This window comes from Coturnix japonica, chromosome 4 (genome assembly GCF_054131305.1).
Source record: "Coturnix japonica strain WE chromosome 4, WE-NBRP24, whole genome shotgun sequence".
NCBI classification, from domain to species: domain Eukaryota; kingdom Metazoa; phylum Chordata; class Aves; order Galliformes; family Phasianidae; genus Coturnix; species Coturnix japonica.
Window position 1 is genome coordinate 74,872,034 of NC_140666.1, and position 103,071 is coordinate 74,975,104.

The window sequence follows — 103,071 nt, forward strand, 5'->3', positions numbered from 1 at the left end:
AGGAAGAAAAGGCACAGCCCAAAGGCCCAGAAAGGGGACTACATAAGCCAAATGGCATAAAAATAGAAGGAAAACTGCAATAAATCTTCAAAAGAGTTAGAAATACCACACTTGCAAAAGAAGCAGAAATAAGAAAAGCAGCAGCAGTAGCTGAATCTTAATGGATCTAAAGATTAGTATTACAAAGAGCAGACTATGGGCCGGTTGCTGAGAATATGTATTTACTACAATACTATCAAGAAAGAATGAGAACTCATTTGCAGCAGAAAAGAGCTGAAAGAACATTCAGTTAGCATTAAAAAAAAGGATGAAGAAGAGTGACAAGTGAGTCCCACCAGGTCAAGACACCACCAGTATCCTCAAAAACTGAATCAAACGTTTCCCCTTTGAAAAGAAAGATGCGTAGGCACATTACTTATGCATTTACTATGATAGAAATAAGATAGCAAAATTATGACAAAGTTTGACAGAAGGAAAGGGCAAGACATTCAGAAGTACCCTCTTAAACTGGCACATTTGTATCACATTACTGGGAAAAGCAGAAAGTATGAATGTACTTTTTCAAACCAGAAACAAAGTTATCATTCACTCAAGTATATCCAAGACTGGACTAGGACGGCCCACATAATAAGTCCAGGGAGATTTCTAAAGAGCAGGTCCCTGTGAAATAGGATACAGCTATTATTAACACAAATTTAGAAACAACCATGGGCAGGGCAGATCACATTTTCATGTGCTGGTAGACCAAAGCAACTTAGCAGAAAACACAGCAAAATAATTGTTTGCAAGCACTCCAGCGTGACAATTCCTAAAGCAAATTCAAAGGCAAAAGTTTCCAGGAGAACCTTAAGGCCAAGCTCGACTTGAATTGGTCCAGTAGTTGCAGCAATTTCACATCACGAACAACTGATCTACATGGAAAATGCACAGCACACCTGAATAGGCGTTCCTGCCACTCCTGTCCCACACCTTCCTCGTGCCTTCAACCATTTGTTAGATGAGAGCACAGAACAGCCAGCAGCTTTCTAGGACAGTTACAAACAACAAATCTCTCTCAAACAACCTAAAAAGCTCAAAATGTACACTCAAAAAAAAAAAAAGAAAAAGTAACTTAAAAATGGCATATTTCAAAACAAGAGGATGAATTCATTAAAAGAGATGGTACAGTTAAGGCTCAAGCCAACTACTAGGCAACAATAAAAGATGTTAGATTTCTACACTCAGTCTCCAGCTCTTAGTGCTAGCATCGCACCACTCCTACATCAATATAGAAATCAGCAAGGAACATAATCCTGCTGAAGCCTGAACAGGACACACAATGCCACATCAAGTTAAAAGATATATTATCTTTTAGCTATTCATTACAAAAAACAAAAACAAAAACAGCAGGAGGAAAAATACAGGAGCAATTTTACACAAACTGGGCAGGCTGAGGTATCTGACAAAACACACACGTTGTGCTCTGAACCAAAGAACTGCACAAATGGAACAAATACTGTGTTACTGAGGACACAGATTTTTATCAGAATAGCTTTTGAAAAGTATTTAAGTTGCTAACTTTTGGTGTCCAGCTGGTTTTATGCTGATCTGCAAGCCTGTTGTTCTCCAGATGCACATTTAAAGTGTAACTATACAAGAAGTTTCTGTACCCCTCAGTAGAACACAAAGTCTAAAAAGGTAAGATTTTGGTCTGCAAAAATTAGGGTTTTGTTGCTTTCACAGACGCGCTCATTTTACCTTCAGAACAGTATTCAGGACTGATGAGGTTAACCATTAAAACTTCAGTTAATATTTTTTCTCCTCCACCTATAAAAAACTGCAAATAGAAACAGTTCCTACCAAATCACTGGGCCAAAAAAAATAAGACGAGCCTGTATATTGTAGAACATAGCTGGTCTTTGTTAGGAGGTAATACAGGACACACAACACGTTAACACTGCAGAGTAGGTACGGGAAACATCATCTCAGAAACCAGAAGTTAGATTTCAGTCTTTTCCCTTTACCAGGGAAAATCTGTGTCAAAGATTTGATTCATTTTCTTCAGACTCATCAGGTAGTTCTTCAGCTGATGCACCACACACATTTTCTTGGTTATCCACAGAGCAATTCGGCTCTTCAGGTTCCCCAGCTGCAATCTGAGTTGTTTCTTCTTCCTCCTCTTCTTCAACTTCTCCGTCATCCTCTACATCCATCTCAAACACTCTCACATGACGGAGATTTGAACTTAGCTATGGAAACATTAAGAAGTCTTGATTAATAAGTAATTAAAAAAGAACACAGATACCAATTTATGTATTGCCCAATAGCTCTGAAAATAGCCTTTATCTTCAAAATGAAGGTACCAAGGAAATTAGCAACTGCTTTATTGCTCTGCAGACTGTAAAGTAAAGCAAGTATATCTATTAATTGCTATTTAAATTTTTCCAGGTTATGTAATGAGACAGGTATGACTGTATTCTGACAAACTGATAATAGATTCTGAGAGAATAATTAATTTCTAAGAAGTGATAATCAAGAATTTTGTTTCTGTTAGCTTTATGAGGTTTACAAACTACCATCCTCTCTAGCTATAGAACATTTCCTGCCCCCCATCCCCCCCCAAGGCTTCTTCACAGATATGTGAACAGTACTTACCACACAGGAAACTTTTCTAATACCATTTACAGCAACATACTGAGCTTTCATATTCTCCAGCACTCTCCACTGACTGTCCAAGAAGACAGTACGTGTTGCTATCTCATCACTTTGCTCATCCAACCTGCAAGAAGAGATGCACAAAATGTAAGAAAATGGCAGTACTAAAAGAAAAACATAAATCCCAATCAGTCTCAGTTGTTTTGTTTTGTTTTGTTTTTTTATTCTGAAGATAATGTCTATACTTAGACAGAAGCTTGGCATCTGTGACCTTTGATCAACGTATCTCTTCACTACCACTTACAAGAGCCCTATTACAGTGGCCAAGACTGGTTTGAACTTGTTTTTAATATTGCCTGTTCCACCTTTTAGTAGAGTCCCAGATGAATTCCACTTCTTGATCCTCATCTGTGTATACTGAAGATAAAGGCAGCTGGGCCAAGATTCTCTCCTTCCCCTCTTGTTCCACACTCTCCTTCAGAACTACAGTTACAGTTTCATCGTCATAAAAATGTGCATCTAAACAACTGTAGCACCTGTAGGAAATAAAACAGTGCCTATATCTTAGTAAGCAATAAGGAATAAAAGTAATCACAGAACAAAAATATTTCTATGCTGCACAGCATTCAAGTTCATAAGTATTCATTAGTTAGCAGTGAGCTTTACTGTAAGCAATGAAAAGGTCAGTTGTGCAACTAAGACACTGAATGCTAAAAGCTGTAACATAAAGGACACTGAAGGACAAAACTTAATAGAAATCTTTTTTCTTCCCATTTCAGTTGAAACATATAGAACAGTTAACACAAATACCAAGGAAAATTCAGGAACATAGCTGGTGATGTTGAGGGCCATCAGTACCACATCAGGCCTTCCTATATCAGAAGCATGAACTTATTTTGTCATGACTTCTGAGATGCCTTCGTTCAGGAATATAAAATATCATTCTATCTTATTTCAAGATTACAGATATAAGAAAAAGTTGTCTCCAACCAACTGTGTTTCCAGCACATGTACCAATGTTCAGCTTTTTGACTAGAAAACAAAGTTTAATTGACCTTAAGTGCAAAATAACTCAATAGTCTCAAGCTGTACCAGGGAGATTAAACTGGACATTGGGAAGAATTTCTTCATGGATCAGTTCAACATACTGACCTGGAGTCTGAGCTCTCATTTATACTGTTGTTCAAGAAGTTTCCAAACTCTACTGCAACAATTCCATTACCGACAGACCTAACGGACAGAGATCATTATCTTGGTGACATTTCTTTCCATCTAGAATCTCAAAGAGCAACTGCAGTATAAAATGCTGTAAGCCCATCTGCCTTATGCAGTACATGACTACATCCCCAGATGATGTAACAAGTGGATAGAAAGCTTTGGATTTCTCTTGCCTCTCAAGCAAAATGTGACTAAAGGAGCCAAATGGGAAAGTCCTTCTGAGTTGTGGGATGTGGTTATTTGTTGAACTCTCAGCCCAATTGACCAGTTTCAAGTCCATTAAGTTGCTTGTTATTTGCATCTGCAGAAAATGAGTTAATACTGTCTAAGATACCAGTGAGGAAAAAAATACAATGGAAACATAAGCTCTCAGCTGGAAACACAGATATATTTCCACCATGTGTTCCCTTCAGCAGTAAAACTGTTCTAAAAATTCTCATCCTGTCATAACTCATCATCTCCTTAAATTAAATGACACACATTATAAAAATCACTATTTTATGGAGAAGAATTTTTGTTGTTTTCCATATGGAGGTCATGTCAGCGATATGACTGACAGAACGCACCATAAAATACTGTATCAGCACCACTGGACTGTAACAACTGCAGCTTGAGTACAGAAACTCCTGAAGGTGCAAAAATGATATCCCAAAGAGATGTATTTGTTGAACCTAGCTGTCCACCCACCCCATTTTACCCCAGTGTTTTAAATAACAGGCTATAAGGAGTTAATTAAAGAATAATATTTTCAGCAAGACAAATCAACACAGTAAGCCTGATTCTCTCCAAGTTTTCTTAGTTCACAAAGAGTAATACAGTGAGAAACAAAACTAAGGGAATCTGATTTTTTTTCTCCTGAGCCTACAAACATCCTGGATGTTTCAATCAGATTTTCGGAGTTCAATATGAATTCCAACAGTAGTTTCCCATTGCACCTCCCAGTGCCTTCCACTCTAATGAGCTCTCTAGTACCCTGGAAGGACTGTGCTCATACTGCTCAATCTCTTGTTTTGCAGAAAAAGTTCAAGTTGCAACTGTCTCTATACATATGATACATCTCACAAACCATCCTCCTTCCCTCCCCTCTTTTTCATACCTGGAAGTATCTGTGTGTCTCCTCAAAATATGTATTTTAGAAATAGAACCTTCTAATATGGTAAAGAGAACATAATGTAGGTTGGATGTTTTGTCGTTCCACCTGTGATAGTAGGTGAGGAAACAGGACATGAAAAGTTAGAACATATTTTAAGAACAGGTAAATGACACACAACAAGAAATAACAGCATACTTACAGAAACGGTAGTTTAAATAATTGAGGTGAGGAATCTTCACTGAAAAGGAAAAACAAAACAAGAGTACAGAATACTATTATAAATTCGTGCAACTGAGCTTCAGAAATAATGTTAAAATATACCTTTGAGAAGTTTTGTAGAGAGACGCACAGAAAGCTTGACGCACTGACTTTCCAATCACATCCTAACAAATATAATGAAAAGAGCAGAGAAAAAGCAGGTTACTCATGATATATCCCTTCTTAAAAATACTAAATCAATAAATATATAAAAAGAATAAAATCCAAGTGTATTTGAAAGAAAAGTTCACAAATATTTATACTGAAATAACCATCCCTAATACAAACACTGTCAATTAATGCACCTATTTCTTCAGAAGATTTAGACTAACATATTATCAACTCATCAGTTATCTAACCTGTAATTTGTATTTCAAGTTATTTAATGTTAAAATAGTTCTCATCAACGCACAAGGTAACCAGAATGCATAGAAAACACAAAACAAAAAACACTCCATTGAGTTTAAGACACTCAGTAGTGGTTAAGCTGGAATGCATGTTACTACCTACAGCATAGGCACTCAAAGGTAAAAATTAAAACTTCATGCTACACATGACTACTATCTTCAGTTGACTGCTACCCCTAAAAGAAAGTTATAATTTACACAAATTGAACTTACAGCTGGCTTTTGTAAACACTGGTCAATGACTTCTTCCATTTGCCTTTTGACAAAATGCAGTGATTTCTCAGGATAGTAGGGAAACAAAAGTGGACTTTCTGCAAACAGATAAAGCTCATTATAAAAATTATAGGTCTATAAAAATATACTACACAGCTACTAAAGTGACAGACTGGAGTAGGTCCAGGAGGGCCAGTAAGATGTTCACAGGACTAGAGCACATGGTTCAGAGGAGAAGTTAAGGGCCATTTATTTTATTCCACCCAGATGAGCATCATGAAACTAACTCCTAAGCATGAAAAAAAAGAATACTCATAAGTTCTCCATATACCTTTGATTCACTGTTTTACTTGAGCACACATTACCTTTAAGATGAGTACTATTTTTAAGAAAGTGAAACCACTGGTTTCCTTCTGTATTTGGTGGTGATACAAGGTCTTCATCTTCATCTTTCAAGTACTAGAAAAGAAACAGGCATTCATAAGTCTGCAAATTTAGAACAAGCAATATTAGAGCTCACTTCCAACAGTTTTATCACAGCATTATCACAGAATTGTAAGGATTGAAATGGATTTTGGGAGAGGTCCTAGCTCCACATTGTCTCTCACAAATTTAACACTCCTTCTAAATATAACATATCTACACTTAAAATACAATATTCCACTCCCTCTAGGAATAAATAAGAAATCAAGTATTGTTTAATATCATATAGCACCACTTCCATATGGAACTAATTTTCAAACAATCCTTGAACACAAACACTTAGAAGTCCAGTGACTAACAACATAAAGACAGTGAGCAGATTCTAATTTTGCACTACTATTGCTGGCTGCAAAGAGATTTCACCCTTCTTCTAAAATACTGCACATGTAAAGAAAAACTATAAAGTGTTTTAATTTTTTTCTTCTTCTAACAACAAAGAAGATGACAATAAACTCCTTTTACTGTCACTGGAATGCACAACACATAGCAGAAGGGACAGAGAAGAAAAGTGAGCACAACTTTAAAAGCTTTTCCATCTAATGATTTTCTCTGCTATTCCCTCCTTCAGTGTATTCTCTAGTTCCTTACCTGGCCAACCCTCTCCACATTGAAGTATTTTCCTTTGCGATTGTAAAGTTCTGGTGCCTGTAAAAAATTAATGCAACAAAACCAAAATTTAAACCCAAAGTGACTAATAAATAAGGTACAAAAAGATGATGGATTATTTATTTAAAATTGTTCCTATTCAATTACTAGCAGCAAATATAAAGTAATGAAGTACCACTGCTGAACTCAGTAAACCAGAATGACATACCTCATTGAAGTGTTCAGTAAGAAAATCCGCAACAAACGTGATATCTTTTTGAGTCATCTAAAACAAAACAAGAAAAGAAAAAAAGAAAAAAAAAATGGAGCAAGGGGAAACAAAGTCTGAGAATTACACTAAGTAAGCACAGAATGCACGTTCTGTAGGCTGAACAAGGCCAGTGCATTGCTGCTCACAGGGCAAGTACTGAAGCCCCTTCCCAGTTGTAGACCCTCTGTTGACATCTGTCCAGTTTATTCATATTTGTATTGTACAGAAGGGCCTCAGACTGGAGAAAGTATTCTAAATATGATCTGACAAGTCCTAAATAAGGGAAGTTATCATCTCTCTTGGCCATTATACTGTCAGAACAACCCTGGTTACTCTAAGCTGCCCTTTGTTGCCTGAGTCCACTGCTGGTTCATGCTCAGCTTGCCTCCACCAACATCCACAGACTGACCTCCTCCCAGCTAACTAGGGCTGTGCTGCTGCTGCAGATTCTTCCCTGGGAGTAAGTTTGTATTTTTTCTTGTTGAAACTCAGGTGTTCCCTATCATCATATGACTTCAGTCATATATGCTGCACTAAAAAGAGTACTACTAAAAGAAAACAGGAACAGTTCTATATGAGAGACAGTACATTAATGTGTTAGTGTGAATGTGCAGCCATCAGCCTTCTCAAAGAAATGGCACAGGCACATGCTTTAAGTTCTGGAACAAAATATACATTTTTAATCTTGCCCTTTAAGTCAAGCAGAATACAAAATATACCACCACTAATGACAAAATGTTATTACTACCTTGTTCAGCTCTGGAAGCACATGATCTTCTGACATCCTCAACATGGCTGAGGAGGAAAAACAGATATTCTTAATGCACTAATGTTTTTTTTTTTCTTAATGTTCTTAGTTTTCCATTGCTATATAATACGATGCTGCTGATAATATAGGAAGGATTCATTTGTCAAAAGCTAAAGAGTCTGGAAAGAACAGTTACAAACTGTGACTGAAATTAAGCTTTACTTGCCCTATTAAATTGCAAAAGATATCTAAGATAGTAATAAGCAGATGGATATAGCTAAGATTGGCTTAGTTAATTGTTGGCATTATGGCATTTACAAAACAGATACCAAATACTGACTACATTTTCAAACTTACCAACATACAGCCATCGAAAAAATGCTTTGAAGTTTTTCATACTACTGTCAATAACTCTGCAGAAGAAACAAATACCAACAAATTACCAAACCTAAACGTCACAAGCAGTTGCAGGTTTAAATTCTGTATTTGTTATACAGATATGTAAGTATTATTGACCTCTTAGAAATGCCAAATGCGTCCATCCCTATAAGACTCATGTTGGCATGCAAGTCTATGAGATGCATGCAGCAAGACAAGAGTTCACCACCAACAGAGGAGTCATACCCAGCCACCCTTCTCTGCCCCCAAGCCACATGCTTTCTCAATAGCCACCTGAAAATTCTTCAGACTTTATACTTACTGAAGCAGCTCATTTGCTTTCAGGATGAAAGAACCGACAGCAGTAGTAGCCTCTGTGAAGAGAGCAAGTCATTGCTAATATGCTTACAGAAGTGAAATGAGTGTGGTTAAGTAGGGCACATGCTACTGTACCTTCAATTCCAGATGCATCTAATCCCAGAGACTCATATTTTTGTTTCCATAAAGCCATTCCTTTCAACTCACTCAAGTAGTATAACAGTGCTTCTGAGCCACTAGGAAAGTAAAGCAAAGAAACAATCTTGTGGTCACAGTTTGATAACTCTACTTCACTGTAAACCACGTTTTTATCTTTTAATGGGCAAAGTGGAGAACTTTATAAAATCACCTGGAATATAAGAGTTAAGAATGCATTATGACTTTGCAGAAAAGCAAACATTGTCTTTGTAATTTTAACCACCACACAACATTGGGGAAAATTTCCTATAAAAATACCAGGCAGAGATATATAGCTTATTCACCATGGAAATTGCTCAAAATACAAGCTCCCATGAGTAAATTAGTACATTGTGTATTGCCACGGTATCATACAAAAAAATCCATATATAAAGAACCACTCATTCTGTGCCCAGTCTTTTAGCAAAGTACACAATATGCCACTTAATCTAAAATTTATTGGACATTTTGTGACTCACCTCTGCAAATGACTTATAACCAATTTTTGTATACTGGAATAGGAGGACTCTATGGACTGACCAAGCTTTTTTAAACCCTGTTAAAAAAGAAGTATAAGCATATAATAATGTTTTCTTAATGTAAATGAGCGGTGATTAAAAGATACTGAAATGCATAGTTCTAAGATGTTAAATAATATTAACATACCTTTACTGTCAGTTGGTTCATTAATAATGCCTGCAGTTCCAGGCTGAAAAGGGACAGGAAGAGAAAACCAAATATGCTTTCATTTTGTATTTTAGCATCGAATGCAAATGCATACTCAGATAAAACAACAGTAACTACCTTGCTTTGCCCCATAACAACAGCTGCATAAACTCATCCTGAACAGAAGTGGTTGTATTCTTTTCCTGTCAGCCAAAATGATTGAAATAGATTGGTAAAGAGATTACATTCAGCCTACTAAATAGCATCACAGATACCTCAAACCAAGTACAATATAAAACCCACCCTTACTGAATGCTGAAATCAGACTACTGATCTTTGGAAATTCCATTCAATTCAATGATTCAAGTTCAATATTTTCAATTATTTTCAGTTGTAATACTCAGGAAAAATTCTAAGCAGTTTCCATCATCAAGAATCTATGTTAAAAATAAATACATTAATTACTTGATTCAATTAACAGCCAGCCATGCACACAAAATAGATGCAAATATATGATCTGATATATATGCTCCATTGAGTCAGTGATGGGCTGCTGCTCAACATTTACAGTAGTCAGTTTATCAGTGACTGAAGTACAAAGAACACAACCTTAAACAGAAAGCAACTGTTCAATAGCTGTGCAAGCTGAAAAATATCATTTTTAAATAACTTAGAATAAACAAAATGAAGGAGTATCACAATGCAATCACACTTGACTGTACTCAGATATCTGCACCATCACCTCTGAACTTAGAGACTGCTATCTGGAGGCCTTAAATAAACAGCATTAAGATAATACACTGTGTAGTTAACACAACAGCAGACATACTACAGAAACAGTTTTCCAAGAGAGCAGTTAATACTGTAATACCTGCACAAATTTTGTTAGCCGTGAGTCCATCTGCATCAGTATCTCTTCCCATGCTTCACACATGCACGTCAATGACAACTTTATATACTGCAATACAGACACTAAAATTAGCCTCACTCCCTTTTTTCCCTATTAGTATATATTAAGTAGCTGAATGTTATTACACAAAGGGAAGATATATACTACAGACATTGTATGACATTTATTATCAATTTTTCAAGCTAGAGCTCCACATTTACTTAAAACCAACAGAAGTTCCCTACTAGAAAAATTTTACTTCCTCTAAGAATATTGAAGCCTCTAAGATTTGAGATATAAAGATGTTATGACAAAACTGTACCTGTAACAGAGTTGAAATGTGAGTAAACTTCCGGGCCATTCGAGTTACCTCAGGTAAATAATTTGATAACAGACTGGTGTCCAGCTATAACAAACAGAACAGTTAACAGATCATTTGTTTTTTAAAGAGTTTCAGGTTACAGAAATAAAAGCCCAGATGAAGAGGACTCACAGAGAAACTCAGTATTTCTCGTTTTCATTAAGTTGATTTTAGGAAGAAAACAGGGCAATTAGTATTTTAATCTACCTAGAAAAGCTCTCAAGAATGGTTCTAATTTTGGGGTTCTAACAGCAAGAGTTTGAAGGATGACTGTTCTGGATAGAATGGACGATGAACAGAACGGCTGTTACACCTCTGTGTGAATAATGAAGAAATACAGAGCAACTGTAACTGAATAAATGAATGTTATATTTAAAGAAGTATTTTATCAGAAGGCCTCAGAGCGTTACAGCCAGTCTCATCTGTGAGACTGCAAGCCAATGCAATAAATCTAAAAACTAAGTCAAGGTGTATTTCAGAAAGGCTGAAAACGATAATTGTAGGATTTTCCTGCAAATAATGGAAAAGCGATAAAGCTTGGTGAAAGAAAGTAAAAGAAAGAACATTTTAAAATTACTTTACTTGCCTGAAAATAAGTTATCTCTGCTTCACTGTCAGGAGAGTCTTGTATTTCTGCAATAACCGATAGTGATTTCAGATCACTAGATAAACAGAGTCCACGACAAGAACCTGCCACCTGAAGGATTCCAGTTTAAATGTTAATGAAATGCTGGATTTTTCCCATATATATTTACTGCTGTAACACACTCACATACAAAGCAGGCTGTGTTCAATGATGTTTAAAAACCAAGTGGAATTTTGTTCAAGAACGAATTTACCCCTTTTAACATGGATTAGCATTGAGCTTAGTTACTTCTCAAACAAGATGTTAAAATCACCACTTAGAGTTGGAATGTCTTTCCAGCAATAACCACACAACCTTATCCAAGGAAGTAATTATTCCTTCCTGTAAAATTTCAACTATCCGGTTTCAGTTACAAGTAAACCTAGAGATGCATTATTTCATTCAATTCAGCTGCAGTTTGGTATATACTGAAGAAAAAACTACAGAAGCAAACATACCTCAGTTACTGTAGCAATCTTGAACATTCCATATGCATAAATTTCAATAAACCCAGAGCTGCCACCAAGGACAAGAGCATTAAGCCTACAAAAACAGAACATGTGCTGATGAGTATATGAAAATAAATAGACAACTTTTTTTCCTAAGCTCTCAGAAGTCAGTTTTTATTGCATACAGATGTCATTCTTAATATTTAATATCCGTTCCTTTTACTAAAGCAAATACTGTGCTGTTGTCTACAACCCAAGGAATTTTAAAACCAAATGAAAAAATATTACTAGCTTGGATTTGGTTGATGAGAACTGCATCTAGCACTTACAGGGGTGTCACAGTCACTCAGTGGGCCTCCTCAGTAAAACCTCAGCAGAAATAAAATGATAAAACAGATACAGCAGAAAAAAAAACAGCCACAAACAACAGCAAAAGAAACAGAGACCCAGTTCAAAAAATAGGATCATGGACAAACAGAAGTGTGTCTTCTGATCACTTACTAAAATCAATTTGCTACACAACGACTCAAAAAATGCTTTCCTATGACCTCTCGCTTTTTGTCTGTGTTTGAAAGATCACACTTTGCACAGGGAGACTGCCTGCCACATCACAAGCACTCTACAAAGCCAGTCTCAGTCTACTAAACTATGTATCCTCCAGGTGTTCCTCACATTTCCTAATATGAGATGTTTATTTTAAAGCACTCATGGTGTCTCCAAGACCAGCTTAAGTAATCCATACAAGATAGCCTTTAAGTGTGCCTCAAGAAATCTTCCAAGGAAGAAGATATAGCACTGACAGCAGCTGATTATAAGGTAGCCTGACAATCCCTTTAAACCAAGGAGAAAAGATGTAAATTGATGGAGACTTCAGGATTTTTTTTAGCTTATTCCTTGAACTTCATATATGAAAAAAAGAAACATTCCACACTCCCTCCAGAACCCTTAAAAACTGACTATGAATAACTTAAATTCAAGCCTCTTTGTTATTTTAAAGCTAAAAATAAAGAAACAAAAGAACAACGTGCAAACGGAATTTACCTTACATCACCCAGAAGCTTCATAATCTCATCTGACTTTTCTTCACTGAAAATATGAAACATATGGATGCTTTTTAGCTACTTTGTCTCAATTACAGAAAGCAAACAAAGTAACTCAGAGGGTGGTGGCACACTGGAACAAGTTGCCCAACCCAAGAAGGTTGTGGATGCCCCATCCCCGGAGGCATTCAAGGCCAGGCTGGATGTGGCTCTGGGCAGCCTGGTGTGGTGGTTGGTGACCCTGCATATAGCAGTGGGGTTGAAACTAGATGAGCATTGTGGTCCTTTTCTACCCAGGACATTCTATCATTAAATGAAACCCCTCCAAGAAGCCAAAACACCCAAACCCCTAAAAAAAACCAAACAAACGAAAAAAGATGTCAGTTTCTTACCTGAAAATTTTTGCAGTGGTACTATAACTGAAAAAGAAAACAAGATCAACCAAGTTGAATTACAACAAGCAGATGTCTAATTCAAAGCACCAGTAGAGTAGTGAAGATCAATAACCAGAACAACAGCAAGCACAACTTACATCTTCCCAGGCTTGCTAGTTTAATGCTTACTTTTTTGGTAGTGCTGGTAATTTGGGCAAAACGAGATTTGCTTCATCCTCAGCATTGTAAAAAGAAGTGAGAATGCTGAAAAAGAAATGACATCGCCTTAGCTACTCAAACGGTAAAAAGTTAGTGCTACATGGCCCATAATTTACTTGCTGTTTTTCAGACCCACCTGCTCTCTGCGGTTACTTCCATCCAGTGCATGTAAGTAACGGACAAGTTCACTGAGAAGGAGTGCAAGCTTTCAGGTTTTTCTACATCACACAGAATAATCCGCTTGGTATCAGCAAGGCCAAAAGCCAAAACTAGAAAAAGATGAGTAAAATGTATAAATAACCAACATGCAAAATGTTGTGCTTTATACTGAACTAAAAAACAACACACATTCATAGTCAATCACTGCACTGTATTTGCCCTTTGCCTGTTTACACTACTTCCAAATGCTCATTTAAAACATGCATATTAGAATGAGGGCTGGTGATCCCACCATATTTTTAAGTGGAATATTTAAGTCAAAAGCCCAATCCCACAATTGTTTACTTACATGCTGCATCAAACACAATTCTAACACAGTCCTGTTCAGAAAACTTCTCTCTATTCTTCAAGTAAATTCTCTATTTCATATGAAACTATTCTGCTTAGTCAGGAACAGGAATCATTGCTACACCTTGAGAAGCAGTATTTAGGATGTAAGTTCACCTTACAATTACTTCTTGCAATTGCTTTCAACAGTGCAACCTTCCCAATTATTTTTAATAAACATACATATAATTAACCCATCCTCTTCTTCAAATACAGTCTACTTAAAGTTTCCTTCTCAGACAGAAGGTATCATCACCACAACCTTCACTGACTTCCAATGGGATTTTTATTGCCGCATGTCATAGCATATACTTGACATTACTTTTGCCATCTGGCCTCCAAGCAAGAGCAGTCACTTCTTTTCCTGTGTTTTCATTTGGAGGCAAACTCCAAACTCGTTGAAAGTTTGCAAGCCGATGAAGTAAAACCTACAAAGCGCATTTAAGACAGAAAAACAAGAACACTGTTTTAAATAATACCATTAAAATCACTGTAAAACAATTTAAGTTGCTATTTCTTACCATTCTTTACTAACTACTATTATTTAATAAGTCCTTCTCCTAGAAGACGTTCCACTCCTACATGGTTTAAGAGATCACCACACTGTTTACTGTAGAGCAATACAGAATAAACTGTGCCCTGTGTAAACCTAGAAGCCTGTAACCAACAAGGGGTTACCCACACTTCTGCAGCAAAGACAGTCTGAAAGCACATGATCTTTCAGCATGCATGATCACACGCAGCAGTTCTGAGAAGGATAAAATATATACAATTTTAGAATGCCACTGATACAGGCAATGAGAGCATCATTAGTGAACTCAACAAGGCTGGAGCATCTCGTCAACTGTGAAGAAAGGCTTGAAGGAACTCTGCACGTTCAGCCTGGAGAAGGCTCTGGGGAAATTCACTGCAGCCGACCAGTACTGGCCAACAAGATGGGGAGGGACTCAAAGAGCGACTCGAACAGCACAACGCCGCAGCTCTCCGTGCCAGCCCCGCGCCGCGCTCACCTCTCCCGCCCTGTTGGCCAGAGCGATGAGGTCCCTCTTGGGGGACCACGCCATGACGACCACCTCCTGCGGCAGCTGCTTCTCCCCGACCTGCCGGAAGGCGGGCATGGCTGCAGCCTCCGCTCACCGGGTACGGCTGCCTCCCGCCCTCCGCTGCCGGCTTCCGGAGGTGCCGCTTCCTGCTCCGGGGCGGAGCGGAACAAGGCGCGTTAGACTAAATCGTCCTGCTATGCGAATGGATGGGAAGGAGTTTGCAGGTTGGTTCCGGTAACGATGCCTAACGTAAAGGACCGTCATTTCAGTTTGGATCAGGTTTTATTTTGAACGTTGACATCAACATTTGTAGAAAGGCTGGCCATAATATATATATATGAACAATGTTGTATCAATTAGTCCCATCTTTTTTCTTCTTTATCCTCCTCCTGGAGAACACGGCGTGCTTCATGGCCCATCTTCTACAGACACCCAGCTTTGCCTTCCTTAGATTTCTTACAGTTTTCTGTCTTTGCTTTCTGCCTTTTCCAGCTCTGTGAAGAAAGAAAAGAACATAAGGATTACAATTAAATGGTGACTGGACTTCTACGTTTGCAGGTATTTCATACGAGTTGTGCATTTACCTTACAAGTACTGTCCCAAGGCCTGCCAGCTTAGGATATAATGCCATCGGCTGTTCCTAAAATCACCCATTTCACTGCCATTTTTTGTTTTTCAGTTATTACTTACACAGCATTCACCTTTACATGGATATAAGAAACTTCAAAAACACCCCTAAGTGCAAAACAGCACACGTGGACTTTTGTGCCGAGTATGTATCCTCCTTTCTGTATGCACAATCCAGTAACACAGCAAGTGGACAACAGTTTAAGCTGACAGCACACAAAGCCCCATATTATCCCTTCCTAAAGCATTTCCACGAGCTAAGATCACTTCTCATCTGAAACCTCTTCCATTACAGCAGCACAGTATTGCACTTACTGGTGAGTTGTTCTGGTGCGGGAGAGGCTGGGACAGGAGCTGCGTTTGTGACCTGCCTTGCCACAAACAAAGCAGCCCACATCAGTCTGCTCACAGCTGTGGTTTTCCAGAGCACAGCAGTTGCATTTGGTACAGTGAAACCAAGCTGCAAAATAAACGACATGGTTTTATGATCTTTATAAGGTTCAGAATGATCTTCCTGAAGTTGAATTCTAAATACGGGCTGGTTTACCAGGTATTTTATTGTCTTCTACGTTTTCAGAGATGTGTGTAAGCAGTTTCTAATCCTTTATTTTATCTGATAAATATTCATTACAGATACTGTGTAAGTATTTGGATATAATGGAACTACTTTACCATTAGAACTTTTATCCTGTATGGGATCTTAACACGAAGAACAACCCATACGTTAAAATGGATTTACAAAGATGCAAATTCTATATTGACAACAAAATTGACTGCTCCAGCTATTTAAACACAGCTATAAATACGACTGCATTTGTGTATGAAACGTAACTTAATAATGCTCTCAGAAATATTTCCACAATTGAGTGAGTTTATAGTTCTTACAAAAAGCTTTACCAAATTAGGAAACGCTTATATGACAAATCTAGATATTACACTTTTCCCTTTAGAAATATAGGTAAGATTTAGTATGCCTTGACAAGGGATATTTCCACTGTGTGCAAATGGGATAACTGAGTTCCTTACAGCAACTTGTGTGACACTGACATTTTTCCTTTACTCCACATCTTCTGCATGATCCCATTTGCCCCGTCCTTGGAGGTGGTGTTCAAGACCAGGTTGGATGGGGCCCTGGGCAACCTGATCTAGTAAAGGTGTATGTTTGGTGGCCCTGCCAGGCAGGGGGGTTGGAACTTCATGATCCTTGAGGTCCCTTCCAACCCAGGTCATTCTATGATTTTATTTATTTTCGAGTATATTTACTTCTCTAGTCTGTCAGCTCAGTTTCTTCAGACTACCGTTTAAGTGTACTTTTATTTAGGTAAGTATTTTTCTGTACTTACAGGGTTTCACGCATTTCTTGCAAAGAACACAATGTTTCCATCGCCTGCCATCCTACAATTAAAGGGTGAAAAAATGCACTGTTTGTTTTTAAGAGACACTGAGTAGCTCCTAAAACCGATCTACTGATGCAGGATACCCACTGCTTACAGAACCGGATCTCGCGGGGAAATGACCACAGCTTAAAGACTGTAGTGCTGAGAATCTGAATCTATCACAGTAAAATGGCTACATTTGGAAGTCAGTGTGTTCAACAGCTTCCAACACATAAGGAGAAACAAACCTGTTAACAGGTCACTGATGCATAAAGGATGGCAAAAAGTGGCAAGTAGGTAACTCTTCCAGTCCTCTCTCCAACACAAAAGAATCAGGAAATAGAAATTAATTTCCATTAAGTTATATGTCCAGTGAAGACAACCAAATTAAATTGTCTGGGCTTTCCCAAAGAAATCAGTATCATAATAGTTTTTGGTTTTTTTTTAATCAGAGCAAATATAATAGAATCTATTAAAACTACTGTCACCCAAAAGAAGATTGCTGCTAATATCCATCAAGAAGGCAAAATACTTACTTTTGATGTACATGAATTGCATATTTCACAGTGGTGGTTGCCAGAACTAACATATCGCTGACAGATAGCACAAAACCTGGAAGAAATGGAATCCTGAGTGCTTTGCTCCAGAAGCAAAATGAATGAAATTATACATGTCCAACAATAAATACAGGGATTGAAAAATCACTTGGGTAAATTAAATATGGTTTTGATTCATAAGCCTCCACTTTGGCCCACAGCTTCATAATCATTTAGACACGATACACAAATAGTAAAAATCCAGGTGCATGAATTCAAAAGGGCAATATCAAAAATGAAACACCAAACCAAACTCTGCAAAATGAGTTTAATCAGTAAAATGCATTTGTCCCTGATACTTCTTAGTGCTCACATTATTAACTAGTGTCTCAACCAAGCTGACTGTTTGGGATTGCTGTAGATCTCCATCTCCCATGAGCATACACAGTTCCTATAGCTTAGCTGAGGAACCCCTTCATTCCTCAACAGAAATGTAAACTCCTTATAAACGCCCAACTGCCCTTCACACTGCTTATGACACATGTGACCTTAGACTACAACAGTGAAATGTGCTTGTGAACCTGGTATCCAAAAGTCAGGCACAACACTACTAAGCAGGACATCCCAAAGTCCTTTAAAGCCTTCATGCCCTAAGAACAAGGGCACTCTTTCCAGTCACTCCCTTGACTTCGAACTCAACTTACCTGTACCCCTCTTCTGCAGGAAGTACAATCACCTTCGGGGACAGATTTGTGAAGATACGGACAGGGGACTGTCTGCGACCTGTTTTACCATGTTTATACAGTGCATGATTATCATAATCTACCTAGAGAAAAAAAAACAAAACAGTTTTTATAAAGAAGCATTAAGCTTCTATTTGCATGTTTGTTCTCTTTATATGTGTCTTATGAAACTGTCATTTAAATCTAGAAGACACTAACCTCAAATCAGATTACGAGTTCTACACCAAGTATTCTGTTTCAATTCCTTTTAGATTTTTGAAACCATAATACACTTCAACCATCCTGTTCTACTTCTTCCTTTTAACTCTTTTGCATGGGCTATCTGGGATAATATTTCAGTTGTTTAACACTAAAATGCAACCCGTTATTAACAAAACAAAACTGTACTGCTTGTCTTGTCTGACAGGACAAGAGCTGATGTGCATCTTCAGCTATGCACATATTTAATTTAATTAGTGCAAAATCTACCCTGAAAACATTTCAAAAGAAAAGAGATGATGGACTGGTGATAGAAGATGTAAAGGTATGTAATGAAGTACAGGAGTGTGTGATAATGTTATCAAAGGTATAACTTCACCAAATGAGCATCACAGAGTTTGCAGTACCTCCAAGACAGTGAGAAGTCCAAGAAGGCCCAGCCACAGATAAGTGCTGCCATTATATCCACTTTCATTTATATTCCTGCTCACACTGCACACAACCAAAATTCAGCAAAATCACTGCGCTTGGTCATACCTGATAATCCATCATACTGAAACTTGGGAAAAGTTCAAGAATACGGGACTCAAAGAAGTATGGAAATATCCAGAACATGGGCATCTCTTGGTCCTTATTACCTAGTGATAAAAAGGCTTGGATGTATATTAAAGAAAAACAATGTATGTGAAGCACGAAAAATTTACACTAAGTGTTCTGAATCCATAAGCATGCATATGTACACTACACTAACCATAATAACTAGTTCCTTTAGGGGACAGGAAGCTTTTGGCATATTTACATTCACAGGGCTGTAAGTTCCACTTACCCCAGACAAGTCTTGTCACATGCCTGGGTTGCTAAGAAGTGGTACTGTGCTTTGACCAGTTATTCTTCTCTACCCTCAAAGTCCACTTTAATTGTGAAGTGGTTTTGTAAAAATAAGCATTTAAGAGAGACTTAAATATAGCGTACTTCTTAATTAGAAGCTTAATTCACCTATTTATTTGTAATACATGCCTCCTTTTTCTGTATCCTTCCACATCGCCATCAGTTTTTTAAAACTAGAAGCCAGTGCTTCCACTAAACCTCCAAATGGGGGATCAGTCACCATAATTACTCTTTCATCTTTCTCTTCATGTAAGAATTTCCTACAGGTTTCATGTGCAGCCTGTAAGAAATAGGGAGGAATACAGATTTAAGAAGTGTAACATAAAGTCTTAAGATCTGCAAAACTTTATTTAGCAATATAAAATAAATATAAGTGAGTGAGGATACTGGGATAAGTGCTTTGAGAAGAGTGCTTAGATTTAGATTAAACTATGATCCTCTATTAAAAAAAAAAAAGTTTTAGACCTTTTGACCTTACTTGGCTGGAATAGACCAGGAAAACCTTCCCTCTCAAGTATCGGTGAACAAATACTGTGGCATCACATTGGTGTGGTTTATGAAGGCTGGGAATAAAACAATTCTGTGGTAGCAACACAGGGCTGGCCTATACTCACATAAGGCAACAACTCACACCAAACTGCCATTTTAATAAAAGAAACATTAAGCTGCCTAAGTAACATTGGATATCATGTTCCTAACAAGACGCTTTGTCTTTGAATCAAGTGGGAAAGAACTACTGAAGATGCACTGGTGTTGTTCTTTTTAATTTCCAGTACTGCTGACCATTTTTATCTCATGACAGTTGACTTCTAATTAGTCATCTAGACTAGCCAGTACTTTCTTACCAAGTTGTGCATCAACAACATGTATTGCTTCCCAAAGCATTCAAGAAATACTTGTCCTTACCTCTCCACCAAAAAAATAATGATTAAACATGTTGTAGTGGCAGAATTCATCCTCTGTGTAAAACTGTGAATACCTGTAAAATAAGTTTTAACAATAATAGAAAAATATGAGTATCTTCTTGCTTGCTCTAAAGGGCATTAACATTGAAAACAAGGCCTTTACAAAGATAACATTTTTGAGTTCCAATTACTGAAAACATAATAATGGAAACTATTAAGAACAACTATTTTTCCTCATAACCCAGCTGTCACTACCATTAGGGTGCAGAAGTGAAAATGGAGAGACAAGAAATGGAGGATAACCACCAATTCATCTTTTAAAGTAATAAGAAACCAAATCTTTGCACATACCCTTTAGACACACAACATTTATCAGAACCTACCTGAAGTCAATGTCTAGCAGAAGGCTTCTAACCCTGAAGTTGTCTTCTTGTGATGCTTTTGACTGGATCATTTCATGAAGCCTGAAGCATAATCAGAACGAAGAAAGGTAAGATATAACCACCATCTCCAGAAAATACCTTGCAATACAAGAATGTCTGGTACTTTACTAAACCTAAAACTAAACAGATAAAGAAAATGGAGCAATTTGGCCAATATTTCAAGTTAGAAAAATATGATGGCCCTAAAAGATGGTAAGTCAGCAGAGATTAAAGGATCACCACAAAAATCTCAAAAACATAATCTAAGTAACTCAATGTCACTTTGGTAAGAAGAATTAGTATGACATTTAAAAACCAGGTAGATGGGTGAGAGGGAATTTAACTGATATGCAGCTACAGTCTTCTTGTGTGTCTTGTTCCCATTAGGTGCCTGGATACCGCCAACCAATTAAAGCATAATGAACCTCTTATTATACATACCTAGGTGTTCCAACAGATAGCACTCGTCTGAATCCTAGTGAAATAATAAGGTCCAGTAGAAACTGGCAACTTCTGTCTGCAAATAAATACTGTGCATTTGTTTTTTTATTTTCTAGTGGATACAGAAGTTGACTGGGACTTCTTAACTGGGCAGCGGAGATGTCATACAGGAACTGATGACTCGAGTGTTTTTCCCATTCATCTGGCAATAGCAATTGCTGGCATTCCTGACAAAACCTCCTCTTCAGTAAAGGCAAGAGAACAAAATTCTTGTATCTATAAGCATAAAAGACAATTTTGAAAAAGTTTCTATAAAAGAAACAAAAGGAGATACAAAATGGGTTTCATGTTTTCAAGACATTTACAGAGACAAGTAGTTTAAGCTGCTTTTGCAAAACTCCAGTAACTATGTGGCAACAAAGTAATATTTATGAAAAAAAATGTTCATAGGACTTTTTAAAATCTCCCCTAAAAGCAAGTAAGTAACGCACTGGTCAAAGACATTGAGAGTCCCTATCAAATAACTAGATTACAGAGTGAAGAACACATCAGCTATAAACATACAGGACTACTTGCTTGTACATAGCTCACAAATTATTGTTCCTATACCATCTTTGCAAGTCAGGAGTAACTTTTTGAACTTGCACTGCTACAGACCTGCTGTTAACACATTAAGAGAGCTAACATAAGGAAAACTGTAGTTATGAAAATAAAAAGGCGCAGTCCCTGAGTTGAAAGCATCACATTCTACTCAGACATTTAATGCTATTTACACTTTACAATCTTTTCTTATTTTTCCATATACCTCTGGCATGTTTTCATTTTCCAAAGAATCCTTTAACACTGTGCCTTTATACAGAGCCTCTCAACTTCCATAAGACTCACTTTTACCAAAGAAAATGCTCTTAGCAACAATACCTTTCCACATTCTGTCTGTGAGTACAAGGTGGCTGATGACTTCTATTATATTCTTCACGCGTTGCAAGCCTAGTCTGTGATACCTGTAAAATTTATGTACATAAGAAGTTAAAAAGCAGTAAATTGAATCTCAGGATTAAACAGAATGAGTGTATCAAAGGTCTCGTGCTTCAGCTCCTCTGCTCAGGAAAACTGCTCCATTTGTGGGGTTCCTGGCGGAGAGTAACAAACATGACTACAGCTTAGTGGCATCTGCACAGTATTCTCTATCTGAATTCAAACCACACAGCAACAAATAAATTCAAGAATAAAGTTTCTTGACCACATGTAACACAGAGGGAAGAGTCTCAAAATGTGCTTATGATGAACAAAGAAATGGATGTATTGTCTGTTAACATGTTCCTACAGTTGATAGAATTCCCTCTGAAAAAACTATCCCACATGACTGACAGAAACATTGCTGAAGACTTTTGTGCACCATTATTTAAACACACACCAGCCCTTTGCTGAGGCTGTGCCTTCACTCCCACAAAACACACTTGTATCATAGCTGACAGTATCAAAACATTGGCACAGAACTGATGGATCCGACCCTCACTTCCCTGTCTGTGCACTGCACAATGTCTGCTGCATCCACCCAGTTTTCTCTGCCTGTACTGCAGAAGATGAGGACCTCCCAGGGTCAGAACTATATTTGCTCAGCATTGCACCATGCCTGCAGAAGTCACAATCCCAGCTCAGTGCTGTCTTGGTAACACACTGACAAATGTCACTTCAGCTCAACATGTGGGCAGCTCTCTTTGAAAGGAAACACCTTATAACCTGAAATACCTTCTCCTCACAGAAAGCACTCCACCACCCGAACACTGTTAGAAAGCACTTACAGAACAGTTACCACAGATTTCCAGAACATTTATATTTTTTCAGTTTTATGTTAAAGAGTTAAACAAACCAAACCCTAACGCACACCTCATCACGGCAGCAGCCCTCGCTTACCTTCTCATCCGCCCACTGGAAGAATTTACAATCCTTTCTGTCCCTACAAGCCGAACAAGCATAGAATCTTCTCCCTTCCTCTTTTCCTTGGCTTGTCTTCACGAACAGGAGAGCAGGACCTAACGACAGGATGCCCACAGACCTGCTTTATGCCTCCCTGGCTCCCCCAGGAGCTGCGGCCACCCACCTCTCGGCTGTGAGAGCCCCCGGCCGGCCCCGCTCCTCCATCCCTCCCGAGTGCTGCTCACCGTGCGGACAACACGGAGCGCCGGGCACAACGCCGAGCACAACCAGCCCGCCCGACCCCGCGCCCGCCGCCACCTCAGCGCCGGCCGCCATGTTGATACCGCCTTCCCAGCAGCCCTCGCCGGGCAGCGCCAGCAGAGGGAGGCGGGAGTGGAGCAAGCGCTGTGGAGACAACCGGCACCACGTTATTATTATTATTAAACTTACTTATTACAGTGCCATTCCAGTCACATCTTCTCAGTACTAACAGTTACAAGAAAATTATACCATGTAACAGGTACAGAGAGTATACTTACTACCAGAGTTACACAGATGAAACAAGACAATAAGGATTCTCTTTGCAGGACAAACACAATACTGGAGCCAAAATCCTGTGCATTTTAGACTTTAACATTTATTTTTCTTCAGTAGGAGGTCTGGTACATAAATACCTTCTTTAAATTTTAATAAACTGCTTGGATAAAAAGAAATAATGGAAAATTTATAAAGGTGGTTATTTCAGTCTTATTTTGAACTCTATCCCACTGGATTTCTTTTAATGTTCAACATTTAAGGCTTAAACACTTCAGTTAATCATGTGAATTGCTGACATGCTACAATAATATTTACATCCAAAATTATACAAAATACAAGCATTTGAGTTCAACAATATTGCTTAGAATTACAAAATACAGCAATATCTGAAATACTGAAAGTTTCTTTCATAAAAGCAGCAGTTTCTCTCCCACTCCCAGTTTTCACTGTCCTTAAAGTTATGAAAATAAACATTTATCATATAACATAAGCTACAAATCTAGAAGCATGACTATCAAGTCTTAAGTCACATAACTTAAACATAAATGAAGATTGGCAAATGAGCATGACATCGTTAAAGGTCCAATTACAAATCTCTGTGCCCTATATATTACAGTAAGTTCTTTTCTTTCCAGTCAAAAAATAACAGTGTGTTTGGATAGAAATCCAGGAGGCAGACTAGCTTTGTGATTAATAGTGCTTCTGTCATTAATAGTGAAGAACCACTTTGGTGACTACAAATTAACACAGTTATAAGGAAAAAACCCAACCTGTACCATTGTGCAATTCTTTTGCTGTAATCTACCTACAAAGAAATATCACATTTATGTCCTTCAGTACAACGTGTACTTCAGTACAACAGTTCTAAAAGCTAAAGGTAAAGTTTCACCCTCCGGAATGTACACTCAGTTCATTTTGTCACAGTAGAAACCATGTGCACTTACTGGGGATGAATTTTGATGTAATTCAACTAAAAGCTATTTAACTAGTTTTGGTCCCAATGTGCAACAACAACAACAAAAAAATCCACTTGGAACTTATCCTTCCTTCCCCCCCTTCCATGTGTGTCAAGGAGTTTTTAATTATTATTATATTTTATTTCCTTAAGTGCACAACTTTTTTTTTTTTTTCAAGTACATAGCCTATGAAAATCTACTAACAGCTCAAAATATGAGGCAGAAATTCCAAGGAAAAGCATTTTCACAATCAAATAAAACATTCCACTTTTTTTTTCCTTTAAGAACATATAAAAAGAAATTGATAGATTATAGCTTCTCACATTTATATTAAACAAAAAGAATTTCTGTTGTATTCAAAAGTAGTTTCTCGGCATACGCAAACTGTGCATTTTCCCTTTAGTTTTATTCAGAATACATTAATTTAGCCTATAAAAATACAGTATGGACAAGTTCTTCTCATTCCCTGACGTATGAATTCACGATTTTGACACAAAAATTGTAAACTCTTATTACATTCAAAATACATTTCTTAAGTCTTTAGAATTTAAGTTCTGAGGTGACGGCAGTTGGAGCTCTTGGTATACAGCAGAAGTACATTATTGCAGAGCCTTTACACAGACGTAGCTTACAGAAGTTAGAGAAGCTTACTCTTCCCCACATGTTTTTGTTGCTACCAGGAGGAAAAGAAAGGCTTCCTGCTATGAAAGGTCTGTGTAAATGCATTACTCAGATGAACAATTCGGCCCTGACTTCCAGTGCTACTTCGCTCCACAATCACACGTGGCATCTGAACAAGCTGAATAGGGCTTTTTCCATCCTTTAATGCCTGAGTAAGGTTCAGTATCTAAAAGAGAAGAAAGCAGGTAAGGTGCAGGCATACAAGTTAAATTGTGTTTAACAGGATTGTAAATACAGCTATCACTCCATTTATTTGATAATGCAGCTTTCCACAAAATTCAGTTAAAGAATCTACTGCAAGTACGTGATAACATTATGAGATCCTAAATATTTTCAGTTCCTCAGATTTAAAGCCTCAGAAATACCCTCACATGCAAGATATACTGTTCTTGATGGTTTTCATCTTTATCAACTACATTCTCCATGTTTAACAACATACCTACAGAGTGGTGGGTTTTTCTGCTACCCTGCAAACCAATCTGAATCTGAATAGGAGCTTTGTTTTTTTCCAGATATAAAAAGAAACCCCTGAGAAGTTGTGACAAGTTAAATAATATTAAAACACAGTCTTACCTGCCCCCTCATGACAGACATTTGGTTTTCAAAAGTAGCCTTGTCAAATCCTTTATCGGTCTTTATTAAAAAAAACGATAAAAGAGTGAAGTTATTATAAGCAATGATCCCTTTGTTATCAACTGTGTATTTGGTATGCACATTAATCAAGTTCACAATATGCATGGTCACATATATCAACATTGTAATAAACTTAGGAAGCTTCAAGAAGTCACAGAATGACTCAAGGAAGTCTGCTTAACGCAAACCATTTAGATATGTCAAAATAAATGATTCATCACATGGTAAAAGCAGAACACACCAATAAGTAACACTTCAACCCATTGGTAGGCAGCCTTAACACCATCACAACATTATACCACTGGACCCTCATTTTTTCTCTGCCAAAGAAATTCCTCCTCCAGATTTATTAAATTTGGAATTTGAAAACCCAGAGTTGCTTCAAACATAACTGAGTCAAAGATGCAATTATTAGTGCCAGACTCATTGGGCTACTTCAGTAAAGTGTACATACCACAAAGCTATGTTCAATGGAGCATTTACAGAGAATTGTTTTATAAAAATTAACTGGACTTAACCAAATATGTGAAGCTTCACTATATATAAAGGTAATTAGGTTGTCAGAAGAGCTGATTACTCTTAGTCACAACAGTGACAAAGCTTCCTGTAATTATGTATATATGATGATTTGGAAGAAAAAGGGTATTAAAATCAGAAACAAATACTAGCTTGTGCTTGTAATGGAACAGTTAGATATAACAGTAATGCCATATTCAAAGAAGCATCCCTCTCACCTTAAATAGTTCATGAAGATCTTCACAAAGATCCTGTACGAAGTTCATATCAGAGATGCGTGGAAGAACCAAGTCTCTAGTCTCCTGAGAGAAAGGAACTTGTGCTTGAGAAAGCCAAGCCCAGTGAAAGGGATCTAACATAGGAAAAAAAACTTATAAGTACTCTGAGAAGATATTCCTGACTTGTCACAAAGCTACTAAACAAAGACTAACACTGCCATGTAAATACTTATTTAGAAATCACATGTCCATTAGTTAGAAAATTGAATAATACAATACATACATGCTCTCCACTCATCAGGATGCTTAAAGGGAAACGCTAAACCATTGTCAATTGCAGCAATTTTAATAGTAGATTCTTCAGCTACAGTCCACTGGATATCCTATGGAAGGAATATTTCAAAGTTTAGCAACACCCATCTGCTTACAAAAATATAACATACATGAAATTACTAAATATGGGTTTTAGCTTCACTGATTAAACTTAAATTTCATGAAGGACTATCAAAGAAACTGCAGCTCATACAATTCTTAGAGCTACCACCATTTCAAAGGCGCTCTTCCTGCAAGCACAAATTAAGCAGAGCACAGAAATGGCTGCAAGAATCAGAACATCTGCAGAACATTTTCTTACCTTATCCGACAGATTAGGTCCATCATCTTGCTTTTCATACCTGACTAACCAGTTATCATTACCTCTGTCTTTAAACAAAGAAAAAAAACTGCATGTCACAAGACGTCATAGAAAGAATCACCCAAAATTATACAGAAAGTAATACTGGAAGTGGAGAATTTACCAAAGATGCCACGCAAAACCATTCAGTTCTTTTCCCCAATCAAAATATCTTTTGTGAAACCTTTAAGATAACTGATTTATTAGGAAGACCAAATATTTACCAAACATATTCAAATACTACCGCTTTACTGACTGAATATACAAGAAAACATCAAGAAAAAAGTATCTTCAGGCACTGGCATTCCTATAGAATGTAGTAAAGATGCCCACCTCAGGTGAAGCAGCAAAGGAAGCATTTAGATAAAGCTGCATTTGTGTTCTACAGAACTAAATCACTTACAAAAAGTCAAAACAAAAATCTTTCACTCGGAGGTTGAGACAGAAGAACACAGGAGAACAACCATTTCAGTTTACTGTTCAGTGCCTGGTAACCAGCAATACCAAGTATTGTGCACCAGTGTGAAACTGTGCTGTTACCAGTCCCCAGCTCAGCATAAAAGGAATGGTAGCTGTAGCTGCTTTTATGCTTCCTGTAACCACACCATTCTTTCTTCTAATTTTGCATTAGAGAACATTAGTCGCCTATCAACTCAGCTAAGATACAAGTCTTTTATTTCAAATTCTCAAATCACTTAAAAATATCAACTAACTGCCAATAAAAATTGGTCAGATTCTGTACTTTTCTAATATTTGATGTATATCTCTAGATTCAAACATTTTTAAAAACCTTTAGAATGAAACATTCTGGCCTTTATTAGTGAGTAAAACACTTGAAATGCATTAAAGCTTTCACTAACAACTTTCAGTCAGTTATTTACAAATTTACTCTCAAGTTAATTGATTGATCAAATTAATTGATATTTGAGGACACTACGAGATACCTGTATTTCTGATGACATAATCTAAGATAACCAATCTTTCAAACTGTGACTGAAATTCTTTCCTTGTGTTCTCAGGTAAAGGATCAGTTTCAAACTTCCTGAGCCAGTAGTCAGCTTCCTTATATCCTTCGACAAATAGCTGGAAGGAGCCAACCTGAAACATTAAGAAACCATATGACAAATCCAGCCATCCTTTCAAAGTTCTGAAAAGCAATACAGTGAACCACCCAGCAAAAGACAGAAAATATAAAAACAAGACTAAGTAGCTCCTCTTAATCCTACAGAAATTCTAGAAAGTCTCACATCATTCAGATTTCTGGTTTTGGTCTGATTTCTGAGTGTTGAAGCTCTCACTGAATTTACCAGGAACTAAAGGTAGGCAGACAGACACAAACAAACCTTTTGCTATGAGCAATATCTGATATGAAGAAATAACATCTATTTCCATTGGAAATACTTGGTTCATCAGTTCACATAAAAACTCACCAAAAATTACAGCAGAAAAAAAAAGTCTACCTGTCTGAAAAGCTTTTTTGTTTCACCAGTGAGACCAGCAGCTCTGGTCATTTTTTCAAGACACTTTTTGCATGAAAATGACTGAAACACATTTCCCAAAAGACTCCAAGGAAGCAAAGCACAGACAAAATAGGCTCCGTATGTGTGGACAACAGAAAAGTTATTCAAGATTAGAATTCAAAAGAGGGATTATACTTGAGAATTAAAATGAATACAGATGCACATGGTGAGATACAGATGAACTTTAAGTGTGCAAAATAACCGTGTAATACGTGATACAAGCTTTCATAACATATGTTGTATCAAACTAAATTACAGGAACTGAGAAGCAGATTACTAAAGTTGTGTTTTAAAAACGTAAGACTAAAATACTGTGGTAAGATTCTGGGGTTACAACAAAAAAGCTGTGAGGTTGTAGTCAGAGGAATACTGCACACAAGAAGGTAGGAAGAACATGACAGTGAGATACTTAAAAGAAAAAAAAAAGAAATACAAGGGAGAAGAACTTAGGAAATCTGAAAGAACTAGAAGAACAGCAAGGGAGATGCAATCATCAAACAAAGAACAGCAAGCAATGACGTGAATACAACTAGTTAAGAAAAGGAGAAAAACATTAAGAAGTGCACAATTGTAATATGATTTTCTTCCAGTAGAAAGCTAAGCTGCAAACTGAAGAGTGGCCAGATTGTAAGTGTAGTTTAAGAGAAAGAAAGATGCAAGAGAATGGTCAGGTTTTGCTTAAAAACAATTATATTTAATCAACCTTCCACCACTCAGAGCTCGCTTGCATATAAACAACACTATTTTTCTGTTTTTTCCTTCTGCTAAAGTTATCTGTAACATTTTATTATTAAAGTTCTTGTGCCAGAGTAAGGAAATGCACTGATCTTCTCTTCAATCTTACCTTAGGAGGTAGTCCAATTCGATTAAATTTTTTAGCAACTTTTGGCACTTTCTCTAAAGCGTATTTTTTTCCTCTTGACTTTGCACGATCTATTGCACTGTAATTAAAGGTCTCACTGACAAGCCAGACAACCTTCAAGCAAGAAAACATCGTCATTAAAAATGTTCAAAGCACAGCTCCATTCTGCATCATTTTATTTATTGATTTACAGCAAGTTTTATGCTCTGTTGCCAAGAAAGAAAAAATGAAGCATCAGGCAACTCCAGTAGAAAACAAATAAGTAAGTACATAAAATAAGGAAAGCATGAATATTTGCCATCTTAATATCTCAAAGAGAGATTTGATGAAATACCTGCAAACTGGAATATTTATATGCTGCTATATAGAGCATATCAGGATTTGCAATTCTTATGCTTCTTGCTAAAGTAGAATGCAGAAAAATAGCAGAAAATACTAAACACTGAAGTGGTTAAATATTTTTATTATTATTATTTAAATGGAGAACATACCAAAGATTGAATTCAGCTCTCAAACTCATCCTTTAAAACAAAGAGCCAGAGAGTCACTGCTTCTATACTACACCACTGGACACTAAGACTTGATATAGTTTACAAATGATTTAGAGCTAAAGCGGGCACAACTACAGCCCAGATCCTGACATATCAGTAACTCTGTACTTCTCACATTTGATAACTCACGCATTTCTAACCTACCTTAGTTTTGGGTACAACTCCTAGCCCCAGCTTGTCATCTACAAGATAGGCACCAGCTTCAGAGAGATAACCCTGATTTGGAACAAGGCAGCCTCTGCCAAAGCAGCAAGGACAACATATCTTGTGAAAATATTTGGTCCATTTGGGATTCAGATGTCCATAAGGCTCTTCAGATTTTGGCTTGAACACTCCAATAGTTTTCTAGAATAAAGAACATACAATTAAAACATGGATACTTTGAGTTGCAAAAGATTAAGCAATACTTGGCCTAATGCTTTATACAATTTCCCTTTTTACAAAATATAATAAATCCAGATATAACAAAATGCATTTGAAACAAATGCACTATCAAATGCTTTTCTAGAAGTAGCACAAATTCAAAATAACCTCTCTTTGTAACAGCAAATCAAAACCAGCCAACAACACTTCTCTACTTCTACAAAACGAAAGAAGAATATTTTAGAATACAAGTAGTTTTAAAAGTAACTTTAATTAGTACTTTCCTACCAGTTAACATAATGATTAGACGTCTCAGACAGAGACACAATGGTTCCCAGAAAGGAAAAAATATACAGAATGCTGATAATCAAGTATTACATTTTATCATTTGTATCTATTTTATTAATTACAATTAGAACGCATGGAAACTTACACTTGGCAGTTCCAATGAACGGCACCACTACCACTGTAGATTCTTTGACACAAAGCTGACAGAGGCAGTTTATACTGACACACTTAAATAATAGGACCAAAGCTTAAAACTACTGAAAGTACTATCCTATTTTTTGACATTGTGCTTCCAGAAATCCATGCAGGAACTAGAGAAATTTGGAAAAAAAATGAGATTATGCAAAAAAGTAACTAGTCCTCCATCATTCACAGATCCCGGATGGTATGACCATGGATTGTTTAGCCTAAAGAAGGAAAAAATGGGGCACAAAATCAACTAAATAAGTTGCTATAAAGAAACAAGGAACAACAGATTTAGTGTTAACCAACCAAGAAATGACAGGCTTAAATCCCAGCAGGTAAGAAGTAAGAAGAAAAACTCTTAAGCCTTAAGAGTAGGCTTAAGACCAGAACAAATTTCTGGGCCATGTAGTTTCCAAAACGGGATGTTGCTAAGAACGGGTTAGTCACAGGAGCGTGACAAATCCTTTAAGACAATCCTGCTCTACAACATCGGCATTAAAGAGACAATTTCTTAAGGTGCCTCCTACAACAGGATTCTGTATTTGTTAGCCTCAAACTGCAAGATTTTTGTTACACTAAATTATATACCCGTCTCATTTCTGTGATAAAATTCAACCTAACATACAAGGTCCAGGTAACGACTCTTGTATAGCTCAAGTAAAATACTGCAGTAATGCAGTATTTTTATTCCTTCTCTCGTGACCTATAGAATTTTCAGCTGCTTTCAGTCTTGTTTTGGATAAGACTAACTACTGTGAACTGACTCAGTTAAATCTGGAAATACACAACACACTAGATTTTAGTAGCAACACCTGTCTTATCTCACCTGTCCACTTTGATTCACTCCCATCAACTACCAGAAGAAATAAGTTAAACCATCACTATCTGCATTCATTCTACAAGTTTAATGTAAACAGGAATAGGATGCAAAGTGGCAAAAACTCTCTTCTGTCTTCAGCACAATATTGTCTCCAATTCTGATGGTAAACTCAAATCATGAGCAAGTTCTGTGCAACTGCACATTGCATTTACGATTCTATTTAGACCTACACAAAAGGTCTTTATGGTTACAACAAATATTCTCTGTAACATGAAAGTCTGGGATGCAAATCTATGTTCTCCGCACAGAACACATTAGGAATTGGCCTTCTTAAGCAACAGATAAAAGAAGCCCTTTGGAAACTGAATTTACTTGGTATGCTATTCAGTCAACATCACAATGCTGGAACTCTTAAAACGTTACTGTTACTCCTGTTGAATCACATGCATCTACCTCCTCAAAGCAGAATTACAAGCTTTTCATTTCCCAGAACTGTAATGGTGTACTACATTTATATGCCAAGCCATTAATTACCCCTTCTGAGTCACATTTTAGGCAGTACTTTCCACAAACTGAACATCTTTAAAAGGAGCTCAGCTCATTCCATTACTTGCCTGAACCTTTCTGTGCTACAATATCGAGTCAAGATCCAATTTTCAAGTTCTCCCTAAAGTTCAAACCTTGATAGAGTTTGCAGAGGCACCCATGTTGAGTAGAACCAGAAGGTTCAATATGCAGACAGCCTGGAAGGCCAGGCAAAATTAATTCCTAGACCGGCTGCAATGTCATGACCATTAGCCAATAGCAAAAACACCTTGCAGAGGAGTCTGTGCTTGAAGCAAATAGACTCTTTTTCTTCCTTGGTTACACAATGTGTAGGTAAACGAAGAAATATTTATCACTTCATCAAGAACACTGAAGTACTGAAGTGCTTTGTAAACAACTACACCAATAAAACACACAAAGGTGATATGTTTGTATTTCTGGGAGAATCGAATCAATGATTAAAACAACCTAATGGTAACAAGTCATTTTAGCTATAAAGCGATATTAGCATGAGGAAATAATCCAGAAGCCAACCAGTTAGAATGCTAAGGATGTCATTTAGTAAAGTCTTTCCCAACACAGGGAGGAGAAAGCAAGTCACAAAGCTGCTCTGCAGCAGGATGATGCAATACTCTGTCAAATAAAATGTGAAATCCATTCAACAAATGGGAGTAGCCCTATGGGCAAAATAAAGCTCTTCTAATAAGATCACAAACTTAGGTAAGCTCTAACCTTGTAAGAATAAGACACTTTGCACAGCACTAGGAAAAGAACTCTAAACACTTAAACGTTTTAAAGCATATTTAGCACAACACTTTGTTCATGGTTTTTGTTTGTTTTTAAGAAGTACTGAGTTAAACCAGCATTTGGTTACTCAGATTTGTTTCCTACTTCATATAGTAGGAAACTTACTTCTTTTCTCCCATCCATAGGAGCACATAGACCAAACCATTGTAGATAAAACACAGTAAACAAAGGGAAGAAAAAAAAATAATAAAACAGCTTGCTAAAGAACATTGAACAGAACTAAAGCAGAAGCTGAGTTCTCTTAGGGAAATTGGTTGAAACATACAAAGAACAAAATGGTAGATTCTGCACAAAAGACTCCCTGAGCTGTTCTCAAAGAGATCCCTTTATTTCCTCCATATTTAATTGGTGCAGAATATTCAAAACATGCTACAAGTGCAAAAAAGAAACAAGTTAGTGGGACTTCACTTATGCTGCGAGACATTAGATATCTAAATACTTACTTGCGATTTTGGCATACTTAAAAGGGTTTTAAACAGAATTAAAAATTCTCATTTTAAACCAGCTATTGTTAAGAGTCTGCATTTGAAACACTGTGCTCACCCCCTTGCAGTCCTTCACAAAGTAACTCCCACTGGATCCTTGAGAGATTCTTTCCGGCAGAACTCCACACTCTATGGCTTGTTCTGCTCTCCCAATAATTTCTGCGAACTCTGGATCATCTACAAATGAATTCATATCAATAGAGTGTCCTGTATGTCCTGAAAAATAAGAAGATAAGCAAACAAGCACCATTTGTACTAAGAACGAATAAAAGCATAAGTAAATACATAGAAAAGCGAGTAATTCTCTGACAACGCCTGCTTACCAGCAAGCAAGAGATTCTGCTCTGTCAAATCAGTGCAACTTTGCACACTGATATACTCACACCTAACAAAATGTATTTGAAGTACAACATCCAAACCAACAACTACTCTGGGACACACGTACCTTGAAGACTCCCACATCCCCTTAATACACATCCCCATAGCAGAGAAAGCTAACTGAAAGCAAACTGCCCATCACCCACTGGGTATTAGAATGGTACCACATTATTCTGCTAACAGCTTGGCCAGCACATTCATTACCTGTTCCTATGATACAATCATGTTGTTCACAACTCAGTCTTACACCTTGATGCTACTTCTCAGCTCTACACCTCAACCAAGCATGGCACGCCATCAGCATTCAACACTAAAGCACTGTAAACCTCTTCTAGAAACTCTTCACACCTTGACCGAGAGATCAGTTCTATAAACAACAGTAAAAAAGCAGCTAAACAGTTGTTCACTCCAGAGCCTAAACCCTTAAAATCCTTACTGCCTTTAGGGATATATTCATTGATCACATCTCCCTAACATGAATGTAATTGAATACATCTGACCTGCAGTTTTATTTAAGAGATACATGATGCTGTATGCTCAAGAGATTTATTTTCTTTTAAACACACAGGGTTTATTCATGGTTGCTACTAGAAAACCTTCTGTTACTGCAGCGATGTGGGTGTACAAGAACACACAGGATGCAAACACGGACAGAAGCAGTTGTAGGAAGTCTCCTTTCAGTTTCTCAACAGCTTCTACATGAGAAACAACAACTTGTAACTAGGATCTGTTGAACACTGCTGGGCTTTGCAAGTCAGTTTCTTCTGTGAAAACACAACACACGTGGCTTATTTTCAGTACAGTCTCTGAATGTAGAGTTAGAGCTGCTCGAGGTTTTTCTTGCAGCTGCCCTAAGAACTATTCTTCTCAGAAGTTCCCATTCAGAAGATCAGGGTTCAGCCACACAGTGAACATTTTCCAAATGAATTTGCACAAGGTCCAAGTACAGCAGCTTCACAACCTTAAACTATGAGACCAGCCCACCGAGGACAGGAGCGCTGTCATCTCTGCACACGCCTCTACTTGTTCTTCCATCAAGTTAACACCATAAAACAGTGCATTTTGTGTGTAAGTGCAGCACTCTGACTCCTTTAACCTAAGCCTTCTCCAGTTTTAATGCTAACATTAATAGGGGTGGCCTTGAGAAGTCCTTATGTTTTCTTATATAATCTAGGGGAGATATCAAAGAGATCTCTGCATTCACCTCTCCTACTGGCCAGCAGGACAAGACCCAGCATTCCAGTCTCCTCTCAGAAACATTAAGCTTTGCTAAAAGCACCATCTCAGTACATTCAATCTCTATGGGAATAAGGCAGAAGAGCCCTAACATCCTATGAGCATCCTCACATCACACCTGGTCTGTTCTGAGGGCTACTGGTTAAAAAACAAGACTACATTTTTTTCTTATGGTCAAGCACAGTATGCCAGCAACAGCTCCCTATGGCCGCTTCAGAAGAGTCACCCACAGCCTGTTTGGATCAAATTGGTGGGTTTGTTGTTTGTCTGTAAAAGCAACTATTCCTGCAAAAGGAACTTCTTTTAAGCCTAAAGAAAGAAAAGAAAGAAGTCTTTTTGAAAGGCTGTTTCAAAGCCATCTGAGGCAGTAAGTATAATTACAACAGCACGCACTGACTGGTGACACAAATCCGAGGATTTCCATCGGCAAACCCCACTCAGAAAAGCAAATCTCTTAACGTACATCTGCTCTCAAAGTCGTACGAAAGAAAGCCCGAAAGCCCGAAGAAGCAGCGGCAGCCCCAGCACAGGGCAGCGAGCAGCCGGGCAGTCACAACTTGTACGGCGAAAAGCGCCGAACCCAACGAAAGGCTCAGCAGAACCTCGGCCCCGCAGGTCCGGCCCCACACCCACCACCCACGGCACACGGCCGGTTCGGGTCCATCCCTCCGGGCATACCCCTCGCGCCAGCCCATCGGCCGCGGCCGTACCTGCGCCGACGCGGGGCTCCTTATCCCGGGCGGCTCCCGCTCGGCGGCCGCGGCCCGACGCCCGCAGGAGAGGCTCCTCCTCTCCATCCCCCTCGGGTCCCGAGTCCTCCTCACCCTCCTCTTCCTCCTCCAGCCCCGGCTCCCCGCACAGCCTCACGGCCCCGCCGGGGGCGGCCCTCCCCGCGGCCGGCCCCGCCTGAAGCGCCGGCTCCGACAGGAGCAGCAGCTGCTCGTCGGGCTCCTCAGAACCCGACTCCATAGGCGGCCGCAGCCGGGAGCCCAGCGCGGGGCGAGGAGGCGCCGCCGGGACGAGGCGGATCAGTCGCCCCCAGCGCAGCCCATGGCGCTCCCGGGGCCAGCGATACGGCGGCGGGCCCGGCGCGGCTCTGCGCATGCGCCTTGTGCCGGCGGCCCGCCCTGCGCTACCTGCCTTAAAGGAGCTGCGCTCCCGGCGCCAAGAATCACAGAGTCACAGAATGAGCCGGGTTGGAAGGGACCTCAAGGATCATGGAGTTCCAACCCCCCTGCCTGGCAGGGCCACCAAACATACGCCTTTACTAGATCAGGTTGCCCAGGGCCCCGTCCAACCTGGTCTTGAACACCTCCAAGGACGGGGCATCCACAACCTCCCTGGGCAGCCTGTTCCAGGGCCTAACCACTCTCCTAGTGAAGAACTTCCCCCTAAGATCCAACCTAAATCTTCCCTCTTTCAACCTAAAACCATTTCCCCTAGTCCTGCTATTATCAGCCCTTTCGAAGAGTTTAGTCCTCTCCTGGGAGTAAGTTCCCTTCAGGTACTGAAAGGCTGCAATGAGGTCACCCCGCAACCTTCTCTTCTCCAGGCTTAACAAACCCAACTCCCTCAGCCTGTCCTCATAGGGGAGGTGCTCCAGCCCCCTGATCATTTTCGTGGCCCTCCTCTGGACCCTTTCCAAAATCTCAATGTCAAGAAACATCAGTACAAATCTATTCCACTGCCGTGGTCACACAGAAATAAGGAAACACAACCAAAGCACAACGCAGCATCACACCGTGACTAGGATGCATCCTCACACGTCTCCATCTGGAGACAGGTTTTGTTGGTGCAGAGATGGTGAAATACAGGAGAAACAACACACATGGAGCACCTGTACTGAACTGAGGCTCTAGATTGTGCTGGGAGAGGGTCAGTGCTCAGCTCACACACTAACAGCAGGTCTTTATTATTCATTATTCTCGTATTCCCACCACAATGACTCATTATATACACCGCCTGCATCATGGAAACTAAATGACTTGGCTTGGTTTCTAACAAAATAAAACAACAGTATGTTTGCTTTGTCTCAGATTACCTCTCCGCGCTGGACTTTGGAACCCAATGCCATTCGCTTATGTAACTACTGATATCTGCCACATCTGATCAAATCCACTCAGTGCATTTCTGATTCCATTTCTGCTAATAAACAGTGAACAAACAATTGTGACTCCCAATGAATAGGCTTCTATGCCAACAGGTATAGGAAGGCTATAGCAGAGGATGTCATTTTCAGTACAATGACACCAGTGTGCTGCTATGTGAAGCAAGAACACAGGGCAGAAATCAAGGGGAGAAGGCTCACATTGTGCCCAGCTGATCACTGGGTGCCTTTCCCTTTAGCTGCACTAGTTGGGAATGAGCTGAAAACACTGCTAAGCAGTTCATCCCTGGGCTTCTAAGGGATCTGAACACTCATTCTTCTGGAAAAGTCAAACAAGACACTCACAAGCTGTTTGTTCTACCTCAGGGAGCCATTCACATGAGCTGTGTTGTGTGTGATCGCCATCAGCTCTTTCTTTTGATGTTCTGCTGTAAGAACTGTAGTCTGCTCTTGGTTTGATCCTGGAAGCCTTCACATTGCCTCAGTCTATAAGTGGTTCAGCCTGTCATTAAACAAAACACACATCACAGAACAGTTACTAGCAAATGATTAATTTTAATTCCAAGTAGCTAATGTTCTCCATTAGCTACATGGTCTGAAGCTACAAAAGTACACAAATAAGTATGACTGCAGGATCACAGAATGGCCTGGGTAGAAAAGGACCACAGTGCTCATCTAGTTTCACCCCCCTGCTATGTGCAGGGTCACCAACCAGCAGCCCAGGCTGCTCAGAGCCACATCCTGGCCTTGAATGCCTCCATGGATGGGGCATCCACAGTCTCTTTGGGCAACCTGTTCCAGTGCATCACCACCCTCTGTGTGAAAACCTTCCTAATCTCTAACCTAAACCTCTCCCGTCTCAGTTTAAAACCATTCCCCTTTGTCCTATCACTCTCCGCCCCTCTAAACAACAGTTCACCCCCATTTATGTGTTCTCTTCAAGCACTGGAAGGCCACAACGAGGTTTCCCCAGAGCCTTCTCCAATCTAAACAAGCCCAGTCCCCTCAGCCTTACAACCTTGTGATGCATTTCACCCTTTAGTCCCATTCTCCCCACACTCTGCCCCCAAACACGGCACAGAGCAGCGATCTGCCACATCAGGCCGCGCTTCCAGCTCTCCCTGAGCGCCCTCTGGTGATGCTCCGAAGGAAGGAGCGGAGCAGCTCCGCGTTCCCGAGCTTCAGCATTAGGCTCCATACTACCGTCCCCCTCCCAGCAGCGGGCAGAGCCCGCGCAGTCTCCGTGCTGTCGGGCAGGCGGGACAGCGGGCGGCGCAAGCGCAGCCCCGAGCGGTCACGGCCGCGGCGGGAAGCGGACGGCGGTATCGCCCGCACGGCCCCGAGCTGCACGGAGCGGCCCGGAGCGTGTTCAGCGCCCGTCCGCCATGAACGAGGAGAACTTCGGGTCCAGCGAGCGGCTGGTGACCGCCGCCTACGTGCGGCAGGGGGCGCAGGGCCGCCGCGGGCACGAGCTGCTCGTGCGGGCGCTGCTGGAGCAGGTAACGGAGCCCGCCGCACCTCAGTCCCCGCGGCCCAAAGCGCGCTGGATGCTGCCCCGCTCGGTGCGGACACAGCGGCCCTTCCGTACCACGCTGCCATCGGGTTCCTTTTGTTGTCACCTGTTAAGCGACCTCTGACCAACTGAGTTGCGACAGCGGTGCCGTGTGGGCTTTGGGCAGCCAACGTTGGCTCCCTGTGCAGCTCCCTGGCTTATAACTGCATTGGATGTATGGCAAAATCATTATTCAGCTTCTTTTGCAATGCAAGTCTATAACATAACTGTTAATATATAGACTACCTTGAGTCTGTAACATAACTGTTAATATATAGACTACCTTGAGTCTATAACATAAGTGTTACGCAGTGACAGTAATCACTGCAATCCAAATAGAAACTGCTGTTCAGTGTCTGAGAATGACACCATTAAAACAAGTTATGTGTTCGTTCTTAATTTCCATGGTTGTTCTTAATTTCCAAGGTTGTTCTTAATTTCCAAGGTTATAAATTGTGTTTCTATTATTATTAAGGGAAAATGCCCTGAAGATGGATGGGACGAAAGCACCATTGAACTCTTCCTTCATGAACTTGCCATAATGGACAGCAATAACTTTCTGGGCAACTGTGGTGTGGGAGAGAGGGAAGGCAGAGTGGCATCAGGACTTGTTGCCCGAAGGCACTATAGGTACAAGTTCTATTGGCTATTTGAATCAGTCTGTTTTATTGTTGCTTTTTCAATGCTGTACAGCTTCTTATCAGCGTATCAATTAAAACTACCGAGTACTGTAGTTGTAAAGTACTGAGCATCCCCAGTGAACAGCCATTTGTATTTCTTATATTCATTACTATGTTTATACCATGAAAAGTTGATATGCACGTAAAAACCCAGTCTATATAAAATCTATTTTGTGTGAAGTGAGCTGAATTACAAAGACAGAAGGAGCTGTTGATAGCTCACAGCCCTTATGCTTGGCAGGTACTTTGGAAGCTGTGACTCTGGAGACTCGGCATTAATGTCAGTATGAAGATAAACTTTGTGCACAGTGTTCTGTGCTGAGTAGCTTTGCTGTTTAATCCGAGGTGATTGAAACTGAGTGAAAGTTCTTGGGATGTTTCTCCTTGAAACAGTAGCACAAAAGCATATTGGAGACAAAAGTTTTAGTGAGCTTTACCATATGGAAAGTGAATTACTTAGGCTTAATGGCTTTCAGGAGCCCTAAGTACAATGAAAAATTAATGAAGAAAACCACTAGCACGTCAGTGTGGGCTTTCTGGTTCCTGTTCTGCTGTCTAGTCTCAGATCTGTGAGGTGTGGGAGGCAGAGAGTTGCACTGGGTAGAGTGCACAAGGAATTGCTGGTGTTGCTGGAGAGGGCATGCCCAGCTTCTGGCCAGGGTGAGCCTGGGCTGTCATTTATTGGTCTCAGGTATCTCTGTCACCTGGCATCTCACCTTCACCTGAGAGCAAGAAAGAGGAAAAGTTTAGAGAATTTCCTCCATGCACTGATTGCTAAAATGTTTCATCAAGTAGCTTTGGGAGTGGGAGAGGGAGCAGGAGGTGGTTCTGGAGCAGTATTTTATACTATGCTCTGCTGTAGGCAACTGGCTTTTGTTTTCTTTGGATTTACATGTCTGGACATACCTGCATTTATAATACTAGTTTAACAGGCATCAAGGCGTTGCTGGGGTGCACTTAAAAGTAAGCCTGCCAGGTGCTCAAGCTGTTTCTGTATTGGGTGTTCTTTATTTGCTTTATGGAATGTTGTTAGTCTAGTGTTCAAAACAAAAATAAAATACAATTTCATCCTAATATACGTAGTTGGTTGCAATGGAGCTCACGAGAGAGAGTGCATCGGGTACAATTTTTTCCACAATTGTTTACCAAATTCTTTCCAGTAGCGAGAATTGCTTTGGGACGTGGCAAATCTTGATGTGTGTTTTCAACCTTTTTTGTTCAGGTTGATCCACGGAATTGGAAGATCAGGAGATATTTCTGCAGTCCAGCCTAAAGCTGCAGGGTCGAGCCTTTTGAACAAGCTCACTAATTCAGTCGTTCTGGATATTATAAAGCAGGCTGGTAGGTGGACAGCTGAAAGTCTGTCTCTCTTATGGCAAAATGTCGTGTGTTCTTTGTGTTAATTTCTGACTTTTTCACCTGCAGGTGTCCGGACAGTGACCAATTGCTTTGTGGTTCCTATGGCAACTGGCATGAGTCTAACTCTATGTTTTTTAACATTGCGGCACAAGAGACCAAAGGCAAAATACATTATTTGGCCACGGATAGACCAGAAATCATGCTTTAAATCGATGATAACTGCAGGTAATAGGGGGATGGCTGGTTACAGGCTGTGCTTTTCTAACATATACAAAACTCTATATTTCAGAGTGATGCTGAATTCATATACTTGGAATCATATCCAGAAAAGATCTAATGTGTAGTTGTAAGTGCTTTATTTCTACACACCTGATTTCTAACACAAAATCAGACGTGTTTTCCTGTTGCCTAATAGAATGTGGGACTATGCTGAAGTAGGGAGATGTATATAGTATTGTGTTTTCTTACTAAAGAGAGCAAGACTAAGTAAATTAGCATTCATTTTCAGTTGGATGCCTAATTTGCTTTCCTGAGAATGATGTCATGGGTTCATGGTTCCAATCCCTCTCTAAAATATATTCAAAAAAAATGAAAAGTGTCTTTGAAATTGGGATCAGAAGGCGACAATCTGTCTGACTACCATGGTATTTTATTTTGGAATGTGGTAAGTGTTAGCTGCCCCGTTTGTTTTTAATCTTGGTATGTCAGTGCTCAGTCAGGAAATAAGTTTGGTGCCTTTCTTAGTTCAAACCTTATTTCCTTCTCAAATGAAATTCCTTGTCTACCAGACTGTAAGTAAACTAAGGGTAGAAGTCCAGCCCTACTCCAAAGCTGTCCCCTGTCTGCAGACAGACTCACAGGATCAACAAAATGGCAAGTAAGGGGTATGTGCATGAGCTGGAAAATGATCGTATATGGGCAAGTGGTGGCACAGGTTCTTGTCCGGGTTCCTAGGAAACATTTCATTTCAAGGCCAGGCTAAATGGGGCCTTGGGCAACATGACCTTGTGCCCTTTGATTTATTGGTTGGCAACCCTGCCTGCAGTAGGAGTGTTGGAACTAGGTGATCTTTGAGTTCCCTTCCAAACCAAGCTATACTATGATTCTGTTTTTTGGCATAAAATGTTGATTGGATAAAACATCTAAAGCAAAGGGGATTCTGTGCTAATGTGTTTATATTATTAATCTGAGTCTGAAATAATCTGTTGAAAGACAAAATGTATATTTTTGAAATCTACACTTAGAAATGAAAAGCCCACAATGAGTTGGAGATTTGTTTTGTTGGTTAGGTTTTGAGCCTGTGGTGATAGAGAATGTATTAGAAGGTGATGAGCTACGGACGGATATTGAAGCAGTGGAGGCTAAAATCAAGACTCTCGGTGCTGAAAATATTCTTTGTGTGCATTCTACAACATCTTGCTTTGCTCCAAGGGTACCTGATAGGTAAGTAGTCTTTATAACAAGTACATTATTGGTTGTCAGTGAAAAAAACCTACGTGTTTTGAATGCTCAGTTACTGCCAATAAGCAAAGTGCATCCAGTAAAGATGCTTCAGTCCCCGTGTTTAAGGGTAATGACAGGTTGTGAAATAATGCTTCGGTTTCAAAAAAATGCATTAGGAAAATGAATGTGGTTAATAATGGTCACTTTGGGTGAAATTAATGCCACTTTGACAGAGGTTTCTCATGGGATTTCAGGGAAGTGGTGAGAGAAGAATTTCATAGAAAACAAAGTCCAGAAAGTATAGTTCCACAGCTAGTGCCACACTTTAATATTCATCTTACCTTTTCTACTCTTGTCTCTAACCAATGATGAATTTTCCTAGGCTAATACCACTGCTTTAAAAAAACACAAACTATTGCCAACATTTAAAATCATTGCTTGAGTTGCTCTTTCCTGTGTTATGCTGATGTCCTTAGTGTTAATAAAGATATACTGATAGAGGGAAACCCCTGAAAGCATGTGGGGCAGTGCTTTGTGAGCATAACGTGAGATTTGCTCTACCCTCATGTGTCTGGGTTTGAACATTTATAGCCTGATTGCTTGATGCTACAACTTACAGTTTCCAGCTGTAAAATCACCATTAAAAGAAACTTAAACTCTCTTGCTTCTAACTAACTAACTTCTGTAGCCGCTACAAATGCGTGAGTTCAAGCACTTGCTGAAGCAGAGATGAACACTGCAATTAGGAGAAGAGAAACAGAATGTTCCAGACGTTATTTCTACACATAAATTACTTCTAAAATATTTGAAAAACAGTATTTATCGTGGGTTTAGCTCAGTTGCTAGAGGGAAGTTAAAAGCAAATAATTCTGTCAGAATACTATGAATGCTGAGTTGCAAATTTATTGGCCAACTTAAATCAAAGCTATCAAAATTGAATGGTCTATTTTATAGCTTTGGTAAATGAATCTTTTCCTTATCTGCCTTCTCTTTTTGACATGCAATTGTTTTGTCCTCTGCAACTAAGAGATGAAATATTAGGTAGTGGCACTGTGTTGTGATATACCACAGATAGAAGAGAATTTGAACGTGTTTTCTATTTAAAGGATACTGTCAACTACTGAAGGCCATAACATCCATCTTCCTACAGGAGAGAGAATAAAGCAGTTCTGGAGGATACCATTTTTATATGTCTGCTTTTAAATAATTTACATTGTTAAGGCTTTATTTAGTTGTGATGGTGATGTTTTAAGATTTTAGGTGGGTTAGGATTGTTGAATGATTAGGATAAGAAGTTTATGTCTGTGTACCTGTAGTTCCTTTGAAGTGTTATGAGACTTTATTGATATAATGTACTACTATATAAATCCCCTTTATTAGAGAGACGTAAGTTCTCTGACTTCTACCTGTTGCTGCAAGAAGCACTGTATTGAAAGGAGAACTGAAGGCAAAATGTGACTTTTTGGTTAATTAATGAACTTCATAGAATTCTCTACTTTGTCACTTCATTAGTATTAGGAGAAAGGCCAAAGTTGTTGTTTTTATGAACTTTTACAGGCAGGAGAGAAAGAAAGGACATAGAGATATATTTTGCCACTCACGCTACTTGTGACTTCTGGGAACTTGAGTAGTAACCAAACTTACATTAATGCTTTATTTTTCTGACATCACTAGCTGCTCTTAATGGTTTAACTTAAGCTTTAGAGGCATACAAGTGGTGAGCCTTATTGTTTGCTTCCCATGCAGAGTCACATATTCTTTTCAAACTGTAGAACTCTCATCCTGTATTGTAGCGTAGATCTAATTATTCACAGAATCACAGAATTGTAGGGGTTGGAAGGGACCTCTAGAGATCATCGATTCCAACCCCCCTGCCAAAGCAGGCTCCCTACACCAACCATGTCACACAGGTAGGCGTCCAGGCGGGTCTTAAATATCTCCAGAGAAGGAGACTCCACCACCTCCCTGGGCAGCCTGTTCCAGTGCTCCGTCACCCTCACTGTAAAGAAGTTCTTCCGCACATTTGTGCGGAACTTCCTATGCTGTACTTTCATCCCATTACCCCTAGTCCTGTCCCCACGCACTACTGAAAAGAGACCAGACTCACCACTATGGCTCCCACACCTCAGGTATTTATAAACCTGGATCAAGTCCCCTCTCAGCCTTCTTTTCATGACATATTTGTAGGAAAAGAGCCTTTTCTGTTTTCAGGACAGCTGGCGTGTTGCTTTACTGGGACTCAGTGGGTGAGAAAGATGATGGATCACACAGAGCAGTGAACCCTCTGTTTCTAGATTGGCAAATTTCTCTACCTGCACTTGGATAAAAAACAACCTGTAAGAGTGGAAATTATTTTGAGTCTTGTTTGAAAGGTGAGGGATGAATCTCAGTGAGCAACACCAGCAAATCAGAAGGCAAAAACTTTGCCTGGTGTAATGTTTCCTGTTAACTCAGGATTCAGAATGTTGGTAAATGGGAAAAAATTACTGGACACGCAGTTCCTGCTGAATATCTTGACTGTCAAAGATGAATGCATACATTATACTGTGAGTGTTACCTGGCCAAACTGGTGCTTTACATACTTGTAATTTCTCTAGGAATAACGCTGTGATGTTGTTGTTTTCCTAGGGACTGAGGTTCAGAAAATTCAATCTGAGGTTTGTAGCTGAGTTTTGCATTACAAAAGAGCACAAGGCAATATAATAGAAATAGAATACAAAAGAATGTCACCTCCTGGGAAATGTTTTCCTACTCTTGTCACATTTTATATGGATGTCGGTAAATTACAGTGAGAGGCTGCACAAAGATAGACAGGGGAAAAATGCATTGAAGGCTTGGATTTTTCTGATGCTTGTTTTAAAAATAATCTTTATAATCACTTCAAATTATCAAGTACTACATTATTTTTGAAATAGATTTTCTTTATAAAAGATTCTTAAAAGATTCTAAAAGCTTGTTAGAAATCAAGGTATTGAAAAAATAAGGGTGTGATGGCAGTGCTTTGAAAAGGTTACTAACTAGATGTGTGCTTAAAAAGCTTTAGTCCCTCAATGGAAATGACCTTTGCATTCAATTAAATCCTGGTTTCACTGAGAAATGATCCAAGCTGGCCTCACTGTAATTCCAGGAATTTAAAGGCTTCCTCTGTTATACAGCTCCCAGTTCCTCAAACACATCTTGAAACTTTGATCAAGCTGCTTTCAGGTTGAATGTTAAATAAAAGGAAAATGCATAAATAGCTGCAATTCTGTTAATTATCACTAAAGTAACAAAATATCAGAGCTGATGATTTGAGATCTGGGTTCTGGGTTCCAGACAAAACTTCCAGTGAAGCATGAAAAATCTCAGCCTAGTTCAACCATTTGTAATACTTATAAAAGTTAATAGGATTTTCTTCTTAACCTTTGATGCTGAAGGTGGTTATTGCTGCCACGAGGCAGTAAACAAGAACATTTATTTTCTCTTTCTGACCTTCCTGTAGACCTTTCAGTCTTTTAATGGTCTGATTGATAACATGGATTACAGTGATTAGTATTTCTCTAAATTACAATTTTATGCTCATAGGCTGGAGGAATTGGCTATAATTTGTGCTAACTATGACATTCCCCATATTGTCAACAATGCATATGGAGTTCAATCTTCAAAATGTATGCATCTTATCCAGCAGGTAGGAACTGTGCATTTCAAATCTATCTATCTATATATTCTTAAGAAGCATGAGAAGACCTCTAATCATAGACAATGCTAGCAAGTTTTATCATGTGTCGCAGCTTGGAGATAAATCCCACACATATCCTATAGCTGGACTATTTGCTGAGAGTACGGAGCAGAAGGAAATAATACTTAAAATGTTTGTTTCTGTTATTGGCTTTTTGAGTAACCAGATTTGTTGAGGCTTCGTTTATGTTCGGGTGTCTTTTACAATGGAAAGATATCCCTACTAATCTTTCTTAAAATACTTCATAAAATCATTAACCTACAATTGTTAAATCATTGGTTGTACTTGAATAGAGATTAAAGCTTCAACAGAATGAGTTACCGATGTTCAAATTTCTTTCAGTTTTTATATTCTCAAACTCACATGTTTTACTGGCAGTCTTGAAGGCACGACGTGGTTCAGCAGCACTTTGTTGTCACTTGTCCATATTGTTGGCACAGAGAACACCTGGGAAAACTGTTGAATTCAATGTGGTCTTCAAAACAAGTTCAATTTCTTATTGCCTTTTCTGCAAAGCAAATTGTTTAGTACCTAAGATCAACCACAAAGCATACACCTGCATTTTTGCTCATTGCAAATGAATGCAATGTTTCTTTGATATTCCTCTGTTCTCCCTGTTGCCCATGTATTTTAAGAGGATCCAGGGAATCCTGAACTATTATATATGTGCCAATAATTTTTTTTCTGGTTAAGAAGACATTGTTATTATGTGAGCAAAGACCAGCTGGATCTTGTTAGCATTTCTAAATTTATCTTGAGAGACTGAAGGGATGTGACAGATGTTGAAATGGTGCGTGAAATAGAACACTGTATGTGTTTGATTTGCGATGGTACATGTTTACTGCATTGAACCTGATTAATTGTAGTGAAATTCTAACATGAAGGAGACTGTGGGATTGCTGAGTTTTGCTGCATATGGTGTCATATCTAATGATGATTTTCTCAGACTGCAAAGCCACAAATAGAACTGTTTGTGGTTTTGTTTCTGTGTTTTTTCCCTGGCTTCTTGGTGTGTGGTTTGGGTTTTCCTTTCTCTTTTTCAGTTATGGGAATGTATACATTTGAGCTGCTGTTTATTTACAAGGATTTATTTCCTCTGACAGAAAATGTACTGTCCTTGTGGAAGCAGTCACTAATGAAATCAAATGTATACCTGTCCCCATGCACTCATGTATTAAAACACAGAAATAACAACTGTCTTAGTTTCATCTGCCCTTTTCACTCTTTTTGTCCCATGTTAGCTCTGCTTGTTTCTTGGTTTTAATACAAAGTACTTATGTATGTATAATGTGTAAGTACTTGAAAATTCTTCAATATGTTTTATCATTAATATACTTCCAGCTTCTGTTATGATGCATGCTTCTTAATTGCACAGTTCATTGATGCTGTATTACTAAGCTGAAGTTGCACAGCAGACTCTACTGTTATTGTTCTTTTTTTTTCCTTTAAGAAGATCTCACTGGCCAAATGTTGGGGGCATTTTGTTCTCCAGGAGGAGGGAAAGTCTTTGAGGAAGTTGTCTGGATCTTAATTTTGCAGGCAGCATTATGTGAGGGAGCGCTGTCACGGTCCATTTGTTTTGATGCAGATTACGTGTACATGTCAAAAAAGATATTTTTGTTTTCTGATGAGGCGTTAAGCTGTAGCCTTTTACTGCCAGAACCTGTGGCACGTTTTGAATTGTGCAGTGTTAAATGTTGTTAACTGTACAATTCCCATTAAATTCCAGAGGACTTTATTTGATAGTTGCTGCAAATGAGCTACTCTTTTTGGAGATGTGCAGGAACTAAAGACAGCATTTTAAATCATAGCAAATTAAGATAGCTTAAGGTAGCGTGTTAGCAGGCAGCAAAAAGTGGTAAGCAATGCAAAACAAAGGCAGTGCTGTGCTTTAAAATCCTTCATCACAAATAAAATATCTGAGAGAGTTTTAGGAATGACATTTGTTTTATTGCTGGGTTATTATTACAATGCTATCCCACATTTTTCATTAATACGTGCTGTGGATTCTTTTATTCCTTTTGATAAAGGGTGCTCGAGTGGGCAGAATAGATGCTTTTGTTCAGAGCTTGGACAAAAATTTTATGGTTCCAGTAGGTGGTGCTATCATTGCTGGCTTCAATGAGTCCTTTATTCAGGAGATCAGCAAAATGTATCCAGGTAAGTAGTTCATGGATTGATTTCCTCCATACAAAATAACTGTAGAAAACTCAATTATCAATTTCCTTTCACATAAGTTTTTTTGTTTTTGTCATTCTTGTTTTTTAAACTTAACCCGTACATTTTTATTTTGTTTAGTTTTGCTTTGCTTTTTCAGGAAGAGCTTCTGCATCTCCTTCTTTAGATGTCCTCATTACGCTTCTGTCTCTAGGTGCCAGCGGCTACAAACAGTTACTGAAAGAGAGAAAGGTAAGCTGTTTGGGAAGCAGCATTTTCTTGGATTCAGCTTTTAAAGCCTTGTTGCAAAACTGCTTCGTGCAGTAAATCCTATTTCTGTCTTGAAAGCCGTTACATTTCTTTGGAGTTTACAGCTCTTAATCTGGAAAGGCAATATGATAAAATTACTGCTTGACCAAATGATGTAAATGTGTAAGTTTGACTTCCTTGATGCATTTTTTTACATCAGTCTTAACTACCTCATACAGTATTTGTATTTATTGTTCAAGGATATGACTAATGCAGTAGAATTTTGTCCAGTACAATCTGAGAAGTGCTCTGCCGCGTAGTGATGATCACAAAGCTCATCCCAGAGGTCTTTGCTCATCTTCATTTGGCCATATTATGCTTTTGTACCATGGTAGTGTTAAATGCTGTGTACCATATTCTCAAGAAAATCACAACTTCTGATAAGATAGAAGTACTCAGCCACAAAAACATTAAAAGATTGTCATTTAAGGCAACCATCTAGATACAGAGCTAGGTTTCTTCTCTGCCTCTGCCATGTATATTTTGTGTTGGATATTATTGAGTTTTCAAAATATTCAAGTGTTCTAAAATTGGAACCTCTACTCTTGAGTCATCTTCAGTTCTGGACATACTAAAGGGCTTGCTTTTGCTATCTGTAAGCATTAACGGTGAGAATCCTTTTTGTAGAATTTCTTAGGTAAGGAAATGTGGATTAAGTACTGTAAGTTAATAGTTTTAAATCATGCGCGATTTGCTACATGCATTATTTTATTTAGAAAATATGTTTCAGTTGTCTCCTGCTGGTGGCTTGCTGCTGTTTCTGATATCTGAGCAGGATAGTAGTGCTGTATGCCATGGCTTGTTTCCAGTTCCCTGTATTGACATACAGAGATTCTGTACTGGGATTGAGATCCCATAGGAGTGGCTAGAATATGAGAAGAACAGCAGGGTTGACTTTCAAAGGCTATGGTGTGGTCTGTGCAAGCTATGTGAAATCAGGGCTTGTGAAACGCCGAAAGCAGTCACACTGTTACCAATAGTGGAATGTAGTTTCTAATGTTTCGTTCCGACCCATTTTGCTATCACTAAATGTGGGTTTGTGTCTTCATTTAAAGCAAATTTATTTTTCCCCTCTTCCTCTCATCTCCAGAAGAACTTTAAGTGAATTTATCATGTTTTCTACAAAACTGATTTTGCAGATATGTAACAAGCAGTGTAAATATTGCCACATTATGATTAATAAGTTATTTGTAAGTAAATTGTCTTGATGAATAGCTGTATAATACTTTAAATCGTATCATTTTCTTGGTAGTAGAATTCTACAGTGAATAAAGCATTACATTTTTACAATTTGAGGTCTGTTTTATTTTTAAGTGCGAGTATACTCTATAAACATAGCCTTATATATGGCATAAATATGTTTCTTTTATTGGATTTGCTGTAGAAATAGAAACTTTTTTTTTGCTTAAATGTGTTTGTTCCTGAATTGTAAAAATGTAATAATGATAGTTTATTGCCTGTGCTCTGTGAAGGCAGAGGCAGAGCTATTAGGCTCTCAGCAGGAGCTATTTATAGGTTGACACAGAATACTCCTTTCTATATCGGTTCAGTTACACCTACTCACACAAAGTCAGCTATAAAAAACTTCCAGTATTTCTTTCTCTTTTTATACTTACTCACTAATGTTATTTCAGGTTACTTGAGCTCAGGCCAGAAAGTCTAGAATATTACTGAGAAGAGATTAATCTCACGCAACCAAGGGCAAGAACTAGTCATAAAATGACTCAAATGAGTTGGAAGAGACCCACAAGGATTATCAGGTCCAGCTCCAGGCTCTGCACAGGACTGCCTCAGATTCAAGCCCTGTGTTTGAGTGCGTTTTCCAAACGTTCCTTGAATTCCAGCAGCTGTCACCATTGCCATGAAGAGCCTGTTGGGTGCCTACCACCATCTGATGAGTAGCCTGTTCCTAACATCCAACTTGGCCCTCCCCTGACCCAGCTGTATGCTGTTCTCTTAGAGCCTCAGAGTCACTGGCACCACAGAGAAGAGATGAGCACCTGCCCATCCATTCCCATCATGAGGAAGCTGTAGGATGCCATGAGACCTCCTGTCGGTCTCCTTTAGGCTGATCAAACTGCATTATCTCAGCTGTTCTTCATACATCTTGCCCTTTGGACCCTTCACCATCTTTGTTTCCCTCCTTTGGACCTTCTTTAATAGTTTTACATCTTTTGTTATGTTATGGAGTGCAAACCTGCACTTGGTGCTTGAAGTGAAGCTGCACCAGCACAGAGCAGAGTGGAACAATCCCTTCCCTTGCCCAACTGTCAGTGCTGGGACTGATGTACTCCATGACTGTTGACTCATATTCAGTTTGCAGTCAACCAGAACTTCCAGACCTGCATGGCTGCTTTCCAGCCTCTTGTTTCCCTGACAGTACATATATCCAGAATTACCCCATTCCAGCTGCAGAGTTGAGCACTTGTTGTTGATAAATTTAGTATGGTTGGTGATTGCCCAGCCCTCTAGCCAGTCAAGATCTCTCAGAAGCCCTTTCTGCCCTTGGGGACATTACCATCTCCACCTAATTTAGTATTGTCTGTGAACTGAAGTGTGCATTAGAGTCTTGCACCCAGGTCATTTATAAAAAAAGCACTGAACTGGCCCCTAGATAAAGCTCTGACGTACCCCACTAGTAATTGGCCTCCAGCCTTTGATAACCCCGTCTACTATAAACCATTGAGTTCAACCCATTAGTCTGTTGTTCACTCATCATACCGTGTACTTGTCTAGCTGCACGCTGTACATTTTGTCCAGAAGAATGCTATGAAAGATAGTATAGAAATTTCTGCTGAAATCCAAAAAGATCACATCACATGGCTTTTCTTGGTCAACTGGATGGATAACCTTGTCGTCAAAGGAAATTGAGTTTGTTAAACAGGACCTTCCTCTTTTGAACTTGTGTTGGCTGTGACCAATGACTGCCATCATTCCTGTGTGTTTCAGTAACTCCCATTATGATCTTCTCCGTAATTTTACCAGGCACTGATGTGAGACTGACAGGTCTGTAATTACCAGGGTCGTCTTTCTTGCCCTTCTTGAAAATTGGAACAATATTTGTCAGTGTCCAGTTTCTCCAAATTCTCAAAACCGTTGAAAAATAATTGAGAGGTCTCGGGATAATATCTGCAAGTTCTTTCAATACCCTGGGATGGATCCTGCTGGGCCCCATAGTCTTTTGTGCACTTGACTGGAGCAGAAAATCCTGAATGAGTTCAGAGTCAGCCAGGATGGTGTTCCTGTCTATGGCAGAGGGTTGGACTGGATGATCTCTAAGGTCCTTTCCAACCTACTTCATCATTCTATGATTCTATATGACACAATCCCTCAACTCAAGGTAGGAGGAATCTCCTCAGCCTGCCCGCCTCCCTCAGAGCTCTGTCCCAATGTCCCAGTTCTCTTTGGGCACCCCCCACAGCTGTCCCAGACCCTGACAGAAATCATGGGCAAGCCCTGCTGCCTCAGGCCTGGGTGGCTGTGTGATGTTTGGGCAGCTCTGTCAGGGAAGCTGAGTGAGTTCCAGTGGGTGCAGAGGCTGTAGGGGATGCAGAGGACACAGCTTTCTGCTGGGTGAATGCCAATGCTGATTCAGCTCCTTGTGAGCAGATTATAACCTTCTTCTGAGTTGACTATTTGAACTGGCACAGTGACAGTTTCTCTTCTGTGTCCCCTGCTGCATCTGTCCCATTTTACTTCTGCACGGGGGTACTTTTTAATATAGGAAAGAGATTATATGAGAGAGAGGAACGCATATGTGGAATTATGTTTTCTGATGGGATGGCATTCATGGAGTATGAGGTTGCATGCTCTGATATGAGAGGGTAAAAAGGGTGCAATGAGACAAAATTCTTAGTGTTGCAGTGCAAGAGAATCTGGATGTGAGTCTATGTGGTCTATGTAAGCATTCCAGACGTACACCTGCAGTTTCTCTGATGCTGTTTGGCTGCATTTCAGGAAGTAAACCTTCTGAGTATGGGGCTCCATACTCAGCAGTGCAGCCTTTTTTTGTGTGCATGGTACAGTGTGCCCAGTGTCTGATCAGGTTACACATCAGATGCAGCTGCTCTGTGTGCTACATAAAGCAGAAGAGAAGCTGTGACAGCTCCATCGTGAACAACTACTGCAGCAGCAGCAAAGTATCTTAATCAGACTCAGGTACAGCATATTAGAGTTGTCAGTGTGTGTGGAGCACAAAGCGGCTGTGAAGTTTTGTTGTTCTGTAGGTTTTTAAGGGGAAAGGGAGAATTAAATAATGAAACATAATTGACATGTAGTGCTCGGGTTGTTCAATGCAACTTCAGCATAATAGTTAGCTCCAAACGAGAAAGCGTCGTGGGCTGTCACAGAAATGCAATTCTCTAAGATCTTATTTGTATATAATTGCTTAGGGTGCTTATAAATTGTCCACATAACAGAAATGTTTTGTAACAGGGGTTGGTTATAGATTTGACCTCACAAGAATATTTCATATTCCTTTTTTTTTTTCTTTTGAAAGGCCATTAATCTATTTTATAACAATCTATCAAATAACACCAGGGCTTCCAGTGGAAAGATGCAAAATGCAGAAGCTCATAAAAACAAGTTTTTGAATTTGTTTGCAAACACATAAAAATGTACATTTGGATTCTTTTTTTCCCCATCTTTCTGTTCTTTCCTGTTCTGCCAAATTGCTGTGTTTGTGAAGGCTGATCTAGTAACCCAGGCATTAATTTTATCTCATATTTTTGTGCAGTGGGTAACTGGTTGTAACAACTTGGAGTCCTTAGGTAATAAATACATAATATAAAGTTCCTTAGATATAATGTACAGAAATGAATTACTTGGGGATTTCTTCCTGTTCCAAGATAAGTTTTTCTCAGAACTGGTTTCATGGATAACACCTCCACAGCAGGCAGAGTTAGTGTATAGTTCTGTAATACTTTGCTTCAGCTGTAAAAGTAAATAGCCAGCAGAGGGAGCACAGATTAATTTATGAATTGGATTACAAAAAGTACCGGTCTAATGGCTAAACATACTAATGATGCTCATTGTTGAAAGCAAATAACACATGAGTAATGTGTTTGTACTCAGTGATGGACTAGGAGGAAGAGACATGTGTTTGAATATTCGAGTAAATGTTTTTCAGCTTCTACAAGTGAACTGTAAATAAACTGATGGATTGAAACCACTAAATCATTTCATTTCAGAACGCCTCTGCAAAATACAAATGATTCTCCACACATTTTGAGTTCTGATAAAGAACCATAGATGCCTCCTGTATTTTTATTGTTGTTCCAAGTGTTACAGCAGCTGAATGCTCTTGTTGATAAGGAATCTACAGCCTAATTTGTTTGTACAGCAGCATCCTACTTTTTCTTTCCGGCAGAATTCATTCCATGATATTAGGAAGCACAGGTCAGGAGCGATGGTCATTTGTTTGCTCATAAAATGGGGCTGGGCTCACTGCAGTGCCTTTAAAAAGCTGTAACATTCTTCTAACTTAGCTGCTACAAAACTCATTTGGTTTCATAAGACCTGTGGGAGGCTCTGTTTAAGAGCATAATTCTGATCACAAGCTATAATTTGTACCTGTCAGAGTGTGCGGGTCAGAACAGGATACTGGTCTGCAAACAGGAGAGACAACTCTATTTAAGGAATGAAAAATCACATGTCAGGTCCAGAAATTGATGAGGATGCTGAACAGGCAGTCACATTGAAGTAGATGAGCAGCACAATCTTTTTGACCAGAAAGAGGAAAAAGCTGCTGTTTAGTATTCTTTAAAAAAAGAATTCCCAGTGCCTGCATCTTTTTGCTAGTATTTATGAGAAACTAAGCATTAAAAAGGACAGAAAAGCGTCTGGGGAATCCAATAGGGAGAGTGGTGCTAAGTGGTATCAGAATTCAGATACCTCCATTTCTTTAGGAGGCTTGCACAGGAGAGGTGGGTGATAGGAAGAGGACTGGCAGGAGAATATATGTTGTATGAAACAAAATACAGTCACGTGTACTCATAGCCTTCTCCTTAAAAAAAACATTGCCTCTCTTGTACAGAAAGAGAGGTCTATGAACCACTGGTAGCTGCGATTGTATAATAAGTGGTAACAAAAAGTGATTGTTTTAGTCTGAAGCTTATTCATAGAAAATGATACAGGAAGCAATTTGCCATATCGTGGCCATCTGTGTTGGTTCATTCTCTGGCTCGTGGGACTGGAGTGAGGGGAAGCTCTTGCAGGAGTGGGGAAAGGTCAAATCCTTCAACAGGATACAAACATGGGGAAAGACCTGCTGCAGAGCAGTAATCTCTTCAAGATTTTACTCATCTAGGTTTCAGTTCCACAGAGAGAATGGCTGACCTCCCAGGCACGTATATTAGATCAGATAGAGAGCTCTTCACCGTCCTGAGGGGAAGAACAAGGTGAAGGAAATGGAGCTGTTCCTTTATAGATGGATTTCAGAGAAGTATCAGTCCAACTTATTTGATGCACTTATAAAGGATGTAATAGAGACTTAAAAGTTTTGTGAAGTAGATGGTATTTTCTCTGTTTGACAGCCAATAACAAAAATATTGTGTCCTTTCTTTTTTTTTTTTTTTTTTCCCAGGAAATGTTTTCGTACCTTTCAAGTGAGTTGAAGAAACTGGCAGATATCCACAATGAGAGACTGTTGGATACACCACATAATCCCATATCCTTAGGTAATGGTGGGGTTTTAAATCTTTAAAAAGAAATTCTAACAAGCTATGCATTCATAATGCACTTAAATATACATTTTCTATACATTAGGCATTGCACACTGCACTCCATTATATTATTATAAAGCCAAGATGAAACCACTGAACCCAATAAGATAACCTGCTATAAAGGCAGAGTAGTAGGGTTGTGACTCAGGCCCTTCTGACAAAATTGCTCCTGTACAACATAATCAATTATTGTAGCCAAGGCAGGCAGAAGATGTTAGCAGGTTACCTTATAAATAAATAGGTTTTAAAATAAATTAGGGTATAATTACTTTACGCATCGTCTTATATTGCTGTAAAAGACATTATGGAATTCCTACTCAGGATATTTGTCCTGACCAAAAATTCTGCTGAACACTAAAGTAATGTTACGCCCTTGTGCAGGATCTGTGCCTTTCCTGCAGCCCAACCAAAGAAGTAAAGCACCCAAGCTTATGGAAAGCTAGAAATGATGAAATGTAGCATTTATGTCTGTTTTTCTTTTGTATCTGAGCACAAATCCTTGGACAGATTTTTATTGTTGGAAGACACCTTATGTCCCCCGTGATTTTTTTTTTTTCCCTCTTTTTTTTTGGAAGGGGAGGGGAGGGGGAAGAAGCTTCACAGTAGTTTTAATCTGACCTTTTGTTACTTCAGCCATGTCACTGAAGAATCTGGATGAAAATAATGATGCTGCTGTTACCCAGCTTGGATCTATGCTTTTTACAAGACAAGTTTCAGGAGCAAGGTGAGGATGCTATGAAATTGAAAATTCTGGGGAGTTTTATTAGGATTTCATAAAATACATAATGCACTATTTACTCTATAGCAATTGTTTCGTGATTGCAGACTTTAGTCTGGCAATTACAAGTCCAAAATTATTATACCTTTCTTCCTCAATATTGTCTACCAATAATGTGCCTACCTGCCTGAGTTATCAATGAGGCCTTCTCTTTTAGCTTTGCTATACTAAATAGATAATCTATCCCCATTTAACTTAGTGTCATTATTTTCTAGAACCCCTTGGTTTCATTTAGTTTCCAGCTGTTGTCTGATCTTACAGTTATGTTGTAAGCTGCTTAGGGAAGATCTTTCTTTGTTTATTGCAGCACAAATATGGTTGTGCTGGGTGTCAGGGGAATAAGCTTTTAATACTCTGCTTAGCTTTCTGTCATATGGAAGAAAATCCCACTTTCTGGAACTAGAAAAATTCTACAACTTGAATTCTACAATTCTACACCTTGAGCCAGTCTGAGCTGAATTTATTCTTAGTGATACTGGTACGTGGAAACATAAACCAAATCATTTTTAATGATTTTGGCTTAAACCTTTCAGAAGAAGAGAATGATTTAAAATTTGTTTTGGCAGAATTCCTTAATATGAATATTACTGCTTCCGTGCTGGCTTGTGCCATAGACTTAATGTGATTTTCTGTATCAGTGCTGATTGTTTCCACATCAGAAGATATGCTTCATTAGCTTGGATTATTCCACTTCCTGCACAGAGAAATGGCAGTAAATCTGTATGTTCTGTAGTTAAATGGTCTTTTTAATTCACCTTTCCCAACCTTGGCATGTCCTGCAGTTTCAGTCATCATTGCCTGAGATTCCATAATTGAGAAGTTAAGGCTCTCCAGCTTTTTCTCTGATTCAGAGGTTTCAGATTTTTCCTTCTTTATGCAAGCAATTCTTTTTGCAGTACATATACAGTTTGATGTGGCATCTCAACAGGTTTTAAGCATTAGCCTTGAGTTGCACAGCAGTGGTAGCAGTAGCAGCTCCTTGCATTGCTCACACACAGGCTTTGCCATAACCTGAGGTTTGAGCACTTGGGTACAGAACGGATATGACAGCTATAGTGGTATTTGTCTGAATGCAGTTTCTCATATGAACTGCAGGCGTTGTCTCTGCAGGAATAACAAATTCTTATCAGTTGATTGGTGTTAATTGCTTGTGTAAGCTCTAAGTATAGCCATAAGGTGAGTCGTTCCTTTACCGAGGAAGGAGGTGGATTAAGGTTGTGGTTTATCAAGGAATGAATGTGCACCAAAAGTGCTGAGAAATAGGGTTTTGTGGGTAGTGGTTCTTAGTATGAGGAAGAGGTAAAAGCAGTGCTGAAAGTATCCATTTGAGAAGGGAATAAATATAAGGTTGTCATCACAGGATAAGGGAAGGGGGAGCTGTAGTACCAAGGTATGCATGTGGGGAAACTGGGATCCTGATTTGAGGAAGTAGACTGAAAGAGGAGAGCAGAAAGTGGTAAAGATTAGGGACCTGGTTTGGGAAATTATGTGATGTCATTAAAGGATGATACACAGTGGTGCAGCTGTAGTTCCAGCTACTTGGATGGCTGAGCCCTGTGAAGCACTTGAACCCAGAAGCTTTGGGCTGCAGAACATGATGCCAAGCAGATGTCTGCCCTAAGCCCGCTCCCAGCATGGTGACTGCAGAGAGCTTGGGGTCACGAGGCTGTCTGAGGAGAGACAGCGGGTCTGATAGTTAGGTCTTGTTATGGAATAGAAAAGTTGGCTGCAGATGTCTTTCATCTCATGCTGAGGAGCTCATAAATGCCAGCAATGAAGATGAAAACTTAACTGAAGAGGGGAATGAATATTCACCTGTGCCCAAAGACTTTACTTAACCGAGGATCTGCTAACTACTGTCAGTCATTGCAGTGTTTAAGCACTAGCTTGGAGAATACCCATTCCAAGCCCACCTACAGGAATTTGTGTAGCAGACATTACACTGCGTAGGAATTTGTGTAAATATACTAATTGTAGCATAGCACATAAACATATTTAAGGCATTTCATAATTGAATCACAATTCTGTTTATTTCAGGGTTGTTCCCCGTGGATCTGTGCAAACAGTGAATAACTACACTTTTAAAGGCTTTATGTCACATACAAATGACTACCCCTGTGCTTACCTCAATGCTGCATCAGCTATTGGAATTAAAAAGCAAGATGTAGACATCTTCCTAAAGAGACTGGACAAGTGTTTGAAGGCTTCCAGAAAAGGGAAAGAAAAAAATGGGAATGAAATATGTACTTCTAACACAGGCGCAGAACAACTTGAAGACCAGAAGATACAGACCTAGTAACACAGGAAGATGCACTTTTGTTTGAAGTATGTCAGGTTTGTATTGGGCTACACTGTGAATCTGAAGGGCAGAAAATTTGATCCTGAGCTGAAAAAAAACACCACCAAAAAAATTTGGGCTGAAATTTAGGTTTGAAGGAAATAGGTGATTTTTCTCCTATTCTCTGAAAGTCAGACAAGAATTTTGCACCACGTAAACTTCCTTGACATGCCAAAGTAAAGCTCTACGTTCATAGAATGACCTGTCAGTCTGTGGGTGACTGTTGGGGCTGGTGTTCTTCAAGTCACAGGATATTTAAGCACATGTTGATTAACAAGGTCTTCTGTAGCAATGATTGAATTTCTTTTTAGGTCTTGGTGTGTGACCAACAAGAACTGTTGTACTGCTCTCTAAATGTCTTGCTTTTACTCAGCTTACTTTCCATTTTTCTTTTATTTCCAAAGATTTGTATAGAAATATTGGGGGTAACCCCTAATAAATACAGTGTTGAAACTGGATGAAGAAATCATGGAGTTGGAATAGTGGTCTTTTTAGGTGCTCTTACCTCTCATGAGCTGCCTAGAACAAAGCAGCCCTCAGTGGCAAAGAACTTAGAATACCTCATATCATGTCAGTACTCAGCTCTTGGAAACATTTACACAGTTCAGCAACCCAAAGGAATTTTGAGGGAGTACAGTGATGGGAATGGGAGGCTGTGGAGTGGAGTGGAGTTGTCCTCTTTATACATTTCATCTCTTCCTTAGTAGTTGCTCATGAATTGAGCAGTCAGATCAGAGATCCACTCAAAAGGTGGATCAAAAGGTGGAATGCTTTGTGGGATGACTGCAACAGATTCAAGATCCAGTGAGACCAGAGGGTGTTTTGGCATTTTTAATCCATTATGGTTTTAAACTTCTGAACAGTCTCCTGCCATTGGCACTGTTGTCTGTGTCTGTGTGCAGTTACTGACTTGAATTCATCAGTGAAACAATAGATTCGGTCTGTTCCTGAAACAAAGGTTCCGTATCACTGGAATGACAAGCCCTGTAGGTTACCAAAAATTTTTTGTTAATTATTCTTAAATGCAATTAACACACTGTATGTAGATTTTTATGTCATTTACTGTTCAAAGTGAGCTTAGCATTCACAGGCATTTTGCTTTGTTTGTAATGTAGTAATTCCTGGGACACCTCAGGTAATGAATTCAAAATATCAGGAAATGTTGTAGTTACTTTGTTTTGTGGGATCTGAGACTTGAATCCTCAGGGCCCTCTGTAAAGATGAATTGATACAGGAGGTGATGTTAGTATGTGGAAACTAATGGTAGGCTGATTGCCATCGAGGTGGTCTCACTTACTTCATTGTATCTTTCATTATCTTTAGCCTGAATTGAACTGCTGCTCCTGTATTGCTGTTGCTACAGTTAAACTTCAGATCCATTAAAGCTTGTGGAAGGGAGGGCTGTCTGGAGTCACGGTTGTTACTTGCAGTACTAGGATGTCTTAAAAGAAAGGTAATGCAACTTGACCACTGAGTCCTTGTGGCCACAACTAGATGTAAATTTTGCTTTCTTTTGTTCCGAGATAATGCTATACCACAGTTTTTCCAGTCACTGAAGCTCTCATTCAGCCTTAGGAGACAGAGCCGTGCAGCTCACCCTGCCCTCTGCATATTGGAGCAGCCAGTGGAAACCACAGGGTCTTAGTGATACCTTTCTTTCTGTTTTGGGATATTGTTGCCTTGTGCTTGAATGAGCATAAGTTAGTGATTTAATTGATGAGTTACAGACTACAAATATGAGAGCTATTGTTATGAGAGGTTAGGGAGGTGCGTGGTAGTAGCTGCAATAAGGATTTGATAAGCAGTATCCTCAGATGGAAAACAAGAAAGCAGCAATTGCCTTTTCAGAGAGGAAAAGACCCCTCTGCCTTTTATGTTCTTGTAATAAATTGTCTGCTGCAAATAATTCACTCTCTTCTACTCTAGATTGAACTGCTTTCTCAGATAGTGTTTCTCCTGTCTTCAAAATGTTTTCCATTTGAAATCAAACATAAAAATTTCAACACATCTCTCTGAGCAAGTATCCAGGGAAGGAATTAAAGTGTTTCATTCTGATGTTGTGCATTTAAACATTGTGTTTTCTAAGTGGAAAACATTTTAAGATGAGACTTTGGGTTACAGTTTTTGTTTAGATTTGTGTCACTAAGGCTCTAATTGATGCCATCTGAAACCACACAGTTTAAAGTACTTTGAGAATTGTGCCCATTGTGAGGTATGATCTCTTGAGCTGAATATTAGTGTTATGTTACTTTGGTATGTTATTGCACCAGTTCACAGTTTTATTTCCTTGCTTTGTTCTTTTAAGCTTGTTAAGTTGTAATACATACTGAGGTTTTAGAGACAGAAGCATAATATAATGTCATTACAATTTAAATAAATGGAGAAGAAGTGGTTATTTATGGCATACTTGAAACAGGAGATTCAGTAGATAAACTCAGTATTTTTTCAAGGAAGAATACAAGCCACTTATTCTCTATTCACCAATGTCTGTAATAAGGTAATAAAATAATATTGGAAAGCACAATTATTGAGTCTTCATTTTCTTTATATAATAGATACAGGAAGATTTTGTGTCTGTGGCAGATCTCGGGCACTAGCAGTAGCGCTGCTGAAAGATGGCAATAGCTTGAGCATAGCGTTGTCAAAATATGGAGAATAAAACAAATGTATTAGAGACATTTGCTTTCTGTGAAGGTCTTTCTGAGGTTGCACAATGAAGTAAGAAGTTATTGGCTCAAAAAATTCATTGTGCATCCTTTTCCCTGGCCTCTGTATGTGCATGTGACACTGAAGGCTTCTATGTACCTCAGAGACCTGCCAGAGCCAATGTAATCTCCAGCATCCACAGTACTGTTGAGGCATTTAGGAAAGCAGCATGGGCTTTAGACAACACTTGGGGTTACATAGCAGGGATCTTTAGTAAAACATCATGAACAGATGCCCAGTTACTGAGGCTGCATCTCAGCTGCTATTTGTGAAACTACCTGTCTCTCTCATCGTAGGTCACAGCGTGTTGCTATCAGCGGTGAAACAAGAAGCAAGTGCATGAGATTTTCCAGGAGAGTTTAAGGTCCAGAGATGTAGGAGGTTCCTATCCTTGCTACTGGTTTGTTGCTCTGCCAGATGTTACTGCCCTGTAGCAGGGGCAGCAAAGCCATTCATCTGCTTGGCAACTGCCACAGTGTTGGAACAGCTGCTGAAACTGAGGTGTGTTAAAGTGAGCACTGAGGGTATGAAAAACTGCTTGTGAAGCATGTTTCCTGCTGTGCTTCTGCAGAAAGCACAGCAGCAGATACCTGCTCCTGAAGATCAGAACCTTTGGTAGCAGGGCAAGGTGTGTGCGCAGGCATGAACCCCTCACACTGCTGCAGTTTGAGTCACTGAGGTGACTTGTGCCTCCTGAGGTGCCTGTAATTGTTCTGTGTGATGCTTTTCTTTCTCTCTGATGTTACATCTTTTGTTGTCTGGATCTACATAGGTGAAATAAATGAAGGAGCAGATGGCCTTGCCTTATAAAAATAGCACTGGGATAATGTAGTGCAAGCAAACTGACACCGAATGACCCTTCTCACACACCCGCTCTTAGTTTACTTTTGTAGTATGTGAGATAACGAACAAAACTAAGGACTATTTGAGCAATAATGTTGTCTATTCACGCTTCATTTGTAACGATTGCCTCAGATACAAGGCAAAAAAAGCTACCAGATGCAGCAAGTTCTCTTGAGCCTAAGAAAGCAAAGCGATAATGTTGCAAATGTAAATGCTGGCATTGCAGCTTAATACACATATAAACCCAGCGATCTATATTGTGCGATCATCATTTTTTAAGAAGGGCTGGAGCCCAGAGACTACCAAATGTTCTCATCTGCAGTGTATCAGCAGTTCTCAGTCTTCAGCTGCTGTATAGATAATAATACTAATTGAAGAATCATTACACGAATCCGTATGTGAGTGAGAGATGGGCCGCAGCCTTTTGTTCACGATGCTTTAGAAATCGAGTTGCTGTTTTCACTTTTTATACAGGGTAATTAGATTGCCTCATTTTTAAAAATGCAACGTTTTAACCCACCTGCCTTGGCAGGGTTTGGAATCCGAAGGAAAAATAATCGATGTAACTGACAATTTCTTTAAACAATGGCTATTTGAAGGCTTGAATTGGTTACAAAGTGACTTTCCTTAGAGAGAACTTTTGTTCAAACGGCTTTAATTTTGAAACCAGCGCTTGAAAAATGGTGCTGTGTATGCTCTGCAATTAGAGTTTTTCATGTATTACGTTTTTTACCCCTCAAATGTAATGACATTTTAGTGGTTTAATAATGTTATTTGAAAATTCTAGTCAAAAAGGCATTTGCTCTGTCAGAGTTACTCATCAAGCATCTGTCATATCAAATCACCAGTAATAGATTTATCTTGATGGACCAGCTCCAGTGTTTTGGACCAGTTTTGCTATAAATGGACCAAGTTTACATTACTCTTTTTGGGGTCCTGAAGTCAAGTTCACAAAGAAATAAATAGAGGTTTGATAATTCTATCTGCTGCTGAACAGGAGACTCAAAGCTGATCCAGTTCAGGAGCTGAATTGCTTTCTTAATGTGGACGGTGAAACTTAATTTGCCTTTTGATCCAGCCTGAGTGTGCTATAGCAGAATTATAACTGCTTTTATTTCTTTAACCTAACATGAATAAATAGAGGGAATAGAGTGGTTTCACCTGGGTGCTGCCTCTCCTACTTATCTGTCTTAAAGAGCTTCAAAAATAGGGCTGCCATCTTATACATTATTACTGTTGGTATTTTGGTTTTTGGAGTCTTAGGAACTATGAGTGGAAAGTACACGTAGTTTGGTTTTGTAATCTGTTAAACAAGGGATGCAGCTGATGAGGAAAGAAGAATCTGTCCAATAGAACTGGAGAGAAGCATCAACACACAGTTCTCGTTATACACCCTCCTTCTCATAGCCTATTAGTTGTGCATCTTCCTTTGAAAGCTCGTTCTCCCCTCTCCTGTGAGGCTCTTCTAGCAGACATTTCTGTACTAATGCATAAGAACAATGTACTGCTGAGCAGTGCATGGCCATCCCTATTGATGCAGACCTTCACAGGCGTGAGAGGGCAGCAGGTGTGAGCATACAAACTGCTGGCTTCTTTCCGTTTGAGGGATTTTAAGCAGAAAACAGATCTGAATACAAAAGCGTTTGTTAAAAATGATATAGCTGGTGCTATTAAAACTCGAGCTCGTGTTCCAGGCAGATGGCACAAGCTGTCACGCTCTGCCTTTTTGTTTGTTGTTGTTTTTTTAACGATCAGCCCAATGTTAACTGTGTGTTCTGTAGCAGGGCAGCACCTCTGGCTGCAGGAAGAGTCCCTCTATGAGTCCGTCTGCACTTCAGCCTCCTTTGCTCTGAGGCCTCCTGAAGTGACACTTTTCTTGGTGATGAGGAGGCAGTGATGGCTGCTGGTAGTCTTTATATCTACACGCACCTTTTGCAGTGCCCTGTTGTGCCCTCCTGCAGTGATCTTTGGACCAGTGCCTGCTGAGCAAGTGAGGAGGTTTTGTTTTCACCCTGAGGTTGGCAGGACAGCGCTACCTCAGGGAAGGCATGGCAGCATCCAAAGGTGGGGCTCAGGCAGAGGGGAGCCGTGGTGCCAGCCTGAAGCTGCCAGGTCTGCTGATCCCAGAGAGATCTGGGATCTCTTTCATAGGTGCAGCAGCTCTGCAGCGCTCACAGGAAGGAGATGGTATAAATGTGCTTTTGTCGTGGAAGCAAGTTGCTGTGACTCAGTGCTCCCGGGGCACTGCTGAGCTCAGCTAAAAAAAGCTGTGTGCATTTAGTCCCTAAAACTGCACTTCTGAGGCTCCTTTCACATCCTTCTCACATGAGCATTTACGGGCCTCGTTTTCTCCTACCTTGCACTTTCTGCAGATCTTTACATCTGTGCAAATGGTGCTAACGCTCAGCCTTTTTGACGTGATAGCATTTAGCATATATGCTGCATTTCCTTGGCACAAGCGTTGGAGGCCGTGGCAGGGGTGAGGCAGCGGGGAATCAGCCAGTTGTTTGCAGCCTCCCCTGCAGGCCGCAGGTCAGAGCTCCTCTCCTTGCCCCCAGCACTGTGCCATCAGCAGCTGTGAGCCGCGTTAACACATCGGGCTTTTTCCCCTGGAGGCTGAGCACATTATCTCTGCAACACTGCAGCACCTTGCTGGGAACATGCCATCGTTCCGCTGTCAGAGTGTTTTGTTAATGCCAGTGACCTTGACGGTGTGACCGCAACACCTGCTTCACCTGATAAGATCATTAATTTTTCTCTGCAGCCTTTGTGTTGAGCGTAAGCAAATCTTCATTTGTACCTGGAAAACGGTGCCCAAACACCAGCTTCCCGAGCACTGACCTGCATCTCCCTGTGTTTTTTAAGGCATGCAGTAGGTAATTGGAAGAAATCCCTTCAATGGAAGTGGGGTGAAGGCGAGCCCCCAGCAAGCTGCGGTGGAGCAGGATGCCATCCCTGTACTCCCATCACACTGGGGCTGAGGCTGCTGCTGTTCTTCCCTACTCTGCAGCAGCAAATGCTGTAGTTATGTGTCTCATTGCCTCAATAAAAGCACAGTGGTGTAAGCACTGTGTCCTGGAAATGCAGGGGATGACGGTGTGTGAGAAGATGGATCATGTCACTGCTGCAGGCCAAGAGCACGTGCACCAAACAGGAAGATCGCAGCCTGCAGGACTGGGCATGGGACAGGCAGCTCCAGCCTGTGCTGTGTGATGGTGGGTGCAAGGTGCAGATGGCTCCAACTCTTCCTTTTTGAGCTTCTTGAGCAGTTTGCTTATTTAGCCAAGGATAAATACTTTTCTTGCCTGGATAAGGTTTGCCATAGGATTCACAAGACCAAATGCCACGTTATGTATAAATACAGGGACAAAATCAACAGCTCCCACTTTCTAGGCTGGTGTTTTTGACCAGCTGGACTCTTTGATAATTTCAAAGGGCTTTGGATAAAAGGAGCTTAGAAAATATGAAGGCCTCTGATTTCCTTCCAGAGACACTGCGCGGGAGCAGTGAGGAAACACTTAACCATCAGCATTTCTGTCGTTCTCAGGTTACGGCCATAAAATTGCAGTTTTCAGGCCTGTCAGCAGATATTTTTCTTAAGTATTTGAAGTACTTGAGCAGCGTTATTTACATTGCCTCTTGTGCACTGGCAATCCTGCCTTTGATGTCCACAGTTTTAGGGAAGTTGCTTACAAACAACTTATCCACGTGCACTGGAACACGTCTGTTCGTATTATAAAACACATTTCAAGCTGTTCCTTGTACCTTTCCAGCAATCCATCTGAAATAAGATTTTAACAGTGAGTATCTCAGCCCTGTCAGTTAATCAGAGACTGTTCTTCTTCCTGGTTCTAACTCAGAGCCGATATTTCCCTTCAAAGTATAGCAGAGGGAGTGCAGAGCAGCAACATGTCCAGCACATCTCAACATTAAGATTGATAACATGCAAAAATACCCCCCCAAAAAAGGCAAAAAATAACAAGGAGAGTAACCTTAGAGTTATGTTTCTGAAAGAAAATAGATCCTAACTATTTGTTTGACTGGAACTGTTGTCTTCATCAAATGAAGTGCCGTAAATCCTGATCCACACCTGGCACACTCAGTCCAAACCTACACAACATTTTCCATATGATTTTCTATTTTCCTGGTGTATGTTCAGTACACAAATACCTCTGTGAGATTCTTGCAAACCCCTTCTGTTGTTAGTTGCTAATAGAAATAGTAACTACATTTAGAAACGCCAAACATTTAGAAACAAACTCGCTCTTTCTTTTAAGTGATAAACACATACTGCGGGGAGAGCCATAAATGATGCGCTCTGTGTTTCGGACAAAGCAGTGCTTGTAAATGGGCTGGAACGCAGCAGGATATTGATCGCTGCCTCTTGGGCTCTCCAAGCACAACCATCTCCCAGCAGAATTGTTCCCTCTTGCTGCTGCCCTTTATTTACCCGCTTGTTAAATGGAAGAAAGATAACAAAGGCATGAGATAAAACAATGCTGTTTGGGAATGCCTTTCAACAAATCCAATTATATGTTAAGGGAGCTGCAGGAGCGGGGTCTGATCCTGCAAATTAACTGCGGGGAAAGCTGAGGCTCTCATGGGTGCTTGGCACCATCCTGGGCAAAGATCTCAGTTCCTCATAGGTCTCCATCAATTCTCCCCACACCAAATGTTCCCAATAATATTTAACTCCCCTAAGGTGATTCCTGATTCCTCTGAGCAAAGTTTTCTAGCTAACAGGCTAGCGACAGAAGTGGTAATAATAATAAAAAGAAAAGGCAAAGATGGGCAGAAGGAGCAGACAAATTATTGCACACAGCCTGTAGATTTACTATGACAGCAATTGTATTGCTCCAAGTCAGATGTACCATTGTAGTAACCCATTTATAGCTGGTCAGTCAACAACTGGTGGCATAAAGCCCCCAGAATGCTCAACAAGTCCTACCTTATTTCTACACAACTCTTAAGACGGCTGAAGCGATGATGGATGGCACCTCGCTTGAAATCTCCCTTCCCGAAAAGCACCAGACTGCCAATATTTGTACGCTCTACTTACGCAGGTCAGCAAATACAACAGGCAAATACGCAGGGCAAAATGCATTTTGATTGATTAGATCAGCTTTAGAGAGAAGGTACACGTTCTTTATTAGGGATATTTGTCTTTTCATCTTTTCTGCTGCACAGCTTCTTAGAGCCGATGGAGCTTTTTGCATGTGTTTTTAAATGCTGGTAAGTGCGAAAGACATAGGAAAGGCTTTTCAGTGGATTTTCTCTTACTTTACTGAAAGGAGGTCAAATCTAATGCTGACCTAATCATATCTTGTTAAGCTCCAATGGAACGTATTTCCCAAATACTCACTGCATCATTGAGAATCAACCTAAAGTACAGCACAAGAAGGGCAACTAAGAATCCTGTTTTTATTCAAGTGTTGGTTATTAAAACAAACATCCCATTAGCAATATATATTTTTTACTGTTCATCCTGCACAAACATCCTCAGGAATCCTCCAGCTTCTTCCATCTAACACTGTCGCCAATAGGTGGTGCTCACAATATCCAAATTCAGTATGAGTTGGTCCCCTTAGTTCCCCAAGCAAACCCTCCTGCCTGCCTCATCTTCTTGGCAGGTCTTCCTCTAGGCCTGTTCTTGATGATATGCGATCCCCAGCAGATTAATCTGATTTGTCATACCCCTCCTTTGCTGCTCTGACCTTTAGTCACTCTCGCATGCTGGTCCCTGGGTTTTCCCTGCGCTCCATTTGGTCACAGCCAACTGTCAACCAGAAATTCCTGGGAATGCAGTTCCACGCCCGGAGCTTTGGCTGCACTCCCAAAGAACTTACCTTTCTCTTTGTATTCTTCCACTCTTTCTCAGAGTGGGTCTCAAAACTGCTCCAAAAGAGCAATACCCTGTTACTCCAGCCAGCAGGTACTGCAAAGCTAATTTTCCTGGTGCGAGCCATGATATCAGACTTGCATGGGTGGGAGAAAAAGGCAGTCCCTGCCCTACCATCAGCACAGCGAATGGCACTGCCCAGGGCCTTGTGCTGGTGGCTGTGAGACCAGGGCAGGAATACAGGAGCCACACTGGACATCGATGCACCCAGCTTCACAGCCGTGATACTCAGGGGATGTACTGCATATGTATGTTAAGAAAACACAGTGGAACAAATCCTCATAGGGACCAAAGCAAAGAAATGTGCAGTTTCTGAATCTCCCCTGCATTTCTGTATGTTTGGTCCAGAGCCTTGGGGCAGTTTTGGGCATGGGTACCTTTTCAACTCAGGACCTACCAGAATGAGGCAACAACCAAGCAGTCTGAGAGGTGGCCACTTTGCTACTAGACCAGTTCTGTAAATGATGCATCAGTTTTTATTTCCCCCCAGCCTACCTGCACTGGCTGTTACTGATTCTCCCTCCTGCTGGTGAGAAGGAAGCATCTTGTGCCCTCTCAGGTGTCCATCAAGGCAATCTGATATTTTGCTGAAGTTCCAGTGTCCTGCACCTAGACCCTGTACAGGAGCTATCAGCTTTCCAAGCCTGCCTTGCTTTTTTTATTTGGACTGAAAGGAACAAGCAGTGCCTGAGCAGCAGCTTCTAACATTCTCATTGCTCCAGATAACATCTTGCTGACCCTGTAGGAGATTTCACAACAAAACAAATTATTTTCTTGCATCCATATGATTTATGAGTATTGAAATGCAGACAAGGGAAATAAATATCTAATATGAGGAAAAAATATGCTGCTTATGTACACAAATTGGAAACACTGTCTTTCTTGTTATGGCTCTGAAGAAACCGGATCAGATGAACCATATGACCCCGAATATAACGGAGTGTTTGCATTAATTTTATAGACCTCAGAAAATCAGGAAATTGGTGTCAGGAAGGGTGAAACAGACGACCCGAGTTTAGGTTTTCATCTTTAGTCTCTAGCATGTTTTATCTGCACTAACCTGTGTTAGCGAGGCTGGTGAAGCCACCATCTTTCTCTTAACACTGCAAGTCACAGTGTAAGATGTGTGAATTCTCTGGCAAAGCTCAATCATCTGGGAAGAGAAACTTTCATGATGCTTGACTAAAGACACAAGGGAAGAGAAAAGCACAGCAAGTCAGCCCTAAATGAGCGTTACCCTGAGAAACAGCCTGCAGAGGCAGTTTGCAAATTATGCTGTCTGGAAGGGACTTGGAAGAAGCAAAGAAATTGCCTTTGTTTACTTAATCCCTCCAATGCCCAAAGGAACGGGGCTCAGAAACGCTGTAACAGCACCACATCAGTTTCTCCTGAGCAGAGTAACTTGTAATGCCTCCACATTTTTGGCCAGAAAAAGTCTTGGACTGACTGGTTTGCAGCTGCTTTAGGATCAAGTTTTTATAGGTTTTCTAACCTTGTCCTTTTTTCCTTGGTTTGCTCCGTTTTATCAGCCTTGTTTTGGGTTGGTACATGTTGTCACTCCTCTGCCAGGGAGGAAGAGATTAGAGGCTTTGCAGGTTGCTTTCTTGTTGATCAAGAAACCTGTGCTGTAGGAATTCATCTCTGAAATGTGTTTCATTTACCCGCACACTCAGTGTGTGTAGATACAGGCAGAAAACAGATCTGAGAAAATCCCATGTCAAACCTAACAGCTCCACACGGACCTGCCACAGCTGCCAGTGGTGTCTGAGCCTTCTTTTTGCTGCTGGTAAATGTAGTGACCGCTGCACATTTATTTGCTTATTTAACCTTGATAAAGATCAAAACTATTTAAGCTTGAAATAGAGATATGAAAAAGATTACCTTGTAGCCATGGAAGTTAGATCATTTCTACTACTGCTTCAGACAGTTTTTGTCTAAAGGATTCCTGACTTGGTTGTAGAATGTCAGCAAAAAAACAAAGAAGACATTTTTATGTCTTTCAGCTGTTTCCCAAATTAGATGCTTTCTTGTTTTATTTCTTTGCTCTGAATTAGAAGGTTCCAACTTATTCTTCCTGTTTCCTGGCCTTTCTAATGAAAACTTCAGCAATAAAAGAGCAGTAAAAGATAAATTCCCAATGCAGCAGAGATTTGGTCATTCACTTCTCATGTTTTCCTCAATCTAACCCTGTCTCAAAAACAACACACAGCAAACTGTGATTTCAGTCAAGGGATCACAGCAGAATGCACAGACTATGGGATCCCCCAGCCTCCTCTCACATCATTAACCAAGTGAGAGTAATACTTGGAATTGGATGAATGGGTATTACCTGACTGTAACTGAATACTGAATGTTGTATTACTTTACCACAGAATAGCTAAATAATTTCACAAATACTTTTCCTCTGTGTTATTGCATAGACTTAATTCTACCCATAGGATGTCTGCATGAGCCACACACATAAGGAGGATCAAGCACATGTAACAAAATAAGTTTTCAAATGTCACTCTTAGACTTAAGAATCAATCACCCACACTGTGGAAATCGTTCCGCATTGCTGCCTGTCATGTAAAGAAGTAGGGCAGGCTGCTCTGTCAGTGACAGAAACAGCAATGTGTGCTGCCCTCAGTGACCCTACAGAACCAGCACTGGTGGGGCCCGGGGCCCACATCTCCATCTGCTGATAGTGGGACTTGAGTGAGATGGAAAGATGACATCCTTTAAAGGGCTGCCATGGCCATTTCCTTGCTTCCCTTCAGCAAGGTGGAAGCTTTTGGCCAAGCTGAGCACCATTTACTGGAGCAGGTGTATAGGATTGTCCTTGAGGTGCAGGAGGACGTTGTACAAAAGCAAGGCAATGCTTTGCCATCCTGAACAGAGCACGGGGTGGTTATGCACACATGAAGGAAGCAGGAAGGTGGGCTGGTTTTCTGACCACCAGGCCTCAACATTGCACTGACATGCACTAATGAGGCCAGAGGTTCCAAGGAGTTAAATGCGGCAGGTCCCTTTTTTTACCTCTGATAGCAAGCTGGGGGTCTGTGGGCAGAGTTCATCCACAATGCTAAAATCCCATTCAAGCAGAAATGTCACGTTATTTACTTACTAAAACAATGCTCATTACAAAGACATGTCAGGAGTGAAACTATGACAGCATCTATTTTGGGTTGTCATTGATCTTTAATTTGCTGTGACCTGAAGGTTTTCTATGTAGTCAGTGCTTTTTGGCCAAAATATATGACTGCAGGGAAATGAATAAATGAGTGCCAGAGATGTTCTTTTTTTTTTTCCTATGAAAAGACTGAAATTGCTTTGTGTAAATGTGTGGAAAATGCTGATATTTTGTTTCTATAAATACTTTGCCTCCTGCGTGCTGTATTTCATTTGTGCTGTTTCCTAGGAGTATTTGGCTTCTTATCACTTTTACGCAGGGTGCTGAATACAAATGAGCCACAGTTTACCCAGCAACCAATCTGTGCAGCATTTGTGACTGTTGTGCATTTCCTGAGCAAGAGTAACTACTGAATGCAGCAGATTACCCTGTAGCCTTGCGAAGCACCAAGGATTATAAAACACACATTTAGTGGATAAAAACACAGAGGAAAACGCTCAGACGCTCCCTGTTTCTATATATACGGATGTGCATGTGTATGAATATATCTGAGTGATGTGGGAAAAGAAAGCTGAAATGATCCATCATTTTTAATGAGAGTTTAAACATAGGGCAGGAAAAAAGTTCACAGCTGCATTTCTTATTCTCAGCCATACCACCTACAGCCGGTCTCCTTGTTCACAGTGCCTATAAACAGGGCTCCACTGCATGGATTTAAATGGTCACAGAACAATCCAGGTTGGAAGAAACCTCAGGAGGTTCCCAGTGCAACCTCTGCTCGGAGCAGCACCAGCTCTGAGCTCAGACCAGTTCTGATCAACCATCAGGCCTGATGTTCTCTAGGTGGAGAGGCAAGCAGGGGGCCAGTCAGCCACGAGCAACCCATCTGCAGGTCCACCTACAAGTGCTTCACTTTTTCTATAGCAAGCGCTATGTTCTGGGTATATTCTGTCCTTGAGAATAAGAAGGATGAATTTGGCTTTCATTTACAAGTCTAATTTAGCATTTTTGTTACTGAGTTCAAGGTGGATTGAGAAAAAGGCAAGTTCCTAGTTCATTTTTTGGGGGTAGTGGTCAAACAGCGACTGAAATCTGGTCATCATGTAAAGGTACTAATCTCTACCATCCTATTCTTCTTTTGTCCAGCACCATTAATAAATGACACTTCTGTTACTTCATTGTCTGCTCACATCTGAGTCTGTCTGCCAGAACCTCTGGGAAACTACTGGTAACTTTTGAATGTTCTTCAACAAGGACAGAGGACACAGAGCTCCTGAGCTCCCACCAACAACTGTGGGAAGAAGAGATGCCATCAGTCCCAGCTGAGGGACAGGCAATGAGCAAGAACCCTGCTGCCCACCCAGGTATGAAGGCAGGATGTGGCGAGCTACAGTTCTTTTTGCTACCTGGGACACTTTTAAAACAGTTTATGAAAACATACTTTGTAGTGCTGCATTTCAGCAAAGAAAAATGCTTTTGTGCTTCTTTAAAAGCCAACTGCAGGAGCGTACCAGGTGCGTGATCTGGAACAGAAACCTGCAGAAGGCAAAAGCAAAGGACATTTAATCCTGACCAAGCAGAGCAAACATTTGGTACGAAACCTGGAGAATATTCAAGAGAATAATAATGTGCTCCGCATGTTGCTGTGCATCTCCTCTAGCAGTTGGACCCCAAAAAGGTCACATCAGCCACGAGTGAAGAACGAAAGGAAAACACTCAGCAAGATGAATATTGCTCAGAGCATTAATTTCCCCATACTTCCTCCACAGCAGGGTCGTAAGCAATTAAGAGTCCTCATAGCAGGAGCACTTTTCCTGACATACTTTGCTCTTAGTCAAGTTTTTTCAGATCTCTTACTTTGGCCAGGTGGTCAATGTGTGATCCAACAAAACTCACTGCCCTTTGCCAGTTAACCTAGAAATTCTATCTTCTCTGACAGAGGGTTGGAATCTTTCTATCCTTTTATACTTCTTGCTTTGTACGAGGTGAGCCTCGCTGGGGGTCAGTCCCAGGTAATTAGTGATAGGAGATGTAATAGCTCTAAGCTGCGCCAGGGGTGGTTCACGTTGGGTATTAGGAAAGATTTCTTCTTAGAAGGAGTAGGTGGGCACTGGAGCCGCTGCCCAGGGAGGTGGTGGAGTCACCATCAAGAACCTTGGAGCTGTGGCACTGAGGGATGAGATTTAGGATGTGGTGATGATGGGCTGACAGCTGGACTAGATGATTCTGGACTGAATGATTCTGTGATTCTTCTATGACTGTATGAGCAGCTTCCTGCCCCCTGCCCAGCACCAGCAAAAGGATTCACATTGGTGTTACACTCGATAAAGGGACTGAAAAGCAGGAACGACGGACTCGTTGTTTTCCACCCCACACACGCTGGGGAGGCGGGCCCGCATCGCGGGGCGGCGCCGCGCTGATGTCAGGTGTCGGGAGGCGGCGGCGGGCGGCCGGCGGGCAACGGCGGGGCGGGCATGGCGGGCCCGCTGCGGCTCCTGGCGCTCTGGGCCGCCGCGATGCTGCTGCCGCCGCCGCCCGCCGCCCCGCGGAGGCCGCCGCCGCGCTGTGCGCCGCCCTGCAGCTGCTGGAGGGAGTCGGCGCTGTGCGTGGGGGCGGCCGGGGCGCCGCGCAGCCTGCCCGCAGGGCTCGGATCGCTGTGAGTCTGGGTCTGAGGGGAGGGGGGGGGACGCGGAGCCGGCGCTGCCGCTCGCCGTGACGCCGGGCTGGGGCTGCTCGATCAGCCGCGCTTCTTCTTTCCCTCCGGCAGGAGCCTCGTGAACGGGACCTTCTCCGAAGTCAAGGACAGGATGTTCTCCCACTTGCCCTCCCTGCAGCTGCTGTAAGTATCGCGCCGAAGCATTTCGTTAGCTCTGCTCGCCGCTCCCCCGTGTACTTAAGGGCGCACCTTTAGGAGGAGCAGCAGTGGGTACCATGTACCTCGATGGTGCAGCCGCTGCTTCGTGACCCAGAGGTGAATCTTCTTTATTGCCACAGCATCGAACCAGCTCATAAAACGTGTCGTTATGTGCAAGAGGAGAAGAACTGTTGTCTGATGTCCTAAATTCCACTTGGAGGTTCAGTTTTAAGGGGCAGCGTTTCCCCCAGGAGCCCCATGAGCGCCGTCCCTCAGCTCGGGTTGTGCCGGTGAGCCCAGTTTGGTGCCGGTGGCTCTGGGTCCCTTCGGGTGCAGCCCCAATTTATGGCTGTCAGGTCAGGTAGGCACCTGGCCCCTCCAGTGCCTCCCAGCGCCCCTTGGTGACCATGGGTCAACCCCTTGGTTGTACCCACACTGCGCCTGCAGCTCAAGCAGTGTGCCTGATGGGCCTTAATTCAGCCATCCTGGAGGTAGGAGCAGGGCAGCACAGAGATATGGGTTTGTACAAGCTGCACCTGTCTTGGTACACGTCACCCTGAAGTGACTGGGTTACTCTGAGGAAGAGTACAGCAAGATGATGCATGGCCTGCTGGAAATGGAGGCTGAGTGCTTGCCACAGAGAAATCAGTTAAAACTGGTCATGGCAAGAGGCAATCCCAAAGGGCATCTGGTAGTGGGGTGCCCTGCTGCTCCTGCACCCCCTCACCTCATCCCACAGAGTCTGGCTCACCATCCAGGGAGGGGGACGTCACCTTGCTGAAGACAGTGGGGAGAGGTGGGTGAGGTGAAGCATGGAGGCCTGCAGGGCTGGGATCGCTTCCTTGTGTGCGGCATTGGTGAGGCCACAACTCAAGTGCTGTGGTCAGTCTTGGACCACTCGCTACAAAGAGGATGTTTGGTTGCTGAGATGTGGGATGTGGGTTAACGATGGAACTCCGTAGGTCGGGTTAATGGTTGGACTTGGTGATCTTGAGCGTCTTTTCCAACCTAGATGACTGTATGATTGTAAGGCCTGAGGATCTGAGTCTTCACAGGTTCTGGCTCAGCTTTGGCCGGGTACCTTGAAGATATTTACTTCCATTAGCACCAGGCAGTGGAGATGAGATGGTTGGTCAGCTTTGGGTTTTAGGGTGAGAGGAGACAGTAGGCAAGAGCAAATAGAGCAATTAACCACGTCCTTTCTAAACAGAGTTATTCCAGTGTATGCTAATAGGAAAATGGCTATTACTGTTGTGCTAAGTACATGGAGCATCCTATAACCTTTCTCACATGGAGAACTTACCTGGGAAAGGAAAGGCTGGTGACTCCCAGCCCCCTTTTGGTTGAAAGCAAGGATTAGGACTAAAAGCATAGCATTCCTACTGTGCCTTCTCTGATCTCCTCAGAGCAATAGGGTGTTTCAGCATGACCAAAGTCCCAAACCAAAGCTTTAGGGGAGATCAGGACCAGCACAGAGGACAGGAAGACTTTGCTGGAAACAGCAGGACCTGTGCTGTGTGGGATGGAAAGAGATGAACCTGACAGTGGTTTGGGAAAAATGGTGGGTACGAAATGGGAGATGGGGAATCTGTTTTGGTTTGGTAGCAGAGCGGGGGAAGAAGAGCAGACGAAGGTTACTCCTTCTCATTAGGTGTGGTGGATTTCCAGCATTGGGCTAACAGGGGGAGGGGCAGCTGGAGAAAGGCAGAAGTTGCCCTTTTCATTTCTGTTGCAGTGCAGCGGGATTGTAACCACTTCTGTCATCATCCCAGCCCCTGACAAATTGTGTTGGTCAGTGTAATTTGGGAGTTTGTCCTTCAAACAGGAGAAAAGGAACGATTAAATGATGAAAGATTAAACACTGTGTGGAGCACTGTTGTATGTCAGGATCGCATCTTCAGTCACAGCAGCCGTGATGAAGCAGTAATGCAATGATTTCCTTTGGATTGCAGCCTGAATCTTGCTTAGATTTGTACAGAATAATTTAAGGAGCATTTGTCTGGTATTAACATAACAGCCCGGGATCACAGGGAAAGTTTGCATTCTGTGTTCATTAGTCTTAGAAATTAATTACAGTAAAATGCCTCAAACCATACAGAGGGAGGATGAATAAGTTACTATAGTAAAGCAATTAGTGCAGACATGTTCACTCATAGCTGAAAACTCAGAAGTTTTACTAAAAATGATTTATTGTGAGTAACATTTGGCTTTTAGACTGGGAGAAAAGTTTTGCTGTTTCTTCAAATGAGATCTCTATCTGTGCCTGGACTATAGACGTTGGAGGTGGCCTTCCTCCGTGCTCTCATACAGCAGAGGAGGAGCTTTGCTGGCTAAGCTTTTTTGTAGCTTCCTTCTCCATAACCTCTCTGTCCTGGCTCAGGTGACAACTGCTCGATGCAGCTCTACCACATTTTGACCCTGAAGTTAAGGAGGCAATGCAGCACCAGGAGCCCTTCTCCTTGGTGCATGCAGACACAGAGTTATGCTTTTAGAGACAGGCTTTCTATGTCTGGCCATTCAGGCATGTCTCTGTTTGCAGCTGACAGTGGGGTGGTGCATAATGGGTGCTTTCCTCCCATACTGCAGGTCAGGCTTGGGGCAAGTGCCCTTTTAAGCTCAAAACAGGTGAGCCCCAACCCACCAGGTCTGCATGAATAAAAGCTGATGCTTGTACAAAAGGACTCACCACTTCTCAAAGCTTGGGAGTAACGCTGAGATGGTCTCTGGAAAATATTTTCACCATGGCTTGAGAGTTGTGGGCACCTGGGATCCACACACAGCAGACTTACCCTGAAGGGACAGCTTGTCCTACTTAGGGGACAAAGCAATCTAGGGCTAGGCTGTATTTAGCCAAGGTGAATGGTACAGCGAACATATTTCCTGGGGAGTGGTGGACTTTAACTAGCACCGCATTACGCCTTTGATTTTTGCTTTTTATAGACCATTCCACAATATTTTATGTGTGCTGCATTGGTGGGGCAATATGGGCTTGAGTCAGTAAGATGGGTTTGGTCACGGTCAATAAACACAACTGGCATAATCCAGTGTGTCAACTTTTAATGTGCTTTCCCATTGCCTGCTCTCTGTTTTCAGCTTGCTGAACTCGAACTCCTTTACTGTTATACGAGATGATGCCTTCGCTGGTCTCTTCCATCTAGAATACCTGTAAGTTTGGTATTGCTTGTATTCCCCTGACTGTTATAAATCAAGGTGTTTTGATAAGTTACCAAGGCTCCTGCTGTGGAACCTTAGTCCTAACTGCGATTACCAGAAGCCGGGGAGATGAAGGATTGATGTTCCATTTCTGTGCAAATGTCCTTTATGGTTGCTCACCGTTTTTCAGAGGTTGCAGTGGATTTTTAGTATATGCTGTGAGTGCAAGATGGCTCTGTGTAATTACAGTACAGTGAAAAAGCGTTGCTGAGCGAGAGCTTGTCCCGGCTTCACAAAACAGTGCCATCACTTTCAAGGAGTTTGGATCTGAGAAGAGGCAGTGAAGCCTCCCATGGCCTGCTGACAGCCTGAGGAGGAGCTGCAGGCTGTCGGTGTACTGCCCGGAACAGCCCTCATTACCGTACTGGTCCTCTTTCCCCAACTTTCCTCTTCAACTTTGTCTTTGTTCTGACATTCCATTTAATGCCCGTGGCATTCATTTTTTTTTTTTTTTAATATTATAAATAATTACGAATATATGAATATATTAATATATATTTCATATAATATAAATTATTGTAATTATTTACATTATTATTTACATTTATTTAACTTTCCTTTTCTGAACTTAGTTCACTTCTCCGTTGATTTTTGCGTTATCTTCATTTCCCGATCTTTTTTTTTTGTTTTCTTTTTTTAGGTCACCCTTTTTTCTTTTAAAAATGTAATAGCCCCGGTACCAGGTTGTTCATACTCCAAAGGACTGCCATTTCTCTGTGTTACCGGACATGAGCTGGTATGTTCTAAACTCTCAATATGATCTGAAAGAAAGTTCGTCTTTCCACCCACCTTTCTGTGCTGAAAGGTCGCTGTGGAAAACATTTGCCTTTGTCTAAAGGAAGACCAATGCTCATAAAACTGACTCTTGCTAAAGTCCTTCAGGTAAGTAGGATGAAGTCGGGGTGCACTGAGGACTGATGGTCTGATACAGGAGAAGCAGCCAACAGTAGAATTAGAAGACCAAGAAATAGAGGTTAATTGTATGTGGCACATGTTGGAACCCACGATTCAGCTACGTCTAGATTTTTGAGTGATCTAATCGTTCTCTTTTCCATGTGTCTACAGGAAAAAAAGTAATTTGCAGAATGCTGGTAAAAAGGAGAAAAAAAAAGCCATACAAATATTTTTATGTTGTTTCAGTGATGACTTGCTTAGGCTTTGAAGTGCTGATGAGTCTGAAATGGAGCCTTGCCACAACAACATGCACTACAATAGCTGTGGCACTGGTATTTGTGGCCAGACCTCTGTTTGAAAGAAGAGATCTCTGTTCCTCCTCATCTCATTTAAGGGGCAATTTCCATCCCTGGCTGCTAATTGCAAACCAGGGAACAGAATTAAGACTGGTAAAGCCTTGGAGATTCAATTTCTTTTAGTAACAGATGACTAACTGGTCTCAGTTAATGCTTGTGGTCATCCTCCCTGCTGAGACCCCAGGGCACTCCCAGCAAATCTCACCTCTGCCTTTTGGGAACTGAACATGAGTGAGTGGCCTTTCCTTTCCCTTTCCTTTCTTTTTTGTTCTCCTTTCTTTTTTTCTTTTTCCCAGCTGTGCAGATGGTAACACCATTACAATTGTACTAACTCATGTCTCTCAGTTACCAATGATCAGACCTTACAGAGAAGAAGACACTGCTGATGAACATGATCAAGGTTCTTTGTGTACCGAGCAGTTTCCAAAGGAAGAGCAGCAGGGAAGCACCCGCAGCAGATACCTGTGTATCCCTTAGCAGGAGCGGCTCTTGTGCTGTGTCACACTGTACTCACAAAACTGATGATGGTATTTCATGCGCCTTTAAATCTACCCGGCTACGTTTGCAGAGTCTGGATTAAAAAAAAAGTCTGATAAATATGGGAGCTTCGCTGGCATTCCCAGGGTAGCAGCCCTTTGAGACTGGGTTTGGTCACAAAGGAATCCAGCAAATCTACTGAGTCCCTGCCCAAATTTCCACCAACTTGTTGCACTGTGTTCAGAGCTTATTTGCACTGTCTGGCAAGCTGGTGGTGTATTGGGTGCTGTGTCAGGGAGCACTTCGGCTTTGTGCTCTGTGGAGTGAATTCATGTCTCCAGGCTGCCTTGTAACTCGGTATGGTTGACCCATAACTGACACCCTACATTCATATGCAGTACTTCATCGTCTGCATCCTTTGCATGCAGTGAGAATACTGGTCAACTCATAAAGGATTTTGGCTCTGTTTAAACAGAGCTTTTGTCTGCATTCCACTGGGGGCTGCAGCCCCTTCTTGACTCTCTCAAGAAATGACCTTGGCTCATAGCGTTTTTCCCCTGTCTTCCTGGATAGCAAACAAGGACCTGTAAAGGGAAGGAGATACTCTTGTCTCATAAACTGTTTCTGAAGTCAGTACGCAGCTTTCTTTGTCCAGATACAGCTGTACCATGCAATATCTTGATGGCCATCTGGCTACAGCCGCTTTGCAGAACTGATGGTGTATTTATGGATGTGTCCCCAAGAGCTCTAGGTGCAGGATGCTCAAATGTCAGCTCTTTCTTTAAATGCTGACATGCAGTCAGGATGAGCAGCATGCTCCTGCAACTGATACGTGGCTATCAGTTCCCCCAGCACACGGAGCCATGACTTGTGTGCGTTAAGGAGCCCTGCAGAGGTGATGCCCTGGCTGGAGAGCATTAGAACGTGGCAGCAAGAAGACACAAGACTTTCAGCAGCGGTCTTCCACATTGGCAGAATTTGGGCAATATGCCAGTATATTGCTGTGGTTCACGTGACAGCAGTGACTGCAGCGGAGAGCCTTCTGGTTCTGTGGGTGTGGAGGTGGCACTGCAAATGCAGCCCTCTGGATGTGGGCACCATTCCTTCAGGCACGAGCTCCCAAGCAGTGCCCATCTGCAGCCTGCAGAACCCTGGCACCTCCATGCTGCCCTGTTATTTCAGAGTTTAGGTTGTTGTTGAGGAAGGCAGGACTTGAGCTTTTACGTCCATCTCAGAAGTCTCTCTACCCAAGTCTTTCCTCATACAACACGTTCCATGAGAATTAAACAACAAATGAATAATGTTTCTTTTGCTTGCTCGCTTTGTTTCTCTGCTACTGCATATTTGTGTCACTTGCTCTCCCTTTTGTGCCACCCGCTTCACTTCTTGCAGTACTCCAGAGGACAGGTGACAAGGCAGTGTGACCAACTCCACTGTGACTTCCCCCTGTCTATGTCTGAAGGGGCTACACAGGAGCCTGCAGAGTTTGGCGGACATAGGCTTAAAGCACTGAAGTACTTTTTTTTTTCCCCGCTCAGATTCATTGAAGGAAACAAAATAGAAACCATATCGAGAAATGCATTTCGTGGCCTTCGAGACCTGACCCACCTGTAAGTTATTTAACACTTAATAATTTGTACTGGAGCACAACTCTTGCAGATAGATGGTTTTCAAGCCAACACCTCTGACTGTTGGTAATGTGCCTTCCATGAATTAAACAGTGGCCTTTAAAAAATGCCTGCTCAGGCAGCACTCGGCACATCCAGCTGCCTGTGCATGCTCACAGGTGGCGTTGGGGTGCAGCCCTTGCCTGTGGGTGCTGCCAGTGGTGCCGCTGCGGTATTATGTACTTGTAGTTAACATTCCTCTTTCTCTCCAGCATGTTCAGTCATTGCTCTCTGTTAGATTTCACCCAATAAAACAGCGTTATATGTTTTACTTTTGCGTCAGCTTCATTTTCTTCGAGGAATCACCATTCTTAAATAGGTATAATGAATGTGTGCATGTTCCTGGTAGTTATTAGCAATGCTGGTGACTGGACAGTATCCCATAATTAACATTTTGTAGGTGAGTTGAGACTTAGCAGGAGCCAACAAGGTGATAGAACAGATGATGTAACAATGATATTAAACTTTCTTTTCTAGTTCTTTGGCCAATAACCATCTGAAAACTCTGCCAAGGGATGTCTTCAGTGATTTAGATTCTCTAATTGAACTGTAAGTAATGAAAATATTTCTGTTGACCTCCTGCTACTGTCACTCTGTTGCTCTGTGGTTTAAGTTCTGCATTTGCGTGGTGCTGTGTGTGATATCTGCACATAAAATAAATGTGCACTTTGTTGTTCTATGTTTCTCATTTTAATATTATTTACTTGATGGACTTCACCAAAATGACTGCTGTTCTCAAGTCACTGTTGCTTCTCATGATGCTGTATACAGCTTGCATTGCTGTACTTCTTTCTGATGTTCTGCATATTCTTTTAGCCAAGCAGACAATTAATTTTACAACAGCAGTTTCTCTGAATAGTTTTTCCTGTTGCTGTTGCAAGTATTCTGTGAGATTATTTTAGTCAGAGGCATTAATTTACAAATGTACTTCTCCTGTTTTGTGCAGTTGTAGCATCTTGCTGTCTTATTGCCAGTGTTTTCACATACAGCTGAGCTCCTAGTCTGCTTCCCTTGTTTTTTGCCTGGCTCTCTTAACTAAAGATTGTGAGCCACAAGAATTGCCATAGGATCGAAGACCAGGCATGTTAGAAGGGGAGAGGTTAAGCTGACTAGACTCCACATCAGGAATGACTCTAAAAATACCAGCCTTACATCTGTGTTTCAGTATAACACAGAAATTTTACCAGCACGACCACCCTGCTCACCAAGGGTGCCTGGGTAGTTGAGTGAAGGAATGGGATTTGTCTGTGTCAGCAGTAGATGATGGGATGCAGACTTGTAGCAGACAAGCACTCTATGAAGATTTATTATGCTATAGTCCTAATCCGATGAAAACTTACAAACGGGAGTGACTTTACATGAATCACGGTGCTTCTGTTACTAGCCTTATGCCTGGCCTTATTTCCTAGGCTGAAACTGTTTTCCCAGGGTGAACACTTCAGTGAAGGAGCGTAGATATTAAGAACGCAATAAAAGTCTTTTCTCATTTCAAAACAATATCAAAATTACTCACACGTTTGAAGTTCGTTATGTCAAAGTGCTAACAGTTCTGTACATTCATATTGCTATCAACCTTTTCAAATATGTTTATTTCTGTGTGTTTTTTAGAGATTTAAGGGGAAATAAATTTGAGTGTGACTGCAAAGCCAAGTGGTTGTTTTTGTGGTTAAAGATGACAAATTCCACTGTTTCTGATGTCCTGTGTATTGGTCCAGCAGAATATCAGGATAAGAAGTTAAATGATGTGACAAGTTTTGATTATGAATGCACCACTACAGGTATTCAGAATATATATTTCTAAGCACACTACAAATGGTTAAATATCAGAGGTGTAGACTATGTTGTTTCACCTCCCTGAGCATGATATGGTGGGAGGAAGGGAGAAAAGGGTAACATACAAGGCACTGTGGAATACTAGAACTAGCATATAATTACTTTTTGAAGCCAAAGTACAGTTTTTACTTAGATTAAGTGATAATGGATGAAGAGTTGGGAATAACCATATTCTTAAAGGCTTGATTATGACTTGCTCATGACCTAATTTTCATCACAGTGCATTCTGTTGTCTGGAATAAGGCCATATAGTTATGTCAGATGAACTTCCTAAAATCTTTTTGCTGTACAGAAAGCAACGAAGAGAAGTTCAAATGATTTGGCTACATCTGCTATCTTTATTCAGTAGACCACAATTTAATGTCACCAAATATCACTGCCAGCTCTTCTTTATGGATCTGCATTAAATTGGAGATAAATGTCCAATAATATTCCAAGTACTGTCTTGTTTAGGATCTTGATTTTTATTTTAGGTAATGTAAAGCAAGCAGACTGAAGTGAAGAGACACTTGCATGTGGGTATGCTTATATTTCATGACCAAATAGCAGCAGTTGCCTGTATTTAAATGTAGTCACATCATACAGCTGAGAATACCAGGTATTGTTCTCATGTTTCATGTATATGATGTCAGCACTTTGCCTTTTCTTTTTCTATACAGTAATATCAGAGATTCTCAAGTTCTTTCCTCTGTCATCAAATCAGTCTTCAGCATTAAGAGACAGTAGTTTGTTACTGGTAATATAAAATGAAGTTTCAGGGTATGATCTGAAATCTAATTCAAGGGCAATATTTAAAGGGAAAGAGAATGGATTAAAAATTCAAAAATATGCCAGAAGATCAGCAGGGATAAAGAGTGATAATGTGCCACATAACAGTATGTCAAATGCAAGTGATCAGTGTAGCTTAGAACTGTGCCTAGGTTACTGTGTCTGTAAATCCACGGAGATACAGAAATAAGGTGTGAAAGTAAGCTGCGTTTCATTTCAGTCTAGTTTAAGAAATTGCACAACACTGACAGCATGGGAAAACAAGCCCTACCTTCCTGGTCCTCAGACCTAAATTTACCTCCCTATACTCTATCATTTTTTTGGTGTCTAGATAACTGACATCCAGATATGAACTGAAATAGCTACAGGCTAAATTCATCCATAAAGTTAGTCCCCTTGTCTGCTATAAATGAAATTTTACTGAGCATAAATGTAGCATTATGTGCTGTGGATTTTGCTGGGAAGCCAAGGTGTTATGTGGTGCATAGATTGTACAGCAAATGTTTTTATTCAAAGGCCACCTGTGCTCTAGCTGCAAGCATATGGATATAGCATACTCTTTACACAGTAAAGGATGTTTTCCAACCAGATGAGGACACTATGCCTAACCTGCTCGGCCTGGAAGTAGCCAGAAAGCTGGAGCTCAGATCTGTAGGGAAGGTGTGGAAGAAGTGGGGCTCAAGCATCCTTACAGAGCATTTGAGAGGGGATAGAATGGATACAGAAACGACCTGTAAGAGACTATCATATAGAGTATAAATGTAAGTCTTTGGGACTGTGTCATCTCAGACATCATCATTAAGAAAATCCAGAGGACAAAACTCTTGGTCGCTTACTGTGAAACCAATTGGCAATGTCAGTGACCTGCACTTCTTACTCTTGCAGTGTCTTTGCTATTTCTCACAGCTTGTATCTTGAAACAGGTTAATCCATTTCACTTTGTTGTTGTTTGTTTGTTTGTTTTTATTTCTCCCACAATGCAGGGGCACTGTGGTTTGGTTACAGGACCTTTGAGGGAATGGGTACTTGCTTTCAGGAGTCTTGAACACAGGCTTACCACTTCTGTTGCCTTCAAGGCCTAAATTTTTGGCAAACCTGATGTGTCAACATCTTTTAATGTGCGACTGTTCCATGTTAGTCTGGTATTTACAGCTTGGTTTATTGTTCTTTACTGATTATGTCTGATTTAGTTACCCATTTTTAGTCATCCACTGACATTAAGAGCCCTGTGACAGGTACAAGTAAAAATAGCAGTGTTAACACTGAATCATTTCTGAACGAGCAATGGATTTTAACTCACAGACTGGTCTGTTTTAATTTGCAGATCTCCTCAAAGTGCTTCAAATCTGTTGGGACGTATTTTTCAGTGTTAGAGCTATGCTTTTATCCCCATGAGATTTTAGAAATAGTTCAGCTTTCTGTGAGTTCATCTGCTCCTGTCTCATCCTTAATTACCTCTCACCATTTGTCACCTAATTCTACTTTCTGCAAAATTTGTTGTTGGTTTTTCCCAGTCTTTTTGCTTTTCCAGTGGGAATGAAGGTAACTTTCTTGTTTTCCTACATGCACTGCTGGATCAATCCCATGCTCTGTCTGTAGCAGTCCCTTAAAGAGTGGTGACTGTTGTTTCTGTTGCAGCTGTGGAATCTGTTCTGTTTGCGTGATGGTTGTCATCTGTCTTTGTTCCCCAGAAGTGTAACTCCCCAAGAGCAAAAGCTTTCTTGCGTGCAGAGACAAAGAGTTCTTCACAGAAAAATGAGTATTTCTTAACATGGCAGAATGAGGGACCAGAGTGAGGACTTGATTAGCATTTCACCAAAATCTGGCTTTTCAGTATAAACTCTGCTATATTAATTTCTTCTTCTGATAATGATGACTTTGCCCAGCTATCAGGCCAAGTATCAAATTTAGGGTTTTCTTGTTTTGCCCCAGGCTGGCTCTGTGTTAACACTGACATTAACATTAACATTGACTTAGCTCAATGTGAATTTCAGGACAAGATCTACAGGCACTTGGCTTTTGAGCAAAAATCTTGAACTTTGGGCTGGTCTTTACAGGTCGCTTCAACTCCTCAGTCTTAGTATTTAGTATAAGTTTTCCACTGGATAGTAATTTGAAGGTTGGTTGTATTTTATGCTTAAACTACTTTACAGTGCCCCATAAAACGCTACGTTAACTGAGATTTTGATTACACCATTTTATCTATGCTCTAGCCAAAATGGGGTTATCCCCAGGCAAACTTCAGATATTATTTCACTTTCTGCCTGGTTTAGCGTAACACAAATTGCTAGTGATTAAATTTGCATGTCTTAAGAAGTTATTGGACTTCAGCTGGAAGTTGCTGGCTCTCAGCTTGAAAGTGATTCTACCAAGGCCATTTGGCTTGATGGGAAAGCAACTTCCAGCTGTGGGGAAAGAGTCTTCTCTTTGACAGCATGTGACTGTTTGAATGTATCCTGATTTCAAGGATACCAGCCAGCCTAGCTGGAAAATCCAAATTCTGATATTATTTCCCTGTTTGATCTCCTTTACCGCTCTCTTTCCAGAGGACAGATTAAGGATGCTTAAAGCAAGAAGATGCTTTCCCCTGTTGCTGCATGCCTAACTGAGCACTGACACTTTCATTTTAGGCTTATATAGAATTTGCTGTTTGCTGTCTGTAATCAGCAACTACTTATTTTGTATTTTCAGCAGGAATGTATCCTAACTGTTGTAATGCATTTCTTTAGATTTCGTTGTTCACCAGATTTTGCCCTACCAGTCAGTGTCAGTGGATACATTCAACTCTAAAAACGATGTGTTCGTAGCCATTGCACAGCCCAGCATGGAGAACTGCATGGTGCTTGAGTGGGACCATATTGAAATGAATTTCAGGAGTTATGACAACATCACAGGTAATTAACGCTGGGATTCTAAATGTTGATGAACTATTGGCAGTTCACAAAGAGGGTGAGATTCATAGATGGAACCAGTTGGTTTTCATCCTACATCAGTGTTGAAATTAGCCAATAAAAGTGTGCAATATGTGGACATGAATGAGCAGAGCACCTTGTTCTTACATGCATGCTTAACCTTGCTGTAGCACACTCAATAGGCTTTTTTGGTCTGAACTTGTGAACTGTTCTGACGGCACAAATACTTCCTGTGAATGTAACGTGGTGGCCCAGCTCAGACACTTGCTGCCTGAATCACACTGTAGCTTAAAGGATAAGTTAAGGGGGCCCTTGCTGTTACCAAAGTGCATGCAAAATGAAACAAAAAAGATAAAAATATTCTACTGCACTTTGAAAGAAATAGGTCTGAAGGGTGGATCTAGACAGGCTGGGTTTATTTCACAGCTGAAGAGAACATAGGAGTATCAAAACCATGGCTGTTAATTTAGCAACTGTACTGTAAAGCTTCTGTGTCTACTTTCTATTTACTAAAATGCTGAATTTGCATGAATTTGGCCAGATTACTTACCAAATAAAAAGCCCATGTTGATGCTTTGTTACTTTCCAATGCTAACAACCATTCTGTTCCTAATGACACCAGCAGTACTGTACTGAGCTCAGTCACAGAACTGCGGAATGGCTGATATAGGAAGGGACACCTGTTTTGTCTGGTGCAGCTCCTTGCTCAAGTAGGGCTGCCTAAAGCATGCTGCCCAGGAGGAACTGTCTGCAGCAGGAACAGTCTTTAGAGCCTGGTTCTACACCATCCTCTTTCCCACTTATTTCAGCCTGTTGGTTCTGAAAACTTGAGGGCTAAATTTATCCATGGAGTATCCTTCCTTCTTTCCATTCCTTCCTTCCTTCCTGTTCTTTGCTTGGTATAACAGTTTATTTTTTTCACTTTCAAGTTTTGGAAGCAGAGTATACTGTATTCTCATCTGGTGTTCTGAGGTGTTTGCAAAGGAAGCAAGCACCAGCTTGTTCAGTTCAGCTGTGTGTGGCGCTTAGGAAACTTAACAACATTCTACTTCTGTGTCAGGAAGTTTTGGAAGTGAAAAAAATTGCATCTTTAGGTTTTCATTGTGTTTTTGTAGATGAGGGGAAAATAAGTAGCAGTGAATTTAATTAAGAAGTAGATGGGCTGAAGGTAGCTAGCAGAGCTCCAGAAGAGCTCTGGAAATGAAGTCATTTCCAAGGTTCATCTTGCTGTGAATGACATAGTTAGGAGACACGTTTCCTCAGGACCTTTTCCCTACCTGCCATACCCAGAACTTGTGTCAAGACTCATTTCTCACGTGACTGTCCTGTATTCTTGGGAGGCCCCAGATAAAGCTCTGGACTCTGAAGTGAAAGTGAGCTGGAAAGCTCAGTCGTTCAAAGAGCCTTTTGTGGAGCCTAAAGAGCATTTGCAGGGCTCAGGAACAAGCTATCCACTCTGTGGGCAGTTTTGCTACTAGCTGAACGCTAGTCTGAATTTAGCCCTTTACAGTGTGGGCTCATGGGCCTAAACCAGTTGTTGAGATTGCATTTATACTCAACACGTAGAGAAATAGATGTTGCTATCCTCTCCTAAAGGAGATATCTACAGGCTAGGTAAAATCCTTTGCTAGAGTGTTCTTTGGCTAAATTAGACCAGAGAGAGCCTGGATGATCAGCTCAAATGTTCCTCTCTACACTGCAGATATCTTACGGTATTCAAGATGAATCCTACCCCTCCAGCATTATTGGCTCTGGAAGGATGATAATTCATCACAGACCAGCTGTGGAGCAGCAATGGGTAGGGGTCAGCTACTGTGTCAACATGAGTCTGTTAGAATGACTGCAGCAGACTGAGTACAGAGGAGTCTGTGTAGATGTGGTTCTACTTAAATTGTGTTTCAGTGAAGACTTCTTTAGATGCAACAGATCCTTTCATACAGAGTTTGGTGTAGATTTTGTCTAGTGACTCGAGATTATAATACTGTTCATAACCACAGTAGTCCTAAATATTCTGAGTTTAACATAATCTAAAATTTCAGGAATACTTAAATACTTAATGAACAACAAGGTTAGATTTATCTTGTTTTATCTTCTTCATTTCGCTGCCAGGCTATATCCACAGTGTTTCTGCTTACAGAAGCAAAAAGTCGGCTGTGACACTTCAACCAGGAAAAAGAGAGTGTATTTCATTTCTCTATATATATAAACTGGAAATACAGATATCCTGTGAATAAAAGAGTTTCAGGTTCTTGCTGGATCAAGGGACAACTCATGTTCTTTTGAGTGATGAAAACTGGATCAAATAATTGTTTTGGATAATGTGGTAATAATTGTTTTGGACAGAGAAAGAAAGAGTATTTTGGATAAAGAGGAACTTGCAGACCTTGAGGGGTGTGATTTGAAGTCATCTGTCCAGTGATTGGAGAGGAGGAAGCAAGAAAAGAAGCTCTGATCGAGCATAGCAAAAGGTGGATTATGAGATGAAGATTTAGAAGGGTGGAGGGTGATAGAGTGATGTCTCTGTGGTTTAAAGGGTGCTTTGAACTGTGCTAACATATGTGCTTTTCTTTTCTTTGGTTGTTAGGTCAGTCCATAGTGGGATGCAAAGCCATTCTTGTTGGTGACCAAGTCTTTGTGGTGGTGGCACAGCTCTTTGGTGGCTCACACATTTACAAGTATGATGAGAGCTGGACAAAGTTTGTCAAATTCCAGGATATTGAAGTATCTCGCATTTCCAAGCCAAATGATATAGAGCTTTTTGAGATAGACAGTGAAATGTTCTTTGTCATAGCAGATAGCTCCAAAGCGGGTTTGTCAACAGTGTACAAGTGGAATAACAAAGGATTTTACTCATATCAGTCCCTTCACGAGTGGTTCAGGGACACCGATGCTGAGTTTCTTGATATAGATGGGAAATCACATTTGATCCTCTCTAGCCGCTCACAGGTTCCCATTATACTCCAGTGGAACAAAGCTTCAAAGAAGTTTGTCCCGCACGGTGAAATCCCCAACATGGAAGATGTTCTGGCTGTGAAGAGTTTCAGGATGCAAAACAACCTGTACATAACGCTCACAAGATTCATTGGGGACTCCAGAGTTATGAAATGGAATAGCAAACAGTTTGTGGAGATCCAGGCTCTTCCATCCCGAGGAGCCATGACGCTGCAGCCCTTCTCCTTTAAGAATAATTACTACCTAGCCCTGGGAAGTGACTATACCTTCTCCCAGATATACCAATGGGATGATGAAAAAAAGCTCTTTAGGCTGTTTAAAGAAATCTACGTGCAAGCGCCACGTTCTTTCACAGCTGTGTCAACGGATCGAAGAGATTTTTTCTTTGCCTCTAGTTTTAAAGGAAACACACAAATATTTGAACATATCATCATTGACTTGAGTTTATGAAGAGCTGCTGGAATGAAATTCCTGTAGAGTGACATTTATATACGAGCAAAACAGGGACCTTTCCAAGAACAGGGTGCACCTATGGATTATGTTGACATTTTCTGAACTTTTAAAACTTGCATATTAATCAGGGAGTGCGTTTGCTTGATTACTGCATGACACGTCTGTTTTATCTCTTTCAAAGACACTTTGCAACCTGCAGCCATTCAGAGGAGAGTGCAGTGTGTTAGGATCCATTCTGATATCTCAGAGAATGGTCTGAATTCTACCCAGGAAGATTGAGCATTGCATGGAGAAAGGGACAAGGAAGCCGTAGCATTCCTGTGCCAAAGCACAAGAAATGCTTTTGAGTCTTCAGCTAACATCCCAGTAAAGGTTTCAAGATTAGAGGCAGTTCTTTATGGTTGCTGATGAATTGTAAAAGCTTGAGCTCTGTTCTCAAAGTCTGTGTCTATTTGTGTTTCTAACAAGACCAGGAGGTTTTAACTCTCTGCAGATTAAACGGAAAGTCAAAATCTGTTACTATCTTTCTTTGTTTAATCACTGATTCAGCAACAAATTGTGCGTAGCAAATAGCTCAGCCCAGAGTACGTGGGTGGCCAGGAAATAAAGGCATGTCGCTTCCAGACTGTGTGATCTTAACAAGTTAATATGGACAGAAAGTAACAGAGGTCTGGTTGGTGTCATGAATGAAAAGACTGCAGATTGAGTCCACTTTGTGTCCTAATAGGCATTCCAGAATGACCTAATTCACTCTCTTCTTGATGGTCCCAGTAGATTCTGGGGTGCATTAGCAAGAAAATTAGTTGACTTATTCTTCCATGAGGCACAGCTTAAACTGAGTCTGTAACATACGTTCACGTTCGCCGTGCTGCAGCTCGTCTCTACACAGTGAGATGATTTATTCTCCAGAGCTCTTCCTCCAGCGCAGCTCACAAGCAATAAGTTCAAGTTTCATTCATCACAAGCTGTATCTGGGGAGTCCTCCTGGCTGAGCACCAGGTATGACTTCAATATCACCAAATCTTTTGAAACCAAATTAGCCAGAGCCGTTCCAAGCTAGAGTGTTTTCTGCCTCCAAGATGAAGTTTCCTCTTGGTGACTCCAGGCTTTTGCCGGGTTGCCACGCTGCTGAAGGTCTTGCAGGTTAAACAGTTGGATATGAACAGACCTTTTCTTTTTTCCATGTGATGCTTCTTTATGTTCTCATGTTATGTAGCTTACCAAGTTATTTTCTCATGAATTTTGCTGCTGCATTTCTGCCTTGGAGACTTGGTGCAAAGGAAGCAGAGCAAACAAAGCTGTTGTTTGTTCTTCCATCTTTGGGAGCATCTCACCATCTCTGCTGTGTGAGTTTGACGTTTTTGCCTTGGACATGAAACGTGGCTTATTACCAAAAACAGAGATGTTCTCACAGGTTTTCCCACATCCATGTTGAAAAGTGCTGCGGATGAGGATTGTGCCGAAGGGCTCCCACGAGAAGTCACAACCCAGCAGTGACCTGGGATATCACAGCCTTCTCCAAGTTTTGCCTTGCTGCTGTGAAATAAAGTGTTATTACTGGCCTGTCAGAGATAGAATTCCTGTTGTTCTGTTTTTAAGTTACACGTTAATTTCTTCCTGTACGGTTCCTCGTTCTGGTTAAATTTTTAATTCCATGGGCAGCTTTGCCCATACAACCTCCAAAGCACTGATGGGTGCTCTGCACTCCGAGTTGTATCAGTACCTAGCAACAAGACGGTTCACATGTACAAAACTTCTTACCATATCCCTCATTAGCTTTTAGAAGCCTCTCTTCATGCAGCCAGTACGGCTGACGAGACCTTTAAGTTGTATTGTAGGAATGCGTTTTTTATCCCTTTCCTGCCTAACGTGTTTAAATACAGTCACGTATTCTGCCGAGGAGGGGCACTTCTCAGCACTTTCTTTGAGGGCTCAGTGCTATGCGCTCACTGATGGCTCACATCCAAGAGCTAAAAGCTGGCTTAGAGAAATTGGATCTTGATACTTTCGATTTGAAGGGGAAGCATGAGAACGGTGAGAAAGTGCTTTTGTATCCAATACCAGGAGATTGTGCTGTTGTGAGGGAGTCCAGGGGATTTGAGACTCGGCTATCAAGTTGAATTAAATTAAAATGGTCTCCACAGAGACGGGCTTAATAAAGAGGATGAAGTGATCAGCGGGAGCCTGGCTCGTTCACACGGGACCAGGATAGGAAAGTGGGGGAAACGAATGCTGTGGGCAGGCTGCCATGGGTGTGAGGGGCTGCGCTGGGGATTGGGGAGCTGGGCTCAGCATCGAGCTTCAGGGCAGAGCAGGAGCTGTGCTGCCTGTGCTGCTGGGTTAGTGCGCAGTGAGAAGATCCAGAGGGAGGATGGAACGGAACCGGTTGGTGGGGAAAAAGGGGTCAGGGTACAATTCCTCAGGGCTTAACGGCATCTCACAGCCTCGCTCTGCCCTTCCTGCTCCCGGGGTGAAGCAACAACACACCTCCATTCTGCCTTTCCAAATGCGACACCGGTTCTGTCTCCTGTATTCTGTACTAGCAGTTGTTGCAGGCAGTGAATAATCTGCATGTCCAGAATGTGCTGCAGCTGTGAGAAAGTCTCACGTGAGACGGGATGGCAGAACATCCCACCGGTAACTTCTGACGTGCGAGTTTTCCCGGCCCTTGGTTTCCCCGCTCGCTCTTTCCTTACACCCCCTCTAGTGTTGCCGGCCGTGCACTGCAGCTGCTGCAGCGTCCCGCCGATCGCTTTACAGGCTTTTTTCCCCTCTCATCTTCTTTCCTCCTCACCGCAGACCCAAGAGATCCCCGTGTTCGTAACGTAAGATCCCTACGCAGGTTTCTTAAATGCGGAGTGGATAGGGACCAAACCCTAAAGCTGACCCTCAGACTTCCACATCTTTACTGTGGGGTCTCTTAAGATTAAACTTGACGACATCAGCATTTACTTTGACACTGAAAAAAATGAATACAGATGTACCAACAGTGAATGCACGTTATTTCAAGCAGCCCTAGAGCACGACCCACTGACCGAGTCCCTAATGCAAGGCATTGCTCTTTTCCTGTCCCCTTTTCCTGTCCCCTTCCTCCTCCGGCAGCGGCACCGTCCTGTCGCTAATTCCAGCCCGCACAGCCGCCGCGGGGCTGGAGCACCGTGATGGGACGCAATTGCTCCGGGGTCAGTGCTTTCCTTCGGGTATTGCATCTCTTTGTGAGTCAGCGGTCCTTGTGCGTCACTGACACCCCACCACGGGCTGAGCATCAGCTGCAGGTCGGCTCCTGTTCACCCGTACCACCTTCCCCTTTATGCAGTTGCCACTGAAGCTTCAGGAGCTGCTCAGACTCGCATTGCAAACATTCACCGAGGGCTGTGATGCAGTGTGACAGGACAAGGAGGGGGCTTAGATTCTGTAGGATGTGTTGAGGCAGAAGGGCCGGGTCTTTAGGAAGTATTACTTCTTGGAAAGGGTAGTCAGGCACTGGAATGCACTGCCCAGGGAGGTGGTGGAGTCACCGACCATGGGAGTGTTCAAGAAACGTTTGGATGTTGTGTTGAGGAATATGATTTAGCTGGGAAGTATTGGTAAGGGTTGGATTAGATGATCTTCTAGGTCTTTTCCAACCTAGATAATTCTGTGATTCTGTCTTGGAATGAGAGATTTCTGTGGCCATCGCCTTATTCCAGTTTTGCTGCTCCAGTGAAATGGGCTGGTTGCCGTTTGGTGCAAAGCAAGGAAAGCAGGTAGCAGGAATTTAATGTAAGTAAGCACTGGAAGTACATCTTCTAAGCGCTGGGATATATCAATGTGAGATCAGGGAGAATAAAAAGAACATGCGCTTCTAAATAAAGGAAGGGAATAGTAATGACAGAACTTGGAGTGTGTGTTTAATTGCTCTATAGACAAAGTATCTAAAAGCATTTCCAAGGTCACTCAGAGAATGCAATCCACATCATTTTCCCTTTCCGAGTCACCCTAGTTTATGCTTAATTAAACTATGCAAGCTCTGCACACTCTAGAAAATGCCCTTTTTATTACATTGTAGGCAATTTGCATTTCTGAAGGGCATTTGGGAACCGTGACATCATTGGGATGAAGGGCTTCTGGTAGCGTTGCTCCCATCTTTATCCACTTACAATTGTTGACTTTTATTCTGAAGTCCGTTTCTATTTCCTGCCTGGACATCAGCTCTAGGTGGTACACGAACGCTCATTTTCTGACTTTAGTGGCTGTTTCAGTTCTTCTGACTCAGCAGATCCAGGGCAATGACTGATCCCCAGCTGCGGGTGTGCCCTGCCAATTACTGCTCCATTTTCTTCTGGTGAATGAGAGGGTGGTGGGTCATGAAACACTCATCACCCACGGCTGCTGGGGTCAGCGTGGGGCTGGCAGATGGAAGGAAGCAGCAGTTTTGCTCACTGTGTGCTGATTACTCTCTCCCATTTCTTTCTCTCCTGGTTTTGCCAGCGTGCCATGTGATTTTGCCAGAGTTTAATAGAAAGCAAAGTGCCAACAAGGACAGGATGGTGGAGATTTACTTGGGATGCTTCTCAGAGCAAGCTCAAATTAGAAAGGGAAAATAGAAGTTAAACCATCAAATCTGCTTAATGATATCTGTCTACTTTTTGTTTCCAAACAGACCCAGGGGTCTTCTTGGATCCCAGCTCCTGCTGACAGCATTTTCTGACTCTGTTTTCTACCATTAGTGTCTGGGGAGACGACAGGACTTTCATTTTGGAGGAAGGCTCATTGCAATTATCTGCACCTCTGTCACCTGGGGATCTGATTATGTTGCTGGGGTTGCACCTTGAAATCATTACAATTAAGACTTAATGAAGTGAGTAACTACTGAGTCCTGCAGTTACTCCCCGTCAACATACTGCATGTGTCTCCATCACATGAAGAGCTGCCACCTGGTTTTTATGATGTTTAAGAAATGAGCCTCTTGCTTGAAGTTTGTTCTGCAGAAACCTGAAGTGTTGGGCTTCTATGAGCTGCTTTTCTTCCCCATCTCTGTGCAGACCTGGTGAGCTTGGAGCAAGCTGCTGCCTGGAATGGGTGTGGGTTGGAGGGAGTGGGGAGAATAAAAGGGTAGAAAAACCTTTACTGTTTTAATCTGGAAAGCATTCTTGAATAACAAGGAAATGCTGTGTGACAGCACTGTGGAGAGGGCTCTGCTTATGTTTAAGCTGAATTCCAACACATAGGTGTCTAATGCAGCTGAGCAAGTCTGTTCTATGGCCCCGGAGCCCATGGGAAGCATGGGGCAGGAGCCTGTTCTCTCTTGGGGTTGTTCTCATACATTCAGGAATGCTGCTGGACTCAATCCTCCAGATGCTTTTCTAACAAAGAGGTTCAAAGAGACACAATGACATGGAAAAGCCTCAGGTTTATGGGGACAGCGGGACAGGCAAGGTTTGATGGGGCTGCCCTCTGGTAGGGCAGCACTCAGTGGGCAGAAGACCAGGGCTCCTGCTGCCAGTGTCTGCTTGGTTTATCCTGGTGTGCATTAAGGATGTACCTGACCAGCGTCAAGAGAACAGAGTTAATTGGCACTTGAATGCCTTTTAGTCACTGCTGGCTTAAAATTGAGTACACTTAGTTGCAAATACAATTCCTGATCTCATGCTGCCTTGCTACTAACTAACAGTGATTTGTTCCTTTTCTCAGATATGAATCAGATTTTGGGGTAGAATGAGTGGTAACAGAGAATTTGCATCCACTCAGTTTCCTTTGTTTCTTCTTTGCCCCCAGTTTATTTGCCTGCCTTTCTAATTTGTTGAAGGTTACATCTGAATCATTAGGCTTTAAGAACCATGTGCCATTTTAGCTGAGAGCACCTGGTGTTTTTTCATATGTTCAAGTCCTTCCTGTGGAAGGTGAGCAAGAAAGAAATATACTGCTTAAAGCAACTTGCATTGGAAATCCAGCCATTGTAAGACTATTTAGCTCCCTGTTCCTCTTATTCTCCTCAAGACACATACAGATGAAATCAATTCCATGTCATTTGCAGTGACAAACTGTTCCTAAGTATAGACTTAGCTTGGTGACCTTGTGGTGAATGTCAACAGTCAGTTAAGTCACTGCTTAGCACTGACACTGGAGCTATTTAGGAAGTAATGAGTTGGCACAGCGTACTAACTTCTGGAATAACTGGGAGCTAATGTCTGCTGCCTGACCCACGCACTCGTATAATTTAGGGAAGAGAGTGACTCACTCCTACTGCTTCCAACTGCACCCAAGGCATTAAGTTTGTCTTCACTGAAAACAACTCGGGTTGATCCATGCATTTTTTCACCTTCAATTGTCTGTGCTAATAACTACTTCAGGATCTTCTCTTTCAACCCAAGACCAGCTCTCTGTAGGTATCTACTTGCACTGTGGTGCTAAGGTAAATTCTGTGCAATTATCTAGTTAGGACAATGTTGGCTAAGTGGGTTTTTGCAACACTTTGATATGAAGTAGGCCATGAACTCCTACCGGGGTCTCTCCAGTGGATGGGTGAAAGAGAATATTTACTGGGTCCCCTTATTTGTAAGAGCCTGGGTAGTAGGAAAACCCAAATCTCTCTGTGCCAAGGGGAGTCCTGAGGCTTCCTACGACCTACTCTTTTGCAGTGTAACCTTGAGCTGTGCTCGGGTATAGCAACCATGTTTGCATTCTGGTGGCCATCCAATTACAGGTGCTTCCTTCAGTAAGCATCGCACCTGCAAAACTCCACTTTTTTTCCTGTTTTGTATTCTCAAATCAATACCAGTTCTCCATCTGGTTCCCCTCTAAACCCAAAAGTATTCTCATAAGTACACAGCTATGGTGTGAGGCAACTTCTGAGCAAGAAAGACAAGACTGCTTCTTTCATTGAGACTGTTTTTCAGTGTCATTGAATTTGAATTCTCTCAGGTTAAAAATATTTCCTGAAGAATCTGCTATTGGATACATCAGATTGCACAAGTGTGTGAAAACCAAAAGCAAAATGATTATGAAAGGGTCCTGTTTTTTGGTTTTTTTTGGTTGGTTGGTTGTTGTTAGTTTCTTCTCTCTCTGAAGCCTTTTGTGCTGATATTGATGGTATGTCAAGCACAAAAGAAACATCTCAGTCTCAGAAGTTGCAAGAGAACAGAATATCTAAAGAAATGGCAAAAAATAGGAGTAAATGAAAGATCTTTTCAATAATGTGCAAGGTTACAGAAAACAGGGATGTGTGTGAACCTTCCAGAGCTGAACGCAAAGCAATGAGATCTTATTTACTTTAACAGAAGAGCTTTCTTTTGTCTTTTTTGTATTTAACCCCATATTATTTGCATTGTCTCCCATGGCAACAAATTAAATCCTTTGAAAATATATTTGCCTTTTGCTAGTAATATCTATTACAACAAAACAAAAATTCATTGTCAGGAGCTGTGCAGGAGGCAAGTATGGAAATTCAAGACAGGTAAGAAGAGTCTTATACCGTGTGTTCAGCATAATGAACTACATAACTTCTTGCCTTTGGTCTTTCAATCCTCAGGTCAGAATGCTCTTGAAGTATTGCCAAGATAACATACTCCTTTTGCACGGACCAGAGATTGCTTAGTAGTGACCTCTCTGCCCATCGAAAGGCTGAACTGAAAAAAGACCGTGCACCTCTAGGGAGTTCTGCCTTGTCCTGCCTGGCTGCCTACTGAGAAAGACCATGCAGGTAGCAGTTGCCAGCAGGTCCTTCGATGCCTTTCAATAAATAGTAAGAGAGAACAACTTCAGTTGCTGCAACTTTGGTTTGGGCTATGTTTTGCAGATGGATAAGTGAAATGCCAGGAGTACCATGTTCATTTGGTGTAATTGCAGCGCTGCTAGGTAATATGAGGAAGAGGAGAGCAGGGAGGTTTGCCCTTTGCACAGCAGTAGGTGGTAGTAGCATGTGCTTCATACAGTACGCTTAGACTGGTGGATCTTCCACTTTGTTGGGCTGGGCATCACTGCACATCTCCTTGTTGAGGTGGGTTATCAGGCTTCAGTGGTTATGGTTTTGGTGTCTTTGCCAGAAGCTTTCGCAATGAAGTTCTCCCTTTTCTTCTGACTCTCTCTGGGATGAAAAGGCTACTTCAAAGATAACAGTCCACCTGCCCTTAGTTACTCCACTGACACCTGAAGTTTGTGATAAATGACGTGGGGCCGTGAGTAGCTCTGGAATGGGAAAAGGGAAGCCAAGTTGGGCAGAGTGAGCTTCAGTGCGTGCTCTTCTGTTTAAATTCTTGACAAAGAGCATCACTGAAGTATAGGCTGAGAGTGACTTGTCTCCCTTGAGTACATTCAGTTTTCTGTGGGCTCAGGATGCAGACTGAACCTATTCTTATTACTCATTAGTTAGCATAAAGTGCTCAAAGCTTTAACCATCCGATAGCAAGGTGGTGTATTTAAATATTTTCTATATTTAATTAAATATTTAGTAGAAATGAGTAAAAATGAGAGAAATCCACCTATAATTTATGTTGGATGGAAATCTAAGGATATTCCTATGGTAAGAGTTAAGAAGATATTTTCAGAAGTCTTTATGTCTTTGTTGTGGGAATTACTTCCAGGTTGGTGAAGCAGAACAAAACTGTTAGTCTGGAATCATCCCTGGGGCTGAAGCCCTCCAACCACCATGAAGTGGTCACATTCAGACGGGGCCAGTCCCAGGTCTGTTCCCATTCCCAACCTCACTCTGAGCTGCCCCAGCATTTTTCAGCAGCAAGTCCCATAGGCTCCTTCTGGTAAATGTGATTAATAGGTGAGATTGTGTAGCATCCTCCTCACAGCAGCCTTGTGTCACCATGATGGTGTGATGGCTCCTTTCCAAACCACGCAGTGTGGAGCACGAGGGCTCAGGAGGCAGCTCACAGAATTCTCCTGATAAGCAGTGACGAAGGAAGCAGGGACATTAGTCACAAGGAGACCGGAGCTGTGACAGTGACAGCTGATGATGTACAGCAGCTGCATTTGGTCTGCAATCGGTTCAAGCTACATTTCAGATATTAAGTTGTCTTTGTGGGGTTTTAGTTTGTTTCAGCATAGCCAAATAAATGAAGTATTTTGCTCCTAGTTGTTGTGTGCCAGACTGAGAAAGTGTTCTCTTTCAAATCCCCAGTGTCCTGCTAAAGCCCCAGAACAAGCAGCAAGGATTAATTCCTCCCCAGATAAGATTCTTCTAAATCCTAACAGATAATTTGTTTGAAGTTTAATTTCAGTCTATTATTACACACATGGGCCTTATCTTCATTCAGAGTTGTTAGCAAAATTAAACAAGCCTCCTCAAACAGGAAAGGGAAGCATTGCAAGAGCCAAGGCAGCTGAGTGAAATGCAGTGCTAGTGGCACTATGGTTGGCATAGTGCTGACAAGCCAGGCCCTCAAGGAAGACCCATTTTGTTTTATTCTCCCATGTGACAGGAGTGGTCTTGTGATGCTTCAGCTACCTCTGCTGTGATCCGTGGTAGACTATGTATATCCTCTGGTTGCATTTCATCATGCATCAGAGGAAGATTTAGCAGCAGTGCACAGCTGGATGAAGAAAATATGAGTAGCATTGTAGCATCTCTTGTACAAGCATATAATGTACTCTGTACCAGTGGTCAGGCAAGGCTGAAGTCTGTCCCAGCTGCTTGCATGGTGAGTCCATTTCTCCTGCAGTGGGCTGGACTCTTCCCTTCAAGGCAGTGCAGTGCAGGAGCCTGGGGAGGTCATCTCCTCAATGCACCCTTCCATACAAAGGACTTGGGCCTAGTCTCAAGTTGTAGAAGAGTGTCTGGGTATATTAATGTTGTTCTGCAGACTGGGGGATGTTTAAGTGAGCACCTGGGCAGTGCTTATGCTATTTGACCTCATTAAATACTGTTCAGACCGGAACATTGCTGGCCATGTTAGTGTTTGAAGCACAAATATTCTTCTCTTTGTAAAATGCCAGATTCTCAAAAGATAGTAACTCCAAAAGTCTCCCTTTCTCATTGCAGTCTGTATAAAAACTCCATAGAAGAAGGGGGACTGAGATCACTTCCAACCAGGCTGGGAAAAGCTCAGCGTTGCTGCTGTCTGCCTTTAAACCACTTCATTTCTTTCTGTCAAACCCGGTGCTTCTTCAGCATGGCTGGGATCACACGGGCTCCCCCTAGTGAGTACAGGACAAATTCCTCTGCATTAAAGCTGTGAAAGCTGCCTGAAGCTGGTCAACTTCAGCACAGAGAACTGAGGGTGTACTCGTATTCTAAAGACAAGGAGCAATTAGTGTCCCTTTGCTTTTGCTGAAGCCGACTGTTTTTCCCCATCTGCATTTTTCTAGTCATTTATTCATGATCTCTAACATCCAGCCATGGACATTTTGGCCTGTGCTAAGCCACCTACCTGCACAATGCGTAAGTAATGTTAAGACACAGTTATTTCTTAGGGTTGCTTTTCAATAATTTAATTTCTGAGTAGAATAATAAATGAAATCACTAATGTCTCATATTTCTCATAAATATGAAACATCCAGAGTACTTATACCACTGAAATGAAGACTAGTTAATCCTCATAAAGGCAGCCTTGAGGCACAGGAAACCCTGTATCTGAACACCAGCGTGATGCATCAGTAGAAAACATTTAATTCAGCCATTACCTTCTGATAATGGAGAATTGACTGTATAATTTAATTTAGGGCAGCCTGCAAAAAAAAGTCGCAGAAAATATCTTCATTCTCCTTGCCTTGTAATGTGGGTAGGTCTGTGTAGTGTTAGGTTAAACACAGAACAAGTTTTCTTCTGTGTTCAAGCATCATGTAGCTGAAGGGCAAGAGACAGAAGCTGATATAATGGACATTCAGGTTAGATATTAGAAAGGAAATTCTTCTTAAAGACTGTAGTCAAATACCATGTTGCTCAGGGAGGTTGTGGGACCTCCACCCTTGGAGATAATCAGAACATAACTACACCGCACCTCAGTGATCTGATCTGACTTCAATGTTTCCCTGCTGTGAGCAAGGTGTTGGGCCAAATGGCCTCCAAAGATCTCACTAGAGTCAATTATTATTTTATAATTCATATCAAAGTCCTTTTGACATTAACTGACAAGTTTTTCATATTTCAAAGAGAGAGCAATGTGTATTAATTAATGCATGTATATATACACACATGGCAGATTTGGGCAGAGTCTTGCAGAAAGTCAAGATGTAGTCATTACATCTTTACAAGTGATTTCGTTGCTTCCAAGAGCAGCTCCTGCTCTGAGTCTCAGTGTTGAATTGCAAGTCTGGTTGTTGCTTAGGGTTGGACCACTTCTTTGTCAGCTGCTGACAGGCTGAGTTACAGCAGTATAAGTGAAGCTGAAGATATATTCCCCAGAATGCAGTTTTCAGTCTTTCTACTCGCAATAACTTGTAGCTTGGTATGTATGTATTGATTTGTTTTCTGGAACCAATATATTACCCCTAAGAAAACTAAATGGAGTTACGCTCCTCTAAGAGGTCTCTAAAATTAGGCCAATTCTTAGCAACTTATTAATGGCAGACTCTACTTTCAAGTTATTTCTTTCACAATGTTTTTCACAAATTCATTTTGTGCTTTTTTCTTTTCCTTTACAGAATTATGCATTCTGATAGCAACACTACTTTTAATATGCACATATTCAAGTTACTGTGAAAATATCACAGCAGATAAAGCAGTGTATGTATTGCTCCTCCTTAGCTTGCATAGTCATGATAGTCTATTTGCTGTAAACAGTAACAGCATGTTGTACTCTCCCACTGGGAAGAGGAAAAAGCATTTTCAACAGCAGCCTGAGAAGGATCGTAAACAACAAAACAATCTGCAGAAAGACTAAAGTGATGCTTTCTTGCTGAACAAAGACTTCTAAAGACAGATAAACAAGGTAAGGTACATGGGTACCAATATGGCTAATATGGATATGGGCTGAATTTGAAATCCTTCCTATGGAAGCGTGCATCCCCTGTGAGATGCAAAGCATGCCTTCTGTAGACTGAAAGCTGTTCTGTTTCAGATTAAAGATCATAATTCACTCACAGTGCAGGTAATTTAGATCTCCAAATCCAAGTTTCAAGTGACCAGGCAAAAATCTCCTTTTCATTTCTCACATTCGTATTGCCTCTAAACAGCCTGAAGATGTGAAACTGTTCAAAAACAAAGAGAGAAAAGCCCAGTGTCATGACTCTGATAAGCAGATGGCAAGGCAGCAGGGATATTCCAGGTATTTGGTTTGCCAATGGTGTTTATATCAAGAGTGATTTTCCTTTATTATGAATACTTTTTCTATCACTGAAACTGATTTATTTGTATTTTTTTCTTCTGGGGACTTTTGCAGTGTCTGGGTGTTCATACATCTTCAGCAATTCAATGATGGTGGGCATTCTTTTATTATTTAGAGTTAAGAGAAGGAAGAAGGGCTTGTCAGCATATGAGGAGTTACTATTTGAGTCACAGTGAGTGTGTTAGATCTCACCGACATGGTAAAATAGAATTTTCTTCATTACCTGTGGGTAATCTCTGCGGAACTCAATTCTGACGTAACCATGCCTCAGCATGCAAAAACTTTTATAACTCCTATCTCTAAGCCAAGAACTGAAACTGTGGCCTTCCTAATGTCACTGAAAAACATTCAGTTTTAGTTCAGTGTGAATCCAGGATTTCATCTCAGACACGGAGCTTGTTCAATATAAGAGCTCTGTAGACTTGAGGTGAAGAGTCAAAACCAAATCTTGGGAGCTCAGAAGGTTTCTTCTTCCAAAAACTAATGTAAGTTGTTAGATGTTTCTTTTTCATTCCTTCTTTGTGGAGAAGCTGTCTGGGATTAGTGTAAAAATAGGATGCAATAACTACTGCTCCCTTTGAAGAACCGCTCTGTGTGGTGCGGCAGGGACAGGTTTCACAAAGTTCATTACAAAACAAACATTTGCACACAGGAATTTCAATTAGAACATTATTTCCTCTAATCAGAGAATTCTCTTTTTTTTTTCCTGGCTTGGAGTGCGCTGTGCTTTACAGGCAAACACAAAGGCAAAACAGCCATGTGCCCTGAATTACTTGCATTCAAACTAGATTGACAATATAATGAGAGACGAATAATGTTATATTTGGAAGTCACTGATAGAAATCATCCCCAGCTCGTATCTTGAGAGGATAGTAGGATGAGTGGTTATCTATGGCTCTGTTGCTCTGCTACTTCTTTCACAGTCATTTTCTTTTCTCATCTTGTCTGGCTCTTTTCAAAAATAGCCTCTTAAGATATGAAATTTATCTTTATTCTTCTAAAAAAAAAATCCTCCTCGCTTTCTGGATGGACCCTTATAATGCTCCAGTTATGTTTTAGAGTTCATGTACTCAAATCCTCACTGATTTCTAGGACAGGTTTTAAATCACACATTACATACCCTTATCCCCCAATATTCTGCTTTGGGTTTACAGTTCCAGTTAAAGTTACATCTGTGAAAGAAGCCGACATGAGCGTGCATCTCGCTGCTCCCTGTCCTTTTAAAATATCAAATCAATTTAAGGGCTTAACTTATAGTTTATACTGAACCTCCTGAATCAGTTCATTGAATTTTAGTTGTAGCTATATAAAGTTCTATACAGAGAAATTATTTGGCCATACTGAGAATGGCTATGCTGTGATCCATCAATGCCACTAACTGCCAGTAATAAAGAAATCTCCCTTTTCTCTC

At 40.9% G+C, this 103,071-nt stretch overlaps 5 protein-coding genes across 29 annotated transcripts; 2 read left to right on the plus strand and 3 right to left on the minus strand.

Annotated features, from left to right (window-relative positions):
* Positions 1–407: 407 nt before the first annotated feature.
* Positions 408–15,148, minus strand: ANAPC4 (anaphase promoting complex subunit 4). 7 transcript variants are annotated; one of them, XM_015862654.2, is made up of 28 exons: positions 14,963–15,148; positions 14,275–14,380; positions 13,543–13,675; positions 13,377–13,451; positions 13,206–13,232; positions 12,815–12,859; positions 11,783–11,867; positions 11,286–11,396; positions 10,661–10,744; positions 10,321–10,407; positions 9,588–9,652; positions 9,450–9,492; positions 9,263–9,339; positions 8,742–8,842; positions 8,611–8,662; positions 8,268–8,323; positions 7,911–7,957; positions 7,121–7,177; positions 6,895–6,951; positions 6,189–6,282; positions 5,824–5,921; positions 5,267–5,328; positions 5,145–5,183; positions 4,949–5,050; positions 3,787–3,864; positions 3,000–3,170; positions 2,635–2,758; positions 408–2,228 (listed from the first exon to the last, which is right to left on the minus strand). In XM_015862654.2, exons 1-28 carry the CDS (start codon positions 15,068–15,070, stop codon positions 2,019–2,021), a joined length of 2,394 nt encoding a protein of 797 aa, XP_015718140.2. In that variant the 5' UTR covers positions 15,071–15,148; the 3' UTR covers positions 408–2,018. The 7 variants fall into 7 exon arrangements, with proteins under 7 accessions (XP_015718140.2, XP_085401741.1, XP_085401740.1 ...); XM_085545615.1 differs by having other exon boundaries at positions 13,377–13,477; XM_085545614.1 differs by having other exon boundaries at positions 14,215–14,380.
* Positions 15,149–15,258: 110 nt separating this feature from the next.
* Positions 15,259–23,404, minus strand: ZCCHC4 (zinc finger CCHC-type containing 4). 5 transcript variants are annotated; one of them, XR_014945478.1, is made up of 13 exons: positions 23,294–23,404; positions 23,046–23,164; positions 22,050–22,132; positions 21,132–21,407; positions 20,652–20,732; positions 20,270–20,342; positions 19,472–19,643; positions 19,013–19,113; positions 18,239–18,360; positions 17,535–17,610; positions 16,966–17,017; positions 15,938–16,082; positions 15,259–15,489 (listed from the first exon to the last, which is right to left on the minus strand). XR_014945478.1 is itself a non-coding variant. In XM_015862659.3 (13 exons), the coding sequence occupies exons 1-13, from the start codon at positions 23,382–23,384 to the stop codon at positions 15,348–15,350; spliced, it is 1,512 nt and encodes a 503-aa protein (XP_015718145.2). In that variant the 5' UTR covers positions 23,385–23,404; the 3' UTR covers positions 15,259–15,347. The 5 variants fall into 5 exon arrangements, 4 of the variants coding, with proteins under 4 accessions (XP_015718145.2, XP_085401753.1, XP_085401752.1 ...); XM_015862659.3 differs by having other exon boundaries at positions 19,493–19,643; XM_085545627.1 differs by having other exon boundaries at positions 19,493–19,643; positions 23,046–23,187.
* A 261-nt stretch (positions 23,405–23,665) lies between these two features.
* PI4K2B (phosphatidylinositol 4-kinase type 2 beta) lies at positions 23,666–38,647 on the minus strand. Of its 5 annotated transcripts, none has more exons than XM_032444067.2 (10): positions 37,773–38,647; positions 33,749–33,906; positions 30,340–30,540; positions 29,627–29,758; positions 28,207–28,360; positions 27,224–27,291; positions 26,873–26,972; positions 26,590–26,723; positions 25,796–25,855; positions 23,666–25,388 (listed from the first exon to the last, which is right to left on the minus strand). In XM_032444067.2, exons 2-10 carry the CDS (start codon positions 33,881–33,883, stop codon positions 25,215–25,217), a joined length of 1,158 nt encoding a protein of 385 aa, XP_032299958.2. In that variant the 5' UTR covers positions 33,884–33,906; positions 37,773–38,647; the 3' UTR covers positions 23,666–25,214. The 5 variants fall into 5 exon arrangements, with proteins under 5 accessions (XP_032299958.2, XP_085401748.1, XP_085401750.1 ...); XM_085545622.1 differs by lacking the exon at positions 37,773–38,647 and adding an exon at positions 36,015–36,416 and having other exon boundaries at positions 33,749–33,867; XM_085545624.1 differs by lacking the exon at positions 37,773–38,647 and adding an exon at positions 36,129–36,415 and having other exon boundaries at positions 33,749–33,867.
* A 44-nt stretch (positions 38,648–38,691) lies between these two features.
* On the plus strand, positions 38,692–60,991 carry SEPSECS (Sep (O-phosphoserine) tRNA:Sec (selenocysteine) tRNA synthase). 2 transcript variants are annotated; one of them, XM_015862674.3, is made up of 11 exons: positions 38,692–38,910; positions 39,439–39,593; positions 40,866–40,984; positions 41,069–41,227; positions 42,292–42,445; positions 46,010–46,112; positions 48,194–48,323; positions 48,481–48,572; positions 55,213–55,306; positions 55,985–56,075; positions 58,167–60,991. In XM_015862674.3, exons 1-11 carry the CDS (start codon positions 38,797–38,799, stop codon positions 58,423–58,425), a joined length of 1,470 nt encoding a protein of 489 aa, XP_015718160.2. In that variant the 5' UTR covers positions 38,692–38,796; the 3' UTR covers positions 58,426–60,991. The 2 variants fall into 2 exon arrangements, with proteins under 2 accessions (XP_015718160.2, XP_085401755.1); XM_085545629.1 differs by lacking the exons at positions 48,194–48,323; positions 48,481–48,572; positions 55,213–55,306; positions 55,985–56,075; positions 58,167–60,991 and adding an exon at positions 46,506–46,686.
* Positions 60,992–72,173: 11,182 nt separating this feature from the next.
* Positions 72,174–90,974, plus strand: LGI2 (leucine rich repeat LGI family member 2). 10 transcript variants are annotated; one of them, XR_014945477.1, is made up of 10 exons: positions 73,440–73,683; positions 73,795–73,866; positions 76,975–77,046; positions 80,360–80,431; positions 80,966–81,037; positions 82,097–82,266; positions 82,795–82,919; positions 85,819–85,983; positions 87,704–87,799; positions 88,586–90,974. XR_014945477.1 is itself a non-coding variant. In XM_085545619.1 (9 exons), the coding sequence occupies exons 7-9, from the start codon at positions 82,161–82,163 to the stop codon at positions 89,401–89,403; spliced, it is 1,089 nt and encodes a 362-aa protein (XP_085401745.1). In that variant the 5' UTR covers positions 73,492–73,683; positions 73,795–73,866; positions 76,975–77,046; positions 77,735–77,830; positions 80,360–80,431; positions 80,966–81,037; positions 82,097–82,160; the 3' UTR covers positions 89,404–90,974. The 10 variants fall into 10 exon arrangements, 6 of the variants coding, with proteins under 6 accessions (XP_015718159.1, XP_085401744.1, XP_015718158.1 ...); XR_014945476.1 differs by lacking the exon at positions 87,704–87,799; XR_014945474.1 differs by lacking the exons at positions 82,795–82,919; positions 87,704–87,799 and adding an exon at positions 88,345–88,469 and having other exon boundaries at positions 73,442–73,683; positions 88,586–88,745.
* The last annotated feature ends 12,097 nt before the right edge of the window (positions 90,975–103,071 follow it).

Coding starts and splice junctions, on each gene's coding strand:
- PI4K2B (XM_015862655.3), bottom strand. CDS start 36,408: ATGCGCAGAGCCGCGCCGGGCCCGCCGCCGTATCGCTGGCCCCGGGAG. Junction 29,759..30,339: donor GAGTTGTACCCAAAACTAAG/GTAGGTTAGAAA, acceptor TCTTGCTTGAAG/GTTGTCTGGCTTGTCAGTGA. Junction 27,292..28,206: donor TTATGTCATCAGAAATACAG/GTATCTCGTAGT, acceptor CTTTGTTTAAAG/ACAGAGGTAATGATAACTGG.
- SEPSECS (XM_015862674.3), top strand. CDS start 38,797: ATGAACGAGGAGAACTTCGGGTCCAGCGAGCGGCTGGTGACCGCCGCC. Junction 42,446..46,009: donor GCTCCAAGGGTACCTGATAG/GTAAGTAGTCTT, acceptor TTATGCTCATAG/GCTGGAGGAATTGGCTATAA. Junction 56,076..58,166: donor AGACAAGTTTCAGGAGCAAG/GTGAGGATGCTA, acceptor TGTTTATTTCAG/GGTTGTTCCCCGTGGATCTG.
- ZCCHC4 (XM_015862659.3), bottom strand. CDS start 23,384: ATGGCGGCCGGCGCTGAGGTGGCGGCGGGCGCGGGGTCGGGCGGGCTG. Junction 22,133..23,045: donor TCCAGTGGGCGGATGAGAAG/GTAAGCGAGGGC, acceptor TAAATTTTACAG/GTATCACAGACTAGGCTTGC. Junction 20,733..21,131: donor CTATCTGTTGGAACACCTAG/GTATGTATAATA, acceptor ATTATGCTTCAG/GCTTCATGAAATGATCCAGT.
- LGI2 (XM_015862672.2), top strand. CDS start 73,502: ATGGCGGGCCCGCTGCGGCTCCTGGCGCTCTGGGCCGCCGCGATGCTG. Junction 73,684..73,794: donor CCCGCAGGGCTCGGATCGCT/GTGAGTCTGGGT, acceptor TCCCTCCGGCAG/GAGCCTCGTGAACGGGACCT. Junction 85,984..88,585: donor GAGTTATGACAACATCACAG/GTAATTAACGCT, acceptor TTTGGTTGTTAG/GTCAGTCCATAGTGGGATGC.
- ANAPC4 (XM_015862654.2), bottom strand. CDS start 15,070: ATGCCCGCCTTCCGGCAGGTCGGGGAGAAGCAGCTGCCGCAGGAGGTG. Junction 12,860..13,205: donor ACCACTGCAAAAATTTTCAG/GTAAGAAACTGA, acceptor TCATATTTTCAG/TGAAGAAAAGTCAGATGAGA. Junction 3,865..4,948: donor AGACACACAGATACTTCCAG/GTATGAAAAAGA, acceptor TCTGTCCGTTAG/GTCTGTCGGTAATGGAATTG.